The sequence below is a fragment of the Arachis stenosperma genome, chromosome 2 (genome assembly GCF_014773155.1).
Source record: "Arachis stenosperma cultivar V10309 chromosome 2, arast.V10309.gnm1.PFL2, whole genome shotgun sequence".
In the NCBI taxonomy this organism is placed as follows: Eukaryota; Viridiplantae; Streptophyta; class Magnoliopsida; order Fabales; family Fabaceae; genus Arachis; species Arachis stenosperma.
This window is the reverse complement of record NC_080378.1, coordinates 120,420,654-120,564,832: the sequence shown is the minus strand read 5'-3', so window position 1 is coordinate 120,564,832 and position 144,179 is coordinate 120,420,654. Positions and strand designations below refer to the sequence as shown.

The following is a 144,179-nucleotide window of genomic DNA, read 5'->3' as shown; positions in this document are numbered from 1 at the left end:
TGCTACGAAAAATGTTTAAGTGTTTCTTTGAACTCTGTTGGATAAACCAAAAAAAGTTATCGTGGAACAACGCCAAAGGTATAGAAAAAAAACTAACTTTCTTCTTCTCCCCTATGAATGGAAGAAGCCATCCAAACCTGTTTGTGAGCAAGCTGTAATCTCAGATCATCTATACTTTTCCCCCCTCTTCCATTGACTCCAAAATCTTCTATTACTGAACAGAATGATAAATAAGACAAGCTTAGTACAGACCACTTCACCAATTCAATAAATCAACAATGGTGTAGCATACAACAAAAAACCGATATCAAATTTCAATTGAATAAGAAACTTAAGACTTACCGTACTTTAAATCACCAGAAAAGCTTATGATAGCAGGAGGAGCTTGCAGTAGCTGGAACCGGATGCCCTGCTCTGTACTCTATGACATTCAAAATCTTAACTGCCACCATCAAAGAAACAATAACATAAAAAATAGTGGTGTCAAAAGATCTAGGGCTACATACCAATGGAGCAATCAAGGAAAATTTGGATAACATCAATGAAATTAGGGGTAGAAGCACTGGTCTTGACCAAACTTCAAAGGACTTTTCAGACATCCGAGCATTTAACAATGCCAGTGTTATCTGATGAGAATAAAAGAATATGTGAAAACATGTTATATGATGCACTTGCAACATGCATAAGTGAACCATGCATATGTGCAAAGAAATTAATTGCTATTTGACCTTTCTTTTTGTTTTAAAAAAAAAAAAAGTAGGTCTCACATATTCGTTAACTACCATTTTCGAAGTAGGTTATCTAGTTCTAATTCTAGCGGATAGAGAATGAATCTATTCTTTGTAAGTGGTTGACGAGGGTATATCATGAGCCAAAGATAATAACTACTTACACCATTTTGGGAAGCATGCATGATAAGATTTGGCCAGAGTTCACTTTCCATCAGTATAATAGCTTTTGGTTTCCAGTAACGAAGGAATGAATCAATGGAACTAGGTGTATCAAGTGGAGAAAACTGCCAAATGTGAACAATTGAGAAAATCAAAACAATGTATTAATGCCAGATCTGAAAATTTGAAAGTAAGATATAGATCAAATGATTTCTTTATAAGCAAATTTAGGAACTGCTTCTCAAAATTTCAACTGGAAATAAAATTAATTCAACAAAAAAGAAGAGATTACTGCACCCATGTTAGCATTTCCAACATTTTACCTGAAAAATGATTTCACTTGGCAGCCAGTTCCTTAATACTTCACTGCATTACACCAAGAAACAAGTTTAGCCATGTTTCTTTCTCTACTAACAATGTCAAATTATCGGATATTCATTCATCTCCTTTAAGAAGCACCAACCCATCACCATAGCTAGCAGATGCCTATTTGATTAGAAAAATGATGCTCATGGAACATGGTTCACATTTCACTAGAATTTGGAAAAAGCATTATAAAATAACCAGATAAATGCAAAACTTATGCTTATGTCACAACTCACAAGTCCATCTTTTCAATAAGATTCTTGAAAAAACAAAAACCTGGAAAACATCTAAATCTGTCTTCATTATTTAGCTTAATCTTTCTCTCTAACGTACTCTATGTCTAACCATTATGCTACTCTCCATATACTTTTCTCTGCTCACAGGAAATTCTACACATCTTCACTAATCACTACACATAATTTGAAATTCTAAGATGTCTTGTCTCTTCCAGTTCCAAAATGATTTGATATCCCAACTTCAATTCATTTGTCACCCTATCCTTCAAACAAAATCAATCATACAAGAACCAATTTCCAACAACTGTTGAAAATCGCCATTTTTTGAAAAGTTTATCCAAACACAGAATAATCATAATCGTGAATCTGAAATTATGATACTTCCTAACATTTCAACATATTCAACTGCTAACTACACTTAGAAAGCAAAAGTAATTAATTCAAAATATGTCAATTTTTCTTCGAAGTTTTGCACGCATAAACATCTAACAAAGCATGCAAACAACGCAATTCGAATTAGAGTTTATCTTACAACGCAGACATAGTAGTGATTGTCATCAACACGTTCACGTTCGGCATCTTCCGAACGCACTCTCTGATCACTGGAACCGCCGCCATTCCTTCTCCTAATGACACAGCGTGAAACCACACCAGAGGTCCCGGTCGCCGTGGTAGGGAAGGGCGACCGAGTCGCTCCGGCCACCGGCAACGGTGGTCGAGGCCTCGGGAAATGCGCCACCTCAAGTGGAGCCGAATCAGCGGCGAGAGAGCGTAGGTTAAGGTTCTATATACGTTGTACAGTAGCAAACCCTTCTTCGTTGAATACGCCATTGCTTCTTCTTCAGCTTCAGCTACTACTACTACTACAGACTGGAGTGAAGTATTCGGTGGGCGAGGGTGTATGATAGAGGCCCAAGGAATAAGCAGATTAATTGGGCCTACGGGCCCAATCAAGTGGAACACTTCTAATAACGGGCCTCAGACGTGTTTGGTTCGTAGACCCAAAAAACTGTTTTTTCTTCACCAAAAATTATATTAATGATAAAAAAATAATTATTTTGCAAATAAATATTGATACTTTTAGGGATAAATGCAAATTTTAAAAATAATAATAAAAATTATAGACAATTTCAAGTTACAAGCTTCAATCAGGGATTGGAAAAAGAAAATTGGTGCTTTGAGTTTATGTTTTTTTTTTTTTTTCTAAAGTTAACAGTGAGATTCAAACTTTGAGACTTTTAGGTGAGGATGAAAAGACTATGTTATTTAAATTTATACGTTGAAAAAAATAATAAAAATAACTGTTTTTTTAACAAAATTTTAATAACAAAAAACGTTAAAAAAATGAGAACACAAATCAAACACACTCTAAATAGCTCATAGTTATTTTCTCACACTCTAATTATGCAGATGAGAAAGAATGAAAGATAAATTATATACTTTGAACATTAATCATCTGATATAAGTACATCAAAGCAAAATTGATTCATCCGAATGTAACATTTGCTAAGAATAAGCATCTTAATATTCAAAGTACTATTTGGAGGAAAAATAGAAAAAGAAACCTCCCATATGAAAAATGAGAGCTATACAATAGAGTGATCTATTCATACAGTGCACAAAAGCATAGTCTATTAAATCTCATAGCACAAATCATGATTTCTCAACTGAGCACGATGGAAAGAACTTGATCTAGAGAATTCCGGCTGCCGTGCCTCTCGGATTTGCGCTTCTCTGTTAATCCGGCAAACATAGTTTAGACCAACAAGGAGCTCAACAATTGCAGCTTCAGTTTTTGCTTTGTTTGCAAAGTAAAGTGTTTGAACAAGCAAAACACTTGCTTCTGAAGTAGTGTGTTCCTTCTCAAAGTTCCTCTCTTCATGCCACCGTATCATGTTGTGAGCAAGCGGCGCCAACCATCCAAGAATCTGTGTCATCGCCACGCTCCATTCGGCTGCAATGCTCGGATCATGCTTGCATTTTGCATACCATTTAAGCTTTGCCCTCAGATCAGTCCTTATTGTAGTTGGTAACTTGCTGTACAAGTCATCTCTAGTATGATGATCAATAAGATGCGGCGATGACACTATTTTCTCTATCAATTCAATCACATTTGCATAATGCAGGGCTAAAGCCGCATCACCTAGGGTCAATCGCGCCGGCTTTAAGAAACAACCCTTTTCAGGTAGTTTAGAGTATATTCTAATTCTACAAGATTGAGAGTCAATATACCTCTTAGAAACACCTTGGAAGGCGCCAATATGCCTCGACTGCTGCAGTTGTTTCTTTATGTTCTTGTTCTTGTTCTTGTTCTTTTTCTTTTCAGCTTCGGATTCAGAGCTCACCGGCCTCTTAGTCTCAGAAGAATGAACATAAGAACTAGTATTAACCGGTAAGGAAGGGCTGCGCCGAAGAGCATGCTTAGATTCTTTAATTATAGAATCGCCCTGTTGTTGCAAAATTGGGAGATGAATGTTTCCAAACACAAGTATGATTCTCTCCAAAATTGTAAACAATGATCTTGCTAACAATCTCACAATATAATCAAAACTTCTGTTCCAAGGAGATATGTCTTTGAGATTCTTCACTTCCTGCTGATGCCAATTGAACTTCTTCTCGAACTCGGCCAATTTCCCTTTATGAGTCTTAGGATTCGCCCTCATTCGCTTCAAAGTTCGTTGGCGATCCTCCAACACTTCAAGCTCTTGGAACAATTGTGTCATAGCAGCAACAAACCTCTCCATTTTCTTTACCTTCCTATCCATCTTCTTCCATGCATACTCCCAACCACACCATTGAACATAGTTCTTAGCCGGGTTGCGAACGAAGCTTTCATACCGATGATACACCGGATCCTTGCACCTTTTTCCCAATCTAGCCACATACCTTGCTAGACATTGAAAGCTACTGAGAATCTCATCCAATGCAAGTTCCATCAAGTAATAATAGTCATCCGAAACAAGCATTTTTACCCCGACCGAGTTTGTTATCCATTCTTTTAAACTCGCTACGCCTCGATCGCTTAAAGAATGCCACAAATTAACAATCTTAGACATCACTCCAACAATCTCAGATGCCAGGATTCCAATTGCTTCTTTTTCATCTGATACAGTCTTTCTTGATAGTGGCCAAATAGCACTTAGCCATGCCCCATTGACAGTTTCACCCCCACCCATTGATGAACCCAACTTCAATTAGGGTACCTTAACAATCTTATTAACAATCCTAATAGAATTATTATAGAACCCTGTATATATAAAACAAAAGAAACACAAATTAGAGAGTCCAAAACCCTTTATTTAAGGCCAAATAAGATGTAAACTATATCATCATCAAAATAAACCCTTTTTTCCCTTAAACATCATATTTTGATTTGCTTAAAATATTGGGGTAAAAATATATATATATATATCAAGAACTTCCTAAGTAAACTTTTGATTCTAATCTGATTAATTCAAGCATGCAATTATCAAGAAGAAAAAAATCCTAAGTCATAACCCAAACTCCTTTCTAAAAATTCAATTTTTTTTTTCTTTTCACACTTTCTCAACCAAAACCAAATCAAACACAAACATCATATCAAGTGAGTTCAGCATTCTTAATATTCAAAACATCATAATCATAATTATATACATAGAAAGATAGATAGATAAAGAGAGAGAGGAACATACCGTTCACAAATTAGTGATATGAAGCAACATTGAAGTGAAGGAGAATGAGTATAGTATAGCAGAGGAAGCATGAGAGGGTGATATTGAAAAGAGGGTAAATGAAAGAGACAAAGTTTCAATTACCAAAGTGAGAGAAAAAAACAGAACAAAAATTCGGTCCAAACGAGGTAATAAGATATGCTTTTTGGGAAACGTGGATATTACTATTGTGACAGTTCAGTGCTTCGTTGCGTTTGGTAAGTGCTAAGTTCAAACTTCAAACATGCAACTCTTCCAATGTGACCATTCACAATGCCTTAAAGATCTTTTGAATTTTGTTCTTCTCTCTAAATTATCAATTTTTTAATACACATTAATTTGTTCAAATTAGATTAACATATCAGAAGAATTAAGATTTGTTTATAATAGGATTAGATTTCAGTGTCTAACTCAATTCTAAAAATAACTTATGGGGTTATAAATTTCGACTTTATTTAGTGTATGTTTGGGCGCCATTATTTTGTTAAAAAAAGATCTTTTTTCAATGAAAAAAGATTTTTTTTTTATTTTTTAACGTGTTTGGCAAATTTCTAGTAGTAAAAGTAAAAGCATTAGTAAAATCAAAAAAAGATCTTTTTTGAGAAGCTGTAATTTACATCTTTTTTTAAAAGATCTTTTTTCCTTAAAAAAAAGATGTTTTTCATGTAATAAATAAACAAAAAAGTACTTTTATATTGTTATACCCAAACATAATTGATAGATAAAAAGACCTTTTTACATGAGATATCCAAACATAAAATTACTTTTACTTCTCTATAAGATCTTTTAAAAAAAGATAACTCGAAAAAAGATCTTTTCTTAGAAGCTCATCCAAACAAACCCTTATTGAGTGATATTAATTAGTCACTAAAATTAATTAATAATAAAAATTCGAATAATTATCCAAGTTAGTTTTTCTTATGAGGTTTTTAAAATTAGATATTTTATTTTTTTTATTTTAAAATACACAATATTTTTTAATGGTTATTTCTATGGGATAATGCAGTTTTTTTTTAATTTCGAAGGATAAATTATAAAACAGTTCTCTAAAATTTAAAACTTTTAAATAATTTCAGAAAGATTTTAAAATATTTATTTCAATTAAGTAGATCAAATTAAAGAAGAGCTGTATAGTTTAATAAAAATAAATGTTTGACAATGTTCGTATTTTAAGACTTAAAAAACTAAAATATCTAATATTAAAAATTCTAGAAATTAATTTGGATAATTACTCGAAAAATTTAGCAAAAGTTCGATTATATTAAAATTGTGATTGCACACAATTATTTAACTAGGAAAAAATATATATCGACATATAATATAATAGTTCAAAGACGTGAAAGATAGTATTCCAGCCCAACCCATTAAGAACTTTGGGTCCAGTTTGAAGCCACTAACCTACCAGGTCTATCGAACCAAACTACGAGCCGATCTATGCAACACCTCATGGCTCCTATAAAACTTGGACAGCTAGCGAAAGCTTTCAGACATGTGGGTTTGGTCATAGTGGACCCACTCAAGTACGGAGTATAAATAGGGAGGGACCTACTCCTCTCCAGATGTACATGATACGTCACCCTTCTAACCCTAATTGACCGTCTATTCGTACGAACTCTAATTTTAGCATCGGAATGTCCTTACAGATAGTCCCACCCGCCGATGCATAGACTGAACGCACTGCTCCAGTAGCTCGCGCCCAGATCCAGATCCTTTCATTCCTTTACTCTGTCATTTACCTTACCGGATAGATAGTTTCCATAATTTTATTACTATATGATATCCACTTGTATTGTTATATTGGTAAAATTATTTTAACTCCAATATTCATTATCTTACACATTTTATAAGAATTTAGATATTTTAAAATGAAAAAATTGACAAAGTTATTAATAAAATAAGAGATTAATCATTATTAAATTTATAATTTGAATAAATGACCATTTGTACATATAAAAGATGAAAACGCTGACATATATACCCACACTAGATCGAAAGTATATTTGTACCCACGCAAGATGTCTTCTGTGTGACAAAAATACCATACGTGGCACTCCAATCCTCTAAAAACAGGGTACTTTTGTCACACGGAGAGCATCTTGCATGGATACAAGTTTAGTTTAGATTTAGTGAGTACAATATCAGCGTTTTCATCTTTTATGAATACAAATGATCATTTATTCTTATAATTTTTATAAGATGTGTGTTTTATTATTTTAGTTTAAAATAATTAATTTTTTATTTTACTATTTTATTAACTTTCTCATTTTAAAAGATTTTGATTATTTTACAATATAAATATCTAATAGGTATATGATCATTTTAAACTCTTGCATTTTGAATTAGGGACATTATAGGATAAATATGTGGTGCATTAGTTGTGGATTATAGTAGTATTAGTTGGTGGTGTGAATACGTTTTTTCTTGTCCAAATACATTAATTTTCATTGTGTCATTGTACCTGAAATTTTAAGGAGTATATACCTGAAATGCACAACAATAAATTAATTGCTAATAAAAGCTCTTGTTTGTACATGTTGATTCATGAATCAGAATATATGCCATAACGTCTCATTTTGGAGGAAAAAAACATTGGATTTGATGACTTTTAGAAAATGGAAGCAATTTGTCATTAACTAACAAGAGGCAAATGGATGATGCATGCTTCCTTATTTATTTTTAATAGAATTTAATGTAATTTAATGTAATTTATCTCTCTTGTATTATGTCAATTATTCTTCTAAAATATCACTTATATATCATCAATTATTACTATTTTTCAAAAACTCATTTTTAAATGCTTCTTGTTAAATAAAAAGCGTCATATATTTTTATTAATTAAACAAATCTTAATTCTCTATTTGTTATATCTATAAAACAATTCAAATTTAAAAAATTACATGTTAATCACTTTTTTGTAAGATGATAATAAAATAAAATAAAAAACTAAAACCTTTTTAATTTATATTTATATATTACCTTTAATAGCAGATTATTTTCTAAAAAGCACTAAATGTTATTTTTTGAAACACATTAGCATTTGCCTATCTTCACAAAGGGAAAAAAAATTGTTTTTAAAATTATTTCAATATTTTCTTCTTTAGTTTAAAAATATCAAACCTAGATATTAGATTACTCAAAAAAGTTTTTTTTTTTTAAATAGCTAGAATTGTTTTCATCAAAATATAATGATGTACGTTTTTTTTTAATGTGTGGTGTTTTAACATTGTAATATAGGTATCTAAGTAGGTCACCATCTAAGTAAAGTAATAGTAATTAGTTATTTACATGCATTGTGCATTCCGCAAGTTTTGTACTTTTATTGTATTATTATCGTTTCGCCGCAACGCTGTCGAGAAAATTATATAACTTAGTTCTACGACTTTGTGGAATATATATATATATATATATATATATATATATATATATATATATATATATATATATATATATATATATATTAAACTCATTTTAAACAAAACTTTCTAAAACTATTTAATCCAAACACAATCTAAAGGTCTGAATCACACTTGTTTAAGCTGACTAATGAACTAACTACTAATCACTAGATGATAACCTAACTTGATTGTATATATATAGTTATATATATTGTATATAGCTTAATAATTTAGAATTATTTTTAATCGAAATTATTATTCTCTCTTCTATAAATGAAGCGTGAGAGATTGAACAAAAAAAAAGGGACGAAAAGATTTAAATCGATTTAAATTAAACCGCTCATTCAATTCAATTTAAATCGAAAATCGATTAAATCTGCACTAATTAATATTTGATTAAATTCTATTTTTTGCAGACCACTGGATCGGATCGGATTTCAGATATACTTTTTATAACCGTTCTAATTCAATTCAAACCGCATAATGTATTATAATATTATTATTTTATTATTATATTTACAATTATATTTATAACATGTTCACTTTTATATATTTTTATATTATTCATGTATTATTATTATTTAATAATTATTTTATGTTAAAAATGTTATTTATTTATTTATTTTAACTAACTTATAATTTTATTTCTATTGTTATGTTATAGTTGACTTTTTAAGATATTGTTGAAACTTGTTATGTCATTGTTTATTATTTAAAATTTGATGTTGAGACTTGTTATATGTATTTAATTTTTTAATTTATAAAACCGCAAATCTAATTCAATCCAAACCGCTTGAAATTGGATCAAATCGGATCTAATATTTCTTTTAAAGCATTCAATCCAAACCGTACTGCAAGTAAAATTAGTGTTCGAATCGGATAAATTTTTTACTCAAAACCGATCCAAACCGCACTGCAAACACTCCTACTTGTACTTATCGCTCAAATTTTAATGAGTCATTTCCATTTTACTATATAACAAAAAACCATAGGAACCAACTTTGAATAATTAGCTAATTTTAAGAATTAAGTTTATTTATATTTTAGAATTTAAGATTAATATTTAAATTGATGATTTAATGTGTAAATTTAAAATAAATAAAATAATTTTAAAAATAATTAACTGATGTTAATTAAAAAAAGTTAGATTACTTAACTTTACTCGTATTATATTATTAGTGCTATTTGTACAACAAATAAACCATCAATGCACATTAGTTATTTAGGGTTCAAAATTTTTCATCTTGTTCCTTTAGATTTTTAAAAAGTCAACAATTATTTTATCATTTGTTCTTGTAAATCAGCTTTAAAATTGAACATTCAACTAAATACTTGAGGAATTCACAATAGAGAGAAAAGAAACTTTCAATTGAAGCAATTTATCATAGTGCTTTAGCTAGTACCCTCAAATAAAGAGATAAAAGAGTTAAATGCTCATATTAGTTTTTGAATATTACTAGAAAAATAATTTTTAGCATTTATTTATTTTGTTTTTGGTAATAATAAAAATAGTTGTTAATATTATTTATTCTCGTTAAAAAAGTAAAACAAGAAGAAATTTGAGAATATAAAACAAAAAAATGAATAAGAAAAAAAGTGATGATGATGATCGATGATGAAAAAGAAGAAGAAGAAGTAGTAGAAGACGAGGAGGAGGGAGAATAAGAGTTTTGAATTATGCTGAGCTTATCAGCATATATATAGCGAAAATTCTTAAATAATACACTCAAATATTTTCGTGTTACACCCAAATTTGTTGCAAATACAGAAAAATATTTTTTTTAACGCAGAACTTTTACATTACATTCAATTCAAACCATCAACGATGAAACATTATTCTCCTACAGAATCATAAACTACTAATAAAAATATTAACTAGAATCAAACCACACTACAGCCACTTGATTGGATTTAAAACAGTAATCAATTTGTTCTGGTTCAATTGACAATCTGAACTTGAATTATTCATTATATTCAACAACGAGATAATTGTTGATGGAGGAAAAGGAGAAAAAGGAAGGAGGAGAAAAAATTTCAATGAAAAAATTCGGAAGAAGAAGAGGAGGAGGTGGTGGTGGTGTTAGTGACGACGATAATGAAAGAAAAAAAATAACGAAGAACGTGCAATAACGGCACGAAAAAGAATATGCGCGCATGAATATAAATGACTTGTATAAACTTATATTAATAAAAAATGACTTGTATGTGGAGAATAATTGAAAAATTATAATGTGGTGTAATAAATTAAAAGAAAATAAACATTTATTATTTAAGATTTAGAACGAATCTCATCTTATTTATTTAATATTTTAAATGTCAATAAATTTAATTCTTTTTTCTTCTTATAAATTCGTATGAGAATTGACTAATTTCAACTAAATACTTAAGAAATTTATAGTAGAGAGAGAAACTACTAACGAAAACATTGTATTGTACTATTTTAGCTAATAAACTAAAATAAAAGGAAAAAAGAGAATAACGTTACTATTTTAGTTAACTTTGCAAAATATTCCTTTATAATAAGAGATTAAGAAAAAGAGTTTCATAATAATATCTACTAGTCTTCAAAAAAAAAAAAAAAAAAAACCTAAGAAGCATTATATTGTAGTGTGATTGATAAAATAAATAAATAAACAAACAATGCGTAAATATTATTTTAAGGTTTAAAATCTCTTATCTTTTTCCTATAACATTTAAAAAGTCAACAAATTCAATTTTTTTTATAAATTCGCCTGAAAATTGAATAATCAAATATTATTACTCATTCTTCCATAAATAAAGAATTTAAATTTATACTAGTCTTCAAATATTAAACTCGCTTTAAAAAAATTTTAAATATGTAGTGCTATAAATTAACAGTCAATACGCATTCATTATTTATTATTTAAATTTTCTAATTTTATTCATTTAGCGTTTTAAATGTCAATATTTTATAGTCCATTATTCCATTCTCAAACTTCATTCACCTTTTCTCTCTTCTCTTCTATTCTCTTTGTGTATTTCATTATCTTTCCAAAAAACCAGTTTCCATGGCTTACATATAATTAGTTATTTTATTTTTATTTTTAAATTTTAAATTTAGATGAGATTTTAATTAATTTTATTTTAAATTGAGTTATAATATGATATATTTCATAAAATTTTAATTTAAAATAAAATAAAATTTAAATTTAAAATAAATAACAAATCTCATACTATATATATGAATAACAAGAGCTATGAAATATAGATATTTTACCGAGTTATCATATCTGGGCACTTCATATCTGCGTATTGGATACATTTTAAATACGATATTCATCGACACTCATTCGATATGTGTATTTGTTGTGTCTAATAATCGTGTCTTAATAAAAATTAAAAAAATATTTTCCAAACATGTTTGGACCATATAGTTGTCATAATTAAACCGATAATTAAATCAATTAGATTATTGGTTCATTAATTCATTAGTTCAACCAATAAATAATTAGTTGAACCGATAGAACTAATCTCATTTAAAAAATTATATAAAATTTTAATATTTTTTTTTCACAATAAATAATTTTTTCATTTTATTTTTATACCAAAATAACTATTATTTCTTAATCTTAATAACTAATTAATTATTTTATACCTATTATATTGTTATATATTATGTACCACTATTAAAAGTAATATTAATAAATATTATATAATCATAAAAAATGTTACAATTAACAAAAATATTTGTTATTTTTTGGAAGGTGTTTACTAAAATTTATATGATAATAATAATTATTTATAATTAAAAATAATAATTAATTTAAAAGTAAGTGAGTATAAAATTAAAATAATATAAAATATTTTAATTATATTTTTTTTTACTATATATTAATCAAATAACATATTTATCATTAAAAATATCATAGCTTAGTGACAAGTTAAACACTCTTCAATCTAAAGACCCTGAGTTGGAACATGCATGCTAAATCGGACCGGTTTGGGATCCGATTCAGTTTTTACAATTATAATTTGAAAATACTTAAATAATATATATTATTATTTATTAAAATAAAAAATATTTTAAATATTTTATATAATTAAAATAAGACGTTAAAATTTAAGAAATTAATTTATATATATTTTAATATCAATAAAATATCAAAATATCGTTACTATTTATCCAAAAATACTTTATATTTTATATATATGTGTCTCTTTTGTCTTATAAAATTTTAAAAATTGTGTATCCTCGTGTCTCGTGTTGTGTTGTGTCCTATGTCCTGTGTCAAGACAAAATTTTAAAAATTGTGTATCCTCGTGTCTCGTGTTGTGTTGTGTCCTATGTCCTGTGTCAGTGTCAGTGTCTGTGCATTAGAAAACAAGAGTAAAGGAAACAAATATAAAAAAGTTTTATTCATTTGTCAACAAAGGTTAGTATTGATGTGGATATGCATGTGCCTTCGCACCATCAAAAGAGAAAATTATTTTTACTAGCATATTCAAGTATTTGTATCTGATCTATGTTATTTGAATAAAATTTTAAATATTTTCATTTAATGAATGTAAAACAAATGTTTTTTTTTCACAATGCCTAATGGAAGGGAGGAGACCACAACGAATGAACCTGTAGAAGACGATGATCTGGAGTTGCCGTACTTGTACGATGGTTCATGTCTCAAGGCACAGGATTTTACCGATCTTCTTGCGGATGGAGCGGAGGAATTATATCCCGGCTACTTGAAATACTCAAAGTTGTCTTTCCTAGTGAAGCTTTATCATATTAAGTGTATGTGCGGTGTGAGTGACAATGCTATATCAATGATTCTGGACTTATTGCGGGATGCATTTGAGCAACCCAAACTCCCGTTCACATTGTATGAAGCCAAAAAAACTATCCAAAAATTAGGGATTGAATACAAAAAGATAGATGCATGCCCGAATGATTGCATGTTATATCGGGGTGATGATGAGGACACGACCAAATGCAAGCAGCATGGGACTTCACGATGGAAGAAAAGACGCAAAAGGGTTCCATTACAAAACTCAAAATACCTGTCAGAAAAAATGGAAAGCCTCTCCCAGCAAAGACTCTCCGTTACTTTCCTCTTATACCACGACTACAACGATTATTCATGTGTAGCAAAATTTCAACTGACATGTTATGGCATAAAGAGGCTGATAATAATGATGGGTACTTGAGGCATCCAAGGGACGTTGAAGCATGGAAAGAATTCGATGTAAAGTATCCATTTTTTTCTGATGATCCGTGTAGTGTTCGTTTAGCTTTAGCTAGTGACGGATTTAATCCTTTCAAAAATATGACTACGAAGTATTCCATTTGGCCTATAGTTTTTATTCCGTACAATCTTTCTCCATGGCTTTGCATGAAACAGGCATCTTTTATACTATCTATGATTATTCCCGGTCCTAAAATGTCGGGTAAAGACATAGATGTTTATTTGGAGTCCTTGGTGGATGAGTTGAAGCAACTCTAGGATGGCGTTGAAACTTATGATGCTAATAAGGGGACCACTTTCAAGATGCGTGCGGCGCTAATGTGGACTATTAGTGATTTTTCAAGTTTGGAAAATCTATCTGGGTGGAACACGTACAGTGCGTTAGCATGTCCCACGTGTAACGTGGACGGTAAGGCTCAGTGACTAACTTTCAGTCGAAAATGGTGTTACATTGGCCATCGTCGCTTCTTGAATCAGGGTCATAAATATAGACTAAACCAGAATAGGTTTGACGAACAAGCTGAAAGCAGAGATCCACCGAAGAAATATTCTGGAACAGATGTCTTAAGGCAACAGTCTAACATGCAGATCAAGATGACTCGTATTGGAAAAAGAGGAGTGTGTTCTTTGAACTCCCGTACTGGAAGGATCACATGTTGCGTCATAACTTTGACGTGATGCATATAGAAAAAAACATTTGTGACAATGTGGTCTTCACTATCTTAAACGATAGCATCAAATCAAATGACAATCTTAAAGCTCGCAAAGATTTACAAAGCATGGGCATAAGGCCTGAATTGTGGTCGGACGAACGTGCTAAATATCCTTCAGCAATCTTCACAATGTCGAATTTATAGAAGGATGTATTCCTGAAGACTCTACAGAACGTGGTCTTTCTAGATGGTTACTCAAGCAATATTGCTCGTTGTGTTGACATCCGACAGCGCAAGTTGTATGGGTTGAAAAGTCACAACTGCCACATTCTAATGGAACAATTACTTCCGATTTTGGTGAATAATACATTGTCGAGTCTGGTGTCGACTGTGATTGCGAATTTGTCTTTATTTTTTCGAGAACTCTGCGGGAAAGCTATAAACCTTATGCAGCTTGGTGGCCTTCAGAATCATGTTGTGCAAACTCTGTGTCAAATGGAGATGATTTTTCCTCCATCATTCTTCACTGTCATGGTTCACCTTACGGTGCATCTTGTTGATGAACTAAAACTTAGCGGCCCGATACATTATCGGTGGATGTATCCAATAGAAAAGTTAGCTTGCTACTAAACGCCTTTAATACATTTATTTTGTCTTATTAGATATATACTAAGCGTTATGTCCTATTTATATAAAAGGTATCTAGGACGATTGAAGCAATATGTGCATAACAAGGCACAAGCAGAAGGCTTAATTGCGGAGGGCTATTTATCCGATGAAATTTTGACATTCTATTCCATATATTTGGATAAAATTGATACTAGAATCAACCGACCAGCGCGAGTTGATGATCAATCTGTTGATATTACAAACAATACAGGAAAAACTAAGTTCCCAGAAATTGGAAAAGTTTCAGGGGCTGTTCATATTTTGGACTGACCCCGATGAAAAAAGATCAGGCACATCGTCATATGCTAGTCAATTGCGAGGCCGTCGTTCCATTCATTGAGTAAGCATGCACATGTACTTTTTAAGCACGATTATAACCCATTTCAAACAATCAGTCGTTGGACTAATTTTTTGTTGTGTCATAAAGTACATTTAGGGCAGAAATGAAGCGAAAATTACGGCATCAAACAAGGTCGCAATCTAAGATAGATTGTGTTGTACATGCAGAATTTCCTCGCTGGTTCAAGCATGAGGTTGGTAGAAATTTAACTTGACCAACTTATTTGTGCCCTATAATTATAATTTATGAATTCCAATGGTTTATACGAACAAACTCTAATTTATGGTGCCAGGTTCTAATGGATAATACTATACATTCGAAAGAAATGAAGTTGCTGGCATATGGTCTCATGCTTCAAGCAAGATGTTTTGGGGCGTACAACATCAATGGGTACAAGTTTAGAACTATCACAAAGGAAGATAGACTGAAAACCCAAAATAGTGGAGTTTATGTCTCATCCAATACAAGAAGTTATGCAAGCATGCGTGACAATAGAGTGGCTATTAGTAGTGTTCCATATTATGGAAAAATTGTGGACATAATCAAATTGAACTACAGCTGCCATTTCACAGTGGTTTTGTTCAGATGTATTTGGGCTGATACAACTACGAGTAGATGCATCAAACAAGACCATCTGGGCCTTACCAACGTTAATTTCACTCGTCCGATTCACACCGGTGATCAAGAAGAGGATGAACCATACATATTGGCGTCAGAAGCTCATCTTGTGTACTATGTACATGATGAAGTAGATCAAGAATGGAGTGTAGTGGTTCATGTAAAACCATGAGACTTGTATGACATGGGAGGAGAGAATGAAGAAGTTGAAGCTGCCTTTTCTCCACAGCCCGGGTTGAACATGTCAGCGACAGGTGACATCAGTGATTTACAGTTGACAAGGGCTAATGACATAGAAGACCCAATAGAAGATGTTTTTGATAACATTGATGATGTGGCATTGTGAAAATAAGGAAAACGTGTACATCATGTATAGAGGATCTGCGTGTGTTTAATTAGTTTAATATTGTTTATGATGTACGCAGTTTGCTGGTTACATTACTATCTGTGTTTTCGTATTTGAATTAAGTTTTCATTTATTGTTGACTTTCATGAATACCACCAGTTTCTTATTTCTTCCAACGATTGTTGCTAGCAAAAGTCAGTTTTCAAGGCTTTGTTGCTGTCATCATCATTGTTGTTGTTCTTAGTCTCCAATGAAGAAAATTATAGTATCGAGTAAATTGCGTTGAATTACAATATTGTTATCATTGACCCAAATAGTCAACATAATTTGGTGTTGTAATAGGAGAAATGAAAATGGAGGATTTCTCATCATGCTGTTCAGGCACAACATTCGCTAACAAAATGGCTATGGCCTCTCCATTCTCTTCATTGGAACATGCAATTACGGTTGCCAGAGACATATGGTCCCGTAAGTTGAATGTTAGGTCTTGGTTGGAGGCTATATCAGGACAATCTTAATCTAATGAATACTTGGAAACGGCGAACGAAGCTACTGTGCAAGTTTGTTCATTAGCCATACCCTTAAAAACTTAAGTTAAACTATATTTGAATAATAAGTATTTTAAGTTGATATATGCTTACAACATTTAACCAATGATAGTTGTTACATTCATGCTAAAATTTGTAGGAATTTCATGAATGGGGATCAATGTACAAGGAGAAATTTGGATATGTTTTTGTTACATTTGTAGCTGGTAGGACCTCTGAAAACATACTTGCTGAATTAAAGGTTAGAAATAAATTTCTAGCATAGAAAGTATATAGAACGTTCTATTAGAGAGCTTCTTTCCAAGAAATCTGTCCAAACTACCGACGAAGGAGATGGTAATCGTTAATTTTGTATTTGTTAATGTTTAAAGTCCTCTTCCCATAATTCCACAATTTTTTTCTTAATTACTAGGTAATGACCTGGAAGTTATCATTTTCTTTTAAGTAGATTTATGTTGTTGGTTGTATGTTCATATTTTCAGTGTCAGCTGAATATTCAGGCGAAATAGTTGATGACACTCTAGATGGGGCAGACACTGATTTAGAAGATGATTTAGATGCTATCTCCTTCGGTGGATATGACATCTCCAGGAATGTTGAGCTCAATAAGGTTCCAGAAGAAGACAACGAAACTTTATACACCCAACATAGAGAAGATGACGTACATGCTGAAAAAAGGGGTTTCGATCTGAACAAGTTGCCATAGTTTGGAGATGACTTATCAGATCTTTTATCACGTGACTGCAGTAGATTTTTGATAAAATATTTCTAGCCAGGTCAATACGATGTTGATGAGAAATTTTGACTCAATACTTGTTTGTCTACTTTAATAATTCTGATTTTTATACTCTATTGAACTTTGTGTTGACTTTATGAATTCAGACGTTCACTTACTTTTTTCTTTACCATTTATGCTTGAATACAAACTCAAAATGCGCTAATAATACAAGAAAAAACCTGATTCGTAAATTTGTGCACATTATTAATTTATAAATATTTTTTTAATTAATGAATTATTTTTTACGTAACACAAAATCAAAAATTTATTTAATGCATTAAGTTACAGTGTATGAAACATGTTTTTTGTAAAAAAAAAAATAGCAAGGACTAGAATCGATTTAACAAGGCAATGTTTAAACCAAAAAAATTCAAGTTAAAAATAATATTGCAGCGGTTGGAAGAAAACCGCTGCAAAAAAGATAACTAAACATATTCGCCAACTCGATATTTTGCGGCGGTTGCAACAAAACCGCTGCAAAATGAGAGCTTTTGGTAGCCTCTCCCAAATCCGCCACAAGAACCGCTGGCAGATTGTATTTAGTAGCGGCTGAAAAAACCGTCACTAAATATCTACCGATTTTCTTGTAGTGATATTCTTTCCAGGTATTTTTTTAATCATTTTAACACTCTATTTTTATTATTAAATTTGTATTTAACATAGTATTTGGTATGAAATCTCAGTTTTAATTTTATCTTTTCACATATGATTTTACTTTTATATAGCTTACTATTATTTTTAGAGTTGGTTATAGCAAGTTCTTGATTCCAATAAACGAAAAGGGAGTTCTAATAGGAGTAAAAAAATAAAAAATAAAAAAGCAGCAACAAAATATACATTGACATACATTTAATATTTGTTTTTTTATTTTCACCTACCATATTATCATATACAATAAAAGAGCAAATACTAACTACACAATAATTTCTTTGGCATTACCATTAAAATTATTGTGAATTAGAATTTTGTTACTATTCACCACATACAAGAACACCGTTAGAGGTGATGTAAAAGAACCCGTTTCTAATGATATTACATGGAAAGAACCGAATCGCTATAAAAATGAAACTATTAAGAGAACAAATAATGAATCAATTGCCTCATTGATTGTAATCTTAGTGATTAAGTTGTGTAAAATCAACCTTCAATATTGAAAAGTATTTGTTATCATTATCGTTATTTTAATATCTATTTTTTTGTGTAAAAAATATTGTATTTTTTGAGTTATTTATCCAAACGCTACAACTTTAAATAAGTACTTCTATAACTAAAAATCCAAACACAAAATAACTTATTTATAAGATGCTATTAATAAAAGTCCTTATGCTTTAAGCTCTTTTTCCAAAAGAACTTATTTAAGTTATTTATTCAAACTATGCCTTAGTCCGACGGTATGAACAAAGCAATCATTCACAACCAACAACACACATTTATTATTCAAGGTTCTAAATATCTTATTTTATTCATTTAATATTTTAAGAGTCAACAAACTCTCGTTTTTTCTCGCAAAAAAACATGGTTATAAATTAAATTTTGAAATAAATACTTAAGACTTCATAAAAATTATCTCTTATTTTATTCATTTAACATTTTAAGAGTTAACAAACTCTCATTTTTTTCCGCTGATAAACATGCTTATAAATTATATTTTGAAATAAATACTTAAAGAATTCATAAACATTATCAATTAAAATATTGAATTATACATTTATATTATTTAACTTTTTTTTTGTTGTCCACGATATCTCTTAACCCAACAGTATAAACTAAGCAATCCTTTACTACCAAGAATGCACATTTATTATTCAAGATTCTAAATCTCTATTTTATTTATTTAATATTTTAAGAGTCAACAAACTCTCATCTTTTTTGGCCGAAAAACATGGTTTTAAATTGAATTTTGAAATAAATACGTAAAAACTTCATAAAATCTATCTCATATTTTATTCATTTAACATTTTAAGAGTCAATAAACTCTTTTTTTTTAGAAAAAATATCTTCTAAAGTGATAATATTAGTAAAGTGATAAAGTGATGCTTTAATCACCTTTGAATTTATAACATTTATTATTTGTGAGTCCCACTATTTTAATTCAACGGTGATTAATGGTGTACTTTTTCCTTTAAAGTGATAATATAATTTTAGAGGAGCCGGATCCTTGTCATAGCTGATAAACGCGCTTATAAATTGAATCTTTAAATTAATACTTAAAGACTTCATAAAAACTATCAATCAAAATATTGAATTGTAGTGTTTAACTTTTTTTTTAAATTGTTCACGATATCTCTTAGTCTGAAAAATTTGATTATTATTCAATATTCTAAATCTCTTATTTTATTCATTTAACATTTTAAGAGTCAACAAACTCTCATTTTTTCTCGCCGAAAAATATGGTTATAAATTGAATTTTGAAATAAATATTTAAAGACTTCATAGAAGCTATCTCTTATTTTATTCATTTAACATTCTAAGAGTGGGTTAATAGTCAAATTAGTCCCTGAAAAATAAGATATTTTTCGAATTCATCACTGAAAGATTTTTTCAATCAAATTGGTCCTTCAAATATTGCAAAATAATCATATTTGTCCTCGAGTCACTCCATCAACAATTTTCTTCAAAGATTGATGTTGTAAAACGTTAATTGATAACATATATAATACCTGATATATCTAATTGGATATTGACCAAATATGTTTATGAAAATTTATTAATTTAATTATTTTCTTCAATTACAAAAATCCTATTTCTAATATGACCTAGTGACTAAATTAATAGATTTTTGTAAACATATTTAGTTAACGTCTAATGAAATATGTTATGTGTCATGTATGCTATCAGTTAATATTTCACATCATCAATTATTGACGAAAATTGTGAGTGAAATAACTGAAGAATATATATGATTAATTCGTAATCTTTAAAGGACCACTTTGATTGAAAAAATCTTTCAAAACGAATTTGAAGAATGCATTATTTTTCCGGAACTAATTTGACTATTAATCCGTTTTAAAGTAAACAAACTCTCATTTTTTTTCCGCTGATAAACATGCTTATAAATTGTATTTTGAAATAAATGCTTAAAGATTTGATAAATATTATCAATTAAAACATTGAATTATACTATTTAATTTTTTTGTCCAGGATATTTCTTAACCCGACAATATGAACAAAGCAATCCTTTACAACCAAGAATGCACTTTTATTATTCAAGGTTCTAAATCTCTTATTTTATTCATTTAATATTTTAAGAGCCACCAAACTCTATTTCTTTTTGCCGAAAAACATGGTTTTAAATTAAATTTTGAAATAAATACTTAAAAGACTTCATAAAAATTATCTCTTATTTTATTCATTTAACATTTTAAGTCAATAAACTCTCATTTTTTTCGCTGATAAATGCGCTTATAAATTGAATTTTTAAATTAATACTTAAAGACGTCATAAAAGCTATCAATCAAAACATTAAATTGTAGATTTGTAGTGTTTAATTTTTTTTAGTTGTTCACAATATTTCTTAGTCCGACAGGATGAACAAAGCAATCCTTCACCACCAACAAAGCACATTTATTATTCAAGGTCCTAAATCTCTTATTTTATACATTTAATATTTTAAGAATAAACAAATTCTCATTTTTTTGGCCAAAAAACATGGTTATAAATTGAATTTTGAAGTAAATACTTAAAGAATTCATAAAAATTATCTCTTATTTTATTCATTTAATATTTTAAAAGTCAACCAACTCTCATTTTTTTCCGCTAATAAATATGCTTATAAATTATATCTTAAAATAAATACTTAAAGATTTCATAAACATTATCAATTAAAACGTTGAATTATACTAGTTAACTTTTTAAAAAGACTTCATAAAAATTATCTCTTGTCTTATTTATTTAATATTTTAAGAGTCAATAAACTCTCATTAACTAATGTCATGAATCTAAACTTTATTTAAGGATTTATCATTGACCAATAGGTTACAGTATATACGAGTTAGGATTTAAACCCCTAACACTTAGATAAGATAAGTGAATGAATAAGTTAATCACTCGACCAACATAAATTGATTAATTATAATGTTTAACTAATATACTCAACCAAAGGAAAAAAATATTACTACTTTAAAAAGAAAAGCAGGCATTAAATTCCAAAAATTAAAGTAAATAAAATATAACACTATTTTAAAAAGAAAAGCAGGCATTAAATTCCAAAAATTAAAGTAAATAAAATGAGTTATATTAAGTGTATATTAAAATCAGTTATTAAAGTCAGCCACCAGTATAAAATACATGCTAAAATATAAATATGCATTGAAAATAAATTAAACCACACATATATTTATACACAAATTCATTTATGACTGATTTTAGTGGCTGATTTTGGTGTACAAATAGCATTTTTAAAATAAAATATAACACTATAAAAAGGATGATAGAAAATTGCTACAACACCATCCCATTTTCTATTCCTTTCTTCCTTCTTCTTTCTGGCGCCATTGCTATTGAATACTCACTCTCCATTCCATTCTTCAAACTCCATTCACCTTTTCTCTCTTCTCTTCTCTTTTTGTGTTTCATTATCTTTCTAAAAAACCAAAATTTCCATGGTAGAAACTCTAAGCACCTCTGTTTTTGCATCAATGGCATCCCTTTCATCACCAAAACAAGCTCAAGAACTTGCTATGATGAGCATGAAAGTGGAAACCAATGCTGGAGCTACACCACCACCACCACCATCACCACCACCACCACCACAACCAATAGCAGTAGCAACAATGGCTACAACAAGTGGGAGCTTAGAGAATAAGAAGCTGAAGAAGAAGAGAGGAAGGCCAAGGAAGTATGACCCAAATGGGATCATGGGGTTGACATGTCCTCCAAATGCAGAATCAATGCCTATGACATTTGCATCACCACAACAGTCTCATTTTGGTGAGTGTGTTGGTTGCTATTTGATAATGACATGTTTGGTTACTGTGAAAATGCATGATCTTTTTCTATTATAATAAAACACCCACAAAATTCTGTTCCTTTTTTGAAACAATTTTGTTGAGAGAAATAATGTGATAGTGAATGAGACTTCCGTCTTTGAACTAATAATGAGTGGTTTTTGAAATCCTTTTTTGAAGCTTGCAAAATTGGTTCTTTTTGTTTGCTCAAGGAAAAAAATGCAGGAGTATCTGTTGTTACTGCATGGATGCTAAATTATTTCTGCTATTGTTTCTTGAATCATTTGTTTTGTTGGATAAAGAAAAATTGTGCATTTCTTAAGTTAGTGCTCATGATTAATGAAAAAGACATGAACTTTACTCTTTTTGGAAAATAATCTAGAGTTGGCAGTTTGTATATAAACATTTTCTTGAATTTCATTGCTAGAAATGTGTATGTGTGTGTGTTACTTTGTTTCAAATTTTGGTTGTGAAATTTTTAGTTGAATTGATATATGGTACTTTCTTGGATATAGCACATACATATGTATTGATAATTTTTTTCTCTCTCTGTAATCTGTGAAGGTGAGGTTGCAAATTTGGATGGTGTAGGCTTTACACCACATGTGGTGAATCTTCATGCTGGAGAGGTAATGTATAAATTCTCAGACTCTCAGTACTATTATGCTGCATTTCTTGAACAAATTTAAAGTATCTGTCATTTTGTAATCTAGATAGAGATCATACTTTGATGCTTTGCAGGATGTTGCTGCAAAGATCATGTCATTCGTCGAAAAGTATCCAGGAGGAATTTGTGTTCTTTCTGCCAATGGAGCAATCTCTAGTGTTACCTTAGACCGTTCTGGTTCTTCTGGTGGTTTGTGGACTTATGAGGTATGAATCTGATCTGTTTGATAAAAGCTCTTTCAATGCAATGTTATCTTTTCTGTTATATATTTTTTCCTTTTTGAATGTTGATTTATTACATGATACTATGATTCTTGTTATTGTTGTTGATAAGATTGATGGTGTTGTAACAAAAATTACTTTAGTGGACTAATTGAACTGAATTTTGATTGCATGAGGAAGTGATTTTATAGTTTTGAGTATTGAAATTTGATTAGAACTTAGTAACACAAACACCTTATTCATTTACCATTTTAAAAGTCAATGAATTCATTCGTTTTTTCCGCCGATAAACGCACTTAAAGTTGTAAACTTGTTTTCTGCTTTTGTGAAATTTTTCCTGTGTGACATAAGTGTTTGGTACAAATGCAATTGTTATGGTAATTAATCTTCTAGATTCTTCAATAATTTTAGACCATTTGTTTAACTTTCATCAGTATTTTATATTTTATTCATTTAATATTTTAAAAGTTAACAAATTCATTGTTTTCTGCTGATAAATACGCCTAAAGATTGTAGACTTATTTTCTGCTTTTGTAAACTTTTTTTTATGTGACATAAGTGTTTGGTAGAAATGCAATTGTTATGGTAATTAATCTTCCAGGTTTTTCAATAATTTTAGACCATTTTTTTTAACATTCATCAATATCTCTTATCTTATTCATTTAATATTTTAAAAGTCAACAAATTTAATCTTTTTTCTGCCAATAAATGCGCCTTAAGATTGTAGACTTGTTTTCTCCTATTGTGAACTTTTTCCTATGTGTCAAAGGTGTTTGGTACAAATGCAATTAGTATGGTAATTAATCTTCTAGATTCTTCAATAATTTTAGACCATTTTTTAAAACTTTCATCAGTATCTCTTATCTTATTCATTTAACATTTTAAAAGTCAACAAATTCAATCATTTTTTCTGCCGATAAACGCGCCTAAAGATTGTAGACTTTTTCTGCTATTGTGATTTTTTTTTCTGTGTGACATAAGTGTTTGGTAGAAATGCAATTACTATAATAATTGATCTTCTAGATTCTTCAATAATTTTAGGCCTTTTTTTACTTTCATCAGTATCTCTTATATTATTCATTTAACATTTTAAAAGTCAAGCAATTCAATTTTTTTCCCTCGATAAGCGTGTCTAAAAATTGTAGACTTGTTCTCTGTTGTTGAGAACTTTTTCCTGTGTGACATAAGTGTTTGGTATAATTGCAATTACCATGGTAATTGATCTTCTAAATTCTTCAATAATTTTAGGCCAATTTTTTTTACTTTCATCGGTATCTATTGTCTTATTCATTTAAGATTTTAAAAGTCAATAAATCCAATCTTTTTTTTTGCCTATAAACGCGTCTAAAAATTGCACCGTCAAATAACTACTTAAAAACAAATATAATTACATTATTACATAAAATCTTTGGTAAAAAATTACATTATTACTAGTGCCACAAATATAATTCTCTAAGACTACATTTGGTTGATGTATGGATTGAGACAGAGACACAAAAATATAGACACTAAAGACATAAATATAATGAGACACAATTTTTTCAATTTGTTTGGTAACTACATACACAAACAAACAATAAAATGTAAATGTCAATATTGTCCTCACTATTATGAAACCACTACCACCATTATCATATCTTCTTTTCTACCACTACCAGTACCACTTTTCTACCACCATTTATAACTCTTAAACTAATCAACAAATTCAATTAGACAAAATATCATCATCAGATCTAACAAATATTAATTAAAATTTAAATAAATAAATAATAAATAAAAAATTAAATAAATAGAGAACTCGAATGCAATAGACATAGTGGAAATGGATCTGGAGGTAGAAGAAGGTGATTGCATGGAAGAGAGCAGATTCAGAGAAAGAGAGGGAGAAAAACATATCCAAAAGCTAGCAACGCCAAAAATGATGACAATCACGACTTGAAGTAGAGACAACGGCGGATTTGGAAACAAGGGCAGACGCAATAGTGAATAGCAATTACAATGACAATGGCTGCGACAGAGAATTTTGATTTGGAAGAAGGAGAGATGGAGAAGATGAGGCTCTGAAAATGAGAAACTGGGAGGGAATGAAATAGGAGGAAAGACAGGGGAGAAAGGGAGGAAGGAAGAGTGGGAGAAGAGGAAGAAGGAGGAGGGCGATGTCGCAATGTGTGAAGGAGGCAGACAGTGGGTAAGGCAAATGAGGGAAGGAAGAGGGACGAGGAAGGAGGAAGAAAGAAGATGATGGTGGAACAGATCAGAAAAAAGGGAAATGTGAGAAGGAATAAGAAGATTAGGGTTAAGGTTACCATAAGGATAAAATTATAATTTAATAAAAAATGAAGGGACAAAAGTGGAAAATTTTGTGTCTTAAGAGTTATGTCTCAGTGTCTCAGGATAAAGGAGAGACACTAAAGATAGACATGTATTTTGTGTGCTCTTAGGCTGTGTTTGGTTCATATCTTAAAATTATGAAGACATTGACACAAATACACAAGAGTACATAGACACAAAAAGATATTAGTTTTGCATTCTATTTGATAATTAAGACATGGACAGAACACACAACTCACAATTCTACTAAAAAGTCAATTTTACCCAATTCATTCTTGTATCACCACCATCACTACTTATGCCTTTTCACTCTCCTTCAAAATCATCACAATTTACCATACCATCACCATCTTTAAAACCAACACAGTTTTTTTTTTGGTAATTCTTCATCCAAAACAAAATCAACCCCATAAGCATAAAAACTAACCTAAAATTGCTAAAAATCAGCATAATACACAAATCTCCATAAATCTGAATAAAGAATTAGCTATCACCCCATCCACGACAAAGAACACCACAAATAAAATTCAATTCGAAATTTGATATTTAGAAAATAAACAAAAGTCCTTCAATATCATCCTAATTGAATAATGCAAACAGATTCAAAAATTTTATTTAAAAAATTGAAACAAATACAAATTGAATCTGAAGTAGAACAAGCAACAAAGTATATGAAAGAAAAGAAAGAGATAAAGAAAAATGAAAAGAAGATGAAAATGAGGAAAGGTGGAAGGAGGACGGGGCCAGCGAGAAAATATCATATCTATAATGAGATCTGTGATTGCTTCCGCTATAGATCTGCAGCCCGCTGCCAAAGAGAGGAAGAACGAAATGCGAACGGGGGAGAGAGCGTCTTCTCGTTACAGCAGTTGTTGTTGATGCTGATCAAAGGGTGAAGCAGAGAGACCTTCTTCTTTGCTGTGATGCCGCCTGCAAGGAGAAGACAGAAGATGAACAACGTCATCAGAGAGAGGATGGAAGCAACGTTGTCGAAGCCCAAATTGGGCAACAACAATGGGCAGAGAGTATGGAGGCTACAAAGAAAGAAAATGAAGAATGGTTGAAGAAAAGAAAATTAGGTTAAATGGATAAAATGGTAAAAATTTCAGTGTCTCAAACTAAAAATTAATGTCTCGACTAATTGGAAAGACACAAAATACATGTTTTTTATGAGTATCTCTGTCTCACTGTGTCTCTCTTAGTTTTGTATCTCACATACCAAACAAAGAACACGTCATGTGTGTCTCTGTCTTTGACATACACAGACATCAACCAAACAGTGCCTTGTGTACCACCGTGTCCATCGAAAATTTATGTCTTCTGAACTAAATGACAGACATATACCACCGTGTCTATATTTTGATAGACATGTATCACAAAACAAACGTTGCATAAAGGTCTTGTAGAGAGAGAGAGAGAGAGAGAGAGAGAGAGAGAGATAAGAACAATTTCTTATTTTAATTTGGGAGCACTTTTCATATAAATTATTACTCACTCTTCTATGAATCTGCTATGAATGAAGAATAAAAGAATGAGAAATAGTCAAATAATTTTTACTAATTTTCAAAAGTTAACTTCGCCTAAAAAAATATATATTGTAGTGCTGTTTGTATCAGAAATAAATTGTCAATGTATGTTCATTATTTAAAGATAAGTACTTAGATTCAGGATTCTTGGTCAAATCCTATTTATTTAACATTTTAAAAGTCAACAAATTTAATCTTTTTTTCCACCGATAAACACGCCTAAAAATTGTACCTTCAAATAAATACTTAAAGACTTCACAAAATCTGCCAATTAAAACATTGTATTATAGTGTTTTATTAATACACTCAAACACAGAAAAAACACTACTACTATAGTTAACATCTTTTAGAATACTTGTAAATAAGCTAGTTGTTATTCAATTTCTATCATAATTTTCAGTCATAGTTATGATTAAATGATGGGTTCTGAGTCAAATATGACATTATTACTAGTGCCACAAATATAATGCCACTAAATATCTTATAGAAAGAAAAACAAAGAGAGAGATTAAAACAATTTTTTATTTTGGTTTCGGAGCATTTTTAATTCGAATTATTTGTCACTTTTCTATGAATTTTCTACGAATGAAGAATAAAAGATTTAGAAGGAGTCAAATAATTTTTACTAATTTTCAAATGTTAAATTTGCCTAAAAAAATTATATTGTGATAATATTTGTATCAGGAACAAATGGTCAACGTATGTTCATTAGTTAGAATTCAAAATTGTTTGTCTTATCTATTCACACATTTTAAAAGTCAATAAATTCAATTTTTTTCCGCTGATAAACGCACCAAAAAAATTAAATCTTTAAATAAATACTTAAAGACTTCATAGAAACTACCAATTAAAACGTCGCATTGTAGTATTTCACTGATACACTCAAACACAGAAAAAATACAACTACTTTAATTAACATCTTTTAGAATAATTGTAAATAAGCTCCTTATTATTCAATCTCTATAATAATTTTTTGTCATAATTATGGTTAAATGATGGGTTCCATATCAAATATCACATTATTACTAGTACCACAAATACAATGCCACTAAACATCTTATAGAAAGAGAGACATAGAAAGATTAAAACAATTTCTTATTTTGATTTTGGAGCACTTTATATTTGAATTATTACTCACTCTTCTATGAATTAGCTATGAAAGGAAGAATAAAAGATTGAGAAGGAATAAAATGGTTTTTACTAGTTTTCCAAAGTTAAATTCGCCTAAAAAAATTATATTGTAGTGCTATTTTGTATCAGGAACAAATGGTCAATATATGTTCATTATTTAGAAATCAAAATTTCTGGTCCTATCTTATTCATTTAACGTTTTAAAAGTTAATGAATTCAATCTTTTATTTCCTACTGATAAACACGCTTAAAGATTGTATACTTATTTTTTGCTGTTATGAACTTTTTCCTGTGTGACATAAGTATTTGGTACAAATGCAATTACTATGGTAATTAATCTTATAGATTCTTCAAAAATTTTAGACATTTTTATTAACTTTCATCAGTATCTCATATCTTATTCATTTAACATCTTAAAATTTCACAAAAAAAAATTCTGTCAATAAATGTCTCTAAAGATTGTAGACTTATTTTCTGCTTTTGTGAACTTTTTCCTGTGTAACATAAGTGTTTGGTACAAATACAATAACTATGGTAATTAATCTTCTAGATTCTTCAATAATTTTAGACCTTTTTTTAACTTTCATTAGTATCTCTTATCTTATTCATTTACCATTTTAAAAGTCAACAAATTCAACCTTTTTTTCCGCTGATAAACGCGCCTAAAGATTGTAGACTTGTTTTCTGCTGTTGTGAACTTTTTGTGTGTGACATAAGTGTTTGGTACAAATACAATTGTTACGGTAATTGATCTTCTAGATTCTTCAATAATTTTAGGCCAATTATTTTTTTTACTTTCATCATATCTCATGTCTTATTCATTTAAAATTTTACAAGTCAATAAATCCAATTTTTTTCCGCCTATAAACGCGCCTAAAAATTTCACCATCAAATAAATACTTAAAGACATCACAGAAATAGCCAATTAAAACGTTATACTGTGTTGTGTAATTAATACACTCAAACACAGAAATAAAACACTACTACTTTGGTCAACATCTTTTAGAATAGTTGTAAATTAACTCAACCGCTATCATAATTTTTAGTAATAAATATGATTAAATGATGAGTTTCAAATCAAATATGACACTGTTACTACTGCCACAAATATAATTCTCCAAAGGTCTTATAGAAAGATAGACATAAAGAGAGATAAGAAGAATTTCTCATTTTAATTTTGGAACCCTTTTCATCTGAATTATTACTCACTCTTCTAAAAATATGCTATGAATGAAGAATAAGAGAATGAGAAAGAGTCAAACTAGTTTTCCAAAATTAAATTCGCTTAAAAAAATTATATTGTAGTGCTATTTGTATCAGGAACAAATGGTCAATGTATGTTCATTATTTAGAATTCAAAATTTTTGGTCCTATCTTATTCATTTAACATTTTAAAAGTTAACGAATTCAATCTTTTGTTTTCTGCCGATATACGTCCCTAAAAATTGTAGACTTATTTTTTGTTGTTGTGAACTTTTTCCTGTGTGGCATAAGTATTTGGTACAAATGCAATTATTATGGTAATTAATCTTCTAGATTCTTTAATAATTTTAGACATTTTTTTTAACTTTCATCAGTAACTCATATCTTATTTATTTAACATTTTAAAATTTCACAAATTTATTCTCTTCTCTGTCAATAAATGTATCTAAAGATTGTAGACTTATTTTCTACTTTTGTGAACTTTTTCCTGTGTAACATAAGTGTTTGGTACAAATACAATGCTATTGTAATTAATCTTCTAGATTCTTTAATAATTTTAGACTTTTTTTAACTTTCATCAGTATCTCTTATCTTATTCATTTACCATTTTAAAAGTCAACAAATTCAACCTTTTTTTTGGCCGATAAACGTGCCTAAAGATTGTAGACTTGTTTTCTGCTGTTGTGAACTTTTTGTGTGTGACATAAGTGTTTAGTACAAATACAATTGCTACGGTAATTGATCTTTTAGATTTCTTCAATAATTTTAGGCCAATTATTTTTTTTTTTACTTTTATTGGTATCTCATGTCTTATTCATTTAAAATTTTACAAGTCAATAAATTCAATTATTTTCCGCCTATAAATGCGCCTAAAAATTTCACCATCAAATAAATACTTAAAGACATCACAGAAACAACCATTAAAATGTTATACTGTACTGTTTAACTAATACACTCAAACACATAAATAAAACACTACTACTTTGGTCAACATCTATTATAATAGTTGTAAATTAACTCAACCACTATCATAATTTTCAGTAATAATTATGATTAAATGATGAGTTCCAAATCAAATATGACATTGTTACTACTGCCACAAATATAATTCTCTAAAGGTCTAATAGAAAGATAGACATAAAGAGAGATAAGAAGAATTTCTTATTTTAATTTTAGAATATTTTTCATCTGAATTATTACTCACTCTTTTAAAAATCTGCTATGAATGAAGAATAAGAGAATGAGAATGAGTCAAATAATTTTTACTAGTTTTCAAAAGATAACTTTGCCTAAAAAGTATTTGTATCAGAAATAAATGGTCAATATATGTTCATTATTTAGAGATCAGTACTTAGAATTCAGGATTCCTAGTCATATCTTATTCATTTGACATTTTAAAAGTCAACAAATTTAATCTTTTTTCCGCCAATAAATACACCTGAAAATTGAACCTTCAAATAAATACTTAAAGAGTTTACAAAAACTGCCAACTAAAATATTGTATTGTAGTGTTTAACTAATACACTCAAACACAGGAAAAACACTACTACTATAGTTAACATCTTTTAGAATATTTGTAAATAAGTTCCTTGTTGTTCAATCTCTATCATACCTTTTAGTCATCATTATGGTTAAATGATAGGTTCCAAATCAAATATGACATTAGTACTAGTGCCACAAATATAATGCCACTAAATACCTTATAGAAAGAGAGACATAGACATAGAGTAGAACAATTTCTTATTTTGAATTTGGAGCACTTTTCATCCGAATTATTACTTACTCTTCTATGTATTTGCTTTGAATGAAGAATAAAAGATTGAGAAGGAATAAATAATTTTTATTAGTTTTCAAAAGTTAAATTTGCCTAAAAATATTATATTGTAGTGCTATTTGTATCAGGAACAAATGGTCAATGTATGTTCATTATTTAGAATTCAAAATTTTTGGTCCTATCTTATTCATTTAACATTTTAAAAGTTAACAAATTCAATCTTTTGTTTTTTGCTGATAAACACGCCTAAAGATTATAGACTTGTTTTCTGCTGTTGTGAACTTTTTTTCCGTGTGCTATAAATGTTTGGTACAAATGTAATTGCTATGGTAATTAATCTTCTAGATTTTTCAATAATTTTAGACCCCTTTTTTTAACTTTCATCGATATCTCATATCTTATTTATTTAACATTTTAAAATTCCACAAATTCATTCTTTTTTCTATTGACTAAACTTGTTTTATGCTCTCGTAAACATTTTCCTGTGGTGACATAAGTGGTAGTTGATCTTCTAGATTCTTCAATAGTTTTAGGCCAATTTTTTTGTTTACTTTCATAGATATCTCATGTCTTATTAATTTAAAATTTTAAAAGTGACCAAATTCAATCTTTTTGTTCGCCTATAAACACGCCTAAAAATTGCACCGTCAAATAAATATTTAAAGACATCATAGAAATGACCAATCAAAATGTTGTACTGTAGTGTTTCACTAATACACTCAAACACACACAAAAAAATACTACTACTTTGGTCAACATATTTTGGAATAGTTGTAAATAAACTCAACCGCTATTATAATTTTCAGTCATAATTATGATTAAATGATGGGTTCTGAATCAAATATGATATTTTTATTACTAATACAAATATAATTTTTTAAAGGTCTTATATAGAAAGAGAGACATAGAGAGATAAAAACAATTTCTTATTTTAATTTGGAAGCACTTTTCATCTGAATTATTACTCACTTTTCTATGAATATGCTATGAATGAAGAACAAAAGAATGAGAAAGAGTCAAATAATTTTTACAAATTTTCAAAAGTTAACTTCACCTAAAAAAAAATATTGTAGAGCTATTTGTATTAGAAATAAATGGTGATTGTATGTTCATCATTTAGATATCAGTATTTATAATTTAGGATTCCTAATCTTATCTTATTCACTTAACATTTTAAAAGTCAATAAATTTAATCTTTTTTTCCACCATTAAACACGCCTAAAAATTGAACCTTCAAATAAATAGTTAAAGAGTTTGCAGAAACTACCAATTAAAACATTGTATTGTAGTGTTTAACTAATTCTCTCAAACACAAAAAAAAAAAAGAAAACACTGCCACTATAGTTAACATCTTTTAGAATACTTGTAAACAAGCTCATTTTTATTCAATATCTATCATAACTTCCGGTCATAATTATGGTTAGATGATGAGTTCCAGATCAAATATGACATTATTACTAGTGCCACTAAATATCTTATTGAAAGAGATACATATATAGAGAGAGAGAGAGAGAGAATAGAACAATTTTTTTATTTTGATTTTGGAGCACTTTTAATCTGAATTATTACTCACTCTTCTATGAATTTTCTACGAATGAAGAACAAAAGATTGAGAAGGAATCAAATAATTTTTACTAGTTTTCAAAAGTTAAAGTTGCCTAATAATTATATTGTGGTATTATTTGTATCAGGAATAAATGGTCAATGTATGTTCATTAGATAGAATTCAAATATATTGGTCTTATTTTATTCATTTCGCATTTTAAAAGTCAATAAATTTAATCTTCTTTTCCATCGATAAACGCACCTAAAAATTGAACCTTCAAATAAATACTTAAAGACTTCATAGAAACTACTAATTAAAATATTGTATTTAGTGTTTCACTGATACACTCAAACATAGAAAAAACACTACTATTTTAGTAACATCTTTTAGAATACTTGTAAATAAACTCCTCATTATTCATCTTCTATAATAATTTTCAATCATAATTATGGTTAAATGATGTGTTCCAAATCAAATATCATATTATTACTAGTGCCACAAATGTAATATCACTAAATATCTTATAGAAAAAGAGACATATAGAAAGATTAGAACAATTTCTTATTTTGATTTTGAAGCATTTTTCATCTGAATTATTACTCACTCTTCTATGAATTAGCTATGAAAAGAGGAATAAAAGATTGAGAAGAATCAAATAATTTTTACTAGTTTTCAGAAGTTAAATTTGCCTAAAAAAATTATATTGTAGGGCTATTTATATCAGAAACAAATGGTCAATGTATGTTCATTATTTAGAATTCAAAATTTTTAGTCATATCGTATTCATTTAACATTTTAAAAGTCAACAAATTTAATCTTTTTTCCGATAAACACGCCTAAAGATTGTAAACTTATTTTTTGCTATTGTAAATTTTTCCATGTGACATAAGTGTGTGGTACAAATACAATTGCTATAGTAATTAATCTTCTAAATTCTTCAATAATTTTAGACTTTCCTTTTTTAACTTTTATCAGTATCTCATATTTTAGTCATTTAACATTTTAAAATTCCACAAATTCATTCTTTTTTCTGTCAATAAACGCGCCTAAAGATTGTAGACTTTTTTTTGCTTTTGTAAACTTTTTCCCGTGTGACATAAATGTTTGATACAAATGCAATAGCTATGGTAATTAATCTTCTAGATTTTTCAATAATTTTAGACCTTTTTTTAAACTTTCATCAATATCTCTTATCTCATTCATTTACTATTTTAAAAGTCAACAAATTTAAGCATTTTTTGCCGATAGACGCGCCTAAAGATTGTAGACTTGTTTTTTGATGTTACGAACCTTTTCTTGTGTGACATAAATATCTGATACAAATGTAATTGTTATGGTAATTGACCTTTTAGATTCTGCAATAATTTTAGGTCATTTTTTTTTTACTTTCATTGGTATCTCTTGTCTTATTCATTTAGCATTTTAAAAGTCAATAAATTTAATCTTTTTTTCAACTATAAACGTGTCTAAAAATTGCACCGTCAAATAAATACTTAAAGACATCTCAGAAAGGACTACTTAAAATATTGTACTCTAGTGTTTAACTAATACATTCAAACACAGAAAAAACACTATTACTTTGGTCAACATCTTTTAGAATAGTTATAAATAAATTCAACTGCTATCATAATTTTCAGTCATAATTATAATTAAATGATGAATTCCAAATCAAATATCACATTATTACTAGTGCCACTAAATATATGACAGATAGAGAGACACAAGGAGAGACTAGAACAATTTCTTATTTTGATTTTGGAATACTTTTCATCCAAATTATTACTCACTCTTCTATGAATTTGCTATGAATGAAGAATAAAAGATTGAGAAAGAATCAAATAATTTTTACTAGTTTTCAAAAATTAAATCTGCTTAAAAAAAATTATATTGTAGTTTTGTTTGTGTGAGACATAAATAGTCGATGTATGCTCATTATTTAGAATTCAAAATTTTTGGTCTTATGTTATTCATTTAACATTTTAAAAGTAAACAAATTCATTTTTTTTAGCCGATAAACGCACCTAAAAACTGAACCTTCAAATAAATACTTAAAGAATTTACAGAAATTACCAATTAAAATGTTGCATTGTAGTATTTAACTAATACATTCAAATACAGACCAAAAAAATACTACTACTTTAGTTAACATCTTTAAGAATATTTGTAAATAAGCTCACTATTATTTAACCTTTAACATAATTTTCGGTCATAATTATGATTAAATTATCGGTTCTAAATCAAACATCACATTATATTACTAATGCTACAAATATAATACCTCTAAATGTCTTATAGAAAAAGAGACATAAAAAGAGATTAGAACAATTTCTTAATTTAATTTTAGATCATTTTTTATTTGAATTATTACTCACTTTTATATGAATCTTATATGGATAAAGAATAAAATATTGAAAAAGAGTCAAATAATTTTTACTAATTTTAAAAAATCAAATGGTTAATATACGTTCATTATTTGAAATTCAGGATTCATGATCTTATCTTATTAATTTATATTTTCATTTTTCATCAGGGTCGATATGAGATTTTACGTTTATCTGGATCATACACAATTGTAGAGAGTTGTGGGATGAGAAGTAGGACTGGTGGACTGAGTATCATGCTAGTCAATCCTAACGGCCATGTTTTCGGCGGCGGCATTGCTGGTGTGCTAACTGCTGCTGGCCCCATTCAAGTATGATACTTTAATGTGTTATTTATCTTCTAAGCCGTAAAGCCAAGCTCTTTGAATCTCTTCAGTAGTTCAAATAAAAATAATAATAAAAAATACTATTCGTATACTAAAATTAGCTACTAATATATCTGTGTATAAATAGATATGTAGTTTAATTTATTTTCAATATATATTTATATTTCAATATGTATTTTATAGTGGTAACTGATTTTGGTATACACGTAGCATAGTCGAAAAAAAAAATAACTCTTATAACTTAATTGTTGTAGGCATAGTTTTCTATGGTAGAATGTTATCCGATATATGTAGCTGACCCTATTTTTCATAAGACTATTAATGTCCTATATCTTATTTTACAACTATAAAGAGTTAACTTTAGCAATGGTTTTTAGCTTGTACTAGGGAGCTTCAGGACACGTGTTAGCAAAACCCCTAGAAGGAAGCGCGGCGGCCACAAACACACTACAAGTCAGCTTGTAGTGGCTGCGCCGATTGCAGGCGGTTCAAACACACCGATAGAGGCAAGGCCTATCTCACAAGCAAATCCTAATTAATGGTGAGAATTTTCTGATACTTAATTCATCTCAAGAGTTTGCTATTACTACTTAGAATGGTTCTTTAAGAATTTTCAGCTCAGAGAATATCTCCAATATCAACATAACATTATCTGATGAATAGAAAAATAAAAAGTTAATTACTTATTTTTTGGTCTAATAATAATATTTTATTTTTGGGTTAATCGATGAACTCTTGGAATAAGACTAGTGCATGGATTTCGATCCTCTCATTGTTTGTTTTAAACATAAGAGGATCGTTATCCATAAAAACATTGAATATTGAATGATTTAAAGCAAAGTTTGATTACTAATCTTTCCAACATTTGATTATATATTTTTTTTCTTTCTTGTGTTTGCAGGTGATTGAGTGAATCTAAGAACAGAAGTTTGAATCATAATAATAGATTTATAGTGAGTAATTAAAAACAGGGTTGAAGCCTCTACTTATGATTTTATAGTATTTGTTGGAAACTTCAAAGGTTTTCTTGAGTTGGAAGTTAGGGTGATAATGAAATATTGTAAGCTATTTTGGGATTGTTTCAATTTATGCATTAGTTGAGGTTTGTTTGTCCATGAACAATTTACTTCTAAATGAAAATTGTAGTAAAAATTAAGAAAGGTTATATGTTATCAAAAATTCATTTTGCATGCAAAAAATTAGAAACTAAATTTGTTATATTTTTATATTTGCATATGTTATTTTATATTTTTTAATGTGTATTTTGTATTTTAATTAAGTATGGGTTACATTGTTAGTATAATTTTTTTTCTTCAAATATAATATTTTGCTTTTTGGGTCCATTTTTTTTTTGTTTTGATTTGGGTCGAAAAATATATTTGTTTCAACATTAATTTTTTTTTTAATGAAAGATGTTTCTTTGGGTCTTTAAATGAAAGCTCTTGAATAATTCTTAAATATCACAACAAGAATTATTGAAGTGCTTAGCCCATTGGACCTATTTAACACATGAAAAATATAATCTTACTATCTATCATTTTCAGGCCTAGACAAAATTCTTAAGACTGATAGCTACAAACAAAAAACCAAAATAATAATAAAAAAAGAGCAATAGCTATATAATTATTACGTATTTTTTTATTGGTTTAAATTTTTTAGTCAAATAATTTTATAATATGGAAAAAAATATTTAACATAAGGGGAATTAAAAAATCCTATAAAATTTACGTAAACCTAAATAAAAGGCTCTTGTATAAAAAAATTTAAGATAAAATGTGTTTTATTATTTCTGTTCAACTTTATTCTAATTTTAAAATAAATTTTAATTTTATTCCAAAATAATCATCAACATCATCTGTCCACTCTCCAAAATAACCCTTTTATTATTAGTCATACTTTTGGATCAATATAATAAATAGTTGCAAGAAAAAATAGTTAAAAGAAAAGAAGAAAGAGATGAAGTAATATGAAATTTTGAAAATATTAGTATTTAGTATTTACTATGTATAGTAGGCTAGGTGCATTCCCACTAGGCAACTTTTACTACAAAGTTCAAATAATTGAATATTACACCATACATTATATCATAGGAAAATTTTTTAATATATATATTTTAGTAATTTTAATTATTGATTTCAGTTAATATATATTATATATATTTTTTATAATTAAAATTAATAAATAAAACTACTAGAATTTTGGTGTTCTAGAAACACTTAAAATTCTTCCTATATCATAACTATATACAGAGGATCATGTGGTTTTCTTTCTTTCATCAAAACTCAAGATTAAAAAAATATATTGAAACATAAATGATGAATATATACATAATACAGTTATTGTGCCATTGATTATTATTATTATTATATTAAGATGAATGATTCCATTTAAAAGAAATAAAAGTCTATAGAGTAAAGAAATGGGAATCTCCTATGAATCTCTGCACTTTTGAAAAATAAAAAGTTAAAATATTGAACTTCATCCAAACAGTAATTATGTAGTGACACTTGTTTGGCTTTTGTTTTTAATTTAAAAAATTTAAACTTTTAATTAGATAATTGAACCGAAATAATAACCATGCACGTGTTTTGTACTTTTGTCTTTTCTTTTTCTTTTTTTTTTTTTTTGAGAAAAAACAAATGCCAACTATTTGATTAGCTGTTAATACACAAGAGAAGAAAAAGATTAATAACTAAAATGGTAATAATAATGTTTATGGTAATTTCAAGGAACGATTGTTGGTGGTACTCAAACCAAACTTGTGCGTTTGTCATGATAATTATTTGTATTAATACCAGTTATTATTATGGAATTCTTTTATTAATAAATAATGAACATATTCATCATAGATTTGAGAGGTGAATGAATAATAAGATTAATTTTTATAAACTGTTGGCAGCACAAGAGTTTTCAAATAATTATGATATTTTGTTATACAAGATAAGAAAAAATATTTATTTTAGTAAATATTTTTTTAAATTATTTATTTCAGTAATTATTATAATTAATTTATTTATTAAAATAAAAAATCTCAATTACACAAGGTGATATAAAATTCACCACAATTTTACACACACAAAAAGTGGGAAAAGGGGGGAAAATAAACTAATTAATTATATAACAACGACATAATAATAATAATAATAATAATAATAATAATAATAGTAATAATAATAATAATAATAATAAATGAAGCACTATATGTCTATATCCATTAGGTGAAGCATGCATGATTGAAGTTAAGGATTATATATATATATATATATATATATATATATATATATAATTGGCAAAATAATTTTAATTTACTTGGTAATAAACTAGAGGCTAATTAATTTAATCAATGATATCTTACCATGTGAAACTACTAATTGGATAAATATGCTAATAATAAATAGTAATAATGATGTGTAAGTGAAGTTTATATATTCACTATTTGAAAAAGCAGTGTTATAATTAATATAATTAGGATTAACATGCTTACACTGGGATTCCTTTTATGTATTACACTATTACTTGAGTAGGGTGTCATGAAACCACTCATCCCAAAAGCTTAAGCTGATAGGAGAAGGTAACATTAATGGTTATATCTCTAACATTCCCCTCAAGCAAGAGCCTCTCTTTTGGATTTGCTTGATTTTCTATTCTTTTTCACTTTTGGGGTTCTCTAGCTATATATAAACGCTTTTAATTTCTTTCAACAAGGTTCACATTTCTCATCTCTTACTCATTTTAATTAATTATTTATTTATTTACTTCAATTTTGTGTTTGTGTGTGTGCAAAACTCTATTTTAATTTGAGTTTGTAGCTTGAAGTAAAAAAGATGTATGTAAATTTCATTATTTTATAAATCCTTCTTCATTTTACATATGTTTGATAAAATCACATTATTTGACTTACATTTCCAAACAGTTTTTTTAGTCTCTCAAGTTATGCTTCAAGCTTTCCTTTTAATTAGTTCATTTGAACTAATAACTAAGCTATGACTTGCAAATTATATATTTGCATTGAAGTATATGAATATACTAAAATTTTAAAGTAACATATAATATATATTATGTAAATTGAACACTAATAAATATATTATTTCACCCTAAAGTTATTTCTTAATCAATAATTTTATAGGAAAATGAAAGGGCCGGTGGCGGCGGCGGCGACAATGGTGGTGGCATTGCTGAATTTGATAGTGTTGGTGTGTTTGGGCATGTCACTTATGATGTTTGTTGAGAGAATGTATTTAGGAGTTGCCATTTGCTTTGTGAAGCTATTTGGTAGAAAACCAGAGAAGCGTTACAAATGGGAGCCTATTAAAGATGACATTGAATTTGGAAACTCCACTTACCCTATGATTCTTGTTCAAATACCAATGTATAATGAAAGGGAGGTTAGTTCTATCTTCATTAATATTTTATTAATTTTTTTATTATTATTTTTCGGTTGTCCACCGTATCTCCTAGTCCGCTAGGATAAAGATTAATTCATCATAAATCTGAATTTTATTTAAGAGTCTGTCAATAATCAATAGATTATTACATGTACAATTAAGTAATCACTCGACCAACTTAAATAAATTAAACAAAAAAAATATATTTTATTATTATTATTTGTTCTTGTCACTTAATCTATGCATTTTTTTTCAATAGATCTAGTGTACCATCACTTAATAATTGGTAATTTTTTTTATTTGTAAATCAATATATAATTAAATGAAAGTAACAAATAAAAGAGTAGAATAGAATATTATTAAGAGAATTAATATCTTATTTTTCTTCAAAACAAAATGCTTAATTACATATTCCTAAAACATATATTTATAGAGAGTGGAATGCATTTTTATATAACGTCTAGTTCCTATTATAAACCTAATTATTAAAGATATGCTAAATAGTGGTATTTATTTTTTATATTTATTGAAGCTAATAAGATTGAGATTTGCTTCCAAAATGCAGGTTTATCAATTATCAATTGGTTCAGCTTGTGGACTTTCTTGGCCTTCAGATAGGATCATCATACAAGTTCTTGATGATTCAACTGACCCAACAATCAAAGTAAGTGATGCATATATATATATATATATATATATATATATATATATATATATATATATATATTTAACATTGTGCATATTATCCTTAGCTTTAATAATAGTGTACCCAAAATAAAATTAAACTATATCATCTTATGCTTCTTCTTTGCCCATATAGGTTTAAACACATTTTAATGGAGGTGACATATACATGACACTATGCACCCATTATTATTTATGTTATTATTACATACATTTCTTTTTGCAGCAGTTTCAGTAAACTGTTGCAAAATTTTCGTCGCTATCTACCAAATTTATTGTAATGTTTGTTTTTTCTTTTTTTTTTTCATGAAAATATGGTTAATGATTATTTGATCAATGAACTAATTGCAGGAGTTGGTAGAAGTTGAATGTGCAAAATGGGAAAAGAAAGGAATTAACATAAAGTATGAATATAGAGGCAATAGAAATGGATACAAAGCTGGGGCCTTAAGAGATGGAATGAAACTAAGTTATGCAAAACAATGTGATTATGTTGCTATCTTTGATGCTGATTTTCAACCTCAACCTGATTTTCTTTGGCGCACTATTCCATTCCTAGTCAACAATTCTCAATTGGCTTTAGTACAAGCAAGGTGGAAATTTGGTAAACCCTAATTTTTAATCTCATTCTTTTTCTTTTTTTTAGTGGATTTTTAAATTTTTTTGTATTTATTATTATTTAACATTGATATACCTAGCTTTTTTTGTAAAAAGTTGTTGGTTATTTTATGTTTTGGATTTTTTTTCTAGAGTTTATACTTTTAGATATGAAAATAAACAATTGATGTTTTAATTTTATACTAATATATTATCTCAAAATTAAAGGAAAATATCTATGTGAGTAATTGATTAGGTCTTGGAATTGTTTTTTTTATAGTAACGGTATCTATAATTATTTTTTTATTCAAATATACTACTTTATATTTAAGCATATATCTCAAAACAAGAGTTGATGACAATATATAATGGATTGCATCTTTTAATAAAGTTATAGTAAACTTAATTTTTCATCATGAATTAAAACTGAATTGTCTTATTCTAGTCTAGCCACGTATAAAGATGAGTGTTCAATGGCAACAAAGCAAATAATTAATAATAATTATTTACAATTTTTACATTATTTATTCTGTCATTACAAGTCATCATCATCAATTGATTGAAAATAAATTTGGTTTTTTTTTTTTTGTGAAAACTCAGGTGAAGTCGACTTCACATAAAGTTAATATATGAATGTCGTTAGATGAAAATTTAGTCAAATCATCTAGCGATTCTCAAGTATCAACTTCACGTAAATTCGACTACACCTGAATTTCCACTTTTTTTTAGGTATTACATTATCAATACTAGTGAATAGTGATTCATTTATAGAAGGAATGGTGTTTAGGTAGTGCAATTGGACCACAACTTAAGCAAAAGAAAAATAATAATAATTAGAGATTTGAGGATAACTATTATTCTCAAAACCTTCAAATATAAGTTTTGTTTTATCTGAGTCACTGGATAATACTTTTTTGTGGTACAATTTTTAGTAATCAATCGTAAATATGTTAAACTACAAATTTAAAATTTACTAATTATTTAATTTGTTTCTTACGTCTAATTTTTATTTTATTCGGAGCGCATTATATAATATCTATCTTAATTTTATAACTTATCCAAGTAATTAGTTAACTTTTTATTTTATTTTTTCTACTATACATGACATATATCATGCACGCACTCGTGCATCTACTAACATAAAAGGACATATATTTTCAATAATTATGCCATTCATTATTAAAAGTTTCTACTTGCTTCAATAATAATAATACATCATATATATTAGTATATAATGCGTGTAACTGAGTGAAGCAATCTCTTCTACAAAATCATTCATAAATCATGATAAGTTATAATTATATGATGGCACGTAATAATACTTTAATTATTCTTTTTTCATTGCATATTTGCATCAAGTTTGTTTATTTAATAATTAACATGCTTACCTTTTTTTTTTTGTCCCCAGTGAATGCCGATGAATGTTTGATGACTAGGATGCAAGAGATATCACTGGATTACCACTTCATTGTGGAACAAGAAGTAGGGTCTTCCATGTATTCCTTTTTTGGCTTCAATGGTAATGTCATGCCAAATGTTATGTGCAATATAATTATGTTATTCATCATGATTCGTATTTACTTTTACAATTTTTTATTAAGAAGAAGAAAATTAAAATTTAGACTCATTAAAAAACAAAATCAATTATTTGATTTGTGATAGTTATACCAACAGTAATTAAAAATCATCGCAAATACTAATTTCTACTATTTAAAGGAGTACAATTTTTAAACTGTTAGTATTGTATTTTGCAGCAGTTTTAAATTATCGCAAAACTCTTAAAAATATTAATATACTTGCCTACATATGTGATATGGGCAAGGGTTATTATTTCATAAATTCTTTTAAATGATATTATTTTAAAATATTGAAATTTGAAAGAATATAATGATTTATTTGTTATATATTTATTTCAAATTGACTATCTTATTATTATTTTTAAGGATTATTAAATTATTGATTTTAAAATTTTAGAAACAAAATTAAATTTTGGGTAAACTACCAAAATTCACCTGAATATTTTTTATTGTTGATAAAAATGCATCAAAATTTTATTATCAACAAAAATATTTTAAAATAATTTTAAAATGTGACAAAAATATTTGTAAGTGACAAATGACTTTTGTATTTAACAAACTGCTATTTATGCATTTAATCCAAAATTTTATATAAATGTTTAGATAACTGTTTAGAAAATACACAAAATAAATAGGAGAAAAATTTGATATCTATCTATATATTTTTTTTAAAAGTATTTATTGGTTGTTAACAAAAAATTAAAAAAATTATATACTTAACAAAAAATCACTAAATTTTAAGTATAATATATATATATATATATATATTTTTCATTATATTTGCAAAAAATCGAATAAAAATTCAATCTCTAAAATATTTTTCGAAAACAGATATTTAATAATGTTGAATAATTTTATCATAATTTTAAATTATTTAAAAATATTTTTATCGATAACAAAATTCAAATATATTTTTATCAACAATAAAATTATTCGAATGCATGATTGGTGGTTTATCCTTCAATTTTTACCTTTTCATGATCATATGGACACGAATGGTTGTTACTTAGCATGAGAAATTTACATTTAATTAATTTAGGGACTGCTGGTGTATGGAGAATTAGAGCCATCAATGAGGCCGGTGGATGGAAGGATAGGACCACGGTGGAAGATATGGACCTTGCTATTCGAGCCACTCTCCAAGGATGGAAATTTTTATATCTACATAATTTACAGGTTCCTAAACCAATTTTATATATTATCAACGCTACAAGAAATTATCAAAATAAATAATTTTATTTATTGATTGCTAAAATTTTGATAATTAAATTACAATTAATAATCGATTTTTAAACAAGGGACACCTATCGAATTAATTAATTATGTTTTGATAAAAAAATTAGAAAATTTTTTTAAGAATATAATTATAAACGTATTTAAATAAAATCACATGTCAAATTTAATTTTCTATCTTAATTAGATTGTTAGCATGAGCTACTTATAAATAGTGTGTATTATTATTGATTTTGAATATAATCGTTAGATATATAATTGTTTAGCTGTCTCTTTTTATCAGTTTAATTTTATAACATAAATGTTTTTGTAATATTAGAATTTTTATAACAAACAAAATTTAAAATTCATTTGTGTTACTTCTAAAAGAAAAAAATACAAGACAAACTTAAAAAAAAGACTTATATGCATCATCATAATTCAAATTCAAAAGAAACCCTAATTTTTTAACTGACCTAACACTTTAAATTTATAGAATAAATAATTTTGTGATAATAGTATGAATTTGTTTTTTATATGAACTCATAATTTATTTGATTATAGGTTAAAAATGAATTGCCAAGCACTTTAAAGGCTTACCGCTACCAACAACACCGATGGTGTTGTGGACCAGCCAATCTTTTCAGGAAAATGTTCATAGAGATTATTACAAACAAGGTAAGAGATTATATATATTTTCACACTTATTAATAATTAATTAAACAAACAATATCAAACAAACTAAAACATATACTATATATTGGTTGGAATTTAATTTTGATGCACTCTAAGTGTAAAGTAATTTTACACATGTATCTAATTATATAATTATCTTTTATATTGATCGCTACTATAAGAAAAGAGAGCTATTTTAACACTTTGTATTTTAATACCATAATTAAATGTCAAAATTAATATATATTTTTGATAAATATTACAAATGTCAAATTTTCTATGTTTTCTTGATGAATAATTTAACTATAGAAAATTACTTCTTAATTTTAACACTCATTTGTTTTCAATTTACTCTACTATTTCTATTCTTCTCTGGGATCTGTCAATTTTGACATCACACTGTTCTCAGTTTCGGATCATACTACTCATTTTTTATCTTCAAAATCTCAATTTATTCTTCAGTTTTAAGATCTCATCTCATTCTTTGTTAAAAATTTTTGTTTAGAATATTTTTTTACGGTTAATAAATATCACAAAAAATATATTTTTAAATTTTTCTAACAAATTATTTTTGACAGCCAATATTTATCAAAATAAGATTTAAACTTTTTTCACAATTACTTATATGTTAAAATGTTTATACTGTTAGTGTATCAAAATTAAACTCATATTAATTGTTATTAATTGTTATTGATATCTAAATTATATATTTATTAATTGATTGCAGAAAGTGTGTTTATGGAAGAAGATACATGTGATTTATAGCTGCTTCTTTGTTCGGAAGGTTGTGGCTCACTTCAACACATTTGTGTTTTATTGCATTGTGTTGCCATCAACAGTTTTGGTTCCTCAGGTTGTTGTGCCAAAATGGGGTTCTCTATATCTTCCTTTCATCATCACAATTCTAAATGTACTTGCAAGTCCAAGGTAATATAATATACAATGAATACTCAGATGTAGATAATTTCATGTGAAGTTGATAGTTGAGAGTCGTTAGATGATAATTTAGTGAAATATGTCAAATCATTTAACGACTCTCAATTATTAACTTCACATGAAGTTAACTGCACCTGAGTTTTTACCATAATATACAAGAATGAGTATAGGACGAAATTAATTTTTTTATTTATTATAAAATTATATTTTTAAATTCTCAATTTTGGAGAGTTTAAAGTTTAGGTTAGAATTTATAATTTAAAATTTAAAATTTAAATTTAAGATAAAAAATATTATTTTTAAAAAATTAACCATTTAGTTTAACTCAATATATAATTTCATTTTTTCTATTATTTCTTAATAAGTTGTCTTTTACTTCTTCCATTTTTTGAACTTATAAAAGATTATATTTGCATTTCATGATTAATCATTTGTTATATACTATCAATAGAATTGTTATAGATATAATTATTTATGTTATTTTTCAGTTAGTTTAAGACTTTAAACTCTTGGAATGAGTGGTTTCATAACATGATTTCATAACTCTATGTTTGAACAGTCTAAAATTCGATTCTTGATAAACTTCAAAAATAAAAAAATAGCATAAGACAAATAAAATTATATAAATATCTAATTATATATTATCTTAAGAATTTAAATAATGTTTAACTCAATATTATATATATTATTTGAAAAATGTTACAAAAATAAAGTATGAGTGTATGCTTATTTTTCAGGTCACTCCACTTACTAGTTTTCTGGATAGTGTTTGAGAATACAATGTCTCTTCATAGAACAAAGGCAACAATAATTGGCTTAATAGAGGGTAGTCGAGTCAATGAATGGATTGTCACTCAAAAACTTGGAGATCCACTCAAAGGTAAAATTGACAATAATAAACCACACAACAAGCCTGGATTCATCAGAATAAGAAACAGGTATAATATAAATATATATATTAGAAATAAAATAGTTTTTCCGTATATTTAGTAATATTTTTACATTAACCGTGTGAATGGTTATTTAAAAGAACGGATCAGATATGATTGTACGACTGTGTAAAACGCTTTACAAAATTAAACTCTAATATTTTTTGTAAAAAAGAATTTATCAAAATTTTATTCTATTCTATATGTTTACATTTAAATTTCTAATCTATATTTGTGCAATAAACCAATTAAACTACTTTCCAATGATATCATAGGATCCACATGTTGGAACTTGTTGTTGGATTATACTTATTCTTCTGTGGCTGCTTTGATCTCTTGCTTGGGACAAAACGCTTCTTCATATTCCTTCACATTTAAGCATTTGCTTTCTTCATTATGGCATTTGGATATGTTGGCACTTTCATGCCCAACTCTTATTAAAAGGACTATGTACTTGGCAGTTCCTTCATTAAGCAATTATGGTTTCTATGATTTCAATATATATCCTTTATATTGTAATGTAATTTTTTTATAGCATAGTTACTAGAAGTATTTAGTATTATGAAATAAAGGATGGTCTTTTTTCTCAATTATTATTCAGTGACTCATGGTTTTCAGTAAATATGAAGCAAAGAAAAAAAAAACAATGTGAGATTGATTAAATTATGCATAATGCATTCATAGAGAAAGTAAATAAAATTTGCAAGCTGTGGGGTTCGAACCCACGCGCACTTATGTGCAGAAGATCTTAAGTCTTCCCCCTTAACCACTCGGGCAAACTTGCTTCACATGTTAATGTTTTGATTCCAGTTAAAAGTAACCATATAAGAAATGAAGTAATGAACCATCGGTTGAATTTCAAGAATTGGCTTTATGTATTTAAAATTTTAATTATTATGAAAAGAAATTTTGTCATGATTAAGTGAGTGAAATAGTAGATACTTAATATTAAGGATTTAGCAAACATGTTAACATTAGTAGAAAATTCGTTATTGGTAATCTTAATATGTTCTAAATTTTAGTTATGTAAGATAATAATAAGTAATTAATTTATGAAAAAACGAAAGACCAAATAGTCTATATCATTAATGTGTTATAGAATAAGTAAATTTTAATTTTTGAGAATAATAAAATATGTATGATCTTAACATATACATGAATTCTATATTTTCTTTTGATGAAACAAAATAAAGAAAGAAAGAGAACTTAAGCTATAGCAATTCCATATTTAAATCTATGTATATTACACTACATAATTGAAAAGAGTTTAGAATTTATTGACCACTAATTTTAGGAAAAAAAAAGGTACCGTTTATAAGTTTAGAAAATTTGTTGGTGAAGAGTAAAATTAGGTGAAAAATCAAAATTTTCATTAAAAAGTAAACTTTTCACTATATCATTACCCATAATTTTATTATCTATTCAACTATTTTTTTTCTGTTTTTGGACATGGTGATACCTCCTCTAATTGTTGAATCGTTTATTTTAATGGGCCTATAAATAACTAAATTGGCCCATTCATGATGGCCCAAATTCTATAAAAGAATGTGAATAAGAGATCTTATGAACAATGACAAAAAAATAATAACAAAAAAATAGAATATCCAAAATGATGATAAAAACACACAAAAAAAAATAACAAGTAACAACACAGTACAGCACAATAGCTGCATCAGCATTCAGCACTCATCAGCAATAATCGAAGATTTGAAGTCACAATCTTCCCTCACACCAAAGTCAGAATCTTTTCTACTCACTCCATTCAGATACAAGGCTCACACATGTTCATGGATCTGGGTTTTCTTCTTCAAGCTCTCATTCCATCATGGAACTCAGTTAGTAACTCTATTCATTCACTCACTATACCCCTTTTCATGAATTAGTTGATTCTTCAAATTTAATATGCGAAGTTTTAATCTTTTCACTATTTTGGAATGTGGGTCAGGCTTATTTGCTTCTGGGATTCTTTGCTTACTTGGCCATTGCTGGATCCATTGTGCCGGGAAAAATTGTTCCTGGGGTTGTTCTTGCTGATGGAACTCGCCTTCATTATCGTTGCAATGGTTCGTTTCTAACATTCTAGTGCACTGTGCTTACAAAAATGTGGTTCATTTTAGTGTGATTTTAATGTGATATAGTTTCTCTAGTTTATGATAATCCTCAAATCATTGCTATAATGGCAACATATTTTTCCAAAGGATAGAAGCTAGGAGAAGTGGAATTCTTAGAAAGAAATGAAAATGTATATGCTATGTCTACGTAATTTGTTTCATTTTAGAGTGGCATAAGTTTAGTTTTTCACTTTATGGTCAGTCCTCAATGCTGTACCTGACAATATGTTTGTTCAATGGCCTGCCTATTAATAGAGGGAATTTTAGGAAAATAAAAATCAAATGTGGTTTGTGAAAATTGCTACAATGATTAGATTTTAATAATTTGAATGTATACATGATTTATAACAAAAATTATGATGATTTCTTATTTATGCTACTTACCATACCTAGTGAGATAAGGCTTAGTCGTTGTTGCGGTATATTTATAATTTTAAGGATATTTGGCAAGTTGGTTCGTATAAGATTCACAAGAATTCGAGTCTAGATTAACTTCATGTTCACATTTTCTCAGGTCTGGTCTCGCTTCTTCTGTTGGTTGCACTTCTTGGGATTAGTGCCAAGATGGGTTTTGTATCTCCTACCGTATGTGTTCATATGGATATTTTGCATTTTGCATTTTGCATAACGTTATGAATCATATGCTAGAATTAGAGTGGCACAGAATGACTTGTGGCAACTTTTGCAGGCTATATCTGAGAGAGGACTTGAGCTGCTGTCCACAACATTTATCTTCAGTTTTCTTGTATGTACTTGTAAGCGTAGAATCTTATTTAGAACTTCAAAGTAATGGCATTCAATGGTTCTCTTGATAGTCATATCTGTTTGACCGTTTTTGATTCTGGTGTTGTAATCAAAGTTCTTCATTAGTTTACATTCTCCAATGTTGTTGCCTAGCTCATTTAGTCAACATTGAAGAATTTAGGTACTAACACTTGTGTTAATGGAGTAGTGTTCAATTCAACATATGAATATGCTAGAATTGAAATATGAACAAATAACACATTCTTGAACTTAATAACAATGATGGAAGTCAAATCCTGTCGTTATATAAGGCTGGCTATGCGTACCAATACACATTGGTTGAGATATATCAAAGCCAAATTTGGTACCTTTTTTGTTTTTATTGTTACTCTGCGCTTCTTGATAATATCCTTTTTTGTTGTAATATTTTTTATAATCTCATATCAGGTGACCCTGGCACTTTATTTCGCGGGTTGCAAGTCACGAAGTAAAGGTTCATCACTAAAGCCTCATATCACTGGAAACCTGATACATGATTGGTATGTCCTAAATGTTAAAATCACTTTAATCGTTATGGCTTCTGTTTAAAGTTTGTGCTTTCTAATTAGTATGAAGTGTGAACATGGTTGATTTTACTTCCTTGATCATTGGAGAAACTGGATTTCTATGGTTAATCTTGTTTTTTGTGTTTTCTGTTTTACTTTAATAGGTGGTTTGGAATTCAACTGAATCCTCAGTTTATGGGTATTGACCTCAAGTATGTTATCCACCCGATGTCATTCCTTGCTTGTTCTCATTTAATATGATTGCATAGGTGTATATAATTGCGAGTTATGATGGGGCAAAAAGCTTTCCTAGCTTGCAACTGCCAAAATTGTCAAATTGCAGATTTTTCGTGATTATTCTGAATACTATAGATATTCCTGCATATATAATGGAATTGTCAAATCCCAGATTTTTCTTTGTTAGAGCTGGAATGATGGGGTGGCTGCTTATCAATTTATCCGTTCTTGCAAAGAGTATTCAAGATGGTACTTTGAGCAAGTCAATGATTCTATTCCAGCTATTCTGTGCAGTAATCTCAATCTTGCATACACTAGTTTCATGAATTTCTTTTTTTTTTCCTTTTCTTTTAATAAGCACTAGTTTGGCTGTTTAGTGAGTGATTTCCTTCACACTTATTCCAGTTATACATCTTGGACTACTTTGTGCATGAAGAGTACATGACATCAACGTAAGTGCATTGCGTCTGATCCACATAAATTATTGTTCATCTCAATCTCTCTAAAAAGAAAAAAATAGAAAACATGTTTTCCTTGTAATATTTTCACTAAGTTATGAATTCATGATTGTGAATTTGTGATATCTATACTGCCATTCATGTTGGATATAATTGCCTTTTATGATCTTATCTTTGAATTATTGTTTTTAGCTGGGACGTAATTGCAGAGAGATTGGGCTTCATGTTGGTCTTTGGAGATTTAGTGTGGATTCCTTTTACTTTTAGCATACAGGTAATTGCTATAACTTAGCTTCCAACTTGCGATTTATTTGCGCCATCATGTATGGTACTTTTCCATTTAACGCATAACATGTATTGACGTGCTACGATTGCTGTCAGGGCTGGTGGCTCTTGGCGAACGAGGTGGAGTTAACAACGGCAGCCATTATAGCTAATTGCCTTGTCTTCCTGATTGGGTATGTGTTTGTAATATCCAACCGCGAGTTCTATAATGCACCACATACACTCTTGAAGATACATAAATTCATAACATAAAATTATTGATCAAACTTTGCAGATACATGGTATTTCGAGGAGCAAACAAACAAAAACATGTATTCAAAAAGAATCCAAAGGCTCCTATTTGGGGTAAGCCTCCAAAAGTCATTGGTGGAAAGTTACTTGCTTCTGGTTATTGGTAAGATTTCATTTGATATCTATTTTCTGTTTCTCTTTTTTCTTTCTGCCTTCTGGATTTAAGGGGTAAAAACTAAAAACAAAATGAAGATTGCTTGAAGTAGATATGCATCTGCTTTCTTTCCATCTTTAACCTTACACATAATGTGTGATTATCGATTAAGCGCTATCTAGAAACAGAAAAATGAAAATCGAGATAGATATGGTTAGTTGAGTATTTGTTGTCATGTTGGGAGATAACAAACTGATATTTGTAATGCTTGGTAATTAATAATTAGTATAATATATTACCAATAAAACTGTTTAATCCCCATGAATGTTTAATTAGAAAGTCAATGAATTTAGGCATGCTTACTTAGGCCTTATGCATTACACATTATACAATACTCTTTTGATTTTTCTGTCCATCTTTTGGTACATCCTTTAAATCAATGTATACCGAAAAGTAACAGTGACAGATAAAAGAGAACGGAGGTAGTAACATAGATCAAGTTCCTCTAAAGCGAGAAAGTGTGTAATAGTGGAGCACACACATAATAAAAGTTACAAATTAACTGTGATTGATCCTTTACTTGATCACTTTTGAATTCTTCTCTTTTTTTAGTAGTAACATGTTAGAACAATGTGCATACACTTGATTCACTTTCTCATGGAAGCTATTAACACAAATTGTCGTTGTTGTTGTCGTCGTCGTTGTTGTTGAAGGGGTATTGCAAGACACTGTAATTACTTAGGTGATTTGCTTCTTGCACTCTCCTTTAGCTTACCTTGTGGGATAAGGTGATCTCATTAACTCATTTTCTTTTATTTCATTTTTTTACAAAGAAAATATGTCAAAACTTTTTAGCATAATTTACTCATTTTTGCAGTTCACCAGTTCCATACTTCTATCCAATATATCTTCTTATTTTGTTGATATGGAGAGAGAGAAGGGATGAATCTCGTTGTGCAGAGAAGTATAAAGAGATTTGGAGTGAGTATGAAAAACTTGTTCCATGGAGAATATTGCCATATGTGTATTAGAAAGAAAAGAAGATGCAAAAGAAGGCTTCATTGTATTGGCTTTTGTATTTTGTAGAATAGAAACTATTGATTAAACTTTTTATGGAGGAGTTTATTAATAAAAACTCTTTGTTTTATTTGATGAAAGTGAGATGGATATTTTAGCAAATTGGTCTCTTTTGTTTTTTCCTTATATTATTGGAAAAATTTCAAGTGTATCAAGAACACTAGTGTTCCAGTTGTTTTAACCGTTGATTTGAATTAATATATATTATATATATATATCTTTTATAATTTAGATCAACGGTTAAAACAACTGGAATACCAGTATTTTCGGTATACTTAAAACTCTTCCTATATTATTATTATTCGGTATATTCTCTACATTTTTTTTATTTTGAACCAACTAAAGGGTATCTTCTTAGCAAGATAGCTTGAATATAATGCAACTTTGGTTTCATTTGGATTAGCCTAAAAAATGAAAGACAAGCTTGTCTAACAAAAAAAAAATTATAAATTGAGAAAAAAAAATCAATTATAAGATTTTCATAATAGTTATCAAAACTGGACCGAAAATGATAAGATTTCATAATAATTATTAGTAAGATTCTTAAAAGAAATAAGATTCATAGCGAGTTTGGTTCTTACTTGATCATCAAAACCAGCTGATCCATTTAGGATTTGATAACATATATTTGCATACAACTAATTAATTTTTTTTATATTATGTAATGCTATTTTTATATTTAAATAATTTATTTTGATTGATATATACCTACACATAAAGAGGATTTAGGTAACGCTAGTTGAATTTGTCTTTTGTTAATTTTTTTTTACACTCTTTACGAATTCTTTAATCAGGTTATATTTTTTTTATTTATTGTGTTATATACAAAATGATCTAAAAAAAAACGCTAATGTAGTATATAGTATTTATCAAATTTTGTTTTCTAACAGTTTTGATTATTTTATTATATATATTATTCTTTTTCATGATATTATATTCGTTTTTTTAGTAATATTGGATTGATCAAATTTGATTTAGTTTAGGTTTTTTTTTGTGTGTCATTATATACTATTCACACCCTCTTCACTCACACACGTCACACACTATAGATTCTTCTCTCTTTTTTTTTGTTTTTTTTTTTTTTTGTTTTGGTCTTACACACACTATAGATTCTTAAACTACATCCAGCTTTAGCTGGCGATTTAGTTGAGGCTTTTTTTTAGCTCGGCGACCCAACCTGATTTAACCCAATCAACCCCAATCCCAAAAACGAAAACTTGGGCAATAAATAATAAAGATTTTAATCAATCAACTTGGATTGGTCGACGGATTAGTCTTTGACCTGTCGGGTTGGGAAATACAATGGACAATCAAAAAAATAATAATAAAGATTTAATCAAGTTTGGTTGATCTAGTAGTTAACTTACTATTTCGTTTAAGTAAGTATTGGGGTTTGAATTCCGTCTTGTGTATATAGTAACTGTAATTTATTATTTTTAGTCATCAGTTAACTATCAATGTTTAAAAATATAATATAAAGTATGTTGTTGTATAACTAGACTAAAGAAATTAAATTGATGGCTAAGTGATAGACTAGCCAATAATAAATTCTCATAATTTCCTAACATTTTTCTTTAGCAAATATGTATTTTAAGACACGTGATAATATTACTAATAGTAGAAGGTTAATTTTTTCAATAAACACAAAACAAATGCATTGAATTTTTTTTTATATTTTCAATAAAAAAATTCAATTTGTAATCTTAATATGTGCTCTTAGAAAAAGATAGCAAAATCCTTAAAAATATAAAAGTTTAACTAACTTGTACTCTAAAAACACATATTAAGGTTATAAATAAAATTTTTTTATTTAAAAATATAAAATATTTAAGTTTTTAATGTATTTATTTGGTATTTATTATGAGAAAATATTTAAAAGGATAAAGTATATTTTTTATTTCTAATATTTATAATTTTTTTAAATATCTCCAATATTTAATTGTATTTAATTTTGTCCCTAACATTTTTAATTTTCATCAAAATTATCCATGAATGTTAACTCCATCTAAAATATTAAGAAAAAATTAAAAATATTCAAAAATAATTTTGAAACAAATCAAAAACATTAAAAACAAAATTAAATTAATAAAAAATCTTAAGAACAAAATTGAATGAAATTAAACCTAAGAGATATTTTTGAAAAAAGCACAAATGTTATACGAATAAAAAACATACTTTATCATATTTAAATATTTCTAATAATAATAATAATAATAATCTTATCATGTGTTCTTAGATAATATTTATTTTTAGAGACTAAGACTGAGATATTAAAATTTTATATTATATTTAGTGGTTAGAGATTATAACAAAAATTTCAATTATCTTAAATATATACATATAATGGATTGAAATTTATGAAAAACATAAAATTTTAATAATATTTTTTTTCAAAAATATTATTATTTAATTTTTTAAATTATAAATCTATTTGTTAATTTTTATATTTATCTTAAATTTAAATATAATAAAAAATTGGTGGAATTCTTTATATATGGAGGAGTTTATTAATAAAACTCTTGTTTTATTTGATTTTTTAGTGAGATGGATATTTTAGCAAATTGGTCTCTTTTGTTTTTTCCTTATATTATTATTATTATTATTATTTGGTATATTCTCTACATGTTTTTATTTTGAACCAACTAATTGGGTATCTTCTTAGCAAGATAGCTTGAATATGTTAACCAAAAAAAAAAAGAAAGATAGCTTGAATATAATGCAACTCTGGTTTCATTTGGATTAGCCTAGAAAAATGAAAGACAAGCTTGTCTAACAAAACAATTATGAATTGAGAAAAAAAATCAATTATAAAATTTTTATAATAGTTATTAGTAATTTTTTTAATTTGTTGATATAGTTTAATCTGGTTTATGTAATATATTTAAAAGAAATAATATTCATAACGTGTTGAGTTTTTACTTGATCATCAAAACCTACTGATTCAGTTCGGATTTGATAACATATATTTGCATACAACTAATTAATCTTTTTTATATTATTATGTAATGCTATTTTTATATTGAATTTATTTTGATTTATATATACCTATACATAAATAGAATTTGGGTAATGCCAGTTGAATTTTAGTCTTTTAATATTTTTTTATACTCTTTACGAATTCTTTAATCAGAGTTATATTTTTTTATTTATTGTGTTATATAAAAAATAATTTTAAAAAACGCTAATGTAGTATATATATAATATTTATCAATTTCTTTTCTAACGGTTTTGATTATTTTATTATATGTATAATATTCTTTTTTCATGATATTATATTCAAATTTATATATATCGCTTAAGTTTTTTTTTTTTGCCAATGCTTAAATATTGGGTTGATCAAATTTGATTTGATTTTTTTTTTAATTATTAAGTTGAGTTTTTTTTTTTTAAGCTCGGCGACCCAACCTGATTTAACCCAATCCCCCCAAAAAGAGAAAAACTTGGGAAATAAATAATAAATATTTTATAACAAAAAAAAAATATTTTACTTTCAGAAAAATAAAAAAAAATAAAAATTCAGCTAATTTATATTTTAAGAACATATTTTAAAAATAGAATTTAGTTAAAAAAAAAATTAAAAAGTCATCAGAATTTACACAAATATTTGATAACAAAAAAAATTAAATAAAATACTCATAACTTATCTTATTTAGTATTTATTAATTGTTATAATAATTAATAAATATTAAATAAGACAAATTTTGGCGATTTGTTTTGTCCTCTAATATTGTTATTACTTTTGGCTATTATTTAGTCATTAATTTAATTTTTTTATTCTAGTAATTCAATAACATATTTTATTTCATATTTTTAAAAATTGATAACTAATTGATAATTAAAAATAATAAATTTTAATGATCTTCTAACATTCTTCATTAATATGTATTTTTAAGACATATAATAATATTACTAATAAATAAAATATTTTAATTTTTTTATATATATAAAATAAATATATTAAAATTTTATTTTTTTATAATTTTAATAAAAAAAATTCAATTTATAATCTTACTATTTACTATAGAGAATAAGATAACAAAATTCTTAAAATATAAAATATTAACTAACTTGTGTCCTAATGACCCATATTATAAATTCAAAATTTTTTTATTAAAAATACAAAAAATTTATAATTTTAATACATTTATTTTGTATTTATTATGAGAAAACATTTGAAAACTTTCACTACTGATAGTCTTATTATGTCTTTAGGCAGCGTTTATTTGTACATACCGAGATTTTTTGGGTGACTATTTGTACATACTGAGATTGAAGTTGAAGTAATGAAATTTAATATTATGTTTGTTAATAAAAAATTAAAATTAAAATTTTAATTTTAGAATATAAAATTTTAATTATTTTAATACTTCTAAAAGGTTAAAACACACAGCTGAAATTTTTGAGGATAAAAAATTAAAAACTAAAATTTTAATAATATTTGTATGGGCAGAACTTTTTATGGAGGAGTTTATTAATAAAACTCTTGTTTTATTTGATGATTTAGTGAGATGGATATTTTAGCAAATTTGTCTCTTTTGTTTTTTTCTTTATATTATTATTATTAATAATAATTGAGAAAAAAATCAATTATAAGATTTTTTATAATAGCTATCAAAATTGGACGGATAATAATAAGATTTTTATAATAGTTATTAGTAAGATGTTTCTTTTTTTAATTTGTTGATATAATTTAATCTGGTTTATGTAATATATTTAAAAGAAATAATATTCATAACGTGTTGAGTTTTTACTTGATCATCAAAACCTACTGATTCAGTTCGGATTTGATAACATATATTTGCATACCACTAATTAATTTTTTTATATTATGTAATGCTATTTTTATATTGAATTTATTTTGATTTATATATACCTACCCATAAATAGAATTTGGGTAATGCCATTTGAATTTTAGTCTTTTAATATTTTTTATACTCTTTACCAATTCTTTAATTAGAGTTATATTTTTTATTTATTGTGTTATATAAAAAATAATCTAAAAAAACGCTAATGTAGTATATAATATTTATCAAATTTTTTTTCTAACAGTTTTGATTATTTTATTATATGTATAATATTCTTTTTTCATGGTATTATATTCAAATTTATATATATCGCTTAAATATTGGGAATTTTTTTTTGTCAGAGCTTAAATATTGGGTTGATCAAATTTGATTTGATTTTTTTTTCAAATTATTAAGTTGAGTGTGTTTTTTTTAGCACAATCCCAACAAAAAAAAGAAAAATTTAAAAAATAAATAATTAATATTTACTACCAAAAAAATAAAAAAATTCAGCTAATTTATATTTTAAAAATAGAATTTAGTTAAAAATATTCTAAAAGACTATCAGAATTTATATAAATATTTAGTAATAAAAAAATAATAAAAATAATTCGAACTTATTTTATTTAGTATTTATTAATTATTATAACTTATAATAATTAATAAATATTAAATAAGACAAATTTTATCGATTTATTTTGTCACCTCAACATTGTTAATTTGTTATTATTTTTGGTTATCACTTAGTCATTAACTTAATTTTTGTAGTTTGATAATCTAATAATATATTTTATCTCATATTTTTAAATATTGATAACTAATTAATAATAAAAAATAATAAATTTTTATGATTCTTTAATATTTTTCATTAATATGTTTTTTTAGAACATATAATAATATACTAATAATAAAATATTTTATTTTTTTAGTATATATAAAACAAATGCATCAAAAATTATTTTTTTATAATTTTAATAAAAAAAATTCAATTTATAAACTTAATATGTATTCTAGAGAACAAGATAGCAAAATTTTTAAAAACTAACGTGTGTCCTAAAAACATATTTTAAGGTTATAAATTCAAAATTTTTGTATTAAAAATATAAAAAAATTTAAATTTTTAATATATTTATTTTGTATTTATTATAAAAAAATATTAAAAAATTTTTATTAATAGTAATCTTATCATATATTTTTAAATAACATTTATTTTCATATACTGTGACTAACGAAAGTACTTAAATTTAATATTATGTTTAATAATTAGATATTAGAACTAAAATTTTAATTTTTTTCGTAACTCTAGAAAATTAAGACAGAAGGGCTAAAATTTTTTAGAATGGAAATTAAATTTTAATAATATTTTTTTAAAAATATATTTTTGTTTAACTTTTTAAATTAATTTTTATATTTATCTTAAATTAAATATAATACTAAAATATAATTTAATCAGTATATTTTATATCAAATACAATAGAAAAACTTAATTTAATTTCTATATCTCAGTATCTATCTCTTAATTTTTATCTTTCAATATCAATCTCTCTTCCAAACATAATCTTACCAATTATAACATATATTAGTTAAATCTAAAATATAATAATAATTTTTTTATATTTTTATATATTTAATACAGTAAAAATATAAAAAATATTTATTTTTTCAATAATTTTTATAAGATATTTTTTATAAACTTATGGTACTTTTAATCTATGTTCTTATACAAATTACTAAAATTCAAATAATAAGAGTATATACTTAAATAATTTTTTAAGATATTTTACGTCAAATATTTTTTTATGATCAGATTTTTAAATTTTATAAAAATAAAGTATATAAATTTTTTTATATTTTTAAAATTTTATTATCGAAATAAAAATAACAAATTTAATTAAAATAAAATTTACATGTCTAATTTATTAATAGTAATTTTATCATGTATTCTTAACTAACATTTATTTTCATATATTGAGACTAACAGAAATATTGAGATTCAATATTATATTTGATAGTTAGAGACTAAAATTAAAATTTTAATTTTAGAACACAAAATTTTAATTTTTTCTATAACTCTAGAAAATGAAGACAGAAGGACTAAAATTTTTTAGGATAAAAACTAAAAATTTAATAATATTTAAAAAAAATATTTTCATTTAATTTTTTAAATCAATTTCTATATTTATCTTAAACTAAACATAATACTAAGATATCACTTAATCAATATATTTTATATTAAACACAATACAAAAATTTAATTTAATCTCTATATCTTAATTTTTGTCTTTTAATTTTTATCTTTTAATATTAATCTCTCTTCTAAATATAGTCTTATAAGTTACAACACATATTAGTTAAATCTAAAACATACTAATAAAATTTTTTGATATTTTTAATATATTTAATACATTAAAAATATAAAAAATATTTATTTCTTCAATAATTTTTATAAGATATTTTTTATAAACTTATGGTATTTTTAATCTATGTTCTTACACAAATTACTAAAATTCAAATAATAAAATTATATACTTAAATAAATTTTTAAGATATTTTACGTCAAATGTTTCTGTCTTTAAAAAAATTATTATGTTTAAATTTTTAAATTTTATAAAAATAAAATATATAATTTTTTTATATTTTTAAAATTTAATTATCGAAATAAAAACAATAAATTTAATTAAAATAAAATTTACATGTCTAATTTTTATAAAATTTAACCATTTTAATGAGATACATTTTTTTAGTTTATTTAACATATAAATTTTAAATATTTTTATTTAATGAATATAAAATAAATATATTAAAACTTAAAATTTTTTATATTTTTAATAAAAATATTTTTATTTTATAATCTCAAGACCTTTAATAGATATTTTCTCTTAAAAGACAATTAAAACATTAAAAGTAAAATTAAATAGAAATGAATCTATTTCAGTAAAAACCAAATAATAATGATGTTTTCTTCGGGAGTAGCACCCTGATTTTGGTGCTAGAAATGTGTGGACTGTGGAGTAATGGACACTATTTCAGTTAATACAGTCAAGCGGTGCTTCAATTCAATTCCTTGATATGCGAAACTCATCAATGACTTTGGGAATCTAAATCCATTTTCAAAACTGGGGGTTCTCAGTCCACAGATTTAACATTTCAGACTTTTTTCAAGCATTTAATTTCATATTTTCCTGCATGAATCGTGTCCATTATTACATACATGTGTCAATTTATTTGCATGCAACCTTTGTTTTTTTTTAATTTAATTTCATATTTTGCTGCGTGAAACGTGTCCTTTATTACATGTATATGTGTCAATTTATGTAAGTGCATGCAACCTTTGTTTTTTTCCCCATTCGGTGGTCTATTAATAACTCAAATCATAAATGAAAAATTGAAAAAAATTAAACTTATAGTTCTTTAATGATCGGATACACCCAAAATCCACCGCTTCACGAATAAAAGCCACGCAAGAAGGGGAACATTGAAAACCCAAAAAATGATGTCATAAATCCTACCATGCATTTGATAATTTATTTTTAATTTAATTTATTTTAATAATTAATTTCATAAATAATAATTTTTTAAAATTTAATTTATTCCAATAAAATAAAATTATTGTTTTAACTTTGATATTTAATTCTATATGATTCTCACAAAATTGTTTAATATTTATCATTTTTAAGCGGTGCCCCTATTTTTTTTTTAAATAAATAAATAAATGGTAGGTCGATAACTACGAGGTTGTGAAACAAAATATCGAAACATCGTGGCAGAACCATCAATTTCGAATAAATTCACGTGGCAACATTTCATAACAAGAGATGATGACTAAGATGAATTTTCTTTTCATTCATATCATATAGTATAGTTTGATTGAATAGACAAGTAAAGGAAAAATAAAAGATAAAATTTATTTGTATTTTTAAATACTTGTTGTTTATAAAAGGACGAATCCGTAATTTGACAATCTAATTAATTGTTAAATAATGTCATATAAAATTCAATCACAATTCTCAACCTTTGATCTTCTAGAAGTGTATGTAAGATATGAACTAAAAACTATGAAATTTAATGTTCACTCTTTATAAGATTATTTTATACTTGTAGAGATTTGTTTTGTGTTCTCGTGTAGTACAAATAAGGAAATCAAATTAAAAAGATCAAAATGTATATAATTTAAATATAAATATAAATTATATTTAATTATATTATATATAGAATTTATTTTTAAATAAAAATCTAATTTAATTACTTTATTTGTAAGATTTAATTATAAATATAATTTAAAATAAATAATATATATTTTTATAGATAATATTGTACTTTTGACAAATAAATATAAATAACATATCTCATGGTTAGACCGTCTATTTTAATATTACCATATCTAATACATGATTAGACATATATAGTTATCAATCATTAGAGAATGATTGATTTGTTAATTTTTTTTTAGTTTAATCTTAACTACTTTGTACAACTCTTTAGTCATTAATTGACTAAAAAGTTATAGACAAATATCGTTACAATATTTTAACGGATAAAATATTATTTTAATTTTTTGTTATTTTACGAAAGAATGATTTTTTTATGATTAAATTATACTAAATATCACATTATATTCTTAGAATAAATTACTAAAAATATATTTAAAATATTTTGACATTAATAAAAATACTTTTTACAATTCATTATTGCTAAACATATTTTTAAATAATTAAAATATATAAAAAATACATAACTGTGATTAGAGATTTATTTTATTAATAGAAAAACGTAATGTAATTCACTTATCAACATCAGATCATATTTGTCATATAAAAAAAATTTGTTTATTATGTTATTATTTTTCGTTAGTGTAAAATATTTTAGCTTACAAGTGTATATTTTTATCCTGTTTTAAAATAATTTAAAAATATTTTTATTGAAAATGAAATTTAAAAATATTTTTATCAATAATAAAATAATTTAAATACATTTTTAATAATTTATCCTATTATTTATAAATATTATTCTGATACAAAATATTTTATCTATTAAAATTTTATAAATAGTAGATAAACACATTATAAAATAGAAGCTTTATTAAAAGCTAAATATTTTATGTTTTGAATATATCGGATACATAATACATTAACAATTTAAAAGGAAGCTTCTAGATTAGTACTTTCGTTAAGACACCTGTTATTTTCATTTTTAGTTACTTGACACTTGTATAAATACGTGTAATGAGAACCATAGCTAAAATAATTTTAAAGGGGAAAAAAAAATTCAAGCGGCAAAACTGAATAAAATATATTTAACTAAATAAATATCTTGAATATCTATCTAAATGTATATGTGTCACAAAATTTTGGTGAGAATCTATTAAGCAATGCATGTTAACATACGTGGAACTGGAATCTCGAATGATGTGAAACTGATAGAGACTAGAGAGGGATAGATTCCCTAAATTGTGGGTCCCAATGCACCGCTTCCTATACTCACTCTGAACCGCACGATTTCCCTTTCTGATCGAATCTAACGTTCACATGCAGCTTCAGTGTTTGGAGAACACGTTGACTGAAAAAGTGACACGTTTCAACGCGTGTCAGTTGGACCCCTTTCCTTTTTTTTTTCTCTCTTTCGGTGGTGTTTATATTAATATTTTTTGCTTATTTCCGAAAAATGTTTTGGGACTTGTTGTGAATTAAATATCAGCGTAATATTCGGTCTACGAAAATAATATTTTTTGTTTTTATATGCAATCAATAAAAAATACAATTTAACAAATAATAATAATAATGTATTTTGAGTGAATAAATTATTTTTATAATTAAATTTATTTAGATTTTTTTATGTATTTATTCTTTTTTTTTAATTAATTTTTATTAGATGAATACATTATTGGAATTTTGTTTTTAACAGTAAAAATAAAGGAAAAGCTTACACAGGTTCACAAGAAAGAGCCAACATTTAAAAGAGAGTTCTGACAAAGTTGCATGCCTCCATGGGTGGCCAATGACGAAGGACTGGACCATTGGATTCATCGACATGCAGATCGAACGGTTAAAAATGGGTATCGTAAAAAGCCTTTTGTTTGAGAGCTCCAAGCCCATTACACATAGGTCATTAGGAAGCGTGCCGAATTTGGCCCCAAAAACAGTAAGCAACGCGGTGAACGGTTCATTCCACGTGGTTAGAGCCTTGTACAAATGGCAGGCACGTCTTGAAGTGCTTCTAGAAGAAGAAAGAAGAAAAACTATATTCGAGTTTGAGAACTGTTTAGTTTAGTTTAGTTTTAGTTAATTAATTTGGGTTGGTTTGGTAGAATGTGGAGTTTGAATTTGTAAAATTTAATTTGTAATATATTAATTTTTATTTTGTTAAACTAAAAAATATTATAACAAAAAGTTAACTATTCTGATATTTTTTATAATTTCATAATTAAATTTTTATAATTTTTTTAATTGAAAATATATATTATTTTTAATTTTATAATTAATTATGTTTTAATATAAAAATATTATAATTAATTAAATATTTTTTAATAAATTAAAAGTATTTATAATTAATTAAATTTTTAATCGTATGTATTTTAAAATAAATATTCTGCTAGTTTTAATATAATTTGTAAATATAATTTCCATACCAAATAATAAATAATATATATTGTATTTGTATTTTTTTTACTAATAATTATTATTCATATATATTATATTATTTTATTTTATTATTTAAAAAAAATATTTTTTTCCATTAGTGATTATAAACTCTCCTCTCCGGACAGGAGATAAGCACACTCTGGTGTGCTTACAAGACAACATTAACAACTAACAACAAAATTAGTACAAAAATTACTAAAAATAAACACGAAAGACAACCTCAGACAAGAATAAACAACCAAATTCAAACACTAGAAAAAGGTATTCCAATACTTTTTTTTCTATAATCAAACACCGTTGACCCCAACCATTAGTCAAAAATTTAAGAAACAAGAATCAATTAAAAGGCTGCTTTTGATTTGATTATGAAAATAAAATAAGACGGTGAAACAAAACATAGATATAAAAATTAATGTTTTATATTCTATTTAATAACAAATTATAAAAATTTAATTTATTTTTATTTTTTATTTAAAAAAATATATCATAATAAAAAATTAATAAAAAAATTAAAAAAATTATATATTTTATTAATGTCTATATATTTTGTCAAAATAAATATAAAATATATTAATTTAATATATATAAATATAATATTTTTATTTATTTTTTATTTATTAAATAAAATTTTATGTCTCTATCTCAATATTTTATATAAACAAATAATACAACCAAATAGACACAAAATATCTAAAAGGACACACAACAAACCCTATAATCTTCAAGACCGTTCCTACCTTCCAATTAGTTTAAGAAAAGTTAGTTTAATAATATTTTATGAATAAATAAATTTAAAAAAATAATTTTTTTTATAAAAATGAAAAAAAATATAATTTTTATAAAAATAACATTTTTAATAAACTTTTTATTTTGTAAATATATTCCATATTCAATTCAGTTATTAAACATTCTACCTTTTAAAGTAATTCTGGGTTTACCTAAATGATGATGTAGGATAACGGGTAACATCAAAATTATTGGCTATTAAGTCAAGTTTTGGAGTTGAACTCAGTTGGTCCCTTCATTATTGCCATTGAATTTGAAGCTTGATTAAATTGCAATCAAGCTTAATGATGAAATCTAATATTAATTATAATGTAATAAGATGTGACACTAATAATCGTTTCTTTGACAGTTGCGTGCTATTATTAGTATAAAACAATTGTATACATGTATTTAATTAAGAGAAAGTTTAAGGATCAGAATTTTTATTAAAATTTAAGTAGTATTTAATCGGAAAAAAAAATATGAGAAATTTTATATCATTGAATGAAATTTTATACTATTAAAAATATTAATAATAATTAATTAATAATTATAAATCACAAAATTTATTAGTTTTTAACACTCTTCTTTAATTATATAACACTATTTTGGACAAAATAATTATTTTTTATATTAATTATATAAATATAAATAATCATTCAAAAAAATAGATGTAATTAAATAATTGTATCAAATATTTTATATTATTAATATTTTAAAATTAAACTATGGAAAAAAACAAAATCAAAACCGTGTATATTAAATAAAATGAGAAACAAATCTTTATACTTAAAATTATATAAAATATAGAGTTATATTTAAATAAATGAATAAATATATGCAATTAATTCTTATTAAGTTATAACAATTCAATTAAGAGTATAATTAAAAAATTAATTAAAGTAATTTTAATGTTAAAAATGAGATAATTATTTTAAAATAATTTTAGATAAAAAATTTGAATAAAAAAATATTTAATTTTAGTATAAATATTAATTATCATCAAAATCTTCTAATTAATATAGTTTTTTTATAGTAGTTACATATTCTATTATAATTCACTTGAAAATATACATATAAGAGAATGCAATTTGTTGTATAATTGAATTGTAACAGGGTGGCAATGTAAAAGTTCGCATAAAATTCTATCCATTTTTATTCGCGTAAATAATAAAAAATTGAATTTTAACTCATTTTTACGCTCCAACTATAAATGTATAGAACATATATAGATTAAAAAAATATAAAAATTAAAAAAGTTAATATAAATATATTCAAGTGTGAAATAAATTAGTATATTTTAATAACAAAAAAGTTAGATTTATTATATTAAGATAAAATTATTTTGTGTAATTAATTGATTATTAATATATATTATATTAATATCAATGACAATTGGCAAATTTTTAGGGTATAGGTATACAATATTTTTTTATCATAGTTATTTTATGTAGTTTTTTAATTAGAGTTAAATAATAGAATTTGTCTAATATTTTTAAATTAATTAAGGTAAATTTAACTTGAAAATTAGAGAAAATAAAGTATAATATATATATTTTACTTTATCTAAATGTAATTAATGTAATTTTTAATATTAAACTAATATCCCTATTAAGATATCATTATTAAAAACTATTTACAAATTAAATAATATTTCATTAACACGTGTTTAAGAATATTATATATATAACATTTTAATAATAATATAGCTTTAATGTATTAAATAGGTTAAAAATACCATTTCTTTTCTTTTATTCTCCTATCAATATTTTTATAGTACTCTTTATTTAACTTTAATTAAAAGTACTCGTTGATTAAATTTTTTCAATCCAACTATAACTAGAAGAGCTGCTTGCTATATTTTATTTTTTCAACTTGGGAGTGAATAAACCAGTAAGTTGACAATTTAAGTATTTGAATATATTTAAACTAAAATGAATTTTTTTCAATTATAATTAAATATTAAAATATAATTTATTGTTATATACCATTTGTATGATATCAAATTCTATTCTTTTTATTTGAATTTTTAATTTAATTTCATGAACTGATAAAGTAATTGTTACCAAATAAAATTAAAATAAACTAATCATTTCAAAAAAATAAGAGAGTTATGGTAGAATTGAGAATAAAAACAAAAATTTAATTATTCTGTTGTTTTTTTTATAGTTTTACAAAATTTTCAATTAGGTTTTTATAGTATTTTTTTTAACTAGGTCCCTGCACTAATTTTTTTAATTAGGTTCTTCTTAACAGTAATTAGTTTGATTATATAGGGATCTAATTAAAAAAAATTAGTATAAAAATCCAAAAAATATAAAAAAAACAATTAAAAATAAAATTTAATGTAAAGACTCAATTTAACAAAAAAAAATAAAAAAACCTAATTAAAAATTTTATAAAATTATAAAGAATAATAGAGTAATTAAAAAAAAAAAACATATCTTCTATTCTATTATAGTAACATCAGCATATAGTCTTGCGACAACGAATTTTAATGAATCAAAATTAAACTCTTAAAATATTTATTCATGCATGCAAGTACGTATACACAAAATCTTAGTATGTTTAAATAACATTACTCATTCTTTCTTTTATTTAAATTGAGTGAGACAGTGATAGTCAACCAAAGATTTAGCATAGAAAGAGAAAAAAGAAATTACATATTTAAAAATTCATTTGTTTGTTTTATTCGGATAAAACATATAAATTAAAATTGACCTAGCAGAATGCATGTGAAATTCTACATGTTAATTACTGTGATGTTGCTCCTATAAACGTGATATATAGATTTCTAGCATTGACTCACTGTAACTACCGTTAGCACGAATCTCTCCTCTTTTTTCTGGTATTCCTTTCTCTGGTTAGCTTTTGGTTAACTAGTTGGTAAAACAACAGAAGAAATCCAATTCAAGCAGACGAAGCGGAAGTTTCAAAGGAAGCAATAATCAGTCACTATCGTTTTCATTTTCACTTAGGAACACACTTTTCTTCCCCATTTACAAAATACCCCCAGTTGTTTAGAAAAAGGTAACTACAACTGTATATCTCTCCCAATGCTGAGTATGTTTTTTCGATATATGAACTAGATTATTATATCATTGAATCTCATTTGTTTTTATTTGGATTAATCTTTTATTTGTGTTCATTGAAAAAAAATGAGGTAACAGTAGACATGAGCTTTGCTTACGATTTGAGACAGACTCACTTACAATTTTTTTTTTTTACTTTTTTGTTGGTGATTTTCAATCAGATTGAGGAATTAAGAATGGATATCAGAGAAATGAATAATAAAAAAGATCAACAAGTTGAGACTCGTTGGGTTCCCACTACTCCCATAAAACCCATTCTTCAAACAATGCCGATCTACGCACCAGAACAGGAAGATCAGCCCCAGATACCCACTCATGGTGATGGAGCAGTTGCATGTTCCAAATTCACAGGTTTTATGGAAAGGTCCTGTATTGGGTCAGTAAATGAAGGTAGAATGAAAAACATTGTTGGTGAAAATAGTGAAGCTTGTGCAAAGACAGTATCTGGTGATCTTCCTGGACTTGGTCATATGAGTTTTTCTCAACTTATAGCGACCATGCAAGAGAATGCAACATCAGCTAATTTGAATGCAACCCAATCAGGCAATGGATCGATGAATCCAGCTTTTTCTTCATTGGATTTACAGATCAACTACAACAGAGCAGCCATGAATAACACCGGAAATCTTCAGGGTAAGTCAACATATTTTATTTACAATTGGTCCTGTTAAATTTAGTAGTTGCATTATAACACAATGTAAACTAATAATGATAATGACAACCAGATAGATTATTTAGTAGTTTATTAGTGTTTATTCTGTAGATTCTATGGTGAATAATTCTTTAGTTCTTTTTCTATTTATGTACGAAGTTAATTTTTATTTGCATGAGTACAGATGCATCCATATGAGTACAAATTTATTTGCATTTCTAGATACCTTATATTTTTTTTTATCATCTTTTGTCATTACAGGCACATCGTCAGTTGGTTGCTCACAAATTGCATCATTGTCAATGAATATGGAAAAAAATAATCCTGCCGAAGAATTTGATGTTGCTTGCACACCAGTAAAGATGGATGCCATCCAGATAGAAAACACACCACAATCAAAACAAAAGAGAAGAAAGCACCGTCCCAAGGTCATTGTAGAAGGCAAGCCAAAACGAACTCGAAAGCTAGCTGAAGAAAAGAATGTTCAGCTCAAAGAAAATTCAACTGGCAAAAGAAAATACGTGAGAAGAAAAGGAATAAACAAGACCCCTACTACTCCAGCAGAAGAAACAATTAAAGACTTGACGCCAGACTCTACAAAAAAGTCTTGTAAAAAGACTTTATTTGATGGATTTACTGGCACTGAAAATGCAACAGCAGAAGGGACAGCAAGTTGTGACAAAGAAGCACAAGATCCGTCGCAAAGCAATCCTCCCGTAGCACAACCAATAGAAAAGACGATCAAGAAGAGGGGTCGGAAGAAGAAAACGCCCAACATGTCTTATCCAACAGAGACCACAGTAGAATTTAGTGAAGCATTAAGACGTGGACCTAACACAAGATCAAGAAGTAATAAGAAATCCAAAGAAGAAAGCTCTACAAGTGGAAATTTTTACATAGAATTACCCATCAGCACACAAGATCATAACACATCCGCTAAGAGGATGAGATATAGCAGAACAAATGCAACAAATAAGGTTAGTACTCCGACAGCACTTATAATCAAAATTATATACAGCACTTATAATCAAAATTATAACATTAATGCATTTGATTATAATCAAAATTGTTTCATTAATCAGGTATCATATGATCATGAGCGATCAACTGAAGATATCAAAACGTCAAGTATATTTTCTCCAGAAAGCACTTCGCAGGAGACAAAGCCCATTGTCAATTGCAGCTTTGAAGATAACAAAAACAAAAGAGATCAGACAACTGAAAATGCAGAGAGTCCAAATACGAGTGGCAGGAATATCATTGGGGTACATCATAATGATTTGTCTTTGTACAGAACGAAATCTAAAACAGCGAGTACTTCTGCCGCAACTAATCAAAATGAAGTAGAAATGACAATTTCTCCGCAAGATGCGCGCAGACTTGATTACGCATCCAATTCTGACAACTCTGAATGTAATTCTGATTGCGACAAGTTTTACAAGTTCATCTCAATGGTGCGAAGTTTGGAAGCAGTGGACAAATCATTAGGTATTTCAATTGAATTATTGATTTGTGTCAACATTATATACATATAAAAAATATATTCTCACCAAAAATTTTTTGCATTGCAGATATTTCTGATGTAGATGCTATAACAAAGCAATTTAAAAAATTGAAAATCAAAACACAAGAGGATGCAATAATAAGGTATAAACAAAAAAAACAAAAACAAAAGCAAAAGCGTCTTGATGGCGCCATCATTCCGTTTGAAGGCCAAGTTGTTCCTTTCAAGAAACAATATCCACGCGCTAGGGTTAACCTTGATGAAGAAACTAATAGAGTGTGGAAGCTTTTGATGTTGGATATAAACAGCCATGGAATTGATGGAGAAGATGAAGACAAGTCCAAATGGTGGGAAGAAGAGCGAAATGTATTTCGAGGGAGGGCAGACTCGTTTATTGCAAAAATGCATCGTGTACAAGGTATCAACCAATTATTCCCGAATAATTATCACTTATTCACTTATTCATAATAATATAAAATAAAAATTATTAATAAAATCATTAATATATTATTAGAACTTAGAAGAAAATAAACTGATTGCAAATTTACTTAGGGAAAATATTAAATTCAAACAACAATTAACATTAAAACCAAATTACATAACAAAAACAAGAACTTAAAGTTTACAAGAGCTTAGCATTAGTACACTAATTGCACTCATAACACTATTTATACGACTCATAATCAACAACAGGAGACAGACGCTTCTCTCGCTGGAAAGGATCAGTGGTGGATTCGGTGGTGGGGGTCTTCCTCACCCAAAATGTCTCAGACCATCTCTCAAGGTATGTATTCTGCAGTATCATTTGAAAGCAAGCTTTACCAGATGCCATAGTAACATTGTTTGTTCTTTTTCCTTTAACAGTTCTGCATTCATGGCCCTGGCGGCTCGATTCCCTAACAAATCACAAGTAAATGTTAGGGCGCCAGTAGAGATCTCAGAGGGGGATGCGCCGTTGAATCCATCCGTTCATGACGCCACTGAGCATTCTGGACACAAGATAACACAGTGGAGTGTCCCAGAAATGACTCAGAGAACGGGGTTTAATGATATGGTGGCATCCCGAAGCTCTGGGGTTTCCCAAACTGGCGAAGCTTCAAACGGGCAGAACGATGAGAAGATGGGATCCTGTTCGGGGGGCCACTCAGAAGTGGAGAAGAACACTTCTGTCAATATCACCCAGCAAGCAGAAAATTCAACCAAGGTTCAGGAAGAAGCTGACACAAAAAGAGATGAAGCAACTGAGAAGCTAACATCTGGGGACCTGAAGAATGGCAGCCCCAAAGAAAATACTCAGGTCCCCCTCAGAGCATCCACCTTCCCAACCCAGGAATCCGTCCTCAGCTCAGAAAATGAAAAGAGCATGCCTTGCTGCCCAGACAACGGAGCTGAAATGTCTCAAAGGTCTCACTCTCAAAGGATTGTGGCTCCAGCACAGGCAACTGCTGGTGCCCACAAAAGTGAAGCAAGCAATGAGGCCCGAGAGACAACTTCAGCCAAAAAAGACAGCAAGGGCAAAGGAAAAGAGCAAAAGGACGAAATCAACTGGGATAGCTTGCGAACAGCCGCGCAAGCTAAAGCAGGGAAGAGAGAGAAGACATGGAACACCATGGATTCTCTCGACTGGGATGCTGTGAGATGTGCAGATGTTAGCACAATCTCAGATGCGATCAAAGAAAGGGGCATGAACAACAGGCTCGCTGAACGCATTCAGGTACAGTTGAACTTCCACAAAATGAAATATCATTTTTTCCTTTCTGTTGAATTGCTTCTCACAATATGATTCACTGTGCAGCTCTTCCTGAATCGGCTGGTTGAAGATCACGGTGATATTGACCTAGAGTGGCTGAGAGACGTCCCTCCGGACAAAGCAAAGTAAGGCCAACAGTAAATAAACTACTCTATAAAAAGAAAATACACCTACTGAACTAAAAGAAAATACACCATTCAAATGTTTTTTACCATATCTCCACTTTGTGGTTTAGAAACCACAAAGTGTGAGATGAATTACATATCAGCAAACATATGTGTATGATAAATATTCATTTCTCAATACAGGGAGTTTCTGCTCAGTATAAAGGGACTGGGACTGAAAAGTGTGGAGTGTGTGAGGCTCCTAACCCTGCACCACCTTGCCTTTCCTGTAAGTTCTATATATAGTTGTAAAATAGATAAATAAATGAATAAAAAAATAAATAAATGAATAAATAAATAAATAAATGAAAAATAAATAAATAAATAAATAAATGAAAAATAAATAAATAAATAAATAAATAAATAAATAAATGAAAATAAATAAATAAATCTGAGTATCTAATGCTATGGCTATATCACAGGTCGATACCAATGTTGGAAGAATAGCAGTAAGACTTGGATGGGTACCGCTGCAGCCACTTCCTGAGACACTACAGTTGCATCTCCTGGAACTGTAAGTACCTACTTTGTAAATGATGTTAAGCATGATTAGCAAATTATTTAAGAAGTGCTAATGTAATTATCCTATGTAGGTACCCCATTTTGGAGACCGTACAAAAATATCTGTGGCCTCGTCTGTGCAAACTAGATCAAAAAACATTGTAAGGATTTCATTTCAATTTACTGCATCACATGAACAAAAAATGAATATGTTGACTTATTTCTTTGGTCTTCTGTTAAATTATGATGCAGATACGAGCTACATTACCAGATGATTACATTTGGAAAGGTAATTGCATCATGTTGTGCATAAAGTTGGTGATCTTTTCTTATTTTTCTTTCCTTGATACTTAAAAGTCAGTGATCCTACCTACCAAAGCTTTGATGTGATACCAAGAAACACGAAAATGAATGCAGGTCTTCTGCACAAAACACAAACCAAATTGCAATGCATGTCCAATGAAAGGGGAGTGTAGACACTTTGCTAGTGCTTTTGCAAGGTATGTTCACAATATATTAAAAATTATTTGCAGAAAAAACGATTATGCAGGATCATATAAAACTTCTTTGTCATACATATGAACAATAAAAGTAGAAGTTATTTCAAGTTAAATTGTTGGCTATATAGATAACAAAATTGGGATTTCAAAGACAATATTAGGAAGTTCATATTAGCATAAATACTGTATTAAATACTGCATTACAAAATTGGGATTTCAAAGACAATATTAGGAAGTTCATATTAGCAGTATAATTGTATTCTATTTTAACAGCTGAAAATGATCTCTTACCACTCGCAATCCAAAAACATGCATTTGATAGATCAATTCCATATAATCTATTTTGTATGCAGTGCAAGACTTGCCTTACCAGGGCCAGCGCAGACAAGTATAGTCAGTACCTCCGGAAACAATCCGACAGATCAGAATCCAACAGATCAAAATCTGATGGATCAGAATCCGGCGGCAAACATCGCTCAGTTGCACTTGCCCCTTCTTGAGAATCCAAACCAAGGAGCAGAAATTCTACAAGTAGAAGTTGCCAAACAGCTAAAATCAATATCTGATAAGAATATCTGCCATCCTATTATTGAAGAGCCAACAACCCCAGAGGCAGAATGCTCACAAGTACCAATACATGATATTGAGGATGCCTTCTGGGAGCCACAGGAAATTCCTCCCATCGACCTTGATCTAGAGGAGTTTACCCTGAATTTAAAAAATTATATGCAAGGAAATATGGAACTTCAAGAAGCGGAAATGTCAAGGGCATTGGTAGCTTTGACTCCAAAAGCTGCTAACATTCCTATGCCTAAGTTAAAGAATGTGAACCGATTACGGACAGAGCATTGCGTGTAAGTAAAATAACTAACTCTTCCACTAATTAACTTTAAACCGATAACATCAATGAGAGAGTTGCAACACATGCCATGTCCACCCCCCCATAATGAGAGTGTTATAGCATTGTAACCAATTGTGTTCACTTTCATGCAGTTATGAACTCCCAGATACGCATCCTCTTCTGGAAGGGGTTAGATATTGCTGCATCTGTTCATCAAATTTATGTTTTAGTTTTTTTTCCTCTGTGCAACTTTCATTAACTGCTTTTTTGTTATAGTGGGACAAACGAGAGGCAGATGATCCAGGCAAATATCTTCTTGCTATATGGGCTCCAGGTAAACAAAATAGCAACTTCAACTTCGTTTCGGATTAATTTAAATAGGCTTATACATGGCACTATGCTGCACAATAAGGCAAGAAAATTTGCAGCATGTACAGTTTTCTGCTTTTCTTTTTTTAATTCAATTTGCCTAATACATCAATGATTACATAGGGGAGACAGCAAATTCTATACAACCACCTGAAAGAAAATGCAGCTATCAAGAAAGTGGCCAACTCTGTAATGAGAAAGAATGCCTTTCCTGCAACAGTGTTCGGGAAGCAGATTCGCAAACAGTTAGAGGGACAATCCTGGTATAAATGCTTGCCAAATTAATGATTTTACATGTTTCTTAGTTACTATCTATTATATAGGAAGGAGAAATTTGCAAAATATAAAATGTACTCACTTGAATTGATGATGAATATATACAGATACCGTGTCGAACAGCTATGCGAGGAAGGTTTCCGCTAAATGGCACCTATTTCCAAGTCAATGAGGTAAAATAGTGTGTAATCATATATTGCAATTATTCTTTGCAATTTCAGCATTAATAAGAAGAAGTTTTTAATGCAGGTATTTGCTGACCATGAATCGAGTAAAAATCCAATCAGCGTTCCGCGAAGTTGGATCTGGAACCTGAACAGGCGAACAGTATATTTTGGAACCTCTGTAACATCAATATTTAAAGGTGGAGACATCAAATTTATATAGATAGATATATCAAGCAATAAATAAATAAATGTAAATTGAAGTTGAGTTTATGATTTTTGTTTATCAGGTTTAACAACGCCTGAAATTCAACAATGTTTCTGGAGAGGTAAGATTCAGTTCCCAAAATGTATCCTGCTTTGCATAATTCAATAATCTCTCGGCCTGCTTTATTTATTAGTTTGAAATGAAATGATGAAGTTCTTCCCTAATAGGAATAACACATAATAATTAAATAAGAAAAAAAGCATGCATCAGATATACAACCTATCCTCTCTAAACAGATAGTGGAAAATTGCTTTGCAGGGTATGTCTGTGTGCGGGGATTTGATAGAGCAACTCGAGCACCGCGTCCTCTAAAAGCGAGACTGCATTTCCCAGCAAGCAAGATGGAGAAGGCCACAGGGACTACAAGGAAAAAGTCAACTGCCACAAAATCAGAAGGGGCAAAAACAAACCCAGAACAACCAGAAGTGGTTTCTGGGAGCCAAAGTCTTCAGGAGGGGGGAAAACCATAGAAAATCCATCCTTGTTCATGTCATAATTATCTTGTTCTGTAAAACTTATCTTGTTCTGTAAAATATATGTACCAACAGTGACAATTTTCTTTGTTTAATGAACTTTAACATGTTCCTGTCATACTCAGAGTGAGCAATTTTTTCTTTAAACAAAAACAAGAAAAAAAATTAGGACCAATAATGAGTCAATGGTAGTACCTAGGCTCTATACTTGAAGGGAGAATGTGAGCCGGGTGATGCCAAAGCAGAGAAACGGGAGCTGAGGATTCTCCTCCCAACTCCTGCAAAGACAGGCTTAGAAATATTCGAATTTGAATTTTATGCTTTTCGCTTTCATTTTAGCATTCAACAACCAAATTTTCAATCCTCAGCGTTCTATTACAATCACTTCTTGAGTGAGAGATAATTACAAAACAAATATATGCATACCTGATGGACTATCTGTTAACTCCAAAGTCTAATAATTTACCAGTTCTAATGGCAACTTCTGGAATTGGACTCTATGCTTTCTTTCATTAGCAGAAAAAAACATGCAATTCAAATGGAAAAGAAAAGGGACTAACAAATTGCAGCAAACGAGGAACGAAAACTTCAATTCAGTCGATCTTAATCTCTATACTAGTTCACAATACCAAACTCTTAGTTCCAATAGGAACTAAAACATTCCCACACTAACCAAAAGAATTATTTTCTGTATACGCATACACACGTATCTCAACACCAAAAAAATACATATGTATACATACATATGTATATTCATGTATATGTCCCTGTGGCCAAAACTGGTCAGCTAGGGTGCCGGCCCAGGAGGGTTGGCCAGGATATATATTGACTTATACCATTGAATAACTTCATATACAGATGAATTTCATAAATCCAACTATTGAATTTCAAACTTTCATGTATGTGTGTAATTTCTTATGAGATGAATTTCATCAATCCAACATTGAATTTGAACCTCTTGCGCAAGTATGTGTACCATCAATACTTAGCTAATTACACTAACATGAAAGAACAGAAAATTCAATCCGAATCATTAAAAACTATAATATAAACAGTGCAATTCAAGCATCAAAAGCAAATAACAGTGGGATAGTCATCAAATGAGTTCTCAGGCCATTGAAGAAAGTAACAGTGCGATTCAAGCATTGAACTAGAAACAGAGAGAGTACAGACTACAGTGTTAGGAGATAGATTTGCGGAGCTTACCTTTCAGATCTGATCTAAACGCGCATGAACAAAGCGAATCAAAATCGAAACCCCGAAAATCTTCATCATATATCAATATCAATAGCACTATAGCAGCGTAAGAGAAAAATTTTGAGATCTAGAGGAGAGTGATAGAGTCGCAGTGTATGGCTTGTGTTTCGCAAATCGTAGCAGGTTGGCACTTGGCGCCATACCGCCATTTTCATATGCTTTTCGTGCTCCCTCCAACTCTTTTCGGTAAATTATTGGGCTTTTTCTTAAACTTTGGGCTTTAAAACAAAGATGAGGCCCAATAGTTTTTTATCTTGGCAGAGGCCTAATTTTTGCATCCAAATTTTTCTGAATTTAGAAACACTATGACTAGCCTTAGGGCCTCCAGTGTACAAAAAAAAAAAAGATCACATGACCAAATATCAAGCAACCCCATTGACAAAAAAAAATGGTGATGAGATATATTTTGAATTAAATTCGATTTTTATATTTCTTGAATTATTGTACAAAAAGTATTTACCTCTGCAAATAAAAGGAAAAATAAAAAACTTATTTACACATCACTTTGTAAAGTTAATTCTATATTAAAGAGAAACATATTTTTGGTGTAATCATCACCGAAGTGCACAAACATATGAATAAATATTTTAGGTTTTTATTGTAAAATATTGGCTTTTTTTTTTGTTGCACAAGGTCCCTTAAATAGTACTCATAAACAATCCCAAAAGAAAAAACTTGGAGTATGATCATATATAGCTCATTCAGTGGAATTATGGCTTATTTGGGTGAGTTTTAAAAAAAAATTCGAGTTATCTTTTTTTAAAAGATTTTATGTAAAAGTAAAAATAATTTTATGTTTGGGTATCTCATATAAAAAGATCTTTTTATTTATGAATTATATTTGGGTATAACAATATAAAACTATTTTTTGTTTATTTATTATATGAAAAACATCTTTTTTTAAGGAAAAAATATCTTTAAAAAAAAGATGTAAATTACATCTTCTCAAAAATCTTTTTTATCAAAATAATGGCGCCCAAACAAGTACTTAATAAGGTTGAAAGAGAAACTAACTTGAGTTGGTCGAGTGATTAGTTCACTCGTCCGTTTAAGTAAATCGAGGGTTCAAATCTTACTTGTACATGTAGTAATTCATTGGCCATTGGTAATAGATCTTTAAATAGAGTTTAGAACTGTGACGAATTAATTGACTTGACGGATTGAAAGATGTCGTAAAAAAAATAATAGAAAGAAAAAAAAGAATCTAACATGTTTGGATGAAGTGGTTTTCGGCTTAAAATGATAAGAGTAATACCTGCAAAGATACTCCAACACTTAAATTTAAAAAATCAAAGAGGTACTAAGTTTAGGGTTAGAATTTCATACCAGGAAAAGCTACAAACTCCGCATTATGTAGCATGAGTCATGGTGAATTAGAAAATGATCTCCTCTTTGCTAGAGATCAAATCTTTTCTTTTCTGGAAGATCCTTGAGGCACTAGAGGAATTCCTTTGGGCCAGATCTCGAATACCCTCAAGTCGTTGTCTATAGGCCTTATCTTGGATTATTGAACCAGATCGATGCAGGGTCCAAAGAGATTGGGCCGGCCCACTCCGTAACATAATTATAAATGGTTTAAGAAATAAAAATTTCAAGTCCAAAAAAAAAAAGTAGTTTAGTAAATTATGATTTTTTGGCAAGTCCAAAAAAAAATTATGATTTTTTGGTTTGCATTTTATTTTTTTATTTTTATTTGTAATTTTTTATTTTGTAAAAAATAAAAACGGAAAATAAAATTTAAGTACTTTTATAATTTTTTTATAAAATACTAAAAAAAATGAAAAGTGAGAAAAAATGCACACACAATTTACTACTCGGTACTTGTTTTTCGTTATGGTCCCGCACCTTAGGTCTAATCTCACTTTTCTTGTTTTATGGGTTTTATTAAATTATTATTAAGTGTAACCCCAATTTGACTTAAAATAATCACAATAAAGACAAAGAATTAAGAGAGTAATCACTTCCATGACGGGTACAGCTTGAAGATTCATCGAACACTACCCTCTTTCTGTTCTTATAATAATCTACGAGCTTATAAAATTCATATAATATAATCCATGTTCGTGTGACTTTGGAAAGATACACCTTCGTTTTCTTAATTGGGGATAAATGGATTACTATAATTGATTACTATATAGCTCATAGCAATAACAATACTACAATCTAAAATCAAAAGGCTGTGATGTAAGCGTCTCCCTTTCCTATTCAATCATACAATAATTCCCAACTTGTATTATATTCTCTCTTTTTTCTTTTTTCTTTTTTACTTTTATCTGTTACCTTAGTTTCTTATATAATAACTAAAGTTTAAAATTAAAATTAATTTTAAAATAGTATTGTGAAGATGGTACCTAAAACTATTTCTAATAAAAAACTTATTCTAATTCTTATTTATGACTCACCTGTCATAAAAAGTAATTTCACATCAATTTTTGCATTATAAATAGTAAATAGGAACTTTAAGCATCTCTTTTTTTTCTATTAGGAGGAACTAACTTTAATCTATGTTGTGATATATCCCATTTAATTAATTAATTAAAATACTTAAAATTAATTTAATTTTTTTAATAATATTATTTAAACTTATAAATTCAAAAATAATTCACTATTAAAAGATATTAATATTAAAAAATTAATATATAACAATAATACACAATATATAATTCGAGATTACACTAATTTGTAAAATTACTTAATACAAAAAAATATAATTAAGCTCTATGTTGATAAAAATGAGCAACCCAACCAAAAATTATTTTATAAGGTTTAAAAATTAAATTATTTATTTATGTAAATAAATTTAATTAATTATAATTTAATATAATACTATAAATAATATTCAATATTTATTATGATATAAATAATTAATATAAATTATTAATTAAATAAAAATAAAATTATTTAATTATACTAATTATTATTTAAATAATTAATATAAATTATTAATTAAATAAAAATATAATTATTTAATTAATTGAGCTTTTATATAATTATTTATTTTTATAATAACTTGTCATTTGACAAGTTATTATTAGTTATCATAAGTCTCCATTCAAAGGGATTCTCTTCTTTCAAAAACCGTGCAAAAACCCTTCTTCTCTTCTCTCCAACTGTTGGTTTTTCTATTTGTTAGAAAAAATGTTATTAGAACTGGAGCATTGGAGTTGCTCTAAGAGGTTGAGGTTGAGAAGAGTTACTGATCTAAGCGAGTAAGGTGGTCTCTAATAAAGAATGATGGGGTGTATATCTGAAAAACAATTCGACGTCGAAATCAAAAGAGTCAAAACAATGCTAAATTTAGGGTTAACGCGTCATAAGCTTCCCATTAAGTAGTGAGCTCTTAGATGACTCAAGGAGTAATCTCGTCATGTAATTGAATCAAATCTTTTCCTATTTAGAGAATTCTTGACTTCGCTCCTGATAAAGCTTTGTTAGGTCCTGGTTTGAATATTGCCAAGTTGTTATCCTAAACTTGGCATGATTAGGCCGAATTTTTATCCTTATTGGTTTGGTTGGGTCAACCTGTAACATATACTAGTAATAATTCTTAGTAATTAGTAACTAAAGAGAAAATTAAGTTTGATTGATCTAGTTTAATCGGTTACTTAAGTAAATGTCAGAGATTTAAATTCGTCTTGTACATATAAGTTATCGTGGGCTTACGATAGACCTTTAAATAAATTCAGATTCGCGACAGATTAATCTTTTGTTTGTCAGGTTAAGAGATACTATATACAACAATAACAACAAAAAAAAACAAAGAGAACAATATAGTATTTCATATATTAAGGATATAGTTGATGTTTCAATAATAAAATTTTGCCAAAAAAAGATATTATATGAAAAATTAAAGTGGCAAACAAAAAGAAAACTCAGTTTATTTAAAAATAGTAACTTTAATGAATATTATAATTTTTTGCGACATTGTTAATGAAAAAAAATGGTAGGGTTGTCTATGGAGGTGGGTGATGGTAGGAGGACTCTTTTCTGGGAAGATGTTTGGCTACAAGGCGGTTCCCTCAGGTTGAGGTTTCCGAGACTTTTCTCTATTTCAAACCAGCAAGGATCTGTCATAGGGGATTGCGGGGTTTGGGATGGGTTAGAGTGGGTATGGAATTTCCAGTGGAGGCGAGGCCTATATCAATGGGAGTTGGAATTATTGAACAGGTTACACGAGGTTTTAAGGCCTGTAAAACTAGCAAGTGATAAGCAAGACAGACTTGTGTGGAAGTATGGTAAGGAAGGAATTTTTTCAACTAACTCTTTTGTGCAGGTGGTGCAATCAGAGACTCTACCAGAGGATATCACAAGTTTCAGCTTCACCAGAACCATTTGGATAGGTTTGGCGCCACCACGAGTGGAGTTATTTATTTGGTTTGTGCTGATAGGTAGAGTAAACACTAAAGAGAGACTACATAGGTTCGGAATTCTAAGGCATGGGGACAATATATGTGTGTTTTGTAAAAGAGATGTTGAACATATTTACCATCTGTTCCTGGGGTGTGAGTTTACTTGGCAGGTATGGTGTCGATGGCTTTCTGATCTCGGGAGAGCGTGGTCTATTCCGGGCTCACTCAAGGAACATTTTGAGAGTTGGACAGGTGGCGTGAACAGTAATGAGGAGCGGAATTGGTGGTTAAGGTGCTTCTTCGCGGTCATTTGGAATATATGGCTTGAGAGGAACAGACGTATTTTTAATTCCAAAGAAGGTGATTTAGAAGAGGTGTATCAATGGTCTTTGACCAGTTATAGAGAGTGGAGTAGCAGGAACCTTATTGTTGTTGATGGCAATGCCGGAGATGACAACAGGGGTAGTTGATTTACTTTGCTTTATTTCCTTTATTTTCATGTCCTCAGTTTGATTATATGCTGCTCCACTGTATTGTGTTGAGCTCTCTTGTTCAAAAAAAAAATGGTAGGATGAATTTGAATTTTTTTTAATAGATAGTTCACACATATTATTAGTGTAAAAGATATTTTAACTAAATATTTAATCATACATTATCATATCAATGCAAATATGAAATATGATGCTCAATCACTAATTAAAAAGGTTTTTTCTTAATAAAAAAACAGTAGCACATACATAGTTGTCGAGTTAGGTCCCCTTCCCTTACATTGTTGATAACAACAAAATTAAACTCAAATATTACTTTTTTCTTTTTCCATAAAGATAGTAAAAGTTACTATTGGTGAGGGTCGGCTTCTTATGCTTATGACCATTCAATGGTTCTATTTAATGTGCCATAACAATAAGAAGCATGGTGGGATCTTTTTAACTTGTCAATTTGATGAGAATATTGACTCATTGGAGATTTATTTGGCCAACCATAATAGTAATATCAAAGTCAAATCAAATAGTAATATTAATATCAATAATTGATTAGCTAATTTCACTTTTTAAAAGCTCTTTAAGAAAATTAGCTAAAGGGAAATATTATTACTACTTAACTATAAAATATTGTCCTAATTCTTCATCTAAATCATGAGAACAATTAAATGAAATAAAATAGTGTGAATTATTTATCAAATATTTAGGTCTTATTTAGATAAACAACTTAAATAACTTCTTTTAAAAAAAAGTTTAAAATATAAGGATTTTTATTAATAGCAACTTATAAATAAGTTATTTTGTGTTTGAATTTTTAGTTATAGAAGTATTTATTTTAAAGTTATAGCGTTTGGATAAATAACTCAAAAAATACAATTTTTTTTTCACAAAAAAATGAATATTAAAACAACAATGACAACAAATACTTTTCAATATTGAATGTTGATTTTCTATAATTTAATCACTAAGATTACAATAGTTTAGGTAATTAATTATTTATTTGCTCTCTTATTAGTTTCACTTTTTAGGTAGAGACTGGTTCTTCTATTTCATATTCACTCATAACGGTGTTATTGTATGTGGTAAATAGTAATAAAAATTTAATTCACAATAATTTTGATGGCAATGCCAAAACAATGATTGTGTAGTTAGTGTTTGTTGTTTCATTGTGTATGATATGGTAGTTAAAAATAAAAAATAAATGTAAAATGTGTGTCAATGTATATTTTGTTGCTGTTTTTTTTCTTTTACTTCTATTAGAATTTTTTCCTCTTTTATTGGGATTAAGAATTTGCTATAACTAACTATAAAAATAATAGCAGCTATATAAAAATAAATCACATGAAAAAAATAAAATTAAAAGTGAGATTTTATACCACACACAATATTAAATACAAATTTAATAATAAAAATATAGTGATAAAAAAACTAGAAGGAATATATGCAATAGGTGATTCAGATGGAATATTGTTTTAAAATGGTGGTTGAGGGTTAATATTTTCAGCAGATAAATCATTACGTGAAAATAATGGAAAAAGGTCAATGCTTCTAACAGATGGAACCTTGGATGAAAATGGTGGTGGGGCCAGTATTCCCCGTATTTTTGTATACAGCTAAAAATGAAAGTAGATTTTTTTTGTTTTGAGTTTTTTTTTTTACGAAAATGATAGAATGACTTATCGAAGAGAAAAAGTCATATATTTTAACTTCTTCAAAAAACTATGAATTAACTTTTTAAAAAGTTAAAAGTTTTTTTTTAAATAGTACCAAACACTGACTTTTTCATAATTCAAAAGTCAGAAAAAATAGCTCTTAACAATATGTTGTAGCTAAATTCTATCAAGTGTTTGTCCTTTGGGTCTATAAAAATTGTTTGTTTTGTATTTTTATTTTTATAATTTTGTAAAAAAATAAAATAATGTTTTCTGATTTTATTCGTTATTTTTTAATTTTCTTTGTCAAATTTAAAATATAAATAAATAAATAAAAATGTAATTGTAAATCAAATATACCCTATTTTTTTTTTAAGCAAACTTATAGATGATAAAATAAATGCATATAGGAATTCACATAATAGACTACTTCTAAATTAATTATCTTATAAGGTTTCTTTCGGTTTCATGTTGGTCACTATTTGTGTATTTTAGTTATTTTAACTTTTTATATATTTAAAAAATTCATGCTTGAACTAAGGATAATAAGTGCATTTGAGATATGTTATAAGGTGAAACAATATGCATAGTTGTAAGATTTGAATTGGTCTCAGTTTTAATCATAAAGCCAATGACTCGATCTTGTCTACCATTCTAACAACAAAATCAAATCATAAAAGAAAAAATAAAATATTTCATTGTATGGTTAAAGTATCGCATTTGCTTTTTGAGTTTAAAGTATTTCTTTAATTTTTATAAAGGTAAAATATATCTTTTATTTTTAATATTTTAAAAAAGAAATTAAAAAGATATTTTTAACGTTTTATTATTTGATTCAAATTATTTTTAATGTTTGAAATACACTTCAATTTTATTTTTTATATTAATTTTTTGAATCAAATTAAATATTAAGAATTTAAATTTTTTAAAAAATATTTAAAAAAATATATATTTTACCCTTTTCACAATTACGATAACATACTAATATGAGAATTTAATGACAATTAGGCCTACCTAATAGGTTTGTTCATTCATATATTATTAATAAAAAACAACTATTTTTATTTATAAATATTTCAAATATTGGAAAAATTTATCCATAAAAAAACAAAATTAACGTAATATTCATGACAGATAAATTTTATGTAATAAAAATACCTAAAATTTATATTTTTGTTGATATTTTAAAAAAGTTAAGTAAATTTTAAAATTATTTTTAAGTTTAATTATTTTGTTAGTCCTTATAGTTTCACCAAATTTTCAATTAGGTTTATATATTTTTTGTCTTTCAATTGGATCTGTACAATGCTTTTAAGTTTGTAATTATGTCCTTTTCATGTTAAGAATATTAAAATTAACATAATATTTTTACTAAAATATATACGGTCAAAGATTTAATTAAAATTTTAATTATAAATACCTTCAATTTGCGAAAAAAAGTAATCCTAGGGGTCAGCAACTTTTGTTATTTGTAGCCATCAAATAGCCATTAATGATGATTTTAATGGTGTGAGATTTCATCAAATGGCTCACTTTTCTTTGCTGGTTACATGCTGGCCATAATTCAATAAAGTTGCTGGCCCCCTAGACTTTTCTACAAAAAAATATTCAGTTAACTCTAATATTTTTACTAGGAAATACTTAATTACAAAATTAAAGCAGGTAGGAATCCAATTAAAAAGAAAAATATAGAGATCTAATTAAAAATTTAGTAAAACTATAGAGACTAATGCCTTATTTTTACTGTTCATCTTTAACTTATGACATCAACATTTTTTTTTTTAGATTTCAAATTTTTACATTTTTTTATCATTATCATTTTTTCTCTTTTCTATCCCTTCTTCACTTCCACCGCTACCACCACCACCATATTTTTTATACCCTTAGCTTCACATCCTCCTTTAAAAAAAAAAAAAGATAAAATTATCCAAAAATAAATATAATAAAGCATAAATTTTATTTGGTTTTTGGTTAATGGATATGTCGATTCAAACTTTGCAGGTGATCTTGATAAACGAAAATCTACTACAAGCTATGTGTTTACACTTGCAGGAGGAGTTGTGAGATGGCTATCTAAATTACAAACTATTGTAACTTTATCTACTACAGAAACTGAATATATGACAGTTACCCAAGCATGCAAGGAAGCTATTTGGATCCAAAGGTTGATAGAAGAACATGAGCACAAACAACAAAAGATTTTTGTGTATTGTGACGGTCAAAGTGCCTTGCACATTGCAAAAAATCCTGCCTTTCATTCAAGAATAAAACACATTGGAGTACAATATCACTTTGTTTGGAAAGTAGTAGAAGAAGGAAGTGTTAATATGCATAAAATTCACACTAAAGATAACCTAGCAAAAGTCATGACAAAACCAATCAACACTGAAAAATTTGAATGGTGTAGATCTTCATATGACCTATCGAATACATGAGCAACATGAATTTTGAAAATTTACCAAAATTAGCTTTAAGTAGTAAATTGTAAGTTTAGTAAAACTAATTAGAAAAAAAGAAAAACTAAATAATGAAAGGAGAAAAATACTCCTACGTAATAGCCATCAAATTTTGATGGTGGAGAGAGAAAAAGAATAGTAACCTCATGTTACGGGTGGTTTACGCAACAAAGATTCGCTTATAAATTGAAAATATGTTTATTTTGTTTTCAATCAAGTCATCCAATAATAATAATAGTAACATTGAGTTACATAGAGAGTTTTATTTCTTTGAGAGATTTTCTCCTATATATAGAGAGAGGTTTATTATTCTTTTGTCAAGATAAAATGTTATGGTACTCTCCTTGTGATAGAAAGAAGTTGTAATTCTCAAAAAAGTTACTTAGTTGTTTTCATATTTTATACAAATATCTAAATTTTCATTTCTATATTTTGTTGTGTCATTTATCTGCTACATAACAAGTTTTTTTTCCCAAAGTTAGATAATTTCATTCATGAAATGAAAGAAACATATAGGTGTCCATATATGGGACAAATAAAAGAAATGGGCGACTCCCAATACTCTACTATAAAGGTAACATCATATAATAATAATCTAATAAGAGAGATAAAAAAAGAAAAAAGTAAAGTGCTCATTAATTAGGAAGTGGGAATATGTTGAAACTATTTCTGCAGTTTCAAAGCCGATGTCATTATCTTTTCCACACTAGTTGATACATTATAAAAGATTAACATGTTCCTAGCCTTCCATAAGAACCAACTCAAAATCACCATCATCATTCTCTGAGATGAGCTATTGGGTTGGGTATGCAAGGCTCCCATTCTTAAGTTCCACTCAACATATAAATTAGAATATTTGGTGCTCCTTCTAGTAGCTGGTAAGCCTATTTTGACCAAATTTTCTTTGATTTTACACAATGAAAGATGCAATGATTGATTGTTTCTGAAAATCATAGGCATCTTCGGCAAAGAGGTTGAATTGATGGGATGCGATGATGAAGCTTTTGCAACACTAAAAGCTTTTCATGGAAGCTCCTCCAAAGAAAAATCTTAATCTTCCCTGAGATTTTCATCTTCCACAGTTCTCACCACAAATTTTGTGGTCTCATAATCTCCGGGCAAAATTCAATGGGAGGATGCGAGAACCCATAAGCCAAACGGTACCCAGTACTCATTTCATACAAACCACTTTTATTAAGAGCCCAGTAAATTTTATCTTCTCCACCCCCAATTGTTGGTAGCACACGCTGACTAGTGTCCTTAGAAAAAATACTTCTAATTAGAGTTTGATTCTACTGATCATTAGAAAGTATTAAGTCTTTGACCATTAATAGTGGTTGATTTTGTAGATTGGAAGTTTCCGGTGAAGAAACAACATAAGGATGTGGAGGAGCAAGTCAAGGATTACTAAAGATTCGGATACTAGATCCATCACCAACTTGCCAAACGAGCCCCTTTTCAACAACCTTATGCCCTTCCAATATGCTATGCCACCCCCACGAAGGTACTGTTCCAATCTCTGCATTCATTATAGAACTGTATCGAAAATATTTAACTTTGAGGAGTCTAGATAGGAGTGATTGTGGCTGAAAGATAACTTTTCAATATTATTTTGTTAATAGCACCAAATTCTGAGCCCATAGGTCCTTAAAATCTAGTCCACCTTCCAATTTTGGTCTTGTCATAATATTCCAACTAACCCATGCCATTTTTTGCTCTGTACTTTTTTTACCCCACCAAAATTGAGAGAGTATGTTGTGAATCTCCCTATTTAAAGTGTCAGTAAGACGAAAACATGACAATGAATAAAATAGCTTCTCCAATAGCTTTGATTAGAACATGCCTGCCTGCAGAGAAGAGAAGTTTTCTTTTTCACCCTTGAACTCGCTTCCTCATATTGTCCTTGATTTCTTCGAAGGTAGCCTTTTTTTTATTTTTGGACTGTAGATAGAAGACCCAAATATTTATTCTGTGCACCAATATAATCAAATTTTAATTTTCAAGCCAATAGTAATCGAGCAGCGGGAGAAGTATTATTACTAAAGAATAGAGTTGATGTATGCAAAATAACTTTTTGGCCACTGAACCCCTTGTATGAATGAAGAAGATTGAGAATGTTTTTACAACTATTATCTGTTGCTTTGCAAAAAATGATTGAGTCATCCGCAAACAATAAATGATTAACAGTATGACATCTTTGGTTGATCTGAATACCTTCAATGATACCGTTTTGCTCTGCCTTATTTAGCGAAAAGGATAATCCTTCTGCACAGAAAAGAAAAAGGTATGGAGAGATGGTCTCCTTGACGGATACCTCTATTTGATTTAAAAAAACCAAAAGGTTGACCTTCAACAACGACAGAGTAAGGAACTGTAGTCACCACCTCCTGTATCCAACCAATCCACCTAGATTCAAATCCCAGCTTCTCCAAAATGAACCAAAGAAAATGCCACTCAACACGATCATATGCTTTTCTTATATCCAATTTAACCGCCATTTCACTCGATAGGCCTATCTTTTTTATCTTTAGATAGTGCATACATTCATGAGCGACTAAGACATTGTCTGAAATCAATCTACCCTTAATGAAGGCACTTTGATTAGGGCTGATCAGCGAAGTCATAAATTTTGTAGCCGATGGACTAGTACTTTAGAAATAATCTTATAAACAACTGAGAAAAGGCTGATGGGTCTAACCTGTGTCATATCCTTTGCATAAGGAATCTTATGAATGAGACAGATTTGTGTGTGGTTAAACCTCTTTAGTAGTCTACCACTGACAAAGAAACTACGGACAGTCTTAAAAACATCATCCCCTACTAAACTTCAGTAGAATTGAAAGAATTTAGCCGTAAATCCATCATCATCAGGAGCGCTCTGGGGGTGAATACTAAAGATCGCACGTTTTACCTCATCAAAACTGACTGGTCTAGTTAATTTTCTGTTCATGGTTACTGAAACTTTGGTTTCAAAATCTTCGAATGCATGTGCTGGATTAGCTTGGTTAATCGATGTGAAAATATCCTTGAAGTATATTTCAGCTGCTTGTGCAATTTTCTCACGAGTGGTACCATACGTACCATCATTCTTTTCCACTTTCCAAATTTTATTTCTCCGGATTCTGGATTGGAATGATTGGTGAAAGAAACTTGTATTTCTGTCCCATTCTTTTAGCCACTTTACACGAGAATTCTCCGTCCAATAGCTTTTCTCCTTAAAGTAAGCATCCTCAAGTTTATTTTCCAAGGCTTCAACCTGTTTTCTCCCTGTAATACCCTCCTCTTTGATAATTTCAAGTTAAGATGTGAGTTCACCAATGTCCTTTTTCGAATTATATTTGTTCTGCTACTATCATTGAATAATATGGTGCCTGCAATGCTTCAATTTTGAGCCAAAACAAACATTATTGAGCCATCCACCCATTTCTTCCAAGCTTCAATGATAATTACCCGAATTTATTCTAAACCACACTATCTCTCATGAAACTTAAACCTCCAATTAGATTTTTCTATGACCGAATTTGTATCAAGGAAGATAGGCGCATGATATGAACCGTTTCCTGCGAGTCGAGACTTTCACTCATCGTTTGCAAGTGCACGGTCAAGTCGTTCCCTGATTTGGTCCTGCCCTCGTCGCCTATTAGTCCAGGTGAACCTTCTCCCAATCATACCCAAGTCCTTCAATCCATCACCATCAATAAAATTCACAAATTCAGAAATTGATGAAGCTGATTTTAACCCCCTCATTCCTTCTCATCGAAACTCATTATAGTATTAAAATCACCCATAATTATAACTTTTCTAAAGAAATCTTGTACAAAAGAGGAAAGTTCTGTGTATTGGGTAGAACGAATCTCACCCAAACTATTTAAATGTACCCCAATCAGCTCCCAAGAACAGTTCAAAGCTTGATAAGTTACTTTGGCAGCTATGAAAAATTCTTTTTCAACAAGAATCTCAACCGTTGTGCCCTCCTTCTATGCTAAAGCCAATCCACCAGCTGTACCCGTTGGACTAACAATCTTCCAATCCGTAAAATGACAATATCTCAACTTACTTTCTACCAGACAAGATTGGTTTTTTGTTTCACATAGAAACACGATCTCGGAAGAGTGGAATTGACACATCCTTTTAAGGTTATGAACTGTTAGGGGTATTTTCAAGCCGTGATAATTCCATAAAAGAACTCTCATGATACAATAAATATTTAAGAACATTTCATAACATACAATGTAAAGTATCATTAAAAATAGGTTTAATTACTCTTCATCCTTATAGTTTTGTAAAATTTTTAATTAGATAATTTTTTTAATTATATTTTTGCACTAATTTTTTTTCAATTAGGTCCCTTTTAATAGTAATTGGTTTAATTATATAAGGACCCAATTAAAAAAAAAATAGTACAGAGATCCAAATAAAAAGAAAAAAAAAGTATAAAGATCCAATTAAAAAAAATTTTAATGTAAAAATTCAATTAAATAAAAAAATATAATGATCTAATTAAAAATTTCGTAAAATTATAGGACCAATAGAATAATTAACTAATTAAACCTTTAAAAATATGTACATACTATTTCTTAAATAAAATATATGCAATATTATACTATGATCGATTTACACACCTTAAACAAAACAATCTTATATGAGAGGAGTTCTAAAATACTTGGTGATTCTTTTAATTCGAAATTTAATTCACAATTGCATAAATTATAATTTACACAACATTCAAAAGCAATTCAATAGAAATAGGTGAACTTTTGAAGTATGATTTGTTTTTTTGGTATGTATATAATAAATAATAAAATAAATTTCATTTTGGTAGATCATAAATATTAAATGCTAAACAAGTAAACATGCAATATGGGAGGGAAGTTGGATGGAATGGATACTGGATAGGTCAGAGGAACCAAATTTGTTCTTCCCACTCAAATAAGGGAAATGAGAAAAAAAAAAAACCAAAAACCAAACCAAATTGCTAAAAATGGTTTTAAACAAAATATTTTAGTTATAGTGAAAAAATTATTCTTCCACTCAAATAAGGGAAATGAGAACAAAAGAAAAAGAAAAAGAAAAAATAAACTAAATTGTTAAAAATAATTTTAAATAAAATATTTTATTCGTGTTCAAAATAAAAAATATTCTAATTCAAGATTCAACTCAACTCATTTATTATATTTTTTCAGTTTAAATTGCTATTTTTATTGACTTTTATTTTATTGAATATTTCTATAATATTTAAAATTATATAATAACATATTGGGCCATAATGATGGATGATTCAAGGTTTATGGAACTTAAATTGGTCCGGGTTTTAGATCAAACCGACCCGGACAAGTACAACCCGTAACCAATTGAAAATTCGGAAAAAATAAAAAAAAAATAAATTAAACTTCACCGTTTCAATTTCACTCTCTCTCCTTCTCTCTCTCTCTTCTCCAAACCCTGCAAATTCTAGAGGGAGGAACAAAAAAGCAGAGAAGGAAAAAAAGCTTCAACAGTAGTGAGAGAAACACAGATAAGAAGAAGAAAACAAAGAGAGCAAAGAAGAAGAAGAAGAAACGAGAATTAACGAACGCTTCAGTTACTCGCACGAAGATCTGAAAATAGAGTTCGCGGAAACTTCTCTTATGGAAATGCCCGCACGAAGATCCAACTACTCGTTACTAACCCAAGTTCCTGACGACCACTTCTCCGGAAGCGGAGGCGGCGGGGCAGGTGGCGGAAGCACAGCGCCGTCGTCCTCCGGCGACGGTAAAAACAGCAGAGGAGGGAAGTTTGAGAACAGAGGAGGCTTCGATTGGGACCTCGTCGGCGATCAGAGGGCGACCAACCGGATCGGTAACGTTCACTCCTCGATCGGGCTGCAGAGGCAGTCAAGCGGGAGTAGCTACGGCGAGAGCTCGCTCTCCGGCGGCGGCGGTGACTTCTATGCTCCGACGCTGTCGACGGCGGCGGCGAGCGACGTAGACGGTTTTGGATACTACCACGAAGATGGTTTTAGGGTTGGTGAGCTGAGAACGAGGTTGCCGGAGGCTTCAGGAAGGAGTGCCGGCGGCGGGGGTGGCGGCGGAAGTTCGTCTGGGAAAAGCTGGGCGCAGCAGACGGAGGAGAGCTACCAGCTGCAGCTAGCCCTGGCGCTCCGGCTCTCTTCCGACGCCACGTGCGCTGACGATCCGAATTTCCTTGATCCGGCGCCGGATGAATCGGGGATGAGGTCTTCGAGCTCCGCCGAGGCGGTGTCGCATAGATTCTGGGTTTGTAATTTGTTGATTCAGCACTCTCTCAACATATATTTGGTTTTTGAATTGAAATGGAAGATATTGAACAAGCAAACTTTTTGGCCGGAGTTGTTATCCTTAACTTTCAAATGGATTAGTGTTCTTCACTCTCTTAACTTACTGTGACTTTTCATGAAATTTTATGGATTCTGGCAACAATTCTAGGAAATAATTATGGCTAGGCATTGTTACTGTTTCAAATTAGGTTAGAATCAGAATGTGCTGAGGAAATCGCTAGCAGGAAGTATTATTATCGTTTATTGAGAGGTGAAGTTAAACCCTTTTTGTTAGATTGTTGTCTGAACTATGCTCAAGAGTAAACGATATCCCCCCCCCCCTCTCTCTCTCTCTCTCTCTCTCTCTCTCTCTCTCTCTCTCACCCTATTTTTCTTTTTGAAAATTTTTTCAAGGTGTTTCGGAAAGTAGACGCAGGAAACTAGAAATTGTTTCATGACTTTCATGTGGATAATTTGCTTCACTTATTGGTTGATACGCAATTGCTGATTTATTGTCTTATTAATTGTGTGCATCAGGTGAATGGTTGCCTGTCATACTCCGAAAAGGTTCCTGATGGCTTTTACCTAATTTATGGGATGGATTCCTATGTATGGACAGTGTGCACTGATCTGCAAGAAAATGGCCGAATTCCATCAGTTGATACACTTAAGTCTGTGGACCCTGGCAGTGATTCTTCACTTGAAGTAGTTTTGGTGGATCGGCGTAGTGACCCTAGTTTAAAAGAACTGCTAAACAGAGTACATAGTATTTCTCTTAGCAGCATAACACCCACCGAGGTTGTCGATCAACTTTCCAAGCTGGTTTGCAGTCGTATGGGGTAAGCCTTCTTGGTATTCTTGGCCTGACCTAGTTAGCCTAGTGTCTGGTCTGTCAGTCTAACATGATTTTATTGCTATAATAAGGGGTTCAGCTTCTGTTGGGGAGGATGACTTCTTTTCCATCTGGAAAGATTGCAGTAATGATCTGAAGGATTGCTTAGGCTCTGTCGTTGTTCCCATAGGTAGTCTATCTGTTGGCCTCTGCAGGCATCGTGCTATATTATTCAAAGTAAGGCTCTACTTCTCTGTGGGGCTTTAAGGTTATGGTTATGTATGTTGGCTAAGTTGACTTGTTTGTTCTATAGCACGTGCCACTAACCATTTTTAAAGCAGTGTTTTTGGAATGACATGCTTTTTGTTTAATATTTTTCAGGTACTAGCCGATGCCATTGACTTACCCTGCCGAATTGCAAAGGGCTGTAAATATTGCAAACGGGATGATGCTTCATCTTGTCTTGTCCGATTTGGGCTTGAGAGGTATATGGTATTTTTGCTATGCATGTATACTTTTCTGTTTATAATTAGAGCTTCATTCCAAAAATTAGTTTGCATGGGTTATCATGATGGTTGTGCAAAGGTGTGACAGGGCATAAGTCTGTGGTTAGCCTGAATGTTCATTGACATCTAAATTAGATGTTTCCCAATATAATAGTAATCACACTTGGTTTCTGATATACTTAATTACAGGGAGTATCTTGTTGATTTTATTGGGAGGCCAGGATACCTCTGCGAGCCTGATTCCTTGCTCAATGGTCCATCTTCCATCTCATTTTCTTCACCGTTGCGCTTTCCCAGACATAAACCAGCTGAACCTACCATTGATTTCAGGTCACTGGCCCAACAGTATTTCTCTGACTGTCAATCCCTTGAGCTTGTTTTTGAAAACAGTTCTGCAGGTAGTTTCACATGTCTTGCAATATATACATACTACTTTAAATTTGGGTTTCTGATATTATCATTTCATTTTTTCCACTTATGTGATATATATTCAATTGTTTTTCTAATAGTACATGCATACGGTACAATGAGTAGCCTAATTTTTGATAAACTTGTTACCTGACATCTATAATAAGGCCAAAAAGCATATCTTTACATAGTCCTTTATGTGAGGTGGACATTAGTTGTAGTTTTGTACGTGATTCCGTAATCTGGTATGCACTTATGCACATATAATTATTGTTACGCCTGAACCAGTTGCTAGTACAGGATACCCTGAATTTTGTATCATAGGAGGTGTACTGATAGATTCTGGATTCTCCATTTCAGAACAGTTCGATGGAAAGTGCAAGGACAGGAATAACCCTAGGCCTAATTCAAATGATAGCAGCATAAGTTCTCACCTACCTGTACATCCACATGTTTTGCATCCAAGCACAAGTGATCAAGGTTCTGAAGCATTCCAATCTTGTAGCCCGCAGAATATTTTAGACAGTAGCAAGGATCCACTGCCTGTAAAACTTAAGCGTCCAGTTGGTATACAACCCCCATTACCTCCACGGGAGTTTTCACTTGACATGGAGGATTTGGACATACCGTGGAGTGATCTTGTTTTAAAAGAGAGAATTGGATCAGGTATATCTCCTACTTTATAAATTATACTTTATTTTTTCCCTATAAAAGAAAGCTTCATTTTTTCTGGTGACGAAACAGACATATCTTAGAGAGAAAATAACCCGGATAAGTAGAATGGATAACATCGTTAGTGATGGCAAAAGAAGAAGAATACAAGAATCAAGCTCATAACTTCATAAGTACGATACTGTTGCCAAGCCAATTACATAGTTGACAGGGAGGTTCCCTTAAAGAATTTATGATTTGAATGAACACCATAGTTCATAGGGAAACCATCAGAACAATCCTTCAATTAAATAAAGAGCTATGAAAATATCACGCAATGATAAAATTTTACCTTGCTCCTACAAATCCTCTTATTATAAGTATGATCTGATACAGACCTAAATGACACATTAGTTACCATTTAATAAATATAGGTAAGATCACTTGGTTCTTCTTGAACCATTATTTGCGTAATTGGTATTAGCATTTGTTAATTGGAAATGATCTGTTATATTCAGGTTCTTTTGGGACTGTACATCGTGCTGAGTGGAATGGCTCAGTAAGTCTCTCTCTCTCTCTCTCTCTCTCTCTCTCTCTCTCTCACACACACACACACACACACACACACACACACACACACACTCACACACACACGGTTGTTTGACTTGTTTCTGTTGAAAGTATTGGGATTGAATGTAAAGAGATATCAGATAATCTATTTAGGCAATAAAATGAAACAACAAATAAATGATATATTGTGAGACAAATGACTAATGACTAAGATTATGTTCATATCATATGAAAAACTTATATCAAGTACAAATATAGTGAAATTAGTTCAAGCCTTATGCCAAAATTTGTTAATTGTCTACCTCGTCCAAAACATTACAAATTGCAGGATGTTGCTGTTAAGATTTTGATGGAACAAGATTTTCATGCTGAACGTTTCAAGGAATTCCTGAGGGAGGTATGCTCAAAGGAATATAAGTTCTGACCATGTTTAATGTAGAGGAAATGCCTGTTGCTCTTCGAATATAATTTTTTGCCATTGATTTGAGTTATACTTCTTTTGCTAGGTTGCAATAATGAAACGATTGCGGCATCCAAATATTGTTTTATTTATGGGCGCGGTCACTCAGCCTCCTAATTTATCTATTGTCACAGAATATTTATCCAGGTTTATGAAACCTCTTTACCTGTCTTTCATCCTCTCTCCTGAAAAGAGTTTTTATTTTTTTTAACTTTTTTAATTTTTTTTATGGCTATAGGATATTTTAACCATGAGATTCTAAGTGATTTTGAACCGAGTGCAGGGGTAGCTTATATAGGCTCTTGCACAGACCTGGTGCCAAAGAGGTGCTGGATGAGAGGCGTAGGCTTAGTATGGCTTATGATGTGGTATGCATTTAGAAAATAAATATTATTTTTCTGCTTCATTTTAATATTTTAAATTTGTAATGTCATAACCCTTGTTTTCTTTGGTAACAATATCATTTCTCATTTTAGGCAAAGGGAATGAACTATCTTCATAAACGTAATCCCCCAATTGTTCATAGAGATCTGAAGTCTCCAAACCTTCTTGTTGACAAGAAATACACAGTGAAGGTAATAATGGATATTTCTCTAGTACACCAAATAGTCAAATTTGCTACTTAAAAAAAAGTTTTCTTGTACCTTTTTTTTCTAGGTTTGTGATTTTGGGCTCTCTCGATTAAAGGCCAATACATTTCTCTCATCCAAGTCAGCTGCTGGAACTGTAAGATGCAGACATATATCTGTTTTTTAAATCCTTTGTCTAAGAGGTTTGTTTCTATAGTTACACATTTAATTTTTCTCCTTTCCCTACCTTAGCCTGAGTGGATGGCTCCAGAAGTTCTTCGTGACGAGCCATCAAATGAGAAGTCAGATGTGTACAGCTTTGGCGTAATCTTGTGGGAGCTTGCAACCCTACAACAGCCATGGGGTAATTTGAATCCAGCACAGGTTTGTTGTTTACCCATCATAAATAAAATTATAGTGTGCTTAGAGTTTTGTTATGATTATATTGCTGCAGTTCACGTGGAAGATTATTTAGATTGATACTTGCGAGCATGAGAATATAGTTTACAATGTCATGCTGCTGAAGTGGTGCTAATAAAAATATGAAAGTTATGTATATAGGATGAAGCTAGTATCAATTGAGAGAATGCAACATCTCATGTTTCTTATGGATATTTCAAGTCATGTGAATAGAGAGATAGGCACAACTCACACAAGTGTACATCAAATGGTTAGGATCCTGTTAAAATTTATGAAGCTAATTTTAGTGGCTGTTCTTCTTGATCATAATGTAATCATGAGGATAAAAAACACGAGACTATCAATTTTCATCAAAATGGCCAGTGTGGATGGATTGATGGAGTACATAGAAGTATTTTATTATTGCAGGTTCTTAGTTGACTTTAGAGCATTTTCCTGTTTCATGATGGTCTGGTTCAACTTGCATATAGTGCTTCTGTATTGCTTCAGTCTTCACTGTGCATACTGTTTCCTTGTAGGTTGTAGCAGCTGTTGGCTTTAAGAGGAAAAGGCTCGAGATTCCACATGATTTGAATCCCCACGTAGCTGCACTAATCGAGGCTTGTTGGGCTGAGTGAGTTCAGATACATCATCTATCTTCGAATCCCGCTTCAATATTATGACTTATATTGATATACTTTTTTTTTACTGCAGTGAGCCCTGGAAACGCCCTTCTTTCTCAAGTATTATGGATTCTTTGAGGCCATTGATCAAAGCCCCTTCATCTCAACCTGGTCATCCAAACATGCCACTACTTACATAATGGTTGGAAGCCATTTTGTTATCCATGCACATACCACAGGATTTTTATTGGTTTTGATGTCTAACAGGATTACACTGTTTAAATTGTCCTAGGTACGTGTCAAATTCCGTTGTGATCTTGCCAAATCCTTGTCTAAACGATTGTGAATTGTTTTTGTAACTTCTAGTATAATTAATGCTTAATCTTAATATTTGCAGGTCAATTTGTACATCTCTGTTCTAATTCTGATTTCAGAATACTGATTTTCAGCCCAATGCAAGGTTACTCCATCTTTGTTCCAACAAAATTGTTTGATTAGGTGATCTTGTAATTTGACGAAGAAATGTTTGATTATTTTTTTTTTCTTCTTTCATGATTTTGTATGTAAGAAAATTTTCCCCTTGTAATTACATTCACTTAATGATAATCAGCTTTGCTGGTAATTTATGCTTAACTATTCTTTTGGGCCAGCTTTTCATTTCATTAACTGAATCTGGCGGCTTCACTAGTCAATCTTGTTTGACTATGTCCCTTCATTTCCTTATTTTGTAGAGATTCTCTTTTTCTGAATCTTCCAACAAAACAAATGGCAGCAGCAAAGGACAACTTGGTTCTTTTTGAAGTTGAGAGTAGCAGTGAACAAGAATTAGGGGCCACCACAAATCCCATTTGAAAGTGGTTAGTAACCCTTTCAATCCAAATTGGTCCCTCTCCTTCACTTGCATCACCTCACTATTCAAAGTTCAAACCACTCACTTCCACGGTTCACACGGCTTGTACCTATAATTTCTGTGTTATTAATATTAATGGCTGCCATTTTCACAATTCTTACTCTCGTTATTCTTTTCGTAATGGGTTATTCATAGTTGTAAATCCAACAAATTTTACGCTAACCACATAACAAAATTAAGTTTTAAAAAATCCAATGTTTGTGTTACAATTTGCAAGTGAAAATAAAGCGCATGAGATATGACCCCACAATTTAACTATTCCAAATCGTTTTGCTGGCACGTTGATCTAGAATCTTCGTTCAATTAAATTATAACTCCGTTTTGTAAAAAGCAATTATGAAAGTCAAATGTTATATATTAGACACTAAGATTTGTCAGAATTTTATTGGCAAACTAATAGGCCAGTAATAAATGAAGCGTGTCTCGCAACTATAACAAAATCTTATTTACATTTTCCCCTTTTTCTTTCCCTTTTTCTTTTTTCTCGTTTTTGTGATTGGGATTTCAATCCGCACAACACTTCATCAAAGAAAATATTGACGTGAGTAAAGAACGAAAAACTCACGTGTTTCTAGACCTGCAACAAATAAAAGATCTAGTATACCCAAACTTTAATTATTAAAAGGAAAAAAATTTAAAAAGATAGTATAAAATATCTAAAATAAAATTAGTTGGGTCCATGAAATCATTATTACCAGACAAGATATCTGAACCCAAAACCAAAACCAAGTATACTTCTCTATGATTGGCTAACACCCTTGTGGCCAGTAAAAACTTGGCTGAAACCTTTCCCTTCTCTACTAAGCATTAGACCTTAGACCGGACAACTTGCACTTGCACCAACCAGAATCCAAGCCACAAAAACACACACTCTCTGACCACCAATAATATCTAATCCACCTAGGAACAGAAACAGTATCTGAGACCAAACAACAAAGAACAGAACAAAACTTCCATCTATGACAAAAAATATCTCATGCCACACCTGGTCCCACAAAACCCCGTCACAATCTACAACCAGATACTAACTGGAACCAACGTAACTACCAGGAAACAACCTTGTTTTCTACTCATAACCCCAAATCCCAAGGTCGGTGCTTTCATTCTTCATCAGTGTTCTAAGTTCTCAACCCCACACAATTTCCCAAATCATCTGATCAATGGCCTTACTCTGCCACCGCCATCGACGTAGCTCTACTCCTACTCCAACAGTGGCTACATTCCACCGCCTTTCAACCCTTTTAAGGTTTCATTCCAACCCCACTTCTCCATTTCACTCTCCTTCAACTCCAATTTACCCCTCACACATCACAACCCAAAACCAAACCCAACCCATTACAGTGTTCTCTGTTTTCTGATTCTTAGTATATATTAGGAACCAAAAGATGAAAAAACCAAACGAGGAACCAAAGGGTAAAGCTCCAGCACCTGATTCTCCTTCTGATATTGAGCAGCTGGGGATGTCCACAACAGGGTTCTCTCCTTTGGAGTTTAGTTCTCAACCATTCTCATCAGCTTTTGATGACTCTTTTGACATTATTGATGATACCTCTTTCATGGAGTTTGAATCATTCTCAACAGCTATGAACCATCCACCACCACAACCACCATCTACAACTACAACAATAACCACCACCACTGGGGCTGTTGGGCCATTGCCTCAGCCATTGGAGTGCTTGCACGGGAATCCTGTTCCACCCTTTTTGTCTAAAACCTTCGACCTTGTGGATGACCCTTCTTTGGATCCTATCATCTCATGGGGCTCCACTGGTGCTAGCTTCGTTGTGTGGGACCCTATGGAGTTTTCAAGGCTCGTGTTGCCTCGGAATTTCAAGCACAACAATTTCTCCAGTTTTGTTCGCCAGCTGAATACTTACGTGGGTATTGCTTGAACACTGCCTCTAATGGCTGTGTGATTTGTATGTAACTTTTTGTGTTTTTGATTTTGGTTTTCTGTATGTATTTTTCTTTTGACACCCATTTAACATTTCTGTGTATTCTTTTTTGATGTACTTCCCCCCATGTCTGTTTTTCTTTTCTCTTTGTAATTGGGTTTGGTGGAGATCAGCTATGTATATTTTGATTGTGAAACTATGTATTTATTATCAACTAAGAATGTAAAAAAGAAAATTTTTTGAGGCATTTTGGCTGGTATATCCTTATTTCTAAATTGACCCGTTCTTGTTGCACAAGATATTGTTTGCTTTGAATGGATTTTCTAAATATATCTGTGATTTTGTAGTGTTTGGATGCAGGTAGTTAGAGTGAAGCATGGTTTGTTTCTGTTTCTGTACTTTCCTAATTGTGATTAGAGGCACCCTTTACATATTTTGGACCTATATCTATAAATTGTTCTTATAGTTTACTTCTTAGTCTGGCCATAAGCCTTTATTACCATATTGTTAATGGAAAGAACCCTGTTCATATGTTTTCTAGTTGCATTGTAGTTATGATTGAGAAGCTTCTACTACTGGAACTGGCCAGAGCAGAAATTTTCCCCTTCTATAGAAGAAGGGGTTTCGTCTTTCGCAGGTAGTAAGTGATCTTGGGTTTTGGCAGGGTGCTTTTGTGTTCTGCCAGAATTTAGATTTGTTCTGAATGATTGATTCTTCTTATGCTTTTGTTATATAGATTATTTTGGACTCACAGATTGCATTCTCCAATACAGCTTCATCTGCTTATAACTTGGTGTGCCGGGAAAACTTGTTTTGTCTTTAGCTAATTGTTTTCTTTTCCCTCCCCCATTGTCCTTGCCCTTGGGGGCTTTCTCTTTGTGCTTCATGTATTCTCAGGTTAGTTGGTGTTTGTATCCAGGGATTCCGCAAGATTGACACTGACAAGTGGGAGTTTTTCAATGAAGCTTTCCAGCGAGGGAAGAAACATTTACTGAAGAACATCCAACGGCGCAGGTCAACTCAATCGCAGCAAGTTGGTAGCTACATTGGAACTTCTACTGATGCTGGGAGACCTGGACTCGAGGTTGAAATAGAGCTACTGAGGAAGGAGAGAAGTATGTTAATGCAAGAGGTGGTTGATTTGCAGCAACAACAGCGAAGAACGGTTCACCATGCTGGAGAAGTGAATCAGAGACTAGAATCTGCAGAGCAAAGGCAGAAACAAATGGTTTCCTTCTTGGCCAAGTTATTTCAAAATCCGGCCTTCTTGGCTCGCCTTAGGGATAAGAAGGAACAAAGACAGATAGAATCTCCAAAAGCAAGAAGGAAGTTTATCAAGCATCAACACGAAGCAGGAAATTCCGAAACTCCCAAAGGTCAGGTAGTGAGATACCAACCTGATTGGAAAAATAGAACAGTCTCTTCTGAAACTCCGGAACTAAATCCAGTTTCCTTTGAACAGTCTCCTCAATATCTCTCACAGGACTTGGCAAGAGAAATTTCTGTTGGTGCAGAAAATCTGACTTCACAGTTGGACAAAATCATGTCAGATGAATTGGGTGCGTTGCATGAGGCCATGCCAACTCTAGGAATTGTTGGAGAAGGATCATCAAGCTATGGACTTGAAGATCCTCTTTCCAAAGGGAAAAATGCCTTCAACCCAAGTCAAGATGTTCTTTCAGAATACTTTGTTTCCTTCCCGGACGATTTGTCAAGGGAAAGAGAGTTTCCTGTGTTTTCCCCTGTTGGAACTGAAGGCATTATCAAACAAGAAGATGCATGGGACCCTGCCTTCAATGCTAGTGTTGCTGCTTCAAGTTGTGGGAATGAGCTGTGGGGTAATCCTGTCAACCATGTCGTACCGGAATTCGGAGGCACTAGTGGCGTGTCCGACATATGGGATATCGGCTCAGGAAGTTTAGGAATTGATAAGTGGCCAGCTGATGAATCTCCAATGGATAAAAAGGAGAGTCAAGGTGGCCAGCCAGAAGATGATAGACCTTAAGAATGTTAATCCATAGGGCTTCAGCTGCTTCTGCATGCATTATTGCCCTTGGATACTTGATATGATTAGATTATAATTCTAGGGGCCATATTATTTTGATGTTTGGTTTATAAACAGTGTTCATTTACTGGCTTTCATTCTTTCTTCATTTGCAGCTTTTCTATTCTTTAGATTATTTCTATAGTTGTTTATACTAGAGTAGATTCTAATTGTTTGCTCAATTACTGATAATAACTTTCATTCAATCAAAAATCATATCATCCTATTGACCAACTGGTACTGAATTGCTGGCTCATTTTATGATGATTCAAGTGAATATCAGGTTTGTGTTCCATCAAGGTATTTTTTCATCAAATAAATGCAGATACAAGGTAAGCTGTCTACATGTTTTTGGTTGATTTCTTACTTGTTCTTTTCTTTATTTGTTATTCAAAAGGGTTTATAGATTATTGGTATTTTTCCTCCTTTGTTATGTCATTTTACTTTTATTTATTCTATTTATATATGAACATTATGCACATGATTAGGTCATTTTATGGTTTAATGGCATATAAACTCTTGGGGCTCCAATACAAGGCACCTCCATGGTGGGGTGAATACATGTTGCAAACTTGCAATTGGGATTTTTTGGGTATGAAAGCACCATGAATATGATGTTTCAATGCACTAGTGATGACAATTGACAACAAATAAGAAAATGGAGAGGAAACAACACATTGTTTCTTCAGTTCTTTGCACTCAAAATCTCCATGAAGAATTGGACGACAAATTATATTTAGACATCTTATTTTTATTAAAAAATGAATTGTACAAATTAAAATCTTGCATTAGTGGCTGTGGCTCATATTACTAGCTCAAATTGATACATTTTTTTGGTGAACTTAATTGATTCATGTTATAATCATATAGAATTTCATTGGAATCGAATATATTTGAAATTTGATCCTATATGAATAAACAAACAACCGAATCACAAACTGGGATAATGAAGGTCACTTGGGTGTGGCAAAATTTTAAGGGCAAAAACTATAATAAGGGAAATAACATGACAAAACTCCCATACATACAGGGAATACTTAAAATTCATGTAACCTAAACCATCTAGTCTGATACAATTTGATTACCCTTTACTATCACAACTCAGAGCAAGACAACATGTGCAATTTAGAACATTAAGAATCTTCCTTCCTTCTTTTGGAAGAATGTTGCTCGCTCTTGTTCTGCTTGGCTTCTCGGCGCTCCCTCTTCACCCCCTTCGATTTGTTGGGTAAAGACATTTCTCCAATCTAATCAACCAATAATTAGTCTAAGTGATTAGATAATGGTCTCGGAAGAGATAAATGTTTGTTGTATTCACTTATCTTTGTACACTAAGCCAACTCACTTCCTTTGATCATTGGATGGGGTGTGGAACCTTGGTCGATTTGGGTCCGACATCTCATCCAATGTCAAAGAAGATTGAGTTGGCTTGGTTTATGAGCAAGACTAACGAAATATATAATATATATATATATATATATATATATATATATATATATATATATATATATATATATATATATATATACACAACTCTTACCTTCTGATCTGGAATATAAATACTTCCAATCTTCCCTTGTAATGGATCCCCTTTAACATTCTTCTCCTGTGACCAACAAAGTACACAATTTAGTGATACAACTTCACTTCATATTAACAGATAACCTAAGGAGATTTGGGCATTCACCAACCTTTTTCTTTGGCTTCTGCAATGAAGTTTTGAAGGCTACCTTCCTCACACTCTCATTAGGAGGACGATGCCGACGAATTACCATGTCCATGGAAGGGCCAACTTCGACCAATTCCATTCTTGGCACAACGGTGCCTGATTTTTTCAGTCGTAATGCACAGTGTGTAAAAAATACCCTGTTTGGAGACACCGCAGAAACTACATATGCACGATCCACTCCAGCAAGATTTATATTCTCCACAACCTGTAAATCAAATCCACGATTTTTTTAATATAACACCACTTGAAAAAACAGTACATCCGTGAGTTAAAAAAGCAGAAATGCACCTCTCCACGAAGAAGATCGAGTAAGACTTCCTTTAAATGTTTTAGTTCTTCTACAGCCTCAAATCCTTCTCCAATAAAACATATGAAAGGTTTTGACCCTTCTTTTGGAGCTAATTTTTTATCATAAGTAAATGAGTCCAATGGCTTAAAATTTTCAACCCCGACTTCAACTAGATCATAGATATGGTGATCATACATCCTCCCTATAACAAGGTTGTTAGGTCGCTTCTTCGAGTGAGATCCATACTGCAAAAAACATTTAAGAGATCCCTTTGAGACATGTGCAAGAATAAGGAACGCAACGAAATTCAACTTGGCGCCTATATTAATATGTCAATTGCTATTGCTATTGCATGCAAAAACTTGTCTACAATTTGATAAGATACGTATTCGCATCAAAATGTTTGGCTAATAAAAAAAGGATTGAAAGACAATAGAAATTGCCATTTATCTTCCATTATTATTAAATATATCCTTCACATGAAATAACATCAAATTTGAATAGCTTAAAATTTAGAAACACGTATAGTTTCTCAAATACTTAACCTTGGGAATATAAGTGCTTAAGGACGGTGAGAGCAAAATATCGTAAATATGATAATCAAATAAGAACTCAATCTCCCCCCCCCCCCCCCCCCCCCCAACTCATCAAGTCCATGGCTTACTAATAAGAGTTTAAGCAAACTGGAAAAAAAGGTTCAGCAGAAGCAAAGGAACTAAAAACTATCATTTACAACGAAATCAGCATAATACAAGCACCATTTAAGAAAGACAACAAAATCTTCGACAATATTATTATCAATAAGTAAAACCAACAAAACCTCATGAGGCAAAACTGCCACAGAAAACATGCTCCAATTCCTAAGTTACTAATAAACAAGCACCACTCTATCATCCACCAGTATAATCAAAAACCAAACTGCAACATACCAAATGAGGATGGTTCCAAAATCCATTCAGAAAATAACACAAACACCACATAGGCACATACAAATAATGATGTTTAGTTTCCAAAGCAGACTCACCACAAAGATGCTGCAATCCGTTTTCCGAGAGAAGAACTCCAAAGGGACCTCACCACCACTCTCAAAAGGGTTAATGTTATCATTCTTTCTGCTGTATTTCACCGCACTTTCCTTCTTCAGATGGTAAATCTGCGTCAAAACAGAGTTCAACACTGAGCTTGTCTTAGTCCCGTGAAGTAGTAGCGTCTTCTTCCCCGATTCAACCTGCAAAATATAAAATAAAAATCAGCAACACCCCTATTTGTCTATTCTAATCAAAAGAGTTAAAATAGCCATAAAAAACAAAACTTGAAGAAAGGGGGGAAATTTTCCCGGAAAATTGAACCGGATTTTCCTGGGAAACAGACGTGAGAAAATCGTATGAACTTACGAGTTGGGGAGCACGCTTCTCAAGCTCTCGCTTTCCCCTGCGCGTTTTAGCGGTTTTGATTCTCAACATTTTTGCGAAGATTGTTGAAGAAAGTGTCGCAGCTGAACTGAGCTGAATTTGGTTTGGTTTTAGGGTTTTTGTTGGCTGAGTGCAAAGTGCAAAGGGGTTTTGTAATTTTCTTTCAATTTTTTTTTCCTCCCCCAATTCCTAATTCCTATATTCCCAATTTGCCACTCTTTCACAGCTTCACTAAGGATTAAACTTTATTTTATTCTTCAAATAATTCTCTAAAGTAACACTCAAAATTTATTTAAACAAGAAGAAAAGAATAAATTTATTTTAATAAAGCTTATTCTAACAATTTATGTTAAGTAACTCATTGAATCCACGAATAGGCATATAGTATCATTAGTATGAAGATTTTTTCATACATTCATATGTTATTACATGGTGATTAGAGAATTTGATGAGGTAGAAATATTTTTTTTATTACTAGTGAGTGAAATACTATAATCTAATTCACACGTTTTAGAAAAAACCAATTAGTAAACTGATTATTTGTATATAGTATATATTAAAATACAAAATATATATTAAAGTTATGTGAAATAAATTATATTCATATATAAAATATAGTAACTAATTTAATTGTTCATTGTTGTGATACATGTAACATTGTTAATTCTTTTTTTTTTAATAAATAATGGAGCTTAACACTCAAAATAAACTAAATAAAAACTAATTTTAAAAAAATATATATCAATAGAATCTCCATGGAAACTAAGAGAGATACATGAAGGAATAGTAAAAATTCTATGGCATCCAATCCGAAGGTTGTGTCCCTGGCCAATCTGTAAATTTAAAATTGATTATTTAATATTTATAAAATTATAATTACAAAAATACTACTTGCATACTAAAATTAAATATTATATATTTGTATATAAATATAAATATAATTTAATTAATTTTTAATATATATTTTATATTTTTATAATAATTGCTAATTTCGGTGTGAATATAATATGGTTGATATAATTATACTATCAATACATAAAAAATATTAATTTATTAAATAAAATGATTATTAATTATTAAAAATGAAAATAGAAAATATCTAGCTCTATTATTTTCCTTGTGAAATCATGAATATATAAAATGCCTCCATGAAATCTCAAATAGCTTCTCTGTTTCCCAACTCTGAAGAAGAGGAGCGAGCTTCACTGTCTCTGCTTTCAACACTTTCTATCTTTTTATCCCCAAACCTTTCTTCTTCTTCTTTTTACTCTCTCTCTCTATAATAACATACAATTCAACACACCTCAACCCTCTTTTTTTCCTTCTTCACACGGAAAATTGGAGCTAGGGTTTACTGTACAATATAAAAATTAGGTTTTTTTTCTTTTCAATATTGTATTTCTTTTAATTCCTTGATTCATATTTCATATAATAATACAACTCAGGTTTCAGTTTCAGCTGTAATACTATTCATGCAAATTTTCATGTTGTAACATAGTTTCCTCTTCTGATTTTTTTTTTCTTACTGCAATTGAATGTAAATTAGGTTACTTTAGGGTTAGGGTTTTTCTTATTTTCTCTTTCTAGATTTCGATTTGAATGAGCATGGAGAGTTCACGTAGACCTTTCGATAGATCGAGAGAGCCAGGGCCTAAGAAGCCTCGATTGATGGAAGACCCGAATCAGAGACCGTTTCCTCAGCGACAATTGGCTTCAGGGATTACAACGATGTCGTCAACGAGGTTCAGAGCAAACGACAGGGACCCAGAAAGCAGTGAATCCGGCCGAGGCGGTGGCGGTTACCAGCCGCAGCCGTTGCCGCAGCACCATGAGCTTGTGAATCAGTACAAGACAGCTCTTGCTGAGCTCACTTTCAATTCGAAAATGATCATTAACAATTTGACTATAATTGCAGGCGAGAATCAATCGGCTGCGAAGGCGATTGCCGCCACTGTTTGTGCTAACATTCTAGAGGTGAATCCAGTTTTAAACTGTGCAGCTGTTAAAATCTGTGTTCAAAATTGATTTTTTTTTTCGGTTGTGTAGCCAATTGCTGAATTGAATTGAAATGTTGTAAGAGAATTGAAATAAAAATGGACCCCAATTTTCCCCCCTTCTTGTGTTCATGTTTGTTGTGGTTAATGCTTGTGTGCCTAATTGGCAATAATGGTACAGGAGACAGTGATTATAGTTTTTTTTTAAACATTATTTTATTTTATTTTTCTTGTAATATGAGTTTTAGTTGGTACTTTATCCCTCGTTGAAGTTCTATGATGAACATGGGGTGATCTGCAATTTCCAAGTGAAGAGAAATGACTTAATTTAAGCAATGATTCATTCAACTTCATTCATTGTCCACTCAGGCATTTTGGCTCTGGATTTGCATGTGAGGTGTAATTTCACTCTGACTAAACAAAAAACCAGGAAGGGAAAAGTATATGTAGTTTTCTAATTAAAAGTAGAAGGAAAGAAAGAGTATTGTTCTACTCTCTGCATGAGAATGAGGCAGTTTTGTATATTTGGCAATCTTATGATATTGTAATGAACTTATATGTGACTAATAAGCAGCATCATTATTCTTATAGAGCACCTCAGTTCTGGTAATTTCTGGACTAGTTATACAGAGGGGATTATTCAAGACTAGAAAATTATCTGTCCAGTGTTTTCAATTTCAAGCATTATTTCAAGTCAAAGCACACAGTATATTGGCACACCTATTGTGAAGGGTAGTTCTGTTTCATAGACCAGAAGGCAAAACATTATTTCAGCTTACATCTCACGCTTGAGGAGATTGTGTACAATGTCTGTAGGGGAAATACTGTTTTTGTAGATTCCTTTTGGGCTATTTTTTAGATCGAATTTGTATATCCAAGTTGTATAGGGATAATGTAATCAAATCATTTCACGTTTGAGTTAGTCCATGCAGTTTGGATCAGGGAGTTCAACATATCATGTTGGAAAAATAACATTTATGCTTCTTGAGTTTTCCAAGTTTACTACGGGGTGTCTTTTTACTTTATTATGCTGTCTATCCATGTTTTATTTGTTTGACTATATTATTGCTATAAGTTTAGTGTTTGGATTGTTTTTAGGGTCTGTTTTAATTGTTTTATTTGCCTCTCTATTATGAGAACTTGGCTGCTACAGGCAAATAGAACCAAATAATGGGGTGACATTTTGAAAAGACGAGATTATTTTTGGCAGTTTTCTTATAACTTGGTTCATTACTTTGCAGGTTCCCAACGATCAAAAGCTGCCATCTCTTTATCTCTTAGACAGTATTGTTAAGAACATTGGGCGGGATTATACAAAGTACTTTGCTGCCAAACTACCCGAGGTTAGATAATTATTCTTTGAATATACTTATCCATGTATCACTACGGTGTGCAAGAATTTTTCATATTTTTAGGTTATGTAATTTTTGCTTCAAGTATTTCACTTCAGTAGTTCCATTGATAATGCTATCTGCAAAGTTCTTGTATTCACATTGTAAATAAAGAACTTGACTTTTATGACAGTTCACCCCCATTGCATTTTTTTTTGTGAGATATTTTCCTAATTTTCACTTATTTTTAACAAAGTATGAGGTCTTTCTGGTATTTTACATGCTTCCTTCACATTTTAGGTATTCTGCAAGGCATACAGACAGGTTGAACCTGCTATCCATCAAAGTATGAGACATCTTTTTGGAACTTGGGAAGGATTCATTCCTCCTCAGACCCTTCAAGCTATTGAGAAGGAACTCGGCTTTACTCCACCAGTAAATGGTTCAGCTGCCTCATCTGCTACCATCAGGAGCAATTCACAGTCCCCACGTCCACCTCATGGCATCCATGTGAATCCCAAGTATTTAGAGAGGCAACGTCTTCAGCAGTCCAGCAGGGTAAGTGAAATGTTGACCTCAAAATTTATCCTTAATAGTGTTGAAATGATGAAGTCATTCCATGCATGTTTTGTATAGGCTGTCAAATATCAATTTTCAATTGTGTTTGTTTATTATTGGGACACAACATAATATTCTTGTGGACTTTTCCCATGAACTACTTCCAACTCCTTTGGTCTTATTAATCATGAAATATGGACTGCTTTTATTTATTTCTTAAATAATTTATCATGTGCTGCTTCTTTTCTTGAAGATTAAAGGAGTTGATGAAATTACTGGAGCATGTGCGAACTCCAATGAGGACCCCGAGAGGCCGAATAGAACTTTGGGTGTTGCACAACCATGGTTGGATCCTAGTGTTAGTACCCCAAGAGATGCATTTAATGATTCTGTTTTGGAAAAGAGTGTTGGTGTAACCTGTGGGGGCAATGAATATGGTTCTGATCTTTCACGGACTTTGGGCTCAGGTATGGTCAGAGCTGGTGACAAAAGTTGGTTTAAAGCAGGTGGAGTTCCGGGAACCATATCTGGCCAAAGAAATGGTTTCAGTGAGAAGCATAGTTTTTCGAATACTGAAGCACCAAAATATAATCAGCCAACACAAAACATAAATAGCATTCGGAGCAGTGTGATGTCACGTAGCTGGAAAAATTCTGAGGAAGAGGAGTACATATGGGATGAGATGAATTCTAGATCGACCGGTCTTGGTGCACCAAATGTCTCGAACAACTTGAGCAAAGATTCTTGGCCAGCGGATGATGAGAATTTTGTAAGCTTGCTAAAATTTGGTCACTTGAGTACTGATGTAGAACAGAATTAGGATTAAGGAACAATATTAAAAGTAATTTTTTAGAGTGAACTCTGAGAGGCTGAATTCCTTGACATAAATTATATACTAGTATAGGTAACTAAGACAACCCTAAAAATATGAATGAAGTTCCTTATGATATTTGAATAAGTTATCTTGGAAGTGCAATAGAAATGACTTCTCCCCTATCTTCTGAGTTTCTGATAATGGAATCCTAATAGCTCACAGATACAACAATTGATAAAATACTCCTAATTTATATACTTATTCTGTCCTACTATATTTTTTTTAATTTCTTTTACCATGCGCAGGAAGTTGAAGATCCAGTCCAAATAAGAAACCCCTATGGGGCAAATCTTGATAGAGAATTGGCCACTTTAGGCAATGAAAAGAAACGATTTTCCTCATTTCAGCGTCATCCATCAGTACCGTGGCAACTGCAGGAGCAGCACTCACTTGAAGAGTTGAATCAAAAGCCAGGTCACTCGGAAGGATTTATGTCCACTCTTAGTGGTCTGCCAGCCAATACAAATTCTGCTGTCAGGATGGGGAATCGGTCTTTCTTGCCAAATGCAACAACAGGACTGCCAGGAATTGTGGGACAACAACAACTTCACTCAATTGGAGTTGAATCCCCTTCTGGGCAGTCACCCTTGCGACAACAATCTTCACCACCACCAGTAAGTGTGCAGCACCATCAAATTTGAAATTTGCCTACCAAGACCATCCCCAATCCCTTAAAATTCCTTTTATTCCTTTTCTTATTAAAAAAAAAAGAGTATGCGGGGTCGATGTAAAAGATTTTTCACGTACCATTCATCCTAATCTTCAGGTTGGTAACTTGCGAAGACCACATCAAAAGGATTTGCCAGGTTCATTTACTTCGGCAACTCCTTTTCAGTCAAGGCATCAGCAGCAGCTTCACCTGTCTCACAGTGAAGTTACCAAGAAACCTCCTCCCCCGTCTAGAGTTGCGCTAGCCAAAGAGACTCTTGAACAGTCAACCACAGGTAATGTGGAAGCTGCTGCTCTAAACGGTGGAACATTATCCAGCATGTCCAATGCAAGTCGTCTGGATTCAAGGAATCTTCCGTCTCAATTAGGTGTTCGGCCTCCCCGCTCAGTTGGGCCTTCCCCTGCCACATTAAGTTCCTTGGTGTCTGCAATTTCAGCGCCATCTTCATTAGGTCCTTCAAATAATAGTTTATCTGCTTTGCCAAAAGTACCTGAAAGAAAGGCTGGGCAATTGACAAGGGCATCAACTCTACCACCGGCTTCCTCTGATGTCAGTGTTGCCTCTGCTCAGACAACAAGTGCCAGCAGTAATACCTCAAATCCGATTGCAAACCTTCTAAGCTCTTTAGTTGCGAAGGGTTTGATATCTGCAGAAAAAGAATCACAAACTAAGGTGCCATCTGAGTTCCCAGCTCCGTTGGAAGATGAAAGAGACAGCATTACCACCAGTAGCTCTTTGCCTGTTGCTTCAGTGTCTGGTTCTGCAGCTGTTCCAGTACCTTCTGCCACAGATGATGTAAATGATACTGCAAAATCCCCAACATCCTTATCTGAAACAACCAGCACAGAGATCAGAAACCTCATTGGCTTTGAGTTTAAGCCTGATGTAATCCGAGAATTGCATCCACCTGTCATTAAAGGATTATTTGATGATCTCCCTCATCATTGTGACATTTGTGGCCGTAGGCTTAAATTCCAAGAGCAGTTTAATAGACACTTGGAGTGGCATGCCACAAGGGGGGAAAATGATCTAATTAGGGCATCAAGAGGATGGTATCCGAAGTCAATTGATTGCATTGTTAGCAAGGGTGAATCTTCATCCACGTCTGAGTTTTCCGGATCTGTTGATACATACAGCAAGGAAACAAGAAGCACTCAAGAGGACTCAATGGTTCAAGCAGATGAAAGCCAATGCTTGTGTGTGTTGTGTGGTGAGGTATTTGAAGATTTCTACTGTCAAGAAAGTGGCGAGTGGATGTTCAAAGGGGCAGTTGACATGACTAACTCAGATAGTGAGTTGGGAAATAGAAATGCTAGTACTACAAGGGGTCCCATTATTCATGCAAGGTGCTTCTCAGGAAACTCTATATCCAGTTTCGTCAAGATGGTAAGACTTATTATCATCTGATTTAAGTGACAAAGTGGTGTCTTTCTAGTTTGATATCCAGGGCTACCAGTTTCTGTCTATCTGGAGAGGGTACGTTATATTGGGTTGGAAGATTAGCATTAGAAATCGCATTCATCCTGTTATTACCAGGATAATTTAAATTATGGGTGTAGAGCCTCTCGTTCTCAAGTTAAAAGTAGAAGAGTCCTGTGTTTTGATTTTCTGTTTTGGTTGGGTTTCTATTTTCAGAATTCTTTGAAGAAAAAAAAGGAGATAATGATAATAAAATTATATTTTTTGTTTTCACTTTTTTAATCTCAAAATTTTGAAAATAGAATATACTAAAAATGAAAACAAAACCAAACAAGTCTGAAGTATTTCTTTGCTTCCATTTTCATTCTTTAGCTTCCTTCTTATTCACTTGCTTTAAATTTAGTTATTCTATTGCTGGTAATTGTTCTAAACCTGTAATGCTTTTCAGGAACAAGATTAATGCGAGTTAGAACTTCAAAGCTTTGCTGCATCAAAAAGTTGGGGAACCCAGGTTTACTTTGCATTTACTGAATCTTGATACTATTTCGATGCTTATATATCACTCAAATTGGTTTCTTGATCTCTCAGACCAATTTTGCATGCATTCTTGCTTTTTGTTTTTTTGTTAGTATTTATATTTGTTTTTCTTGTACTCAAGAAGAAGAAAAGGAAATTAGTGTTGAAAAAGGTACATAAATGCAGAGATAGTATTTGCAGCTAGCTCCACTTGCCCATTGTGTGGTTGTGTTCCTTTATTTTACCCTGAAGAATTGGTATTGTGCATTTTGCATAGCATGTGGTCATAATATGAGGGCCAAGGCACCAAGACTAACATTAATGTCAAATGTGGCGTTCCCCATTATCATTATCAAATATTTACAGTGGAATGGAAGACTCTTAGTACTTGAATTCCAGTTTCAGTTATCATGGATCATGTTATGTAACTTGGTTTTTTATTTTTTTATTTTTTTGTAGTTGTATTTGTTGATAAAAATAATTTAAAAAAAAAAGAAGGAAAATAAGATAGAACTCTCCTATTTTGGATGTTATATTGATTTTGTGTTAAGTTATGCAGTTTAGACCATTATGCACTTTATTTGCTCTTTAGCCAGGGCGCTCTCTGTTTAAGAGTTTTATGGTTATTCACTGATAGGGTAAAAAGAGTTTGACATTTTCATTCCGGTATTTAAATTCTATAACAACATAATATATTGTTGACTTGGAATATGAAAAAAAATTATTAATTATACCATTATTAATTTAAATAAGAAAAATGCTATTTGTATACGAAAATCAGCTACTAAAATCAGTCATACATGTGTAGTTTAGTTTAGTTTATTTTTAATGTGTATTTGTATTTCAACATGTATTTTATACTGGTAATTGATTTTAGTAGCTGGTTTTGGTGTACACGTAGCATAACCCATTAAATAAATATTGTACTGATTAAAAATTTTATGCTGTGTAATTTTTTATAAAAAAGTAACCGTAGTTTATATGTTACAGATATTTCTAGAGAACTTTAATTCAATTCAAAATCATTTATTAAATAAAGAGTTAATTACACGTTCATTGATGTTTGAATTTGGTATAAATAATTCTTTGCTATGTATTGTTGTGTATATATTAAATACAACAATAAACCGTATTAGTAACTTTTTAAAGCAATAATCTAGATTAGTAGTGAAATCATTTCTCAGCTTTATTACATTCACATGAATACTCATGTTCTAGCTGTAAATATAATCCAAATTTGCTGCTTCCATCATGCTCATCTCTGATGCTGTTAGCTGCATTAAATTGCAAAAAATTAGGGACATTAAACACAAATCAAATGGAAAAAAATTGTTACATAACCAAAATTGTCATGAAAGTATGAAACCAATGCAATATGCTTGTGTTTGGCCTTTCGTGATCAATCTTTTTTTATTTTTTGGTCGATAGATTGCACAACTCTCAATCTTAGGTTACACATCGTACTCATACACACATGATATCTTCTTTTCTTGGTCAAGTTTGCATTAGATGAGGTTCGAATCTGAGACATCTTAGTAAGAAAGGAGAATATATGCCACTGGAAAGTGTAATATGCTTCTTGATTAAGAGAATAAGTGAGAAGAATATTGATAAATAACGAAAATATTTAATAAAAAAAACTGTTAACTAAAAATAGATATAATTTGTCTTATTTAGTATTTATGAGGATATTATTTTAAGAAAAGTATATAAATTATGAAATCTGGAAAGAATCAGTAATGAGGTCTAAGATTCATTTACAATATATTATTTAAGAAAAATATTGATTGCAAAATATGAAAGAATCAATAGTGAGATCTTATCTCTATAATGGGTAGAGTTTGATAGAAAAATTGCTAACGCAACGCATTCGTCTTGATGCCAGCACATAAATTCATTTTCTGAAAGAATCAATTAATAGAAATTTGAATATGAATTAGTAAAATCAATTAATAGATTAAAACTTTATGGATAAATATTAATTTCAAGAGATATGCATATTTGTATAAAATGAGAAGAATTAATTAATCACGAGATATGATTGAAAAAAATTATATTGTTTTCAATAAAGAATTTTAATTTTAGAAAGAATTAATTAGTTTGAATCTAATCAATATATACCGAGAATCAAATCAAGGATATAAATATTTGAATAGCAGTGGATTTATGGTGCGAGCTTTTGAATTAGTTCTTTCCCTGCACATGTATTTAAAGAAATTAAAAATGAACAAGATATGATTGAAAAAATGCAAATAATGTAATCAATTAGGAATGTAATCAATATAATGATATATAATGGAAATGATAATGCTAGAGAGACCAATAAATAATTAGAATTTTTTTATTTAATTAATAAATATTAAATAAAATACGGTCTGACTATTTTTTATTAATTTTTTTAGTTATCAAATATTTTTGTAAGAATAATATTATATATTTAAATTTTTTGTTAAGTAAGTCTAACTAAATTGATCTAATACAACAAAAATTAATTATAGATAATATTATTCTAAATTTTATTACTTAACTTAATTGAACTTAATTCATAATAAAAAGACTTAGATGTGTAGTATTATTATTTACTACGTAATAGAAATTAGTTATAGGAATATACAATTTTTTTTAGAATGCTAACCAATAATTACTGGCTTACTGCATGAATAAAACGAAATTTAAATTCACAACACTTAATTAAATAAACTAATAAGCTAACTACGGTACCAAATCCAAATTTAAGTTATGAGAATATACATTTAAATAGACAGTATTGGACATAAAATAATTTTCTTTTAAGTGAACATGAATTTATTAATAGATATAAATGTAATAAAGAATAAAATTAAATTTAGATATTTATTAATGTATAAAATTATATTTGATATTTTAATTTTAAAAATATATATTGATAGATAGTTTTATAAATATTTTTTTTGTTTTTAAAACGTAAAAACACAAGCATATAATTTTTCAATTAACTAAATCCAACGTGAGATATTTATATTTTTAAAAACTACAAGTAATTCTCTAATAAACTATACCAAATCAAACCTATATTTGATGTAGAAACATAATCAATTGAATATTTTAATTTATCTATAAACAAATTTATTAGTGTGAAAATATAATTTAGAGATATTATCTATTAGAAAATTACTACAAAAAATACCATTAAAATCAATAGTTTTGTTGTCGATAATATTAAAAAACGATGGTAAAATCGATAACGTTAGCTGTCGCTTTTAAATTTATTGATTTTTTAAAAATATAATAAAATCGGTGATTTATCAGTCAATAAGCTTTTAATAAAATCAATGATTATTGTGTTGATAATATAGGATTAAGATTTTTACATATATAATAAAAAAACATTCAGATTGTCGATAATATTATTTAAAATTGACGATATTTCTGTTGATATTTGATTTATTAAAATTGATAAATTAGCCCGTCGATTTAATTATTAAATTTTCAATAATATCATCGTCTATTTTTTATTTTTTTTGTTTATTTTAAATTAAAAATTGACAATATTATCATTGATTTTTGTTTATATTAATACAATAACGTCAATTTTAATAATTATAATTTTTTTATTAGTTTTTTCTGTTTAAAAGTAGCAGATAATTAATATAAGGATTTTTTATTTTATAAATTAAATAAATATAATAATTACCAAAATAAATAATTTTAAAATATTTATCGAAATAAATATTCCTCTTTTATCTCGTTTACACGATAAACGAGATAATTTTACATGTAACGAGATAAGACAGATATATGCGACACGTGTTTATCGTGTAAACGAGATATACATATATCTCGTTGTATATCTCGAGATATATGTTTTTTTTTTAATTTGAAAATAATAAAAAATATTAATAATATCAATAATCCAAATTTTTGGCATGCAATTAGTACATAAAAAGATTGGTAGAAGAGATTAAAATGGATATATTTGATCAATTTTAATCCATTTAAATGATATGGATTAACACGTTTACTTGAAAATCATTAAACTGTCCACTATTAACACTGTTATCTCTTTTCTAACTACACAATGTTTAAATATTTAAAATATAATTTAAATACACGTGATTTATTTAATGAACCAATTAATGCATGTCACTGCTCTATTGGTATATAATATGAAATCTTTTTTACTTAAATTATATTTCAAATTTTTATGTACTCCCGTACAATAAAATTTATACGTACTCCCGTATAACAAACGAAAAAATAGGTGAATATGGAAGAAACAAATATTTTAATAATATATAGTTAAAAATATATTTGTAACTGTCCATTATTAATAATGTGCTGGAAATATATTTATAACTATCCATTATTGTTCTGTTGGTCGGGTGTATGGCTTGGTGGTGAGGTATTTGTTGAAGTCTTCGTTCAACAGTCCGTTTGTCAGGCACAAGCTGGCAACCGAGTCGGTCAATCTCTATGCATTCATCATTGAATTTTACTTCTTAGTCGGTTCCTCGCTTCTTTGTGTCACTCCATCAAGTTGATCGGGTGCTTGACTTTGGCGATGCCTGTGGTGAACTGAGTAAAAAAAGTGCGAATTATGTCCGCAAAAATTATCACATAATCTTGAGGAAAGGCGTTAAACCAGCGCATTGCCGGTCCCGCCAAGGTCACGGGAAAGGCACGACATCTCACCTCATCGCCCACACCTTCCAGGTTCATCCTAGCCTCAGATTCCTGGTCGTACTTCATGTCTGTTGGCGTCGAAATGTTTCGGTAGCCGGACTTCGAAAATAAAAATTATATTACCGAACAACCGACGCCTCTCTTGTGATTTTGCCTCTGGTGTTCTGATTCTCATTTGTGGCTACTCCCCCATTCATCTTTACTGCTCTATTCCACTACCTGCGTCGCTATACTCTGCTTCACTGGTGTGTTTTGCCCCTCTTCTTTGTGAATTGCCTCTGAATTTAGTTGATGATTTTTAGTTGTTGATAGTACAAATATTTTTTTCAGCACACTATTAATAATGGATAATTACAAATATATTTTTAACTATTCATTATTAATATATTTATTTTTTCTATATTCACTTATTTTTTTTTATTTGTTGTAGGAGAGTACATATAAATTTTATTTGTTGTATGGAGTACATGCATTGAAAAATTAAATAAATCACGTGTATGTGTTAATAGTAGGTAGTTTAATAGTTTCTAAATAAATCTATGTGTTAATCCCTGTCATTTAAAATGGACTAAAATTGATCAAACATATCCATTTTAATCTCTTCTACCAACCTTTTTATGTACTAATTGCATGCCAAAAGTTTGGATTATTGATATTATTAATATTTTTATTATTTTCAATTTTTTTCTAAAAAATAGGTTTAATTACTCTGTTGGTCCCTATAGTTTCGTGAAATTTTCAATTAGGTTCCTATACCTTTTTTTCTTTTTAATCGAGTCCTGTACTAATTTTTTTTTCAATTAAATCACTTTTAGTAGTAATTGGCTTAATTTTATAGGGACCCAACTAAAAAAAGATTTGGTATAGGGACTAAATAAAAGGAAAAAAAGTGTAGGGATCCAATTAAAAAAAAATTTGGTGCAAGGACTCAATTAAAAAGAAAAAAAAAGTATAAGAACCTAATTGAAAATTTCGCAAAACTATAAAGACCAATAGAGTAATTAAACTAAAAAAATACATATATCTCGTGTAATCGTTTACACGGTAAACAAGATAAACACGTGTCGTATACCCCTCTCTTATCTCGTTTACACGGTAAACGAAATACATATAAAATTATAAATACATGTAAAATTATCTCGTTTATCCTGTAAACGAGATAAGAGAGATATTTACTTCGGTAAATATTTTTAAAATTATTTATTTTGATGATTATTATATTTATTTAATTTATAAAAATAAAAAATCCATTAACAAACTAATTTTTAAATATAAAAATAAAATTTACACTAAATGAGTATACACGAATTAACAATGTTCAAAAATTTAACACTGGCAAGTTTAATTAAGTATTTAAATTCATAAGACAATGGATTATTAACGTCTCCTATGAATATGTTAAATAAAAGTTTTGAAAAAATAAAATGAGAGAATATAAAATGAGAAAATATCACATCTAATTTAAAATATTAATACATTATATATATATATATATATATATATATATATATATATATATATTAAACACAACAATAAATTAAACAGTAGTAATAATCCAATATTTTCTAATTGTGACGATCAATAATTCATTATTTCTTTAGGCAAGTACTACGGTCAAAGCACAAATTTAACAATAGAAATAATGTCAAAATTTATTTTCATTTCCAATTTGATTTATTTCGCATGTGGTGGAGAGTGGGGTTGGGTGTAGATATAATCCAAATGTGCTTCCTCCATCATCCGCTTCTCAGATTCTGATAACTATATCGAATCGAAAAAATTAAGGATACAAAATTATAAATTAAATAAATAAAAAAATTTAAATAACCAAAATATTCATAAAGTTAAATATTATTTTATTATGTTTGAGTGTTATTATTAATTAATATTTTAGATTCTATTATCAAAAACTAACTCAACTAATTAAATTTGTATATTATTTGGGTATAATTGTAATAATATGCTTCTAGATTAGTTATTAAAACAAATTGAAACCAAAAGAGAATATATGATTAAGAACAAGAATATTGATAAATAATAATAGATATATACTTACTTTATGGATATAATCATCTTTTGATTCAGTGTGTGACTGAACAAGACCGTTTTCAACGACATTCACCTCCTTTGCATCTTTATATCAAGTTGATCCATGCAACCACAGAGAAATTAAAATAGATTTCAAAGAAGAAATACAATACAAATTAAAATAAAGATAAAGTATATTTTTTATTTAGTTATATATATTTAATTTTGTTTTTAATATTTTTTTTGTCAAAATTATTTCTAGATGTTACTTTTATATAAAATGTTAGAGACAAAATTTAAATTTTTTAGATATAATTTGAGACAAATAAAAAAGTATTAAGGATAAAATCGAACGAATCGAAAACTTTAAAGATAAAATTGAATAGAATTAAATATTAGAGATATTTAAAAAAATTTGCAAGTATTAAGAATATATATATATATATATATTACCCTTAAAACAATCATCAATTGATGAACAAATGTAAATATATAATATGTTATAATATAGTTAGCTGTCTACCTTGTTTTGAATCCAAATGGAGACGAGCAGAAGCTAAGAAAGAGGAAACAAGGAGAACAAAGAAAAACAAGACAATGTGTTGTTGCTTCATTGCTTCTTTGAAGGAATGTATGAGTGCAAACTAAAGAGGAATTGAAACATATATGCATGTAAGGAGATTGAGGAAAGATATATAAAGGGGACTTAGGTTTAATTTGGTAAAATTTTTTAAAATTTGTGTTTAATAAATTAAAGAATTTATGTATTTGTGTTTGTAATATTTAAAAATTAAAAATATTTTTAAAAATATTTAAATAAGAATCTTTTAAAATTAGTTTATGCTTATTAAAATTAAAAAAAATAATTTTTATATTAATATTTATTATAATATTTTTAAATTTTAACAACTATTTTACTAAATATATTTGTTGTTAATTGTACTTATTAAAAGTTTTTTTAATTTAATTTATTAAACATAAATACTACAATTTTTTAAAAAATATATTTTAAAAATTAGCTTTTATAATTAAACTACTTTTAAAAAGTAAAAATTTACTAAATCAACCTCGGATGCAACTCATATTAAGAAAAGTCAATTCATTAAAATAAAGACAATTAATGAGACACAAATTTTGCTATTGTTAAGTGGCTAATATTTTTTTCATTTGTCTTATATTTGAGATATTATTAGTTATTTTAATTTTTTATATTTTTTCACTAAAAATGGTAGTTTTGTAATATTGTTTTTATTAAGTATTATTATTTGATTATAAAACTAAATGGTATTACTGTGTAGTCAAAGCAATCAATAAGTTGCCTTACCAAATTGAAGAGAATGAGAATTTGTCATTCTCAATTTCTCATTTTTGTTAACTAAATTATATTATGGATATACTTCCTTTAGTTTCTTAGTAAGTTGAATATTTTGTAATATTGATTAAAATTTTTATAAGTCTCTTTATTGTTATATAATTTGTTTTTCATGCTTTACAATATAATATTATTTGTAACTGTATTAATACTTATAATTATTTAGTATGTGTTTCAATTGGCATTTGTCAAATTAGAATTTGAATGAATGTGATTTTATAGAATTAATTTTATAAAGTTTAATTAATTTGTCAGTCTCTATAATTCTATTGAATTTTTAATTAGGTATTTAATTTTTTTTTCGACTGAATTTCTATACCATGTCAGATTTTATAATTAAGTCTCTACCGTGACAAACATATTAGAATTAACGAAATATTTCATTAAACAAAACGAATATACCTAATACTTGACTGAATATTATTTATAGTTTAACAGAATATTTCGTTAATTCTAATATTTTTATCATGGTAAGAATTTAGTTACAAAATTTGATATGATATAGAGATTCAATTAAAAAATATATAAAAATTTAATTAAAAATTTAATAAAATTATAGAAATTAACAGTAATTAAACATTTTATAATATAATAACATGTATGAAAAGTAAGGTTAATAGAAAAGAAATAAAATTTTAGAGTTAATTATGAACGCTCGCTAATTTGTATAAACATGAAAATTACATCTGCATTCATAAGAAAGAAAAGTAGCCATTATTATGCTTTGATTATTATCATTTAAAAGTTTGTTGTTGGTCAATAAATTATTATTATATATATACAAAATAAAATTCAAATTTTTAATAATAATTTAAGCGGATCAATGAGTTAACCACTAAAAAGATACATTTAAATAAATAGCGTTGGACATAAAACGATTTTCTTTTAAGTCAACATAAATTTAATAAATATAAACGTAATAAGGAATAAAACTAAATTTGGATATTCATTAATATATAAAATTATATTTGATATTTTAATTTTAAAAATATTTTGATAGATAATTTTAAAAGTATTTTAAAATTTTAAAACGTAAAAACACAAGCATATAATTTTTTTAATTAACTAAATATAATGTGAGATATTTATACTTTTAAAAAATACAAATAATTCTCTAATAAACTATACCAAATCTACCCTATTTATGATGTAGAAATATAATCAACTAAATATTTTAATTATCTATAAACAAATATATTATTGTAAAAATAATCTATTAGAAAATGTAACCAAAATATAATGTGAGTATATATGAATTAACAGTGTCAAGTTTAATTAAGTATTAAATTCATAAGATAATAGATTATTAAATGAATATGCTAACAAATAAATTTTGAATAAAACTAATAAAGTGAGAAAATACAACATAAGAATTAGGAGTGATAGCGGTGCGGTTTAGATAAGTTTTGAGTCAAAAATTTATTCGATTTGAACACTTATTTTATTTGCGGTGTGGTTTGAATTGAATGCTTTAAAAAAAATTGATCCGATCCGATCCAATTTCAAGCGGTTTGGATTGGATTGGATTTGCGGTTTTATAAATTAAAAAAATTAAATGCATATAACAAGTCTCAACATCAAATTTTAAATAATCAACAATAACATAAAAAGTCTCAACAATAAAAATAAAATTATAGGTTAGTTAAAATAAATAATCTTTTGAACATAAAATATTTATTAAATAATAATAATACATGAATAATATAAAAATATATAAACAATTGAATATGTTATAAGTATAATTATAAATATAATAATAAAATAATAATATTATAATACATTGTGCGGTTTGGATTAGATCGGTTATAAAAAGTAGATCCAAAATCCAATCTGATCCAGCAGTTTGCAAAAAATAGAATCCAATCAAATCTAAATTAATGCGGTTTTAATCAATTTTTTATTTAAATTGGATTAAACGAGCGATTTAATTTAAATCGGTTTGAATTTGAACACCCCTAATAAGAATCATATCCAACTTAAAATATTAAAGCATCATTTATATTACACACAATAATAAACAGTAGTAACTAGTAAGTAGTAATAACAATCCAAATATTTTCTAACTGTGACTATCAATAATTCCTTATTTTAATTTCTTTAGGCAACCACGGTCAAAGCACAACCTTAACAATGGAAATGCCCAAATTTATTTTTATTTCTCAACTTTATTACATTCACATTATAGCTAGGCTCTCATGTTCTTGATAATCCTAAACAAGCATCCAATTTGATTTATTTCGCAGGTGGAGAGAGGGGTTGGGTGTAGATATAATCCAAGTGTGCTTCCTCCATCATCCGCTTCTCAAATTCTTTTAACTGTATCGAATAAAAAATGTTAGGGACAAAATTAAAAAAAAATCAAACAAAAGTAAAAGATTTAGATAACTTAAATTTTATGAAGTTAATAAAATATTTTTATATTAGTTTTATTATCAGAAATTGGACTAATTAAACTTGTCTAATTATTATTCAGGTATAATTAAAAATAATAATATTGATAAATAATAGATATATACTTGCCTTATGGATATCATCATCTTTTGATTCAGTTTGTGACTGAACATGAGATACCTTTGCATCTATACATCAAGTTGAGCCAAGCAACCACAGAGAGATTAAAATATATTTTAAAGGAGAAATATAAAACAAGTTAAAACAATTATCAATTGAACAAATGTAAATATATAATATGTCATAATAATTATATGGAAAAAATATATTTTTTATTTTTTTGCCCCCTAAATTTATCAAAAATTTTAAAAATATCCCTAAATTTTATTTTATTTCAATTTTTTTTCAAAAGATATCGATTTGTATCAAATGTATCTCTAGTAACTATTTTTTCAAAAAGCGTAGGATTAATTCAGTAACAATTTTACAAGAACAATTAACCTTTAACATAAGCAATTTAATCTTAATTATCGAGTATTATTGCTAGATTTATTCTAAATTTTTAAAAAATTTAGCTATCAAAGATACAATTGATACAAATCGAAAAATTAAAAAAAAAATAAAAAATTTAAAATTTTTTTTTTTTATCAAATTTCAGAAATAAAAAGAAGTATACTTTATCCTAATTATAATAGAGTTAGATGACTACCTTGTTTTGAATCCACATGGAGACGAGCAGAAGCTAAGAAAGAGGAAACAAGGAGAATAAAGAAAAACAAGACAATGTGTTGTTGCTTCATTTTCTTTGAAGGGAATGAACGAGTGCGAAGTAGAGAGAAATTGAAGCTAATATATAAGCTAATATATATATATTGAAATGAGGACATTTAGTGAGGCATAAATTTTGCTTAAGTGTTAAGTGACTAATATTTTTTTTTCATTTCTCTTATATTTGAGTTATTAACTTATTAATTAAATTTTTATTTTTTTAACAAAAAATCTTAGCCTTGTAATTTTTTAATTAAATAGCATTTATTATTATTTGATCATGCATAAAATTAAATGGTATTTATGTTAAAGTCAAAGCAATCAATAAGTTGCCTTACCAATGCAAATGGAAGAGAATGAGAATTTGTCTTTCTCAATTTCTCATTTTTGTTAACTAAATTATATACATTATGAACTTCTTCCTCCATATTTATATTTTTAAAATTTATCCCTTAATAATATGATAAGTTGAATATTTTGTAATATTGATTAAGATTTTTATAAGTTTCTTTATTATTGTATAATTTGTTTTTTTTCTCTACAATATAAGATTATTTGTAACCATATTAATACTTATAATATTTATATATTTTCTTCTATTTCTAAAACCTTTTTAGAGAAATGATTGCTGCGCTAATCAATAATAGAAGTTTAGAAATGAAATTATTTTGGAATATTGGGAGTTCGAATCTTACCTTATACATACAGTAGCCTATTAATCAGCAATGAACACTTAAATAGAGCTCCAATTCGCGATAAATTAATCTTTAACCAGAAGAGTTAAGAGATACATTGTTAAAACCAAAAAATAATAGAAGTTTGGGTAAAGCTTCTAAATTAGCTAGGTTTAGGTCATCACATGAAGGCATAAAGTAACCATTTATCATATTTTCCTTAGACTTAGGCACACCGATGGCATCAATTTATTAGGGTCACATATGTAGCATTTCTTCCTTATTTAGACTTCATGCCGTTAGAGCATAGCGCCATTATTTCAATTTTCCAATGTCTCAATCTGAAGATAGAGCTACAAAACAAAGCGTTATGCTCTGTCATGGTAGCCCCAAATGGAGCTACAAAACAACTAGGGTTAATTTGATTATTGCCAAAGTTACATGGATGTTAGAAATTATTTGCTCTATATATTTCTTTTGTTTCATTCTGCACATGAAAAATATATGCTCACTATAGTAAATCCAAACATTTGTGACGGTTTTACAAGGGTTTTACAACAGATAACTGTGTTTTCTTTAAATCATCTCAAATTATTCGCCAGTTATGTGTCGAAGTCTCTTAGCCTTAGTTTGGTAAAACTTTTACTTTTTAAAAGTAGCTTATAAAAGTTAATTTTTAAAAGATACCTTTTTAAAAGTTGTAGCATTTATGTTTGGTAAATCAAATTAAAAATAGCTTTTAATAAACACAAACAATAACAATTATGTTTGGTAAAATAGCTTTTAAAATTTAAAAATACTACAATAGACATAAATGCAAGCATTAAATTTAAAAATTAGTTAATATATGAGGTTATATTAGACTTTTAAATTTTAAAAAATACAAGTCAATTTTAAAAATTTCTATCTTACGTACTTTCAAAAGTAACTCAATATTTTAAAAGCTGCAAGTACAAATAAATAGTTTTTTTGTTTTTCGAAAAACTTTACACTATAGCTTGTGAGAAGGGGAGGGGAGGGGGGATGAAAAAAAAAAGAAAAAGAAAAACACAGTTAGTAGAATAAATTTAAACTGAAGAGGATGGAGAGTTTCTAATATTCCTTTAATCTCTTTTCAAAAATTTGACACTCGCATACATTATTTTTAGCACCGATCTTGGATTTATCTTTTATATATTATTTAACGTTTCATCATTGTATTCGGACTAGTAATTAATGTGCATGTCCAATTAATTAATTAACTCAAGGCTTATGGTGTACATTTTGAGTGTAGATGTAATCCAAATGTGCTTCCAAAGTCATCCTTCTACCATAGCATTCTTCATTCTTCTCATCACAATTTTCATATCCCATTAACTGCATGAAATTAAATTAGCAAACTAATTAAAAGATGATAAATAATTAAAATGAAGTTTCTAATTTGTAAAAAAATATAAAAAAAATATAAAAAATATGAACCTTTATAAGGCTTAAATAAAAATGATATATATATATATATATATATACACACCAAACATCAGCAATTAAATCAATCACTATATTAAATGGGTTTTTTATTTTAATAAATAAATTAATTATAATAATTCGAAAATAAATAATTTAAAAAATATTTATTAAAATAAATACTTCGTTTACACTGTAAACGAGATACATTTATTTAAAAAAATAAAAAATAATAAAAAATAATAATAATATCAATAATTCAAACTTTTAACATGCAAATAGTACATAAAAAAATTTACAGTATAAAATTATTTCGTTTACAGTGTAAACGAGATAAGAAAAAAACATTTATTTCGATAAATATTTTTTAAATTATTTATTTCAGTAATTATTATATTTATTTAATTTATAAAAATAAAAATTCTATATTAAATACATGTGCTGTTTAACTCATTTTTCTATGCGCCTATTTTATTACGCCTAGCATGGTGTATATATATATATATATATTTGTGAAATATAACATTAAATATTTCTTTGTAAACATACTTATTAGAGAAAACAATAATGTAAACATGATAAAACAATAGATGTTAAATGTAATATCATAAATACTACTAGCTAGGGGGGAAAATTATATAACATGACAAACTAAACTCAAGAAGCCAAAACCTGTAGATAGATTATGTGAGAAAGTAAATGATTCTTACTTCTTCAATATCATCTTTTAGCTCATCATTGTGGGATGTGTGAACAAGAGTGTTAGCAATGATCACTTCATTTTGACCTATATATATCAAGTTGTTCCAAGCTCATAAAAGATTGTTCATAGAGGGAAAGAAGGAAAACAAGAAAAAAAATAAGATGAAAAAAAAAGAAGATAAAAATATATAATTAATTATTAGCATGATGAGCAAGAAGAAGTTACCTTGTTTTGGGCCTTCTTGTTGTAAAAGAAGACGAGCATAAGCTGAGAAAGAAGAAAGAAGGAGAACAAAGAAAAGCAAAGCAATTTTTTGCTTCATTGGAATATTATTATTATTGGAGGAGTAAAGTGCACCTAAGAAAGTGGTGGAGGAGGGGAATATAAATAATAAAAAGTATGCAATAAAAATATTCTTAGATGCTCTCCCAATAATAATAAATAAAAAATTATAAATATTTAAAAGTATGTGGTTGATTTAATAAGAATGGAGTCTACTACTATATCTATGGGACCATCAAGAAATAAAAATGCATGTTACTTTTTTGAGCTATTACTATAGATGATTTACTTCCAAATAAAATTTTTAAAGTGTGAAACTTGGATTCTTCTTTTTCTTTTTTTTTTCTTTTTTATGTGCATTTAGTTTTCTTTCATTATATTTTTTTATTAATTGATAATATATAACCAACTAACTATAACTCAAATTACATAGTCCTTTTATTCTCACTTAAAAATCTCAGTTTCAAATCTCATTCTAAATTTAAAAAAAAAATATAACGTAATAATTCCACCGAATCATTATTCACAATTCAAACTAGATATTAACAAGGATAATATTTAAAAATGAATATTAATTATTAAGAATGGAGATATAAAAATATTTAACGAAATATATAGTTAGAGTAAAATATTTATTAGTTAGAGTAAAATATTTATATTATTTTTTTTTATTAGGGGTGGAGCTTAGTTAAAATAAGGGGGTCATGGCCCCTAAACTTTTGTAAAGAAATTAGTAGTGCTTCTTAAAAAATAGTTTAATTATTGGCTCAAATATTTTATTTTGACTTAAAATACTAAAGTTCAATCTCCATCTCTTGTTTTTATTGCACAATAGTTTTTAGTTTAAAACATTCAAACCTTCTTGTTGGATTTGGACTGAACCGAGTGTATTCACATTTCGCAATTCTCTATTAAATAAGCAACACTTCCTCTATTTTTTAATTCAAATATAAAAAATTAGGTATTTTTATTTATTTAATTTAATATTATTTTATATTTTACTGTTTATTTAATTTAATTTTTTATATGATAAAAAATATTAAAATATTCAATAAGTATTGGTATTATTGTATTTGTATAAATTGATAAAAAAATCAATAAATATTATAAATTTTAATATTTGTCCTTTTAACTTCTTTTTTACATATTTTACAAGATATATTCAAATTTTTATATAAAATAATCTTGAAAAATTAAGAAATTGATGCATTTTAAGAGGAAGGCTATAATATTCAAAAAGGAAAACATATAACTTTTACAATATCAACACCTGTAGACAATTCTTCTACTTTAATGAATCATGAAAAAAGTGAGATATAATCTTCAAAAGTTCAAAGTGTTACATCTGATAAGTTTGACTTTAATTCTTTAGAACGAGACTTTAAAAAAATGGCTTTAAATTTGGCAATATCACTAAAATTAGAGAGATAAAGTTAGACGAGTTTATCTTAAATGAGGTCTATATCAAAAACATATTGACAATTATCTTCTATCAACTCCTCTAAAAAATTTTTCAAGCTCTGCCACCACTACTGTTCTCTATCTCATTATCCCGGGATTAAAGAAGCACATTCATGATTAATTAGCATCTATTTTCAACATTTTTCTTCAATTTAAAAGAACACACCAATAACATCAACTAACTTTGGCCATATATACATACGAAAGAGTTTTAACTATATCGAAAACAAAGTGTTTCAGTTGTTTTAACCGTTGATCTGAATTATAAAAAATATATATAATATATATTAATTGAAATCGACGCTTAAAACAATTAGAATACCAGTGTTTTCAATACACTTGAAATTTTTTCAATACATTATTATACATACTTCTTAGATGGAGCATCTCATAATTTCAGTGTAAAAAAAAACCCACCATTTTATTATTTATCTGTGTGTGAAGGACACAGGGAATAGCTAGGCCATTGTCATTTTCATGGGGGGTCCAAAATGGAGCTACAAAACAAGAAATAATTAAAGATGACCAAAGTCAATGAATAAAAAATATATAAAAAAATTATATTAACTCTTCAAAGGATAAGTGTGTGAAAAGGAGAAGAGCACAAACATGCAAATATTATACATGTTGTGATCTTGTGGAAGTTCAAGAAGCACCAATATGGCAATATTCTATATTTGGATTGATGACAGCTGTTTTTTTTTTTGTTTAAATATTTTCAATTTTGTTTCAACCCTTATGTAATGATTGAAATATATTAATCAAATTAATAGAAATTAGATTTATAGAGTTTTAGAAAGTTGAATTAAAAATAAATATTATAATCTTCAAACGAATTAATTAACAATAATTATCAGTAAATCTTATCATCTTTTTTATTCATAAATAAAATATATATCTACCGTCGACAAGAAAATATCTTTTCGATGATGTTATTATTATCATTTTAAGTTTAACATTAAGATAAAAAAAAATTATTGATAAAAATCAAGTTGGATTTTAGAAGTAGATGATTTTGAATTTTAAAGCCTAAAAAATAATTTTATTATAAATAGTACTTTTTAATTAAAATAATGTTATCTATATATATATGAATGAAAATATGCTAAAGAAAACAAGAGAGGAAAGAAAAAAAAAAACCAATATTAATTCACAAAGCTAGAAACCTTGATGCTAAGATTTTGATTTATTATGTGCCAAATAGGTATGATGAACATTAAGACAGCAACTATATCCAAATAATTAGATATTTATGTGAGGTTATGTCTTTTGAGTTTTGAGTTGTGATCCAAACTGAAAGCATTAATAAGAAGTGGGACAGCTGATTATTAAATGTTCAATTAGGGATATATTCTCTTTAATAAAGTTCTTTATATATAACCAATTTGGGTTGGTCGAGTGGTCAGTTTAACCGGTTTTTTAAGTAAGTGTTGAGAGTTCGAATTCTGCTTTGTGCATGTAGTAATCTATTGACCAGTGACAGACCCTTAAATAAAACTCAGATCTGCGGCAGATTAATCCTTAACCTATCGGGTTAGGAGATACCATTTGGAAAAAAAAAATTCTTTATATATATCCTTATCCCTAGCCTCATATATGTGCAAGAAGTGTTTACTTTTTTTGATACATGTATGACTTTACTTTAGTCCTCTATCTCTTATGTTTAAATTTGAAAAACTCGTGAAACCATGCAATGTATTTTTCACATAACATTATTATCTAATTTTCTTTTTATTATTAGCTTTAGCACTTTGTTTATAAAAAATTATTAAATTTGTGAGTTTATATATATGTATGTAGGATTTCAGCTTAATTACCTAGGGAAGAGAACAATTTTTTTTTATCTGTATCGGCAAAAAGATTATTTATGATCACAAATTATATTTTGATGGAAATTATTATCATTTTTTGCTTTGGTATTTTTTTCAACTTCGCTACGTTACTAACAGTATTTCTGCCAACTTCTGCCAACTCTTATTTATAATTGTATTTAATGGAAGTGTCTTTGTGGATATGTCTAATAAAAATGTCTTTTCCATGACTATATTTAATAGAAGTGTCTTTATAGATATATTTTTTGGATGTGTCTCTTTATATATGTATTTAAAATATAATAATTAATCATTGTTTGTAAGAAGTTAGCAGATAATATGTTGGTACCCTATACTTTTTCTATTTTTTTTGTACACTGTATCTTTCAATCTGACAGGTTAATAACTAATCTATCGTAAATCTGAGTTTTATTTAAAAATTTATTATATTATCGACTAATTGTTTGCTACATACATAAAACAGAATTCAAAATTTCTCAACACATATTTAAATGGGCGAGTGAGTTGACTACTTTATTTTTGGCCTGCTAATTATTAGCATTATTAGTGCTCAATACCAAAATATGTTATTATTGGGACTAAATTACCACTAGGATCCAACTTATTCAAGCCCATCTCATATTCTCATTCCATCAATTTTACTTTCACTGACCCACGTTTGACCATAAATTCATAAATCTCTATCATTGAATCATTAATTAAACATATGTACATGCCTTTTTTCTCACATGAAATTTAATAGCTTGATAAATGTGACTAATAATCTGGAAGTTCAATTCAAGTGTATTTGAGACCATCCGTCCATATACATTAATTTTTTTTTCTTTGGTCATGATTTATATTCTATATTGCAATGTTGAATGATAGATTTATAGAGTAGAAAGACCAGTTATATATATATAAATTTATTATTAGTGCTTTTTTGTTATATAATGTAAGAATCCAAATATAAAGTTCTAACTTCTAAGGCTGCTAACTAGAATGAACAAAAAGCAAATTAAAAAAAAAATCCTGAAATCATGAATAGGGTGCAAAGTGGAAAAAGAAGTAAATACAGATCTCATTTATTTTTTCACTTTCAACTTTAATATTAGATAAAGAAGACTGTGCTAACATAAATTATTGTTGTTGTTATATATTGACTAAATTATTAGCCTTCATGATTTTGAAGTTAAAATAAGACCAGTCAACTTTGATAACTTCTTTTTGTTTTTTCTTTTATTCTTAATGAATGTAGTATATTTAAAATAATAAGGTGAATAGAAACTATATATGTTCCATTCATTTATTTATTTAATTTGTTCAAAATAAAAAGGGCAAAATTAATTGCAAACAAAATGGAAAGGTCCAACTTATTTTTCGCACTTAAAACCTCAAAAAAACCACAAGATCTCCCTAAACAACATCTTCTCATTTCTAGTGGCTATGTTTTTTCCCCCTTGTATATATTTATTTTTAATTTTTACTTAATTTTTGAATTTTGTGCTTTCTAATTTCTTTTACATCTATCATGCATCTTTCTTTGACTTGGCCCATTTTTGTTTACTTTTTCATTTATTAATTTATTTATATACTAACACCAATATATAACACACAAACACATTACCTCTTCACTACTTCATTTTTTCTGATTTTGAAACACAACACACAAAGGAATTAAAAGTGCAATAATAAGCCTTCAATCATGTCTGCCTTCAAGAGCAAGTACCAAGGTGCAACATTGTTCATCATCAACTCACTTTTTTTTTTTAATCTTTACACATGCATTGTGGTGATGGATCAATTATTATTATTATTATTATTTCATGGATGGTTGTTTTTGTTATATGTTACATACTTTTCTCATCCCAAATAAATTGATGAAAATTGGAGATATGATCCGGATCTTATAGTTTACCAAGTATAATTATCCGTGACATCCACGTGATAAGATTGAATTTATAACAATCTATGATATATTGTGATCCAATGATGTGACAAAAAAAAAAAAAACAAATTGAATTGTTGTGATGAATAATAATTGTAGATGAATTGATTGCAAATGCCACATATATTGGGACGCCGGGGAAGGGTATCCTTGCGGCGGATGAATCAACCGGCACCATCGGAAAGCGTCTATCCAGCATCAATGTTGAGAACAACGAGGCGAACCGCCGCGCCCTCCGCGAGCTCCTCTTCACGGCTCCCGGCTGCGTTCAGTGCCTCAGTGGTGTCATCATGTTTGAGGAAACTCTCTATCAAAAAACTGCTGCAGGTAATTTAAAAAAATATATGAAATTTTCTAATATTTTTTAATTATTATATTTATAGAAACATATTTTTTAAAATCATTCACATTTAAAAAGCGCACTGTTATTTTTTTTTCTTTTATTAAATTTTGACATGTTCTTATCATTGTTGGACAACTCTGTCCTAACCAACAAAATTGAGATTTCCGTGCAGTTATTTTTGTATTAAATTAATAATTAAAAATCGTTAAATAATTTAATATATTTGATTAAATTAGTGTCTAATTGTTTTTAATTTGAAAAAATTCAGATGCAGTCGACTTTACGTAAAGTTGATACTTGAGAACCGTTAGATGATTTTACTGATTTGACTAAATTTTCATTTAACGACTCTATATCAACTTCACCTAAATTCGACTGCAACTGAGTTTTCACCTTTTAATTTTACGTGAATTTTCACTATAATTCAACAACTCTTGTGTGTAGGAAAACTGTTTGTGGAAGTATTGAAGGAAAACAAGGTACTGACTGGGATCAAAGTAGACAAAGGAACAATTGAACTTCCAGGAACAAACGGTGAAACCACAACACAAGGCTTAGACGACCTTGGTCAACGCTGCAAGAAGTACTACGAAGCCGGCGCAAGGTTTGCAAAATGGCGCGCCGTTCTCAAGATCGGCGCCAACGAGCCGACACCTCACGCCATCCACGAGAACGCCTACGGCTTGGCTCGTTACGCCGCCATATGCCAAGAGAACGGACTGGTTCCCATCGTGGAGCCGGAGATCCTCTCCGATGGCTCGCATGACATTAACAAGTGTGCTGACGTCACGGAGAGAGTTCTGGCGGCGTGTTACAAGGCCTTGAGCGACCATCATGTGCTTCTAGAAGGTACTCTCTTGAAGCCTAACATGGTGACTCCCGGTGCCGATTCGGCCAGGGTGAAGCCGGAGGTTATCGCAGAGCATACTGTTAGGGCGTTGTTGAGGACTGTGCCGGCCGCCGTTCCGGCCATCGTGTTCTTGTCTGGTGGACAGAGTGAGGAGGAAGCAACTGTTAACCTCAATGCCATGAACATGCTCAAGGGTAAGATGCCATGTTATTCTATTAGGTGGAAACTCAGGTACAGTCGACTTCACGTGAAGTTAATATCTGAAAGCTATTAGATGATTTAACTAAATTTTCATCTAACGGCTTTGAGAGATTAACTTTACGTGAAGTGGGCTTCATCTAAGTTTTCACTATTCTATTAGGTGGAAACTCAAGTATAGTCGACTTCACGTAAAGTTAATGCCTGAGAGTTGTTAGATGATTTGACTGATTTGACTAAATTTTTATTTAACGACTCTAAGAGATTAACTTCACGTGAAGCCGACTTCATACGAGTTTCCACTCGTATAAAATTTTCAATCTTTACCCGTTGCATCATATTGATGTATTCAATACTTCTATGCACTTACAATAGCATTCTTCTTTGTGCAATAAAGGTAAGAAGCCATGGTCACTAACATTCTCTTATGGAAGAGCACTTCAGCAAAGTACTCTTAAGGCTTGGGCTGGCAAAACAGAGAACATTCCTAAGGCACAAGCTGCATTGCTCACTAGGTGCAAGGCTAACTCACAAGCAACCATGGGAACTTACAAGGGTGATGCTAACATCGACGGCGCCTCCGAATCCCTCCATGTCAAGGACTACAAATACTAAGGCTCGTTTAGTAATTGTTTTAGAGGATACAACTTTTTCGTTCTCTAAATAGATTTGTATTACCTAATATTTTGGTATTTCTGTTTTGCAACGGCTTCTAAAAGTACCCTAAGAGAGTTTGAGTGTTAATGATAGTTTAAGAATAATAATCACTTCAGCTGCATTTGTTTGGTCAGTTTTTTAGCCTTTTTATCAGCTTGCTTTTCAATTTTTTTCCTTGTAATGAAAAACCCCCTTTTCTTTCTAATCTGAATTCTGAAAGTGCTGCATAAAGTTTAAGACTTTTTCCCCTTGTTTATGTATTTACATAGATTGAATTTGAATTTTATCTTAATGATTTTTTCATTATAATGTCAAACATTGAATATCAAATATTTGTGAACAATATAGTTTAGGCCTCAATTCAGCTACAGTCATATATATATATATGATCAATTCTCCTATGCTTCTTAAAATCATGACGAAATTAATGAATTCCATATTGATATATGATTTTGAAAAAAGTTGTCAATGCAATTAATCTACGACAATGTAGACAACCGTTAGAAATATAACCATTAATATTGTTTTCTCTTATTAACTTAAACTTTAAGATAAGTAATTTCATGACATAGTATTAAATTCTTATGTTCGAAAGATTTAGAGTTCAATTTTTAGTGAACCCTAAAAATAAAAAATAGTATCAAACAAATAAATGAAAAAAATACTATGTACAAATAAAACAAACTCGAAAAAAACTCTTATTTAAAGAAAAATATTAAAAATATAACAATTAATAAGAACAACACCTGTATATAAAAAGCACATTACAATATCAGAAAGCTATGAATAAAAAATTCATGAATTCCTTATACTTGATTCTTTGAAACTAGTGTCCATCCAAAGATAAGCAAAACAAAACAATCAAGTCAACATATTCTCTTTCCACTAAGTGATTGCAAATTTGGAATCCTATTCTTTGAACTATTCCCATTCCCCAATTAGCCAGATTAGATGATTAATCAGGATTTCAAAGAAACTACTAATAACAAGTCACCTATCTACAAATCTTCATAGCTTCATCCAAACACAAATTGAAAGGCAATTAAAAGGAGCAATGGCAAGTAGAAATGAAAAGTGTAGCCATTGTGGAACAACACTAGTGGTTCCATCAGAGGTTCATGTCTTCAAATGTTCACTATGCTATGGAATCACACATTCTAGACCACCCTCAATAATGGGTCCATTGAGCCATGCATACAACTCTGTTTCTCATGTGGCAGATAGGTTTAGAGGCTTCATAAACACTATAACTAACAACAACAATCCAAGATTTGGTTATAACAATTATTATTATCCTCCAAATCCTTACCATCATCAATCATTAAGGCCATGTTCTTCATACCCTTCTATGATGATGACTCCAAATTCATATGGTCCAAAGAGAGCAGTGTTATGTGGAATTTGCTACCATGGAAGGAGTTATAGGCTTAGGGGATCTGTGACTGATGTAAAGTGTATGAGATATTTTCTTATGAACAAGTTTGGTTTTCCAAGTGACTCTATTCTCGTGCTCACAGGTATGTATTAAGGTAGAAACTCAGGTGCATGCAGTCAACTTCACGTGAAGTTGATAACTGAGAGTTAGTTAACGGCTCTTAGCTATCAACTTCATGTGAAGTTGACTACACCTGAGTTTTCACCATGTATTAATATCTTTCTCACACTCTCATCATCATCAACACTCTAACATTGAACATATATACTTGGTAGCAGATGATAAGGAGGAAAGAAATCCACTAAGAATTCCAACAAGATGCAACATTGAAATGGCATTAAGGTGGTTGATTGAGGGTAGCAAGTCAGGGGACTCATTAGTGTTCTTCTTCTCAGGACATGGAACACAAGAATTGGACCTTAACATGGATGAGATTGATGGCTATGATGAAGCAATTTGCCCTCTGGATTTTGAGCACCAAGGCAAGATTCTTGATGATGAGATCAATGCCACAATTGTTAGGCCACTACCTCATGGTGCTAAACTCCATGCAATGTTTGATGCATGCCATAGTGGCACCCTTCTTGATTTGCCATTTTTTTGCAAGATAAACAGGTCAATTAATGAATTAATTAACAAAAATGCTATTTGTCTACTAAAATCAGCCACTAACATATTTGTATATAAATACATGTAAAAATACTGATGGCCGACTTTGGTGACTAATTTTGGTATGCACGTAGCATAGTCGATTATTTATGTCTGAACTTTTTATTTTATTTATTTGGTTTAATAGGGAAGGGTATTATATATGGGAGGATCATAGGCGTCCAAGAATTTATAAAGGGACAAATGGAGGGCTTGCAATTTGTATTTCAGCTTGTGATGATGGTCAAGTCTCAGTAGATACCTCTGTTAGTAATGTTTTCTTCCCTCTCTAATCTCTATGATAATCATATGTTATTATTAAGTAATATGTATAAGAATTCAATTTTAAAATCAAATTGTTTTTGTCAATATTAGTTCATTTTTTATAAGTTATTTTTTTTATAAACTAGAATGAAACCGCGCAATGCGCGGATGGTAAATTAATAATAGTATATAATAAATATTAAAAATGGCTATATTTTGTAGAATTAAATTAAATATGTGTAAACTAAAGTTAAATTTAAAAGGTGCTTTGTTTAAAATAATTTGTAGTACAAAAAATTTGGATGTTGGAGTTGTACAAAGTGACATTTTATTTGGTGATTTGATTTTTGCATTTGTTTTAGTTGAAACCAATTGTCTTTTTGTTTGGTGATATTGTCCAAAGAATTATGTTCCATTGAGTAAGTTTGAGATATTGTGTAGTTCGAAAATAAATTTTTCGTGCTAAATTTGATGTCATTTGAAGGAATAATTATTAGAAACTTATATAATTAGTTGAAATAGTATGGAATTTGAATATTTGTAACGTAAAATTTATTATGATTATTAATATTATTATTACATTTGTAATATGAATGTTTATTATATTTAATGAGTTATTTATAGAAATTAACAAATTAATTATTGGAGTTATAAATTTATTGTGTTGTTTATAACAGTGAGATATAATAAATATATGGATATGGATTGAATGTCTTTGTAGGTTATAAATTTTATTACAAATTTTGGTTTTTTTTTTATTTTTTTGCTAATTTGAAAATAATAGTTGATTTGGCAAAAACTGAGTGGTTGATTCTAATATTTTGCCAAGTAAGCGATGTTGTTGATATGATATTAGTAAAAAAAAAAAAGATGTTTTGTAAATAATGTAGGTAAACTTATATATCTACTTTTATATATTAAGAATAGATGTTAAACACTGCATCTTAAACTTACACTCTCTAAAAAATGAGAGTTAAAAAAAATAATTTTAACAATAAAAAATTTGGTTGATAGTAACTAATTAAAAATTAATTCTTTATATTTGTTTTGTGTATAAATATACAATATTGTGCAATTTATTACCGTAGTTTATCTTTTAAATGAAGTTTGGAGATAGAGGTTGATGGATTTATGTTTGAATTTGGATAGGCCTTAAGTGGAAGAGAAGTTACTGGTGCCTTGACTTATAGTTTGATCAAAGCAATGGAAAATAATGAACATGGATTAACATATGGTCACTTGCTCAATGCAATGCGTTCAACCATTCGTGCAACCAAAACAGGCATTGTTGGTTTAAATAATGGTCCAATTGCTTCATTGCTAAATACACTTCTTGGCCTAAAAATTACTCAGGTATGTATTATTAAGGTAAAGATTCAAATGCAGTTATTTTCGTATAAAGTTGATAGCTGAAAACTGTTAGATGATAATTTAGTCAAATTTGTTAAATTATTAAATATTATCTTCATACGAAGACAACTGTATGTAAATTTTTTTTTATCATTATTAATTTTCCTCTCTAATATCTTTTTTCTCTCACACATATATACATTTCGCCGGTTTTTGGCATCTAGCTAGGACGTGCTCCACCAAGCACCACAAAATTGTTTAGTGACGGTTTGAAATTGTTGCAAAATCTTTAGAAATTTGTCGCTAATTGATTGTAGTGATAATAAAATTTTAAAAAGAAAACAAGTGTTGTTTGTGTATAAAATTTTATTGCAACAAAAGAGGAAAAAAAGTTAAGAACAAAATTATGTTTAGAGAAATAAAAAAAAAAGAGATGCATTTCTATCTTTTTACTGCATTTAGTTTAGAAGATGAAATTGAAAACTCACATGTAGTTATATTTATGTGAAGTTGATAGTTAAATATCGTTAGATATTTTGATATATTTAACTAAATTATAATCTAATAATTATCAACTATATATCAATTTTACATAAAGACAGTTACATATGAGTTGTCACTTTAGAATAAATTAATTACTACTTTAATTTTAAATATATCACTCATAATTTAAGAATATTATTTGTGAATTACATTATTCTTTCTTTTAAGTTTTATATTTGAAAATGTCACCAAGGGTTGTAGTTGAAGTAACATATTAAAGTTTTATATTATTTGTGTATTACATTATTCTTTCTTGTAAGTTTAATTTGGAATTTGATTATTGGTAGGTGCCGCAATTATCCTCTTCGGAGATGTTTGACATCTATGCAAAGCAAATTGTGATATGATATCGATATATGGAAATTAAAGATGGAAAATGCTACTCAAAATTTATTCATTCCATAAAATATATATGTAAAAGTGTACACTTCTTCGATCATAATGTTAAATTGTTTCTATATATGAACTACTCCACCTCCTTGCTTTTCTAATGTTCTTATCTTCTTACGGGATATCATATTATAATGACTAGGAGTTGTGTATATATATAATTTTCAAATATGTAGTATTGTTCATTGTATGTAATATTTTGTTTCTTCACTTTTAAAAAAAAAAAAAAATAGTTGTTCGTTTATTGGAAACTCATTTGTTATATTTAGATTATTAGTAGCTTATTAGAAGAAAATATATCATACAAACCAACAACAAAAAATTGAAGAGAATTGATAATTTTTTTGTTTTGGTTTCCCACGGTATTCCTAACCCGTCAGGTCAAGGACTAATCCCTCACGGATCGGAGCTCCATTTAAGAGTTTGCTGTTGGCCAATAAATTGTTGCATGCACAAAGCGAGATTCGAACACCCGACACTTGATTAATTGTGTTCTAAAATAAATACTTTTTTTGTCAATCAAAATAATTATTTTTATTGGGCTTTGACTAAACCTACTAAACTGCAATAAGTCCTTACATTTTTTAGAAAGCCCAACCCTTTTGTCCTAAAGTATAATGGGCCTATCCTAACCAAAAATATATAATGGGCCTGCCCCCTTTCTTCCTTTTTAACAAAATTAAAACATTAGTCTTCAATCCACTGACCCAAAAAAAAAAACATTAGTCTTCACTTCTCAAAAACAATTTCAACTCTTTTGTTACGGTCAATAACAGATTTACCACAGATTACAAAAATTTATAATAAAAAAAAATACCCCAAAAAAATTGGTAAAAAAATACATGTTATTAACTTATTATATAGCATATTCAATAGTGCTACAAAAAAAATAAGCATATTATAATATCGTTTTTCTTTTAACAATTTTTTTGATAATTTTTTTAATATACACTATAAAAAATATGAAATGCTACAAACTGCCAAATTTAAAAGGAAAAAAAAAAGGAGTGAAATGATGAAAGTATCTGAGTCACATGTATGTGATGCCTCGGTTAACAAGTCTACAGCATGTTAATAAATTAGACTGTCATACACACAATGAAACGTCCCTCTCAAATGTTTATATCTTCCACTGCCATTCAGAACCTGATTGCAGACATTTTTCATTTTTTTCTATTTTTATTTTTGGGTTGTCAATTAATTTGTGAATTGTGATTAACAATGGTCCCCTTTTAGGGCCACATGCACATCATACATACTTATAAAGTATATGAATTATACACATAATATATACTCTCTCTATATATTAAGATTTGTTATAGGTTGTTCCGGGATAATTTACATAGATAAATTAAATAAAAAAATTATATAAATTAAATATCTTAAATTAAATTTAATTATATGCATATTTTGTTTGATTTTTTTATGTAAATTGAATTAAATTAATTTAATTTAACATATATTTACTGTACCAATAGAAATCAAATCAATTTAATTTGATTTATCATGTAAATATATGCTATAAAAAATATCATAAATCAAATCAACTTGATTCGATTTACATTAAAAAATATATAAATTAAATTGATTCAATTCGATTCGATTTACATAAAGAATCAAATAATTAATACATACATATATATATAACTATATTTAATTTAAAATATCTATTTTTTTTATTCAATTTATCTATATAAATTATCCTTGTTCTAGATGAAAAAAGAGAAAAGTTCCTTCTTAATAAGATTCAAATTACATATCATTTTAGAGTCGTTGATTTTCATTTATTTATATTGATCACCTTAAGAGACATTATATTTTTTACATTGCTAAATCTTAGCCAAGTTGGCTCACTTCTAATTTAAAAAAAGATGTTGAACTCCTTCATTAATTATATATATATATATATATATATATATATATATATATATATATATATATATATATATATATAGATGAGTGATATAGAAGGTAGTTTATATACATAGATTGAGAAAATCTTATATATATAGTTTTATATATATATATATATATATATATATATATATATATATTTAGTGTTAAAATTGAAGTATATATATTTACATATTTTGTATAATAATTTAAATTTGTTGTTGTAAAAGCTATGAAACAAACAAGCAAGCTAAGTAAGTAAGGGAAGGGGCCCTTTGTATGAAAAATTGATAATGACTGCTAAATGAATATGTCTTCCAAACACAACAATGGTTTCACTTTATTCTTTATTTTAAATTTTTATTATTTATTATTAATTTATTATTTGCAGGAAGCTTCTTTACTCTTTCTCAGGTACGGACATTATTGCCTGTCCACAAGCCTAAAGCATCAAGAGACATAAATAATGTGTGTGTATATATATGTATGTATTGCATGGTGTGGTACTTGTCTACTTGAATTGATCACCATATAATATATAAGCCTTATATATATAATGCAAGAAAAATATTAGATGGCAGAATGAAGAAAAAAAACCCCTTCTTTATTTTTCTTATAATAATGTCGGTATATTTTTTATTCTTAATTATTATGAGTTATCTCATCTAAAAATTATTAGTAGTAAATATATTAAATAGTTATATTTTAAAAAAATTATCAAGTATTTTAAGAATATTGATTTTTCAGTAGTTTTAATTGATCATCTTAATCATATATATTTTATAATAAAGATTAACGACTAAAATTATTGTCATATATAATATCACTCTTTAAAAAAAAATTAAATTAGTAGGAGGAGGTATATAAATAATTATTGCATTTTTAACACGTCTTCTTAACTAAGAGCATTTTTTGGATTTTATTTGAAATTTTGAATAATTTTTTTTTTATTTTTTGCTTTACACTAAAATTCTTTTTTTTTTTGTTCAATAAACAAGATCGAATTCTAAATTTTTTTGTCATAAAAATTTTGATACCATATCATAATATGACTTCTTCAAAAAATTTAAACTGATAAAAATATATATGAATAATAATATCTATAACAATCACTAAACCATTGATATTCTTAAATAATTTAAAAACCTTCTTATATTTTATATAACTAATATTGTTTTCTCATTCAAGAATATGTTTTACTAAGCTTAAAAGTAAGACGTATAAATTTTATTTATTATAAAAGAATATAATCCAGACAATATATATAAATCGATTTTCAGATCTTTATTCATTGTACATAAATATTATGATAGCATGTTATTTTACTATGTAATAGAGACATATCTACTCTTTAGTTTTTAAACTCACATTAAAATTAAGGGTTATAATATAGCATAGTAATTTTCTCTTCTTTTTGAATAAATCTGAATTCGTCATTATTGATCTGAAAGTTCTTCCATGAATAGTCACATATATATAAAGTTCTCCAAGATCTCAAAGAAGATCTAGAAAATAAAAAAATAACCAAAATTATCTACTCTTTATTTATTATTATTTTTAAATAAAAAAGTTGTTTTGTATACATATATAAATATATAAACATCTTTAATATGAGAACTTTTTAGATTTTCTTAAATTTAATATGAACATGATGTTCAAATTAAAGAAATGCTTATTGAACAGTGAAAACTCAGGTGCAGTCGACTTCACGTGAAGTTGATAGTTGAGAATCGTTAGATGAAAATTTTGTCAAATCAGTCAAATTGTCTAACGCTCTCAGTTATCAACTTCGTGTGAAGTCGACTGCACCTGAATTTCAACCTTATTGAATACTTACAACTCATCATCACCCACTATTTTTTTTCCTTCATACCATACATACATATATACATTGAACCTTATTATGTTGATCATGTTTTCATATAGTAAAGCTTACATGAAGAAACACATATATAGAGTAAAAGGAAAGCATGGTTTTGAAATTTGGATGTGGCATGTTAGTCTAAATTAAATGGTAGTCAAAGTAAGTAGCTAGAAATACATAAAGGACCACATACATAAATAACTGTCCAGTGTATCCCTGGAGAATTCCAATGCTGCATTGTATCCCTATTTTGGGTACATGCTATGCTATGCAATATATATGGTGCTGTTTCATGTTCATGGATCCTTGTGCACAACACTGCTAACATAGTATTCTCATTTATTTAGACACCTATCATCTATTCTACTACTCAATCACTACAATAAAATTCAATTTTAACCATAAATTTTTAGTAACAATAACATAGTAACTACTATTTGTCGTTATTACTATACGTTATAATAGTATTTATATCTTTTTGTGACTATTTAAAAAGTTTTTACCGACGCTAAAATTTGTTAACAATCAAATATATGATGATTAATTTCTAATTATCAATAAATGTATTAACGGTTATTTTTATTATTACTAAAAATAAATTAAATAACAACTACTAAAAGTGATTTATTTTTTTTAAATTGTGTAACTATGTTTAGTAGCCTCAGTCAAGGAATGAAGATGATTTAAAAATTGAAATAAAATGATTGTGTAATTTTTAGCTAGTTAGTTTCTATCATGCCGATTTCAAGTTAATTAAGTAATAGAAATAAATATTTTTTAGTAGTTCTCAATTTAAATTCAAAAAATGGTTAAGAACAAAAAATTTTAATAAGTTTTTTTTGAAGTAGTTGAACTTTAAATGATAATATTATTTGAAAATCGATATTTAAAAAAAGAAAAACCTTTTTTATTATTCCTCATCTTTAATCAACAAAAGATCGATAATATATAAATATGATATATAAAATTAAGTTGGGTTGGTCTAATGATTAACACTAATCCGCTTAAACAAATGTCGAAAGTTCAAATTTCATTATGTGTATGAAGCAACTTTCAACGACAAATCATTAAATAGAACTCCAATTCGCAACAGATTAATTTTTGATCTATCAGATCGAAGGATATATATACCGTGAAAAGCCAAAAATCTAGCTATATATCTAACATGAGTTTTTGATCAACTCTAATATATATATATAGTAGTGTAGGGCTATGAATTTGATAAACCTCAGCTGGCTATATAGATTTCGTCCCAATAATTATATAGCACACTTTAATTTGCCATTTTAACTATTATGTATGATTATTTGGTCGAGCACACTCATTTCATTATGTATACTTCATTTTTCAGCTTCATATGTATGTTGGTGGTTATACTTATATGTACGGTGGAAATTCAGGTGCAGTCGACTTTATGTAAAGTTGATATCTGAAAGCCGTTAAATGATTTGACTACAGTCGATTTTATGTAAAGTTGATATCTGAAAGCCGTTAAATGATTTGACTGATTTGACTAAATTTTCATCTAACGACTTTTAAATATCAATTTTACATAAAGTCGACTGCACCTGAGTTTTCACATATATATACAACTCCAATTAAGGGTATAGTAGTGTTACACTCGTTATTATTCTCACCATTCATATTTCCAGATTCCAGGTATCTATAGAAAAAAATTTAAGCTTACTATATATATATATAGGTCTAATCAAA

General features: G+C 28.8%; 13 protein-coding genes and 1 non-coding gene across 24 annotated transcripts in view; 9 read left to right on the top strand and 5 right to left on the bottom strand.

The window, feature by feature from the left end:
* The window catches only part of LOC130957607 (probable 3-deoxy-D-manno-octulosonic acid transferase, mitochondrial), a 7,047-nt gene extending 4,690 nt beyond the window's left edge, over window positions 1-2,357 (bottom strand). For all 5 annotated transcript variants that reach the window (XR_009077257.1, XM_057884477.1, XM_057884457.1 and 2 more), the window contains exons 1-6: window positions 2,025-2,357; window positions 1,214-1,256; window positions 893-1,015; window positions 507-626; window positions 343-421; window positions 98-214 (exon numbers count right to left, since the gene is read on the bottom strand). Coding sequence is in view for 4 of the 5 variants with exons in the window: in XM_057884477.1 (XP_057740460.1) it covers window positions 98-214; window positions 343-421; window positions 507-626; window positions 893-1,015; window positions 1,214-1,256; window positions 2,025-2,323 (781 nt within the window). In the remaining variant the exon portion in view is untranslated. The remainder of the gene's footprint in view (window positions 1-97; window positions 215-342; window positions 422-506; window positions 627-892; window positions 1,016-1,213; window positions 1,257-2,024) is intronic.
* A 685-nt stretch (window positions 2,358-3,042) lies between these two features.
* Window positions 3,043-5,283, bottom strand: LOC130962254 (protein PSK SIMULATOR 1-like). The gene is made up of 2 exons (XM_057888415.1): window positions 5,164-5,283; window positions 3,043-4,739 (listed from the first exon to the last, which is right to left on the bottom strand). The coding sequence occupies exon 2, from the start codon at window positions 4,666-4,668 to the stop codon at window positions 3,127-3,129; it is 1,542 nt and encodes a 513-aa protein (XP_057744398.1). The 5' UTR covers window positions 4,669-4,739; window positions 5,164-5,283; the 3' UTR covers window positions 3,043-3,126.
* A 34,658-nt stretch (window positions 5,284-39,941) lies between these two features.
* Window positions 39,942-47,154, top strand: LOC130962176 (glucomannan 4-beta-mannosyltransferase 9). Its single transcript, XM_057888301.1, has 9 exons — window positions 39,942-40,166; window positions 40,732-40,830; window positions 41,202-41,454; window positions 42,856-42,966; window positions 44,064-44,200; window positions 44,801-44,914; window positions 45,639-45,838; window positions 46,585-46,785; window positions 47,052-47,154. The coding sequence occupies exons 1-9, from the start codon at window positions 39,942-39,944 to the stop codon at window positions 47,152-47,154; spliced, it is 1,443 nt and encodes a 480-aa protein (XP_057744284.1).
* Window positions 47,155-47,477: 323 nt separating this feature from the next.
* On the bottom strand, window positions 47,478-47,560 carry TRNAL-UAA (transfer RNA leucine (anticodon UAA)). The gene has a single exon. It is a non-coding gene; the product is annotated as a tRNA-Leu (tRNA).
* Window positions 47,561-48,438: 878 nt separating this feature from the next.
* On the top strand, window positions 48,439-52,703 carry LOC130961574 (delta(14)-sterol reductase-like). The gene is made up of 13 exons (XM_057887526.1): window positions 48,439-48,611; window positions 48,722-48,839; window positions 49,402-49,472; window positions 49,576-49,632; window positions 50,079-50,170; window positions 50,341-50,388; window positions 50,586-50,706; window positions 50,819-50,865; window positions 51,064-51,145; window positions 51,253-51,329; window positions 51,431-51,550; window positions 52,255-52,329; window positions 52,419-52,703. Exons 1-13 carry the CDS (start codon window positions 48,558-48,560, stop codon window positions 52,570-52,572), a joined length of 1,116 nt encoding a protein of 371 aa, XP_057743509.1. The 5' UTR covers window positions 48,439-48,557; the 3' UTR covers window positions 52,573-52,703.
* Window positions 52,704-68,073: 15,370 nt separating this feature from the next.
* On the top strand, window positions 68,074-70,862 carry LOC130963639 (DNA glycosylase/AP lyase ROS1-like). The gene is made up of 5 exons (XM_057889745.1): window positions 68,074-68,530; window positions 68,811-69,526; window positions 69,632-70,037; window positions 70,121-70,471; window positions 70,747-70,862. Exons 1-5 carry the CDS (start codon window positions 68,074-68,076, stop codon window positions 70,860-70,862), a joined length of 2,046 nt encoding a protein of 681 aa, XP_057745728.1.
* LOC130962316 (DNA glycosylase/AP lyase ROS1-like) lies at window positions 70,686-75,477 on the top strand. Of its 2 annotated transcripts, XM_057888532.1 has the most exons (16): window positions 70,690-70,837; window positions 70,918-71,767; window positions 71,849-71,928; window positions 72,112-72,196; window positions 72,390-72,481; window positions 72,561-72,629; window positions 72,721-72,757; window positions 72,886-72,968; window positions 73,322-73,822; window positions 73,962-73,998; window positions 74,086-74,143; window positions 74,302-74,441; window positions 74,562-74,627; window positions 74,704-74,818; window positions 74,909-74,947; window positions 75,145-75,477. In XM_057888532.1, the coding sequence occupies exons 2-16, from the start codon at window positions 70,928-70,930 to the stop codon at window positions 75,354-75,356; spliced, it is 2,454 nt and encodes an 817-aa protein (XP_057744515.1). In that variant the 5' UTR covers window positions 70,690-70,837; window positions 70,918-70,927; the 3' UTR covers window positions 75,357-75,477. The 2 variants fall into 2 exon arrangements, 1 of the variants encoding a protein (XP_057744515.1); XR_009079778.1 differs by lacking the exon at window positions 73,962-73,998 and having other exon boundaries at window positions 70,686-70,837; window positions 75,145-75,163.
* Window positions 75,478-90,960: 15,483 nt separating this feature from the next.
* Window positions 90,961-97,935, top strand: LOC130960932 (serine/threonine-protein kinase CTR1). 3 transcript variants are annotated; one of them, XM_057886471.1, is made up of 17 exons: window positions 90,961-91,809; window positions 92,367-92,668; window positions 92,754-92,898; window positions 93,043-93,146; window positions 93,357-93,565; window positions 93,936-94,241; window positions 94,745-94,785; window positions 95,125-95,193; window positions 95,303-95,403; window positions 95,540-95,624; window positions 95,733-95,831; window positions 95,914-95,982; window positions 96,078-96,209; window positions 96,764-96,858; window positions 96,939-97,139; window positions 97,245-97,307; window positions 97,579-97,935. In XM_057886471.1, the coding sequence occupies exons 1-15, from the start codon at window positions 91,183-91,185 to the stop codon at window positions 97,045-97,047; spliced, it is 2,493 nt and encodes an 830-aa protein (XP_057742454.1). In that variant the 5' UTR covers window positions 90,961-91,182; the 3' UTR covers window positions 97,048-97,139; window positions 97,245-97,307; window positions 97,579-97,935. The 3 variants fall into 3 exon arrangements, with proteins under 3 accessions (XP_057742454.1, XP_057742453.1, XP_057742452.1); XM_057886470.1 differs by having other exon boundaries at window positions 97,245-97,345; XM_057886469.1 differs by lacking the exon at window positions 97,579-97,935 and having other exon boundaries at window positions 97,245-97,480.
* Window positions 97,936-98,776: 841 nt separating this feature from the next.
* Window positions 98,777-101,930, top strand: LOC130960839 (heat stress transcription factor A-3). Its single transcript, XM_057886331.1, has 2 exons — window positions 98,777-99,634; window positions 100,572-101,930. Exons 1-2 carry the CDS (start codon window positions 99,143-99,145, stop codon window positions 101,655-101,657), a joined length of 1,578 nt encoding a protein of 525 aa, XP_057742314.1. The 5' UTR covers window positions 98,777-99,142; the 3' UTR covers window positions 101,658-101,930.
* A 658-nt stretch (window positions 101,931-102,588) lies between these two features.
* Window positions 102,589-105,336, bottom strand: LOC130960840 (ribosome production factor 2 homolog). The gene is made up of 6 exons (XM_057886332.1): window positions 105,109-105,336; window positions 104,739-104,942; window positions 103,714-103,959; window positions 103,388-103,630; window positions 103,237-103,302; window positions 102,589-102,943 (listed from the first exon to the last, which is right to left on the bottom strand). Exons 1-6 carry the CDS (start codon window positions 105,175-105,177, stop codon window positions 102,830-102,832), a joined length of 942 nt encoding a protein of 313 aa, XP_057742315.1. The 5' UTR covers window positions 105,178-105,336; the 3' UTR covers window positions 102,589-102,829.
* Window positions 105,337-106,285: 949 nt separating this feature from the next.
* LOC130960898 (uncharacterized) lies at window positions 106,286-113,021 on the top strand. Its single transcript, XM_057886412.1, has 7 exons — window positions 106,286-107,100; window positions 108,362-108,463; window positions 108,752-109,009; window positions 109,263-109,778; window positions 110,129-110,497; window positions 110,650-111,939; window positions 112,421-113,021. The coding sequence occupies exons 1-7, from the start codon at window positions 106,726-106,728 to the stop codon at window positions 112,430-112,432; spliced, it is 2,922 nt and encodes a 973-aa protein (XP_057742395.1). The 5' UTR covers window positions 106,286-106,725; the 3' UTR covers window positions 112,433-113,021.
* Window positions 113,022-122,586: 9,565 nt separating this feature from the next.
* LOC130961908 (putative phytosulfokines 6) lies at window positions 122,587-126,875 on the bottom strand. 3 transcript variants are annotated; one of them, XM_057887945.1, is made up of 5 exons: window positions 126,755-126,875; window positions 126,537-126,613; window positions 125,644-125,739; window positions 123,071-123,129; window positions 122,587-122,866 (listed from the first exon to the last, which is right to left on the bottom strand). In XM_057887945.1, the coding sequence occupies exons 1-5, from the start codon at window positions 126,849-126,851 to the stop codon at window positions 122,863-122,865; spliced, it is 333 nt and encodes a 110-aa protein (XP_057743928.1). In that variant the 5' UTR covers window positions 126,852-126,875; the 3' UTR covers window positions 122,587-122,862. The 3 variants fall into 3 exon arrangements, with proteins under 3 accessions (XP_057743928.1, XP_057743930.1, XP_057743931.1); XM_057887947.1 differs by lacking the exons at window positions 122,587-122,866; window positions 123,071-123,129 and adding an exon at window positions 123,651-124,736; XM_057887948.1 differs by lacking the exons at window positions 122,587-122,866; window positions 123,071-123,129 and adding an exon at window positions 123,651-124,724.
* Window positions 126,876-131,723: 4,848 nt separating this feature from the next.
* Window positions 131,724-134,188, top strand: LOC130961925 (fructose-bisphosphate aldolase 8, cytosolic). The gene is made up of 4 exons (XM_057887968.1): window positions 131,724-131,816; window positions 132,131-132,358; window positions 132,819-133,418; window positions 133,820-134,188. Exons 1-4 carry the CDS (start codon window positions 131,789-131,791, stop codon window positions 134,035-134,037), a joined length of 1,074 nt encoding a protein of 357 aa, XP_057743951.1. The 5' UTR covers window positions 131,724-131,788; the 3' UTR covers window positions 134,038-134,188.
* Window positions 134,189-135,078: 890 nt separating this feature from the next.
* LOC130961911 (metacaspase-1-like) lies at window positions 135,079-138,830 on the top strand. 2 transcript variants are annotated; one of them, XR_009079658.1, is made up of 5 exons: window positions 135,079-135,596; window positions 135,793-136,129; window positions 136,311-136,432; window positions 137,576-137,779; window positions 138,607-138,830. XR_009079658.1 is itself a non-coding variant. In XM_057887951.1 (5 exons), exons 1-5 carry the CDS (start codon window positions 135,134-135,136, stop codon window positions 138,664-138,666), a joined length of 1,182 nt encoding a protein of 393 aa, XP_057743934.1. In that variant the 5' UTR covers window positions 135,079-135,133; the 3' UTR covers window positions 138,667-138,830. The 2 variants fall into 2 exon arrangements, 1 of the variants encoding a protein (XP_057743934.1); XM_057887951.1 differs by having other exon boundaries at window positions 136,311-136,428.
* The last annotated feature ends 5,349 nt before the right edge of the window (window positions 138,831-144,179 follow it).

Excerpts from the sequence above, each read along its gene's own strand:
- LOC130962254 (XM_057888415.1), bottom strand. The coding sequence starts at position 4,668 with ATGGGTGGGGGTGAAACTGTCAATGGGGCATGGCTAAGTGCTATTTGG.
- LOC130962176 (XM_057888301.1), top strand. The coding sequence starts at position 39,942 with ATGGTGGTGGCATTGCTGAATTTGATAGTGTTGGTGTGTTTGGGCATG. Across the intron at positions 41,455-42,855 it reads ACAAGCAAGGTGGAAATTTG|TGAATGCCGATGAATGTTTG; the intron begins GTAAACCCTAAT and ends TTTTGTCCCCAG. Across the intron at positions 45,839-46,584 it reads AATGTACTTGCAAGTCCAAG|GTCACTCCACTTACTAGTTT; the intron begins GTAATATAATAT and ends CTTATTTTTCAG.
- LOC130961574 (XM_057887526.1), top strand. The coding sequence starts at position 48,558 with ATGTTCATGGATCTGGGTTTTCTTCTTCAAGCTCTCATTCCATCATGG. Across the intron at positions 48,612-48,721 it reads TCATTCCATCATGGAACTCA|GCTTATTTGCTTCTGGGATT; the intron begins GTTAGTAACTCT and ends AATGTGGGTCAG. Across the intron at positions 48,840-49,401 it reads CCTTCATTATCGTTGCAATG|GTCTGGTCTCGCTTCTTCTG; the intron begins GTTCGTTTCTAA and ends ACATTTTCTCAG.
- LOC130963639 (XM_057889745.1), top strand. The coding sequence starts at position 68,074 with ATGGATATCAGAGAAATGAATAATAAAAAAGATCAACAAGTTGAGACT. Across the intron at positions 69,527-69,631 it reads GAACAAATGCAACAAATAAG|GTATCATATGATCATGAGCG; the intron begins GTTAGTACTCCG and ends TTCATTAATCAG. Across the intron at positions 70,038-70,120 it reads AGCAGTGGACAAATCATTAG|ATATTTCTGATGTAGATGCT; the intron begins GTATTTCAATTG and ends TTTGCATTGCAG.
- LOC130962316 (XM_057888532.1), top strand. The coding sequence starts at position 70,928 with ATGGCCCTGGCGGCTCGATTCCCTAACAAATCACAAGTAAATGTTAGG. Across the intron at positions 72,969-73,321 it reads TTTGCTAGTGCTTTTGCAAG|TGCAAGACTTGCCTTACCAG; the intron begins GTATGTTCACAA and ends TTTTGTATGCAG. Across the intron at positions 74,144-74,301 it reads TCTTGCTATATGGGCTCCAG|GGGAGACAGCAAATTCTATA; the intron begins GTAAACAAAATA and ends ATGATTACATAG.
- LOC130960932 (XM_057886471.1), top strand. The coding sequence starts at position 91,183 with ATGGAAATGCCCGCACGAAGATCCAACTACTCGTTACTAACCCAAGTT. Across the intron at positions 95,404-95,539 it reads GTCACAGAATATTTATCCAG|GGGTAGCTTATATAGGCTCT; the intron begins GTTTATGAAACC and ends AACCGAGTGCAG. Across the intron at positions 95,625-95,732 it reads TTAGTATGGCTTATGATGTG|GCAAAGGGAATGAACTATCT; the intron begins GTATGCATTTAG and ends TTCTCATTTTAG.
- LOC130960839 (XM_057886331.1), top strand. The coding sequence starts at position 99,143 with ATGAAAAAACCAAACGAGGAACCAAAGGGTAAAGCTCCAGCACCTGAT. Across the intron at positions 99,635-100,571 it reads TTCGCCAGCTGAATACTTAC|GGATTCCGCAAGATTGACAC; the intron begins GTGGGTATTGCT and ends GTTTGTATCCAG.
- LOC130960840 (XM_057886332.1), bottom strand. The coding sequence starts at position 105,177 with ATGTTGAGAATCAAAACCGCTAAAACGCGCAGGGGAAAGCGAGAGCTT. Across the intron at positions 104,943-105,108 it reads AGAAGCGTGCTCCCCAACTC|GTTGAATCGGGGAAGAAGAC; the intron begins GTAAGTTCATAC and ends TATATTTTGCAG. Across the intron at positions 103,631-103,713 it reads TCGATCTTCTTCGTGGAGAG|GTTGTGGAGAATATAAATCT; the intron begins GTGCATTTCTGC and ends TTTGATTTACAG.
- LOC130960898 (XM_057886412.1), top strand. The coding sequence starts at position 106,726 with ATGAGCATGGAGAGTTCACGTAGACCTTTCGATAGATCGAGAGAGCCA. Across the intron at positions 109,010-109,262 it reads GTCTTCAGCAGTCCAGCAGG|ATTAAAGGAGTTGATGAAAT; the intron begins GTAAGTGAAATG and ends CTTTTCTTGAAG. Across the intron at positions 109,779-110,128 it reads CAGCGGATGATGAGAATTTT|GAAGTTGAAGATCCAGTCCA; the intron begins GTAAGCTTGCTA and ends TACCATGCGCAG.
- LOC130961908 (XM_057887945.1), bottom strand. The coding sequence starts at position 126,851 with ATGAAGCAAAAAATTGCTTTGCTTTTCTTTGTTCTCCTTCTTTCTTCT. Across the intron at positions 126,614-126,754 it reads ACAAGAAGGCCCAAAACAAG|GTCAAAATGAAGTGATCATT; the intron begins GTAACTTCTTCT and ends TGATATATATAG. Across the intron at positions 125,740-126,536 it reads TAAAAGATGATATTGAAGAA|TTAATGGGATATGAAAATTG; the intron begins GTAAGAATCATT and ends AATTTCATGCAG.
- LOC130961925 (XM_057887968.1), top strand. The coding sequence starts at position 131,789 with ATGTCTGCCTTCAAGAGCAAGTACCAAG. Across the intron at positions 132,359-132,818 it reads CTATCAAAAAACTGCTGCAG|GAAAACTGTTTGTGGAAGTA; the intron begins GTAATTTAAAAA and ends TCTTGTGTGTAG. Across the intron at positions 133,419-133,819 it reads TGCCATGAACATGCTCAAGG|GTAAGAAGCCATGGTCACTA; the intron begins GTAAGATGCCAT and ends TGTGCAATAAAG.
- LOC130961911 (XM_057887951.1), top strand. The coding sequence starts at position 135,134 with ATGGCAAGTAGAAATGAAAAGTGTAGCCATTGTGGAACAACACTAGTG. Across the intron at positions 136,130-136,310 it reads TTTTTTTGCAAGATAAACAG|GGAAGGGTATTATATATGGG; the intron begins GTCAATTAATGA and ends TTGGTTTAATAG. Across the intron at positions 136,429-137,575 it reads AAGTCTCAGTAGATACCTCT|GCCTTAAGTGGAAGAGAAGT; the intron begins GTTAGTAATGTT and ends GAATTTGGATAG.